Source organism: Theropithecus gelada, chromosome 1 (genome assembly GCF_003255815.1).
Source record: "Theropithecus gelada isolate Dixy chromosome 1, Tgel_1.0, whole genome shotgun sequence".
NCBI classification, from domain to species: domain Eukaryota; kingdom Metazoa; phylum Chordata; class Mammalia; order Primates; family Cercopithecidae; genus Theropithecus; species Theropithecus gelada.
Window position 1 is genome coordinate 80734653 of NC_037668.1, and position 124886 is coordinate 80859538.

General features: G+C 45.0%; 2 protein-coding genes across 6 annotated transcripts; one reads left to right on the plus strand and one right to left on the minus strand.

The window, feature by feature from the left end:
• Positions 1-12515: 12515 nt before the first annotated feature.
• Positions 12516-74519, plus strand: ZYG11A (zyg-11 family member A, cell cycle regulator). 2 transcript variants are annotated; one of them, XM_025355820.1, is made up of 14 exons: positions 12516-12969; positions 24654-24819; positions 32279-33030; positions 38099-38239; positions 40874-41050; positions 44724-44788; positions 46065-46164; positions 46251-46301; positions 56457-56618; positions 56700-56744; positions 60176-60370; positions 66069-66130; positions 67152-67249; positions 72731-74519. In XM_025355820.1, the coding sequence occupies exons 1-14, from the start codon at positions 12880-12882 to the stop codon at positions 72904-72906; spliced, it is 2280 nt and encodes a 759-aa protein (XP_025211605.1). In that variant the 5' UTR covers positions 12516-12879; the 3' UTR covers positions 72907-74519. The 2 variants fall into 2 exon arrangements, with proteins under 2 accessions (XP_025211605.1, XP_025211606.1); XM_025355821.1 differs by lacking the exon at positions 32279-33030.
• Positions 74520-75981: 1462 nt separating this feature from the next.
• ECHDC2 (enoyl-CoA hydratase domain containing 2) lies at positions 75982-102960 on the minus strand. Of its 4 annotated transcripts, XM_025353966.1 has the most exons (10): positions 102528-102960; positions 92752-92819; positions 92584-92671; positions 88463-88549; positions 87149-87241; positions 85667-85723; positions 85280-85467; positions 78763-78813; positions 77349-77396; positions 76144-76518 (listed from the first exon to the last, which is right to left on the minus strand). In XM_025353966.1, exons 1-10 carry the CDS (start codon positions 102646-102648, stop codon positions 76441-76443), a joined length of 879 nt encoding a protein of 292 aa, XP_025209751.1. In that variant the 5' UTR covers positions 102649-102960; the 3' UTR covers positions 76144-76440. The 4 variants fall into 4 exon arrangements, with proteins under 4 accessions (XP_025209770.1, XP_025209751.1, XP_025209760.1 ...); XM_025353975.1 differs by lacking the exon at positions 87149-87241; XM_025353985.1 differs by lacking the exons at positions 78763-78813; positions 87149-87241 and having other exon boundaries at positions 75982-76518.
• Positions 102961-124886: the final 21926 nt, after the last annotated feature.

Sequence of the window (124886 nt, forward strand, 5' to 3'; positions counted from 1 at the left end):
GCCGGGCGCGGTGGCTCAAGCCTGTAATCCCAGCACTTTGGGAGGCCGAGACGGGCGGATCACAAGGTCAGGAGATCGAGACCATCCTGGCTAACACGGTGAAACCCCGTCTCTACCAAAAAAATACAAAAAACTAGCCGGACGAGGTGGCGGGCGCCTGTGGTCCCAGCTACTCGGGAGGCTGAGGCAGGAGAATGGCGTAAACCCGGGAGGCGGAGCTTGCAGTGAGCTGAGATCCGGCCACTGCACTCCAGCCTGGGCGACAGAGCCAGACTCAGTCTCAAAAAAAAAAAAAAAAAAAAAAATTTCTTATTACCCAATTTTAGCCAGGCCAAAAGGCTGATATTCCTGGCTTTTGAACTTTACCAAAGGTAACCTCCCAGGTTCTCAGAGAAAGGAAGATTTAAGATAGTCAGTGGAGAAGAGACTAGAGAAGGTCATGCAGATATTAAACCAGACAGGACTTACTTCCTAAGCAGGGAATTGAGCTAGTGTGAAAGGGCAAAGCCTTGACTACTGAGCTACAGCACATGCCAGTCTTCTTTTTCCCCTTCCCAGGAGTTTAGAGTAGTTAGTTTTGAGCTTGCAAAGGCTTTTAGTTAAAAGATAATTTTTAGAGCTAACTATGACATAAACCCTAAAATTCCTGTTCCCTGGAAGGCGAAGACCAAGAGAAAGTATTGCCACATAGTTACAAGGTCAAGCTCCTAAGGACATAAAACAAGATGGAGACAAACAGTGATTTTTACCATTCATTCAACCATTTGCACAGAGAGAGAGAAGCCAGAAATTTGACTGGCAAGAAATGCCTGGCCAGGCACAGTGGCTCACGCCTGTAATCCCAGCACTTTGGGAGGCTGAGGTGGGCGGATCACCTGAGGTCAGGAGTTCGAGATCAGCCTGGGCAACATGGTGAAACCCTGTCTCTACTAAAAATACAAAATTAGTTGGGCACGGTGACACATGCCTGTAATCCCAGCTACTCGGAAGGCTGAGGCAGGAGAATCGCTTGAACCTGGGAGGCGGAGGATGTGGTGAGCCGAGATTGTGCCATTGCACTCCAACCTGGGCAACAAGAGTAAATCTCCGTCTCACCAAAGAAAAAAAAAAAACCAGGAGCCGGGCCAGGCGTGGTGGCTCATGCCTGTAATCCCAGCATTTTCGGAGGCCAAGGTGGGTGGATTGTTTCAGGTCAGGAGTTCAAGACCAGCTTGACCAACAGGATGAAACCCCGTCTCTACTTAAAATACAAAAAATTAGCTGGGTGTGGTGGCGCACGCCTGTAGTCCCAGCTATTCAGTTGGCTGAGGTAGGAGAATTGCGTGAACCCGGGAGGCGGAGGTTGCAGTGAGCCGAGATCTTGCCACTGCACTCCATCCAGCCTGAGTGATAGAGCAAGACTTTATCCCAAAAGTAAAAAAGAAAAGAAAGGGAAAGGAGAGAGAGAGAGAAAAGCATTGCCTGCGGCAGGGTTGGGAAGGCGAAATGATCAGGGAAGCCAGAGAAAGACCCACCCATTACAATGACTCTGAAACGTTCAGGCGGCTGCTTCGTTCAGGCGGCTGCTTCTCGGTAGCAAAGGGATCTTTTCCAGCAGTCTCATCAGCTGTCAAATTTCCCCTTTTAGGGGGGAAAACGCTCCCCTGTCCCATGATCCTGTACATGCCTAATGGCCATGCACAGCCATTAGCAAAGAGTGCAAGGCAGATTATTCCAAAGAGAATAGCAGTTGACATGCTGTAGTACCAAACCTGTTCTTAGCCAAAAGGGGCTTGACCGAGAGCCCTTAAGTTTAAATGTACTGCAGTGCATTGTTGTTCATTTGGAACATTCCACTGTAAGTTATCTTTAGTAAGATTTTGCCATTTCTGTAAGACTTCACTGCCTCCCAGGCTTAATGTATAAGCCAAAAGGAACTCAGTTTTCCAGAAATTAAGGATCCCATTTTCCCATTTTTCCCTAAAATATTGACTTTACTCAGGTTCTTTTTTTTTTTTTTCTTTTTCTGAGACGGAGTCTCACTCTGTTGCCAGACTGGAGTGCAGTGGTGTGGTCTCAGCTCACTGCAACCTCCACCTCCTGGGTTCAAGTGATTCTTTTGCCTCTGCCTCCCAAGTAGCTGGGATTACAGGCACACACCACCACGCCCGGCTAATTTTTGTATTATTAGTAGAGATGGGGTTTCACCACGTTGGCCAGGCTGGTCTTGAACTCCTGACCTCATGATCCACCCGCCTTGGCCTCCCAAAGTGCTGGGATTACAGACGTAAGCCACTGCGCCCGGCCTACTCAGGTTCTCTTGATTAACTTGGTCAATGATTTTCTTCCCTACCTAAGCACGCACGAAAAATGAAACAAAAGGGCAGAACCCAAAAATCCATGTGAATTTCAAAAGCCACATTTTATAACCCCTGCAATATTATTGCTTACTACCAGTTCCTTTCTGACCCAGCCAGACGTAAGAGGCCTCTAACTTGATCCAAGCCAGTTAATTCCCAGGTCAAACCTGTTCCTGGACCCAGTCCAGTTTCTGTGGCAACTCCAAACCCAGTTTGGATCAGAAGTTTTCTCAAAGAAACTCGGAGAGCTCCAAACACAAATCCATGGAGCTCCAAAATCTGAGAGGAGCTTAGCTACGATCCCCAGCCACTCCGGGAGATCATGGACACAAAAGTGGGTCCTGCTGGTACCTTGCGTGTTCACTCAGCACTCCTGGGCGTCACTAGAAGCTCCACTTCAGAACCCACTTCTGACACCATCTGATAAAAGAGAAACTTCAGCTGAATTAAATTTAAAGGAGTTTAATGGAGCAATGAACCATTCGAGAATCAGGCAGTCCCCAGAATCACAGCAGATTCACAGAGACTCCTGGGGTGCCGCGTGATCAGAACAAATGTATAGATAAAAAAGGTAAAGTGGCATACAGGAATCAGAAGTGAGGTACAGAAACAGTGAGACTGGGCCCGGCGCGGTGGCTCATGCCTGTAATCCCTGCACTTTGGGAGGCCAAGGCGGGCTGATCACTTGAGGTCAGGAGTTCAAGACCAGCCTGGCCAACATGGTGAAACCCCATCTCTACTAAAAATAAAAAATGAAAAAAATTACCCAGGTCGTGGGTACCTGTAGTCCCAGCTACTCGGAAGCCTGAGGCAGAAGTTATGGTGAGCCAAGATCACACCACTGTACTCTAGTCTGGGCAACAGAGCAATGCTCCGTGGGCGGATCACGAGGTCAGGAGATCGAGACCATCCTGTAACACGGTGAAACCTCATCTCTACTAAAAGTACAAAAAATTAGCCGGGTATGGTGGTGGGTGCTTGTAGTCCCAGCTACTCAGGAGGCTGAGGCAGAAGAATGGTGTGAGCCCAGGAGGCGGAGCTTGAGTTAGCAGAGATCATGCCACTGCACTCCAGCCTGAGCCACAGAGCGAGACTCCTCTAAAAAAAAAAAAAACTCGGTAACTCGGTGTTTGCCTTATTTGAATGCAGTTTGAACATTCAGCAGTCTATGAGTGGTTGAAGCATGCCCGCTAGGATTGGCCAACACTCAGCCATTGTTACAGGTGCATACTATTAAGTTCGGTTTTCAATGTTGTCTACTTTTCTTTCTTTCTTTCTTTTTGAGACAGAGTCTTGCTCTGTTGCCCAGGCTGGAGTGCGGTGGCAGGACGTGATCTCGGCTCACCACAACCTCCGCCTCCCGGGTTCAGGAGATTCTCCTGCCTCAGTCTCCCGAGTAGCTGGGACTACAGGCGTGTGCCACCGTGCCCGGCTAATTTTTGTGTTTTTACTAGAGACAGGGTTTCACTATGTTGGCCAGGCTGGACTCAAACTCCTGACCTCATAATCTGCCCACCTCGGCCTCCCAAAGAGCCACTGCGCCCCAATGATTTTTTTTTTTTTTTTTTTTTTTGAGATGAAGTCTCACTCTGTTGTCCAGGCTGGAGTGCAGTGGTGTGATCTCTGCTCACTGCAACCTCTGCCTCCCAGGTTCAAGGAATTCTCCTGTTTCAGCCTCCCGAGTAGCTGGGATTACAGGTGATCACCACCATGCCCGGCTAATTTTTATATTTTTAGTAGAGACGGGGTTTCCACATGTTGGCCAGGCTGGCCTCAACTCCTGACCTCAGGTGATCTGCCCACCTTGGGCTCCCAAAGTGCTGGGATTACAGCACTTTGAACCACCGCGCCCAGCCTTGTCTGACTCTTAAGCTAGGTTATAGTTCATCCCCAAGGACTCAAATATAGAAGTATGGAGTCCTCAGGTCATATTTAGTGTGCTTTAACACATGATACCTCTTGAGTTTAACACATTCTCAGCAGTTAGAGCTTAATAAACCTGAATGAAAAAATTTAAAAAGGTGTGTTTTCCGGTTACCTTTTCCCTATGCTGCTAAAGTATTCTGCCAAAAATGACCAAAGCATGGCAGACTGGTAGACTTGAAATGGCAATATGGTTTGTTTCTTAAGAGCCTGGGTTTTGGAATCACAAACCAGGTTCATGTCCTGGTTCTACTATTAGCTATATGGCCTCAGACAAGTTTCTTTCCGTTAGTGTTAGTTCCACATTTGTAAAAATAACAGCACCTACATCAAAGGATTGTTTGATAACTCATTAAAATTACGCTTGTAGGGCCAGGCCTGGTCGTTCACCCTTGTAATCCCAGCACCTTGGGAGGCCAAGGCAGGCGGATCACTTGAGGCCAGGAATTTGAGACCAGCCTGGCCAGCATGGCGAAATCCCGTCTCTACTAAAAATACAAAAATTAGCTGGGTGTCGTGGCAAGCGCCTATAATCCTAGCTACTTGGAGAGGCTGAGGCTAGAGAATCGCTTGAACCTGGAAGGTGGTGGTTGCAGTGAGCCGAGATCGCGCCACTGCACTCCAGCCTGGGTGACAGACTGTCTCAAAATAAAAAACAAAAACAAAAAAATTATGCTTGTACCTAACAAATAGTAAGAGCTAAAAAGAAAAAGTGGCCACTATCATTACTATATATTTGTGATGTCTAAATTCATGAGTCAATTTGGCTGGGCCACAATGCCAGTATTTGATCAAACAATACTCTGGATGATCCAGTGATGGTGTTTTTGGATGAGATTAACATTTAAATTGGTGGACTCTGAGTAAAGTAATCTGCCCTCCAGGATGTGATGGGCCTCATCCCATCAGTTGAGGGTCTAAGGAAAACAAAATACTGACTTCTGCGAGCAGGAAAGAGTTCTGCAGCGAATGACCTACTATTTGAACTGCAATATCAGCAATTCCTAGAGTCTTTAGCCCACCTGCCACCTTGTATATTTTGGACTTGCCACCCTCCATAATCGAATGAGCCAGTTCGGCACACACACACACACACACACACAGACACACACACACACAGAGTAGTGTTTCTCTGAAGAACCCTGACTAATATTAAACTTGTAAATATAGTAATATTATTATGTACAACTTGTAAAAAAGAAAATCTGAATATAGGTAAGATTCTCATTACTTATTATAGTAAATGTCCTTTCATTTAAGTATCAAATGAGACTCAGTTACTAAGAGCAGCAGCAACAAGACAACACAAGGAAAACTGGCTTAACAAAAAAGCATAAAGAAAAGGAGGAGGAAGAAGAGAAGAAATGCATCATCTTACGTGACTGACCTGCAGGTCGAGCTTCCTGGAGAACTGGATCCACATCTCAAAAATACCACCATGGCTTGGTTTCTTTTTTTTTTTTTTTTTTTTGAGACCGAGTCTCGCTCTGTTGCCCAGGCTGGAGTGCAGTGGGATGATCTCAGCTCACTGCAACCTCCACCTCCTGGATTCAAGCGATTCTCCTGCCTCAGCCTCCTGAGTAGCTGGGATTATAGGCGCTTGCCACCATACTAGGCTAATTTTTGTATTTTTAGTAGAGATGGGGTTTCTCCATGTTAGTCAGGCTGGTCTCAAACTCCTGACCTTGTGATCAGCCCACCTTGGCCTCCCAAAGTGCTGGGATTACAGGCGTGAGCCACCGCACCTGACCAAGGCTTGGTTTCTACTATATCTCAGAGATGTCTTCTCCATGGGGTTTCATTCTCAGATACTGGTGTTACTATGGGCCATGCATAGGAAGAAAAATTCCTTTAGCTAATATTGAAACAAACAAGTTGTTAAGCTACGTGGTACATAGCCATCACAAAAAAAGAAGGAAGGGAGGGAGGGAGGGAGGGAGGGAGGGACGAAGGAAGGAAGGAAGGAAGGAAGGAAGAAAGGAAGGAAGGAAGGAAGGAAGGAAGGAAGGGGAAAGAAAAGAGAATTAAAGGCCAGGCACAGTGGCTCAGACCTGTAATCCCAGCACTTTGGGAGGCCAAGGCAGACGGATCACTTGAGGTCAGGAGTTCTAGATCAACCTGGCCAACATGGTGAAACCCTGTCTCTACCAAAAATACAAAAATTAGCCAGGTATGGTGGTGCATGCCTGTAATCCCAGCTACTCTGGAGGCTGAGGCAGGAGAATTGCTCGGGGACCCAGAGGTCAACATTGCAGTGAGCCAAGATCCCACCACTGCCTCCGGCCTGGGTGACAGAGTGAGACCCTGTCTCAAAAAATAATAATAATAAATAAAAATAAATTAAAAATGAAAAGCCATCCTTTATTCTTCCCTTTCCCCTACTTGAAGTTTTTGTTATGTTGATTGACTTAGCCACTTCTTAACTGAAGTGTTCCTTTCTTTCCCCATGACACTCTTATCTTCTAGTCCGGCGTCAATCTACATCACAAAAGTCCAGTGAATTGGTCTATCTGCATAACTCCACAAATTGAGAAGTGGGAGCAAAGGGTGGAAACCTTGAGCATTCACATTAATCGTTTTTATCCCTTATAATTTAAGACTCTAATGCAGCCTCAAAATTCAGCCTTTATACAGGCTCCAATTTATGAAAAAGCAAGTCATAGTGTGGAGTAGTCATAAGAGCTCTCGGCTTCCAGACGCCAGTCTTTGGAGCAGGGTTGGGGAGGTGATGCCGGTGGCCAGATGTTGAAGATGAAGACTCCTATGCTTTCATTTCAGTAGGATAGCTGTTTAAAATCATTTTGCATGCCAGGCTCGGAGGCTCACACTTGTAATCCCAGCACTTTGGGAGGCCGAGACAGGCAGCTCACCTGAGGTCAGGAGTTCAAGACCAGCCTGGCCAACATGGTGAAACTCTGTCTCTACTAAAAATACAAAAATTAGCTGGGCATGGTGACTCACGACTACTATCCCGTCTACTCAGGAGGCAGAGACAGGAGAATCACTTGAACCCAGGAGGCAAGAGGTTGCAGCCAAGATCGTGCCACTGCACTCTAGCCTCGGCAACAGAGTGAAACACCGTCTCAAAAAAAAAAAAAAAAAAAGTAAATAAGTTCATCTTGCAGTGACTCAGTCAAGGATTGCCTCTGAAGAGTGTCTCCTAGACCGGAATGTAAATCTAAGAGATAAGAAAACAACGACAACAGCAAACCTTAACTCTCCTGTCCCTGAACATTAATACATATTATAAAAGGAACCATTTAAGGCCAGGCCCAGTGGCTCATGCCTGTAATCCCAGCACTTTGGGAGGCCGAGGCGGATAAATCACTTGAGATAAGGAATTTGAGACCAGCCTGGCCAACATGGTGAAACCCCGTCTCTACTAAAAATGCAAAAATTAGTCAGGCAAGGGCCGGGCGTTATGGCTGCTGTGTAATCCCAGCACCTTGGGAGGCCAAGGCGGGTGGATCACCTGAGGTCAGGAGTTTGAGACCAGCCTAACCAACTTGGCGAAACCCCATCTCTACTAAAAATACAAGAATTAGCCAGGCTTGGTGGTAGGCGCTTGTAATCCCAGGTACTCGGGAGTCTGAGGCATGCAAATCACTTGAACCCAGGAGGTGGAGGTTGCAGTGAGCTGAGATCGGGCCATTGTATTCCCGCCCCGGTGACAAGAGCAAAACTCTGTCTCAAAAAAAAAAACAAAACACTACCCTGGCATGGTGGCGGGTGCCTATAATCCCAGCTACTTGGGAGGCTGAGGCAGGAGAATTGCTTGAACGCAGGAGGCAGAGGTTACAGTGAGCCGAGATGGTGCCATTGCACTCCAGCCTGGGAGACTTAGCAAAACTCCATCTCAAAAAAAACAAAAAACAAAAAACAAAAAAGTCTTGTAGGGAAGATAATTATCCTCCACTTTTCAGATGAGGGGAAGCCTACTGAGGTCAAATGACTTGCCTCAAATCACACAGGTAGCAAATAGAGCAACTTGTAGATTAAACATCCACACTATTTTTTCCTTAATTTTTGTTTAAGATGTGGGCTGGCAGGGCTCGGTGGCTCACGCCTGTAATCCCATCACTTTGGGAGGGCCAGGTGGGCGGATCACCTGAGGTCATGAGTTGGAGACCAGCCTGACCAGCATGGAGAAACCCTGTCTCTACCAAAAATACAAAATTAGCTGGGCGTGGTGGCAGATGCCTGTAATCCCAGCTACTCAAGAGGCTGAGGCAGGAGAATCGCTTCAACCCGAGAGGCGGAGGTTGCAGTGAGCCGAGATCGCGCCATTGCTCTCTAGCATGGGCAACAAAAGCGAAACTCTGTCAAAAAACAAAACAAAACAAAATTAGCTGGGCATGGGGGCATGGTTGCACGCCTGTAATCCCAGCTATTCTGGAGGCTGGGCAGGAGGCGGAGACTTCAGTGAGCCGAGATCGCACCACTGCACTCCAGTCTGGTGACACAGCGAGACTCCCTCTCAAAAATAAATAAATAAATAAATAAAAATAAAGAAAGATGTGGGAGGGGGTCTCACTACGTTGCCCAGGCTGGCATCAAACTCCTGGACTCAAGCACTCCTCCCACTTTAGCCTGCCAATGAGATTAATTACAAGCTTGAACCACTGCACCCAGCCCAAACCTACATAGTATCTTGCCATTGGATTTTCTACTCTGTGGAAAACATGCTGCTTTGTTTTTTTTATTTTTATTTTTTCCTTTTTGTGGAGAATGGGGTCTCGCTATATTGCCCAGGCAGGTCTTGTACTCCTGGGCTCGAGCTATCCTCCTGTCTCTGTCGCCCTAAGGGCTGGGATTACAGGCATGAGCCGCCACACCTGGCAACATGCTGCTTTGTATAATCTCAGTAGAATATGAGGAAAAGGGGATAGCCGGAAGCCCTCCAAAACTGATGCATAAAATAAAACACATAATTGGTTTTTTTCCTTAAACATAGAGTATCAAAAGACACAGGACAGGGTGCACTAGATCAACTGTCCTCTGCTCCAAATAATAACAACAATAATTTCATTTTTAAAATTTATTGTTATTTATTTTTTATTTTTGTTTGAGACAGAGTCTTGATCTTTTGCCCAGGCTGGAGTGCAATGGCGCAATCTCGGCTCACTGCAACCTCTGCCTCCCACGTTTAAGAGATTCTCCTGCCTCAGCCTCCTGAGTAGCTAGGATTACAGGCATCTGCCACTAAGCCCAGGTAATTTTGTATTTTTAGTAGAGATAGAGTTTCACCATGTTGGCCAGGCTGGTTTTGAACTCCTGACCTCAGGTGATCCACCCACCTCGGCCTCCCGAAGTGCTGGGATTACAGGCATGAGCCACTGCACCCAGCCGATTTTATTTATTTATTTATTTTTTGAGACAGAGTTTCCCTTTTGTCGCCCAACCTCCACCTCCCAGGTTCAAGTTATTCTCTTGCCTTAGTCTCCCAAGTAGCTGGGATTACAGGCGCCTGCCACCATGCTTGGCTAATGGTTGTATTTTTAGTAGAGACAGGGTTTCATCATGTTGGCCAGGCTGGTCGGGAACTCCTGACCTCAGGTGATCCATGCACCTTGGCCTCCCACAGTGCTGGGATTACAGGAGTGAGCCACCCTACCTGGCCAACAACAATAATTTTAAAAGCGAAACCGTTCTGTAAGTTATTTGCCCAGATGCAGCACTTGGCTCCTGGCCTTAAAAATGCCGGGAGAAGACTGACAATCAGGCCACCGCTTGTGCCTGTGACAGAAACAGCAAAGCCCATTTTTAAATTTTTATTTATTTTTTAATAAAGAGAGTCTCACTCTGTCGCCAGGCTGGAGTGCACTGGCGTCATCTCGACTCACTGCAACCTCCACCTCCCGTGTTCAAGGGATTCTCCAGCCTCAGCCTCCCGAGTAGCTGGGACTATAGGTGCACGCCACCATACCCAGCTCATTTTTATTTTTTTAGTAGAGACGGGGTTTCTCCATGTTGGTCAGGCTGGTCTCAAGCCCCAACCTCAGGTGATCTGCTCGCCTTGGCCTCCAAAAATGTGGGAATTACAGGTGTGAGCCACTGCACCTGGCCACTTTTATTTACTTATTTTTATTTTTTTCAACAAAATCTCGCTTTGTCATAAGACTGGAGTGCAATGGTGCAATCTCAGCTCACTGCAACCTCTGCCTCCTGGGTTCAAGCAAATCTCCTGGCTCAGCTTCCCAAATAGCTGGGATTACAGGGATGCACCACAATGCCCAGGTAATTTTTTTTTTTTTTTGTATTTTTAGTAGAGATTGGGTTTCACCATGTTGGCCAGGCTGGTCTTGAACTCCTGACTTCAGGTGATCCACCCATCTTGGCCTCCCACAGTGCTGGGATTACAGGCGTAAACCACCATACCTGGCCTCATGTGTTAGGTTTTAAATTAATTGGTTTAATAATAAGAGCTTAAATAAAATATTTTGTCAGCAAAGTGAAAAACAATGCCTTTAGTTCATGTGACTTGGGTAATCTTTGGGAAATAAAGATGGGCTTAAAGATTACTGATAAAATACAAATGTCTTCAAAATGTAAACGTGGTTAAAATTATGTTCAAATATTAGGTTTGCTAAATGCTTTAAGGTCATAAAGTGCTTCCTTGGCTTTTGAAAACTGTTTAACTTGCCCACTTTCTAGCTCGGTAAGGCCTGGGACATGTGGAGTTGGCCACACCTCTAGCTATGCTGGAAATAGTCAAACCTTATAACTTACCAGGTTTTATATTAAAGTTAAAATTGCTGAAATTCACACTTCAGCTGTAAAAGAAATATCCTCTCCATTGGGCATACCCCAAGGAAATGACTTTGTAACTTTCCTTCATCCTCTTCATTTACATAGGGCATACCCGAAGTAGAGGGTATTTAAACTCCCAAAAATTCTGTAACGGGGCCTTTGAGCCCCAGTGCTCGGGCCCACTCCCACATTGTGGCATTATGGAGTGTACTTTCATTTTCAATAAATTCCTTCATTCCTTCCTTGTTTGTGCATTTTGTCCAATTCTTTGTTCAAGACACCAAGAACATGAACACCCTCCACCGTTAACAAAAGCATATTGGCGGGGCACGGTGGCTCACGCCTGTAATCCCAACATTTTGGGAGGCTGAGGCCAGCAGATCACGAGGACCATCCTGGCCAACATGGTGAAACGCCGCCTCTACTAAAAATACAAAAATTAGCCGGGCGTGGTGGTGCACGCCTGGAGTCCCCGCTACTTGGGAGGCTGAGGCAGGAGAATCACTTGAACCCAGGAGGTGGAGGTTGCAGTGGGCTGAGATTGCGCCACTTGACTCCAGCCTGGGCAACAGAGTGAGACTCCATCTAAACAAACAAACAAACAAAAATGCATATTGATCGGACTTGCAGTGAGGAAACTCAATTTTGTCTCCCAGGTTGGCCACTCATCAGCTGGCTAAAAAACGTGTTGTCTATTTAACCTGTCAGTTCTTCAGTTTCCCTGTGAGTAAAATGGGGATGATACCTACAACACAGGATTTCTTTTTCTTCTTGTAAGTGGATTAAATAAAAGAATAAATGTGAAAGAAAAGTTTTAGGCAAAGTACTTAAAAATAATTTTAACATCTGAATTCAAGCCACTTATCGAGGACTTGCTATGTGCCAAGCATTGTGATATGTTTTACATACATTATTTAATCCTTACATTAACCGTGTGAGATAAAGCATTCTCATTCCAATTTACTGATGAGGAAGTTGAGCTTCAAAGACATCAAGAATCTTGCTCCAGGTTCTCCAACAGTAGACGGCTGAGCAGGCATTCTAATTCAGGATTCAAACTCCAAGGCTCATGCTCTTGAGAACTTTCCTTTTCCAGGTATTGTTTTCTCTGAAATTAGCTAATGTGTACTAACTTGTGGAGTTTCTTTCTTGGAGAAAGTTAGAAGGGTCTCTCAGGGTTTCTTTCTTGGAGCAGGTTATAAGGGTCTTCTCAGGTACTTTTTAGGTAACAAGAAAGCTAAATAGCTTTTTTTGGTAGATACTTGCCAATATTTTGTATTCGTTTTATATTTGATTTATCCAGAGACTCTAGGAGTTGAAACAGAGAGGACTGTTAGAGAGGTGCTGTTGCCAGATTTTTAGGGGCACAGTCTTTGAAATATATATTTTAATGTATGAAAGCTTCAAAAAATATATATATAGAAATAATGAATATATATGTATGCATATACGTGTGTGTGTGTGTATATATAGTATTCCCCAAACCTACACAGCCGGTCCTCGGGGAATGTCCCCTCAAGCCCTGAGGCGCGGGACTGGGGAGGAGTGGATGAGCAGCTGGGCCATGGCAGGTTGGTCTGAGGAGGCTGGGAAGGCGGGAGGGGGACGGTTGGCCCAGGCGGCGGCGTGTCGGGGGGCGGGTGGGGCTAGGAGGCCGCCCGGGGGGTGGGGTCTGCGGCTGGCCGACCCCCGCGTGCGCGTCGCCTCGCCGGGCATTTCAAAAGCCTGCCGGCCGGGCGCGGCGCTAGCTCTGTGTGCCTCGCAGGCGTGGTGGGCGCGTCTTGGCAGCCGCCCGCCTGGTTCTCGCGGGATCCGGGCCCCGGCTCGACGCCCGCTCTCTGCTTGACACCCCGCCAGTGGGGTCGCCATGGTTCATTTCTTGCACCTGGGCCACACGCCCCGGAACATCGTCCCTCCCGACGCTCAGAAGGATGCCCTGGGCTGCTGCGTGGTACAGGTGAGCACCGGGGTGCGGGCTGCCACGTCCAACCCCGGCAAGCACGGCGAGTCTCCTGGGACGCTGCCGAGGCACTTGCTGGGGAGTGTGGCCCGCCCGGGGCTGCGGTCTAAATGCCGAGCCCTTTCCTGGCGCAGGCGTAGCCGCGGAGTTGCGTTGCTGGGGAGGCGGCCTGGGCGCCGCGGGGCGGGGGACGTTTCTGCGCGGGGCGAGGCGCGTGGACTTTGCGCCCTGAGGCGGCGCGGCGAGAGCCCAGTCCCAGAGACCCGGGCGAGCCTCATACCATTCCTCGCCCCAGTGCAGGGTGCTGTGAGCTTAGACGTAGGTGCAGGGCATGGCACTCGGCTTGGCCCGTGGTGGACGGTGTTTTTGCCGTCGTGAACCCAAACGCCCCAAACCTTGACCGTTTCCTCACGCGTGTTGTGGACGCGGCGCCCCGCGGAGGCGGTGACCCTTTGACCGCTACCACCTGAGGCTTTTGGGCCCGGGGCCGGGCGAGTAGGTTAGTCCGGCTGGGGGAACTGGAACCCGAAGTCAGATTCTTTCAGTTCCGCGCGTCCGTCCCCGCCCCGGTCCCGTCCCCGTCCGATTCCCAGCCTTTGCCGAATGCCTGTTACTCTTAGTTCTGAACAAAATGCAAACCCAAAGAATGTGTGTTTAGGGCCTACTGTATGTCAAGTGTCGCCTTTCTTTTTTTTTTTGAGATGGAGTCTCGCTCTGTTGTGGAGTGCAGTGTCTCAATCTGGGCCAACTGCAACCTCCGCCTCCCGGGTTCAAGCGATTCTCCTGCCTCAGCCTCCCGAGTAGCCGGGACTACAGGCGCGTGCCACCATGCCCGGCTCATTTTTTGTATTTTTAGTAGAAACGGGGTTTCACCGTTTTGGCCGGGATGGTCTCGAACTCCAGACCTCGTGCTCCGCCCGCCTCGGCCTCCCATTGTGCTGGGATTATAGGCGTCAGCCACCGAGCCTTTCTAAAGCAGTCTAGTAACCCCTAGTCTTTTGTAGGCTTTGCTAGGCTTCATTTTACCGATGTGGTAAAATGTGTTGGGAGCTCTGAAATTGAGTTGACTTGCTCGTGAACTTGAATTTCACCTCAGGTGTTCAGACCTCCGACCCCACTTTGGAAAAAACCCGCCAAGGGCCACCCTTTGGGAACTCGAGGGATTGAGTGGTCAAGGCTCGACCCAAAGTTTATGGAGAGAAGGAAATGCTCTGATTAAGGTTGTGCTTTACATATTAACGCCTTGTTGAAAGACTTTTTGCCCTGCAGTGATCTAGCCTGTGCTCTTTTGAACTCACTTAGAAAAGTTGCTGTATAATTTGTGGATTTGTAATTCACGGAAAACTTGGATTTTTTTACGTGTGTACTAGCATCGTCTCAGGCACATTTTTTGCTGCTTGGAATCGAAACAAGATTTCTTGTTTTTTTTTTTTTTTTTTTTTGAGACGGAGTCTCGCTCTGTCGACCAGACTGCTAGCTCACTGCAAGCTCTGCCTCCCGGGTTCACGCCATTCTCCTGCCTCAGCCTCCCGAGTAGCTGGGACTACAGGCGCCCGCCACCACGCCCGGCTTGTCTTTTAGTAGAGACGGGTTTCACGGGTTTCACCGTGTTAGCCAGGATGGTCTCGATCTCCTGACCTCGTGATCCGTCCATCTCGGCCTCCCAAAGTGCTGGGATTACAGGCGTGAGCCACCACGCCCATGCTTTCTTTTTATCCTTCTAACTTTTTATTTTTAATTAAGATGGTGGTTTCCCTATGTTGCCCAGGCTGGTCTTTGAACTGGGCTAAAGCAATCCTCTTGCCTTGGCCTCCCATATCCTTTCAATTTTTTGCTTCATGAATTTTGAATCTATTAGTAAGTTCATATGCATTTAGGAATGTTAATTCTGCTTGATGAATTGACTCTTTTTATCATTAAGAAATGTCCATCTTGAGCTCTAGCAATGTTCTTGTCCAAAAGCCTCATTTTTCTGACGATGTAGTCACTCCAGTTCCCTGTGTCTAGTGTTTAACAACTGTCTTTATGTTTTAAATTGAGTCTCTTGTAAACAGCAGCCCTGCATTTGTATGTAGCCTAAGAGTCTGTGCTTTGTTGTTTTTTTTATGTTTGGAGATGGAGCCTCGCTCTGTCACTCAGGCTGGAGTACAGTGGTACACTCTTGACTCACTGCAACCTCCGCCTCCTGGGTTCAAACAATTCTCCCGCCTCAGCCTCCTGAGTAGCTGGGACTACAAGTGCATGCCACCATGCCTGGCTAATTTTTGTATTTTTGTAGAGACAGGTATTTTTGCAGAGACAGGGTTTCACCATGTTGCCCAGGCTGGTCCTGAACTTCTGGCCTCAAGCGACCTGCCCACCTTGGCCATCCAAAGTGCTGGGATTATAGGCGTGCACTGCACCCAACCTTTATTTTTGAATTTTTTTTTTTTTTTTTTACAGAGGACAGGAAAGTAAACATTTTAATTTTTTAAATTAAAAAATGTATTCTTAAAATTGATTTTTGGGGGGAGGAGAGAGTCTCATTCTGTTGCCTAGGTTTGAGTGCAGTCTGTGATCATAGCTCATCCTCCCTCCTCAGCCTCCCTAGTAGCTGGACTATAGGTGTGCACCACCATGCCTGGCTGTTTTTTATTTTTTGTAGAGGCTGAGTCTTGCTGTGTTGCCCAGGCTAGTCTCAAACTCCTGGCTTCAGCCTCCCAAAGTTCTGGGATTCCAGATGTGAGCCACCGTGCCCGGCCATTCTGTGCTATTTAATTGGAGTAAATATAATTATCAGTATTGTTGGGTTTAAGTCTACTGTGTTTTGCTATATACGTTCCATTTGTCTTGTTTTTTCCTTTTCTTTTGAATTACTTAGAAAATACCATGTTCTCTTTTGACTTAGTAGTTCTCTCTTTCTCTCCCTTTCTCTCTTTCTCTCCTTTTCTCCTTCTTACCCTTTAATGGTCACTCAAAGGTAGCTGTTTTCAAAGTGTGGACCCCAGCACCTCCAGAATCCCAGAGATCCCATCTCTTCAATGAAACTTAGCCCACCTATCAATGAAATTTGCAAAAATGTAAAACAGTGCTGCTGTTCTCAACTAAGCTAGTTTTTAATTCTTTTGGAAATTGTGGCTTTTTAAATTTTTTATATATATATATTTTTTCTATATGTATTTTATATATATATATATAGAAACGGAGTCTCGCTCTGTTGCCCAGGCTGGAGTGCAGTGGTGTGATCTTGGCTCACCACAACCTCCTCCGCCTCCCAGGTTCAAGTGATTCTCCTGCTTCAGCCTCCTAAGTAGCTGGGACTACAGGTGTGCGCCACCATTCCCAGCTAATTTTTGTATTTTTAGTAGAGATGGGGTTTCACTATGTTGGCCAGGTTGGTCTCGAACTCCTGAACTCATGATCCACCCACCTCAGCCTCCCAAAGTACTAGGATTACAGGCGAGCCATTGAAAATGTTATCTATGTTAACATGCTCTGAGTTTTTAGTATTTCCTAAGTGAATTAATGTGTATTTTAAAGATTGCTAAGATTTAATTTTTAACGTGGTATATGTTGATAGATATAACCCAATTTTTAAGAGTATAGAGTGGTACAAGGACCAAAAAGCTTGGGAGCCATATCTCTAGGCTTTAAAATTACATCTTTGTCTGTTCATATTTACTTTTAAAGATACTACTTAATTTTTTTTTTTTTTTTTTTAATTGAGACCAAGTCTTGCTTTGTTGCCCAGGCTGTAGTGTAGTCTCGTGGTCATAACTCAATGCAGCCTCACACTCCTGGGCTCAAGCGATCTACCTGCATTGGCCTCCCAAAGCGCTAACATTACAGGTATATGCCACCACTATACTGTTTCTTACTTTTTTTTTTTTTTTTTTTTTTTTGAGATGGAGTTTCAGTCTATTGCCCAGGCTGGAGTGCAATGGTGCAGTCTTGGCTCACTGCAACCTCCACCTCCCTGGTTCAAGTGATTCTCCTGCTTCAGCCTCCTGAGTAGCTGGGACTACAGGAACCCACCACCACAACTGGCTAATTTTTTTTTTTTTTTTTTTTTTTTTGAGACAGAGTCTTGCTTTGTCACCCAGGCTAGAATGCAGTGGCATGATCTCAGCTCACTGCCAGCTCCGCCTCCTGGGTTCAGGCCATTCTCCTGCTTCAGCCTCCCAAGTAGCTGGGACTGCAGGCGCCCACCACCGCACCTGGCTAAGTTGTTGTATTTTTAGAAGAGATGGGGTTTCACCGTGTTAGCCAGGATGGTCTTGATCTCCTGACCTCGTGATCCGCCTGCCTCCCAAAATGCTGGGATTATAGGCGTATAAGCCACCATGCCCAGCCACACCTGGCTAATTTTTGTGTATTTAGTAGAGATGGGGTTTTACCATGTAGGCCAGGCTGGTCTTGAACTCCTGATCTCAAGTGATCCACTGTCCATGGCCTCCCAAAGCGCTGGGATTACAGGTGTGAGCCACCATGCCTGGCCTCACTGCTTATAACAATATTTTTTGATTTTCCTTGCTCTTATCTTATTCTTTGTGCTATGGAAATAATGCATTTTACTTCTCCATGTTAAGAATTACACAGTATTTGTTTTTATTTTTGTTTTGACCAATCAGTTATGTTAAAGAAATTCAGAATTGAGAAAAAAAGTTTTATATTTAGCCACATGTTTCTGTTTTCAGTACTTCTTTTTCTCTAGATCCCAAATATCCCTCTTGTTTTTTTTTTTTTTTTTTTTTGACACGATGTTTTGCTCTTGTTGCCCAGGCTGGAGTGCGGTGGCGTGATCTCAGCTCACTGCAGCCTCCACCTCCCGGGTTCAAGCGATTCTCCTACCTCAGCCTCCTGAATAGCTGGGATTATAGGTGCGTACCACCATGCTTGGCTAATTTTTGTGTTTTTAGTAGAGACGGGTTTCACCATGTTGATCAGGCTGGTTTTGAATTCCTGACCTTATGATCCGCCCACCTCGGCCTCCCAAAGTGCTGGGATTATAGGCGTGAACCATAGTTCCTGGCCTAATTTTGTATTTTTAGTAGAGACGGGGTTTCTCCATGTTGGTCAGGTTGGTCTCGAACTCCCGACCTCAGGTGATCTGCCTGCCTCAGCCTCCCAAAGTGCTAGGATTACAGACATGAGCCACCGTGCCCAGCCGGTCATTTTTTTGGGGGGAGCTTAAAGAACTTTTAATATTTCTCATAGCATATGAGCTGGCAACAAGCTGTCTCTGCTTTTGTTTATCTGAGAATATATTTCATTTTCACTTTTGAAAGATGTTTTCATGGATCTGACAGTGTTTCCCCTGTATTTACTTTGTTTTTTTTTTCCTTGAGACAGTCTCGCTCTGTCTCCAGGCTGGAGTGCAGTGGTGCGATCTCGGTTTACTACAACCTCTGCCTCCCGGATTCAAGCAATTCTCCTGCCTCAGCCTTCTGAGTAGCTGGGACTACAGGCACGTGCCACCATGCCCCGCTAATTTTTGTATTTTTAGTAGAGATGGGGTTTCACCATATTGACCATGTGGGTCTTAAACTCCTGACTTTGTGATCCGCCCACCTTGGCCTCCCAAAAGTGATGGGATTGCAGGTGTGAACCACTGCACCTGGCTGGCATGCTTTGTTTTGATGACAATTCAGTGATCATACTTTTTTTTTTTCCTTCTGTGTCCATTCCCCAATCATAAGATGTTTCTCATTGTTGGTTTTTAGAAGTTTCCCATATTGTGCTTTTTTTGTTTGTTTATTCTGCTTTGGTCTATTTTGCTTCCGAAATCAGTGGGTCTTGCATCTTGCATCTGATTTGAACTTAAAAAAATAAAATGACATAAAGACACACTGGGTCTTGCTTTGTTGCCCAGGCCAGTCTTGAGCTCTGATCTAAAGCAATCCTCCCACCTCAGCCTTCCACACTTTGGGAGGCTGAGGTGGGCGGATCACCTGAGGCCAGGAGTTCAAGACCAGCCTGGAGAATCTTGTCTCTACCAAACATACAAAAATTAGCCAGATGTGATGGCGAATGCCTGTAGTCCCACCTACGTGGGAGGCTGAGGCACGAGAATGACTTGAACCCGGGAAGTGGAGGTTGCAGTGAGCTGAGATCATGCCACTGCACTCCAGCCTGGGCAACAGTGCTAGACTCTGTCTCAAAAATAAAAATAAAATTAAAAGAAAAAAAAATAGAGACATCAAATTTGCACCCAGTGGATTAATTAACTATAACTCAATAGATATTAAACCACAAAGCAATTTTTTTTTTTTTTGAGATGAAGTCTCGCTCTGTCACCCAGGCTGGAGTACAGTGGTGTGATCTCGGCTCACTGAAAGCTCCACATCCTGGGTTCACACCATCCTTCTGCCTCAGCCTCCTGAGTAGCTGGGACTACAGGCGCCCGCCACCATGCCCGGCTGATTTTTTTGTATTTTTAGTAGAGATGGGGTTTCATTGTGTTAGCCATGGTGGTCTTGATCTCCTGACCTTGTGATTCACCCGCCTTAGCCTTCCAAAGTGCTGGCATTACAGATGTGAGCCACCGTGCCCGGTACAAAGCAATTTTATAGGTTCCAAGTATAGGACATTGTCCTTATTAAGTATTTTTTGTTAAAATATTCTTTCCCATTTCTCTCTTCTGGAGTTTCTTTCTTTCTTTCTTTCTTTCTTTTTTTTTTTTTTGAGACGGAGTCTCGCTCTGTCACCCAGCTGGAGTGCAGTGGCTTGATCTCACCTCACTGCAACCTCCGATTTCCTAGTTCAAGAGATTATCCTGCCTCAGCCTCCGGAGTAGCTAGGACTGGGATTACAGGCACACGCTACCACACCCAGCTGATTTTTGTATTTTTAGTAGAGATGGAGTTTCACCATGTTTGCCAGGATGATCTCAATCTCCTGACCTTGTGATCTGCCCACTTCAGCCTCTCAAAGTGCTGGGATTACAGGCGTGAGCCACCGTGCCCAGCCTCTTTACTGTTTTTGAGACCAAGTCTTGCTCTGTGGCTCAGACTGGAGTGCAGTGGCGCGATCTCCGCTCACTGCAACCTTCTGCCTCCTGGGCTCAAGGGACTCTCATGTCTCAGCCTCCTGAGTAGCTGGGATTTACAGGTGTGTGCCAACATGCCCAGCTAATTTTTTTGTATTTTTAGTAGAGATGGAGTTTCACCATGTTGGCCAGACTGGTCTCGAACTCCTGGCCTCAAGTGATCTGCCTGCCTGGGCCTCCAAGTGTGCTGGGATTACAGACGTGAACCACCATGCTGGCCTAGAGTTTCAATTATACATTTCTAATAGGCTGCTTAAGATCGGTTAAGGGCCGGGCGCGGTGGCTCAAGCCTGTAATCCCAGCACTTTGGGAGGCCGAGGCGGGTGGATCACGAGGTCAGGAGATCGATACCATCCTGGCTAACATGGTGAAACCCCGTCTCTACTAAAAATACAAAAAACTAGCCGGGCGTGGTGGCGGGCGCCTGTAGTCCCAGCTACTCGGAGGCTGAGGCGGGAGAATGGCGTGAACCCGGGAGGCGGAGCTTGCAGTGAGCCGAGATCGCGCCACTGCACTCCAGCCTGGGCGACACAGCGAGACTCCGTCTCAAAAAAAAAAAAAAAAAAAAAAAAAAAGATCGGTTAAGAAGTGCCTTAAATGGGGCACCATGGTTTTCAACTTTTTCCCCAGCCTTTTTCTGTTTCAGTTTGAGTCATTTCTATTGTCCTGACTTCATCTTTAGTGATCTCTTATTTTGTAGTTCTGATGTGCTGATAATCCTATCTGCTGTTTTTTGTTTGTTTGTTTGTTTGTTTTGTTTTTTTGGGTTTTTTTTCCCCCAATATGCTGGGATTACAGACATGAGCCACTGCACCCAGCTTCTAATTTTTGTATTTTTAGTAGAGGCAAGGTTTTACCGTGTTGGCCAGGATGGTCTCGATCTCCTGACCTTGTGATCTGCCCACCTCGGCCTCCAAAATCTTTGGGATTACAGGCGTGAGCCACTGTGTCTGGCCTGGTGTATTTTTTCAACTCTAGACATTTCCTTTTGGTCTTTTTCATATCTTCTGTTTTTCTGGTGTTTCCATATTTGTTCTCTTATTGTGTTCATGTTCTGTTTTAAACCCGTGAATAATAATAGCTGTTTTAAATTCCTGTCTGTTAGGTTGTTAAAGTTATTTTGGGATTTGTTTCTATTGACTTTTTTTTCCTGCTTCTCATGTCTGATATTTTATTGTAAGCTGAACTTTATGGATGCTACTTTGAGTGTCTATATATATTTTGCAATTCAGAGACTTATAATTTTTTTTTTTTTTTTTTTTGAGACAGGGTCTCATTTTGTCACCTAGGCTGGAGTGGAGTGGTACAGTCATGGCTCATTGCCTCACTGCAGCCTTGACCTCCTGGGATGGAGCAATTCTCCTGCCTCAGCCCCCCCAGGTAGCTGGGACTCAGGCACACCCTACCACTTTTGACTAATTTTTTTGTATTTTTTGTGGAGACAGGGTTTTGCCATGTTTCCACATCTGGTCTTGAACTCCTCAGCTCACATGATCTACCTGTCTTGACCTTTCATGCTGGGATTACACGTGTGAGCCACTGTGCCTGACCACGAGACTTTTCATAGATGCGTAACCTTACCACAGTCAATTTATTATTATTATTATTATTATTATTATTATTGAGACAGGGTCTCACTCTGTCACCCAGGCTGGAGTGTAATGGCACGATCTGGGCTCACTACAACCTCTGCCTCCCGGGTACAAGTGATTCTCCTGCCTCAGCCTCCCGAGTAGCTGGGATTACAGGCGTGAGCCATCACACCTAGCTAATTTTTGTATTTTTAGTAGGGATGGAGTTTCAACATGTTGACCAGGTTGGTCTTGAACTCCTAACCTCAAGTGATCAGCCCGCCTCTGCCTCCCAAAGTGCTGGAATTACAGGTGTGAGCCACCATCCCTGGCCTACAGTTTATTTTATTATTTATTTTAATTAATTTATTTTATTTTATTTTATTTTTTATTTTTTGAGATGTAGTCTCACTCTGTCACCCAGGTTGGAGTGCAGTGGTGTGATCTCAGCTCACTGCAACCTCCACCTCCCTTGTTCAAGTGATTCTGCTGCCTCAGCCTCCTGAGTAGCTGGGATTACAGGCTCCTGCCACCATGCCTTCCTAATTTTTTTTTCCTTTTTTTTTTTTTTTTTTTTGTGACGGAGTCTCGCACTGTCACCTGGGCTGATGTGCAGTGGCACAATCTTGGCTCGCTGCAACCTCCGCCTCCCGGGTTCAAGTGATTCTCCTGCCTCTGCCTTCCCAGTAGCTAGGATTACAGGCGCCTGCCACCACCCTTGGCTAATTTTTCGTATTTTTATTAGAGACGGGGTTTCACTATGTTGGCCAGGCTGGTCTCAAACTCCTGACCTCATGATCCAACCGCTTTGGCCTCCCAAAATGCTGGCATTACAGGTGTGAGCCTCCGCGCCTGGCCAATTTTTGTATTTTTAGTGAAGACGGGGTTTCACCATGTTGGCCAGGCTGGTCTCAAACTCAGATGATCCACCCACCTCATCTTCCCAGAGTGGTGTGATTACAGGAGTGAGTCTCTGAACCTTGCCTGACAGTTAATTTTAGAGCACCTTTTTTTTTTGACATGGCATCTGTCACCCATGCTGGAGTGCAGTGATGCTATCTCAGCTCACTGCACTCTCTAGCCTTCTGGGTTCGAGGGATTCTCCTGCCTCAAGGCTCCTGAGTAGCTGGGACTATAGATAGGCATGTGCTACCATGCCTGGCTAATTTTTGTATTTTTAGTAAAAACAGGGTTTTGCTATGTTGGCCAGCCTGGTCTCAAACTCATGACCTCAAGTGACTCACCCACCTCGGCCTCCCAAAGTGCAGGAATTAACAGCTACCACGCTTGACCAGCCTTTCTGTTTTGTAGAGGAGAAAAGCATTTTTTGCTTTACGATAGGGTTATGTCCCAATAAAACCCTTGTAAATTTAAAATATTCTAAGTCCAAAATGCATTTAATACTCATAACCTACCAAATATAGGTTAGTCTGACCTACCTTAAATGTGCTCAGAACTCTTACATTAGCCTACAGTTGAACAAAATCATCTAGCACAAAGCCCATTTCATTATAGTGTTGAATATCTCATGGAATTTATTAATACTGACAGTGAAAAACAGTGGTCATATGGGTACTCACTGTTAACATATACAGCTGAAAGCACGCTGGGCCTGAAGAATGTTTGAAGCATTGAACTAAAAGTTAATTGCTGGATGATGGAGAAGCTACATCAATAGGGTCACTAGTTGCCCTTCTAAACATTGGAGCCCACTGACACTTGTTGATGGTTTAGCAGACATAGTGTTCAAGAAGATATCAAGTAGTATTTGTTCACCCTTGTGATCGTGTGGCTGACTGGGAGCTGCAGCTCACTCTGCTGACCAGCATTGAAAGAATATCATATTATATGTCACTAGCCCGGGAAGAGATCAAAACTCAAAATTTCAAGTATGGTTTCTACTTTATACCATTGTAATTCCAAAAATCATGAGTCTGTACATGACTTTGTAGCCTCACCTTCCTGTCAGTTTCTTACACTTTCATAGGACCTTGAATGTATCACCGTTTGAGGTTGTGAATAGTTTTGGGAGTAGACACATGATAATGAATACATATTTGTTGAATGAATGACCATGTGATCTCTGCTTGAAGTGTTCCAAATGTTGCACTGAAATTGTCAATTTCTTGTTTGTATTCTTCAGTAAATGTTAACTCTAAAGGGACTAGAACTGTATCTTACCCATCTCTATTTTCAGTGGCTAGCACAGAACAGGTGATCAGTAAAGGATTAAGAGAACTTAATATTGGGGCCAGGTGCGGTGGCTCATGCTTGTAATCCAGCACTTGGGGAGGCTAAGGTGGGAGGATCTCTTGAGCCCAGGAGTTTCGAGACTAGCTTGGGCAACAAAGTGGGACTCTATAAAATGTACAAAAAATTAGCTGGGCGTGGTGGCAGGAGCTCGTAGTCCCAGTTACTCAGGAGGCTGAGGTGGAAGGATCAACTGACTGGGAAAGTCAAAGCTGCATTCAGCTATGATTGTGCCACTGCACTCCAGCCTAGGCGATAGTGAGACCCTGTTTCAAAAAAAAGAAAAAAAGAACTTAATGTTTTTCAAGATACAATATGTTCTTTCTGACTGTGGGTTCAGTATATGTGAATTCAGCCAACTTTGGATGGAAAATATTTGGGGGAAAAAACCTGCATCTGTACTGAACATGTCCAGACTTTTTTCTTGTCATTCTGTAAACAATACAGTATAATGCATTTATACTGTATTAGTGCTTATAAGTAATTTAGAAATGATTTATAGTGTATGAGAATGTCTGCATAGGTTATATGCAAACATTACACCATTTTATATAAGGGGACTTGAGCATCTGTGGATGCTGGTCGGGGAGTTCTGGAACCAATCTCCTGCAGGTTTTGAGGGACAGCTGTACAACAGAAGAGACAACAGATTAAATTTTCCATTCAGTTAACGTTGGAATGAGGTGGTTTTGTTACATATAAATCATTATTAGAGTATGAAGGATGTTTCTTCACATAGCCTCATCAAATGGAATATGTATGGCATGATTAGTTTTATGTTGAATTTTTGCAGATGTGTTCTAACAAAATTTGTTTGGGGTTTTGTTTGCTAGGAAGAGGCATCTCCCTACACTTTGGTCAACATCTGCCTGAATGTCCTGATTGCTAACCTGGAGAAACTGTGTTCTGAAAGACCTGATGGAACGCTGTGCCTTCCGGAGCATTGGAGTTTCCCTCAGGAAGTAGCTGATCGATTTCTCAGGGTGATGACTTGGCAAGGTAGTGATAAGCCTTCTCTAAAGTCAGCTCTTGCAGTACTTTACTATTTGAAAAGCACTTTCACACACAGTTCCTATTGTGATTCTCACAAAGTATTTCCATTTCATTTGTCTGGAAGTTGAGACTCACTCTTTCTGGGATTCCATAATGGAAATTGTCTTCTAGGCTAGCCCTGCTATTGACTTGGTTTTCCACTCTTCACTTACTAAGTTATCACTTATCCATCTGCTCTCTAGCTTTCTTTTTTTTGGGGGATGGAGTTTCGCTCTTGTCACCAAGACTGGAGTATAGTGGCACAATCTTGGCTCACTGCAACCTCCACTTCCTGGGTTCAGGCGATTCTCCTGCCTCAGCCTCCCAAGTAGCTGGGATTACAGGCGCCCACCACCATGCCTGGCTGATTTTTGTATTTTTAGTAGAGACGGGGTTTCACCACATTGGCCAGGCTGGTCTCGAACTCCTAACTTCAGGTGATCCGCCTGCCTTGGCCTCCCAAAGTCCTCACGCCCGGCCTGCTCTCTAGCTTTTTCAAAATGCTCTTGCTATAGTCTTGTTTACCATTCTTTTCATTATGGTTATGAGTCTTACTTCCCATTGTAGCTGTGCTTAAAGAACTCCACTAAAAAAAGAAAGGAAAAAAAGGGCATTTTATTATTTATTTATTTATTTATAACTTGGGATTACAGGTGTGAGCCATCACGTCTGGTGTGAGGCACCGTGCCTGGCCCATAATCAATTTTAGAACCTCGAAATTTCCATCACTTGAGAAAGAAACCTTGTGCCCATTAGATTTTACTTCCTTTTTCCCACATCCCTCTAGCCCTAAGCCACCACTAGTCTACTTTTCATCTCTATGGATATTCCCACCAACAGTGTCCAAGAGTGTCTCCACGTTCTCACCAAGACTCATCTGACATTTTGATTATAGCCATCCTAGTGGATGTGAAATAGTATCTGTTGGGCTTTTAATTTGCATTTCCCTAATGACTAACGGTGTTGAGCAGCTTTTCATGTGCTTATTGGCCATTTATGTTTTGTTTTGTTTTGTTTTGTTTTGAGACAGAGTCTCTGTTGCCCAGGCTGGAGTGCAGTGGCGTGATCTCGGCTCACCACAACCTCCTCCTCCCGAGCTCAAGTGATTCTCCTGCCTCAGCCTCCCAAGTAGCTGGGACTGTAGGCGCTTGCCACCATGCCCAGCTAATTTTTGTATTTTCAGCAGAGGCGGTGTTTCACTATGTTGGCCAGGCTGGTCTCGAACTCCTGACCTCGTGATCCACCGGCCTTGGCCTCCCAAAGTGCTGGGATTACAGGCGTGAACCACTGTGCCTGGCTTCTCTTTTTTTTTTGAGTCAGTTTTGTTCTTGTTGCCCAGGCTGTAGTGCAATGGCTTCCCAAAGTGCTAGGGTTACATGCATGAGCCACTGTGCCTGGCCTATATATTGTATATTACATAATTGCTTTTTGCATGTTAAACCAACCTTGTATCCCTTGGACAAATCCCACTTGGTCATTTTTATGTGCTACTGCTTTTTAAGTTTTGTTTTGTTTATTCTGCTTGATAATGTTTTTGTTTTTGTTTTGAGATGGGGTCTTGCTCTGGTGCCCAGGCTGGAGTGTAGCGGCACTATCATAGCTCACTGCTGCCTTGACCTCCTCAGCTCAAGCAGTTTTCCCACCTCAGCCTCCCGAGAAGAACACAAGTTCGAACTGTACAGATCCACCCATATGCAAATCTTTTTCAATAAATATACTGCAGGTTTTTTTTGGAGATTTGCAACAATTTGAAAAAACTTGCAAACTTTGTAGCATAGAAATATCAAAAGGTAAGAAAAGGATTTGTCATGAATGTATAAAAATATACTGCAGCACTCTTCATAATAGCCAAAGTATGGAATCAATCTAAGTGTCTATCAGTGGAGGAATGTATGAAGAAAATGTGGAATATGCACACAGTAGAATACTATTCAGCCATAAAAAAAATATAAAATCCTGTCATGTGCGGCAACATAAATGAACCTGAAGGACATTATGTTAAGTGAAATAAGCCAGGCACAGAAAGATAAATACCACATGATCTCACTCATGGAATCTAAAGAAGTTGATCTCATAGAAGAAAAGAATAGAATAGTAGTTACCAGAGGCTGGGGAGAGGGGAAGAAAGGGGAAATAGGGAGAGATTACTCAACAGGTACAAAGTTAGAGTTAGATAGGAGGAATAAATTCCGGTGGCCTATTACACAGTAGGGTTTCTATGATTAACAATAATGTATTATATATTTCAAAATAGATAGGATTTTGAATTTTCCCACCACAAAAAAATGATAAATGGGTAAGGTCATGGATATACTAAATACCTTGATTTGATGATCACAATATATATACGCATATAGAAATATCACACTATACCCCCAAATATGTACAATTATGTATCAAAAATAAAATGCAAAAGAAATGAAAGAGGGAACACAACTACTAACCTTATAGAAATGAAATGGATTAGAAAGGAATACTGTGAACAAGTGTGTGCCAATAAATTCGATAACTTTCACGAAAGGGACAAGTTTCTAGAATAACACAAACTAAAATTTTTACACATATCTTTATGGTAGCATAAAGGCTGAGGCAGGAGAATCACTTGAACTCAGGAGGCAGAGGTTGTGGTGAGCCGAGATCGCGCCACTGCACTCCAGCCTGGGCAACAGAGACTCTGTCTCAAAAAAAAAGACACAAATGGCCAATAAGCACATGACAAGTTGCTCAACACCGTTAGTCATTAGGGAAATGCAGATTAAAAGCCCAACAGATACTATTTCACATCCACTAGGATGGCTATAATCAAAATGTCAGATGAGGCTTGGTGAGAACGTGGAGACACTCTTGGACACAGCTGGCGGGAATGTAAAATAGCACAGCCACAAACAACAGTCTGGCAGTTCCTCAAAAAGATAACGAGTTACCATTTGATCCAGCAATTTCACTCAGAGAAATGAAAACTTATATCCACATAGAAACTTTTACACATTCCTGCAGATTCATATGGGGCAGAGAAAGTTTAGAATACATTTTTTTTAAGTTTAAAAATAAAATGTGTACACATATCTTTATGGTACCATATTATTCATAATAGCCCAAAAGTGAAAACAACACAAATGTCCATCAACCGAAAAACAGATAAATACAATGTGGTATGTCCATACAGTAGAATATGCGACTATGAAAAGGAACGAGTACAGATAAACATGTTGCACAATGTGAGCCTTAAAAACATGCTAAATGAAAAAGGTTTGGCACACAAGACCACATATTGGATGATTTAATTTATATTAAATGTTCAGAATAGGCAAATCCATAGAGATGGAAAGTAGACTAGTGGTTGCTTAGGGCTGGAGGGATGTGAGAAAAAGGAAGTAAAATCTTAACGGGCACAAGGTTTCTTTCTGAGGTGATGGAAATTTTGAGGTTCTGAAATTGATTATGGGCCAGGCACGGTGCCTCATGCCTGTAATCCCAGCACTTTCGGAGGCTGAGGCAGGCAGATCATTTGAGGTCAGGAGTTTGGGACCAGCCTGGCCAACATGGTGAAACCCCATCTGTACTAAAAATACAAAAACTACGGCCGGATGTGGTGGCTCACACCTGTAACCCCAGATTATAAAACTGATCATTTGTTGTATAAAGTTTCTTGTAATAGGTATTTTGTCATATAAGTGCTATGATTTTGACGTGTTTCTCCGATCCCCGTATATCCTGTCACTTGAACGTTGGAGGTAGATGCTTGATCAAGTTCATGTCGGTTTTTTTTTTTTTAAACTCTTGGAGTGGTGCTATGTGCTTTCTTCAGGGAGTTGATAAGGTTGGTTTGTTTTTGTGATGGCGGTGGCCATAGATGGATGATCATTGCCTACATCCGTTAAATTATCAGGAGTGGCTGGGCACGGTGGTTCATGCCTGTAATCCCAGCACTTTGGAAGGTCTAGGCGGGAAGACTGCTTGGAACCAGGTGTTCGAGGCTATAGTGAGCTATAATCATGCCATTGCACTGCATTCCTGGGCAGGAGTGAGACAATGTCTCTTAAAAGAAAAAAAAAGGCTGGGCGGGGTGGCTCAAGCCTGTAATCCCAGCACTTTGGGAGGCCGAGGCGGGTGGATCACGAGGTCAGGAGATCGAGACCATCCTGGCTAACACAGTGAAACCCTGTCTCTACTAAAAAAACACAAAAAACTAGCCGGGCGAGGTGGTGGGTGCCTGTAGTCCCAGCTACTTGGGAGGCTGAGGCAGGATAATGGCATAAACCAGGAGGTGGAGCTTGCAGTAAGCTGAGATACGGCCACTGCACTCCAGCCTGGGCGACAGAGGGAGACTCTGTCTCAAAAAAAAAAAATTGGCCGGGCGCATTGGCTCACGCCAATCTCAGCACTTTGGGAGGCCAAGGCGGGTGGATCATCTGAGGTCAGGAGTTTGAGACCAGCTTGACCAGCATGGAGAAACCCTGTCTCTACTAAAAATACAAAATTATCTGGGTGTGGTGGCACATGCCTATAATCCCAGCTACTCGGGAGGCTGAGTCAGGAGAATCGCTTGAAGCTGGGAGGCAGAGGTTGCCTGGGCAACAAAAGTGAAAAAAAAAATTGTCAGCGTTTCTTGTTGGTTTGACTTTTAGTGGTCATTACTCTCCTTCACCTTTCTGGTTTAGAGTAGTTTTCTGTTTTGTTTTTTTTCTTGTATCCTGGATTACTCTTCCACAATTTTCTTCTGTTTTTCTATCTGCACCTTAAGTATTTTGTGCTTCTTAAGGACCTGTCTTGGATACTTTTCTCACTCTGAACACTCCTTATGTGATTTTCCTTGGTTCATTTTACCTCCTCTACTGTCGTTCCCCAGAGTTCTCAGCCCGTTATCCTAAACTCCTGAATCATGTTACCAATTGCTCCCTTGGTGTCCTACACTTTTCTCTGGGCAGCTGAGTCATCATATTTTCCTGATTTTCTTCCTACCTCATTGAATGCTGCTGTTTTTATTTTTTTATTTTTTATTTTTTTGAGACAGAGTTTTGCTCTTGTTGCCCAGGCTGGAGTGCCATGGTGTGATCTTAACTGGCTGCCATGACTTAGCTCACTGCCACCTCTGCCTCCCAAGTTAAAGCATTTCTCCTGCCTCAGCCTCCCGCTTTGATTACAGGGGCCTGCCACCACGCCTTGCCAACTTTTTATATTTTTAGTAAAAATGGGTTTCACCATGTTGGCCAGGCTGGTCTCGAACTCCTGATCTCAAACTCCTGACCTCAGGTAATCTGCCTGCCTCAGCCTCCCAAAGTGCTTCAATTATAGGTGTGAGCCACCGCATCCAGCCTATTTTATTTTTTTTGAGATAGGGTCTCACTCTGTCGCCCAGGCTGGACTGCAGTGGTGTGATTATGGTTTGCTGTAACTTCAAATTCCTGGGCCCAAGTGATCCTCCTATCTCAGCCTCCTGAGTAACTGGGACTACAGGTGTGCACTACCATGCCTGGCTAATTCAACATTTTTTTTTTTTTTTGAGACGGAGTCTCGCTCTATCGCCCAGGCTGGAGTGCAGTGGCCGGATCTCAGCTCACTGCAAGCTCCGCCTCCCGGGTTTACGCCATTCTCCTGCCTCAGCCTCCCGAGTAGCTGGGACTACAGGCGCCCGCCACCTCGCCCGGCTAGTTTTTTGTATTTTTTTAGTAGAGACGGGGTTTCACCGTGTTAGCCAGGATGGTCTCGAACTCCTGACCTTGTGATCCGCCCGTCTCGGCCTCCCAAAGTGCTGGGATTACAGGCTTGAGCCACCGCGCCCAGCCAATTCAACATTTTTTTTTGTAGAGACGGAGTGTCCCCATGTTGCCCAGGCTGCTCTCAAACTCCTGGGCTCAAGCAGTCCACATGCCTGGGACTCCCAAAGTGCTGGGGTTACAAGCATAAGCCACTGTGCACAGCCTAAATTTTTCTTTTTTCTTTCTTCTTTTTTTTTTTTTTTGGTTAGCAACAGTCTTAGTCTGTGTCCCCCAGGCTGGAGTGCAGTGGCACCTACTTGGCTCACTGTTCCGCCTCCCTCCCAGGTTCAAGCAATTCTCGTGCCTGAGCAACGAGTAGCTGGGACTACAGGCATGTGCCACCACGCCCGGCTAACTTTTGTAGTTTTAGTAGAGACGGGGTTTTACCATGTTGGTCAGGCTGGTCTTGAACTCCTGACCTCAAGTGATCCGCCCGCCTCAGCCTCCTAAAGTGTTGGGATTACAGGCATGAGCCACTGTGCCTGGCCCTAAATTCTTTACTCTGTCACAAAATTGGTGTTTCTAAAAATGTAATTATAACCTTTTTTTTTTTTTTTTTTTTTAAAGAAGCTACATCAAAATGCGATGACCAGCCAGGTGCAGTGGCTCACTCCTGTAATCCCAGCACTTTGGGAGGCCGAGGTGGGTGGATCACTTGAGGTCAGGAGTTTGAGACCAGCCTGGCCAACATGGTGAAACCCAGTCTCTACTAACAATACAAAAATTAGCCGGGTGTGGTGGCAGGTGCCTGTAATCCCAGCTACTGGGAAGGTTGAGGCAGGAGAATCACTTGAACCTAGGAGGCGGAGATTGCAGTGAGCCAAGATTACGCCAGTGTACTCCTGCCTGGGTGACAAGAGCGAAACTCAGTCTCAAAAAAAAAAAAAAAAAAAAATGTGATGACTATTCATTTTATGGTTAAAAAGTCTTCAATTGTTCCTCATTGTCCGTAGGATAAAAGTCTGAATTTCCTAGCTTTGTGGACAGGACTTTTACCATCCTCTTCCTCGTTGCTTCCAGCCATGCCCCCCAACAGGCACTATGTCCCAGTAGTGTTGTTCTACATTTTGAGTGATTTGCCGCTCTATGTCTTCTATTTCTTTGACATACTCACCTATTCAAGTTCCAGTTTCCTCAGCTACATAATAGTAGTAATAATAATTCCTTTATAGTATTAATGCGAAGAGTACATGAGATAATAATCTTTTTTTTTTTTTTTTTTTTGAGATGGAGTGTCGCTCTGCCGCCCAGGCTGGAGTGCAGTGGCTGGATCTCAGCTCACTGCAAGCTCCGCCTCCCGGGTTTACGCCATTCTCCTGCCTCAGCCTCCCGAGTAGCTGGGACTACAGGCGCCCGCCACCTCGCCCAGCTAGTTTTTTTGTACTTTTTAGTAGAGACGGGATTTCACCGTGTTAGCCAGGATGGTCTCGATCTCCTGACCTCGTGATCCGCCCGTCTCGGCCTTCCAAAGTGCTGGGATTACAGGCTTGAGCCGCCGTGCCCGGCCGAGATAATAATCTTATTAAAGGAGTTTAGAACAATGCTAGCACAGAGCAGTAAATGTTGTCATTATTGTTATTATTAGCGTCTGTCTTCTTTGCCACATTTTATCCTGGAAAGACATGAGATCTAGTCGTCATTACAAGTTGGTTCTGGTTCTTTTATAGGCAAGCTGACTGACAGAACAGCAAGCATTTTCCGAGGCAACCAAATGAAACTGAAGCTGGTCAATATCCAAAAAGCTAAAATCTCTACAGCTGCATTCATAAAAGCCTTCTGCCATCATAAACTCATTGAACTGAACGCTACTGCAGTGCACGCTGACCTCCCAGTTCCAGACATCATAAGTGGACTCTGCAGCAATAGCTGGATCCAGCAAAACCTCCGGTGTCTCCTGTTAGACTCGACAAGCATCCCTCAAAATTCAAGATTACTGTTCTTTAGTCAGCTCACTGGTCTTCGCATTTTAAGTGTTTTTAATGTTTGTTTTCATACCGAAGACCTGGCTAATGTTTCTCAGTTACCAAGACTGGAAAGCTTAGATATCTCTAATACTCTGGTCACTGATATTTCTGCACTGCTTACCTGTAAGGATCGATTGAAGTCTCTTACAATGCACTATCTAAAATGCCTGAGCATGACCAAACCACAAATTCTTGCAGTCATTAGGGGACTTACATGTCTGCTTCACCTTGATATTTCTGATCACAGGCAACTCAAATCAGACCTAGCTTTTCATTTGCTACAGCAGAAGGATATCCTGCCCAATGTTGTGTCATTGGATATTTCTGGGGGCAGTTGCATCACTGATGAAGCTGTAGAACTATTTATACAACAGCGGCCTGCCATGCAATTTGTGGGACTATTGGCCACGGATGCTGGCACTTCTGACTTCTTTACTACAAAGCAAGGCTTGAGGGTTTGTTCTTATCTAAATAAGTTTTGTTGCATTTGTTTAGAACATTATTAAACTTGTGCTACAGACCAGAATTTTTACCAGGTATTAGGGTTACGGAGACAGATAAAAAAATCCTTAAACAGCTTATTTAATAATTAATGATTATTGTGCACCTACTATGTGGTAGGTTGTGAGAATATTATTATTTTTTGAGATGGAGTTTTGCTCTTGTTGCCCAGGCTGGAGTGCAATGGTGCGATCTCGGCTCACTGCAACCTCCGCCTCCTGGGTTCAAGCGATTCTCCTGCCTCAGCCTCCCGAGTAGCTGGGATTACAGGCATGTGCCATCACACCTGGGTAGTTTTTTTTTTTTTTTTTTTGAGACGGAGTCTCGCTCTGTCGCCCAGGCTGGAGTACAGTGGCCGGATCTGAGCTCACTGCAAGCTCCGCCTCCCAGGTTTACACCATTCTCCTGCCTCAGCCTCCCATGTAGCTGGGACTACAGGCGCCCGCCACCTCGCCCGGCTAGTTTTTTTTTTTTTGTATTTTTTAGTAGAGACGGGGTTTCACCGGGTTAGCCAGGATGGTCTCGATCTCCTGACCTCGTGATCCGCCCATCTCGGCCTCCCAAAGTGCTGGGATTACAGGCTTGAGCCACCGCGCCCGGCCTAGTTTTGTATTTTTAATAGAGATTGGGTTTCTTCATGTTGGTCAGGCTGGTCTCAGACTCCTGACCTCAGGTGATCTGCCTGCCTCGGCCTCCCAAAGTGCTGGAATTACAGGCGTGAGCCACCGTGCCCAGCCACACGTGAGAATATAATATTAAGATATAGGCTGAGCACGGTGGCTCACGCCTGTAATCCCAGCACTTTGGGAGGCCGAGGCGGGCAGATCACTTGAGGTCAGGAGTCCGAGGCCAGCCTGGCCAACATGGTGAAACCTGGTCTGTACTAAAAATACAAAAATCAGCCTGGTGTGGTGGCGGGTGCCTATAATCCCAGCTATTTGGGAGGCTGAGGCAGGAGAATCGCTTGAACCCGGGAGGTGGAGGTTGCAGTGAGCTGAGACTGCACTACCGCTTTCCAGCCTTGCCAAAAGCGAAACTCGGTCTCAAAAGAAAAAAAGATATAGTCCCAGCCTCCATGTTGGCTTGATAATCAGGACCGTTTTTTTTTTTTTTTTTTTTTTTTTTTTTTTGCGACGGAGTATCCCTCTGTTGCCCAGGGTGGAGTGTGGTGGCACCATCTCGGCTCCTTGCCACCACACCCAGCTAATTTTTTATTTTTAGTAGAGACAGGGTTTCACCATGTTGGCCAGGCTGGTCTCGAACTCCTGACCTCAGGTGATCTGCCCCCCTCCGCCTTCCAAAGTGCTGGGATTACAGGAGTGGGGCACCATGCTCTGCATGTGGTTTTCTCCTTTCATCTTCCCATTTTACATGGATGAGGAAAGTGGAAGCTTCAGGAGGTTTAGCTACTTACCCAAAATCATGGAACTATTAAGTGGTAGAGCGGGGACCTGTGCCAAAGTATGACTCTAAAACTTGTGTTCTTTAGCTCTGAAGAGCAGAATATAATGGATAAGGTATGTGATCAACATGGCTAACATTTTTGTGTGAAGTATTGATAAGCAATTTTACATTTTGGGGTTTTTATTGTTGTTGTTCTTTGGAACATTTACATGAAACAAAAAGGAATTTTAGAAAGATTACTTAAGATGGCCTGGCATGGTGGCTCATGCCTGTAATCCCAGCACTTTGAGAGGCCGAGGCTGGTGGATCACTTGAGATCAGGAGTTCAAAACCAGCCCAGCCAACCCTGTCTCTACTAAAAATACAAAAATTAGCTGGGTGTGGTGGCACCCCCCTGTAATCCCAGCTACTCAGGAGCCTGAGCCAGGAGAATCGCTTGAACCTGGGAGGCAGAAGTTGCAGTGAGCTGAGGTCGTGCCACTGTTCTCCATCCTGGGTGACAGAGTGAGACTCTGTCTCAAAAAAAGAAGAAAGAAAATATTACCTAAGAGAAAAGTATTGAGCATTGATGAGATGATGGGATAAGTCTATAGATGCACATGGTATTCATTTTTTATTCATTAAAAAAATTTTTAAATTAAAATTTTAATTTTTTTTTTTTTTTTTTTTGAGGCGGAGTCTTCACTCTGTCGCCCAGGCTGGAGTGCAGTGGCACCATCTCGGCTCACTGCAAGCTCCGCCTCCCGGGTTCGCGCCATTCTCCTGCCTCAGCCTCTCGAGTAGCTGGGACTACAGGCGCCCGCCACCGCGCCCGGCTAATTTTTTTGTATTTTAGTAGAGACGGGGTTTCACCGTGTTAGCCAGGATGGTCTCGATCTCCTGACCTCGTGATCCGCCCGTCTCGGCCTCCCAAAGTGCAGGGATTACAGGCATGAGCCACCGCGCCCGGCCTAAATTTTAATATTTTTACAGGCAAGGTGTCACTATGTTGCATGACCTCACTACTGATTAGCATGGGAGTTTTGACCTCCATTTCTGGCCGTGATCAGTTCACCTCTCCTTAGGCAACCTGGTGGTCCCCTGCTCCTGGAAGCTTAACATTGATGCCAGGCTTGGTATGGATACCCAATTGGCATGCACACTACAGCCCAGAACTCCTGGGCTCAGGCAGTCCTCCTGCCTCAGCCTCCCAAGTAGCTGGAACTACAGACATGTGCCACTGTGCCTGGCTCATGGTGTTACTTTTGAACATACATTTAAATACATGTGGTTAGGAATATATATTTTTAAAACAGTGGTTCTTTACCTTAGATGTACATTGTAATCACTGTGGGAGCTTTACTGATGCCTGTGTCCTGTCCCCCAGAGATTGTAATTTAATTGGTCTGGGACTTGGCCTGGGCATCAGGATTTTAAAAACTCCTAGCTAATTATAATGTAGAGCCAAGGTTCAGAGCTATTATTATTATTATTTTTTGTTTTGTGGAGACAGAGTTTTGCTCTTGTTGCCCAAGGTGGAGTGCAGTGGCGCAATCTTGGCTCACTGCCACCTCCGCCTCCTGGATTCAAGCGATTTCTCCTGCCTCAGCTTCCCGAGTAGCTGGGATTACAGGCGTGCACCACCATGCCCGGCTAATTTTTTTGTATTTTTAGTAGAGGCAGAGTTTCACCATGCTAGTCAGGCTGGTCTCGAACTCCCAGACCTCAGGTGATCCACCCGCCTTGGGCTCCCGAAGCACTGGGATTACAGGCATGAGCCACCGTGCCCAGCCCAGAGCTATTGTTTTAAAAGAATTCTTTCTTTATAATCATACCTCCTTTGTTCTTCCTAGGGGAAGAGGGTAAAGTGATTTGTATACTCATTCGTTGTGTTAACATTTTATTCTTTTGATTTGAAATGAGCAATTGTTGTATTTTAATTAATTAATTAATTAATTATTTTTTTTATTGAGACAGAGTCACTCTATTGTCCAGGATGGAGTGCAGTGGCACGATCTTGGCTCACTGCAACCTCTGCTGTGAGCCGAGATCTCCAAATTTTTTTGGGGACAGTCAAGTCCTGCTCTGTCGCCCAGGCTGGAGTGCAGTGGTCCTATCTTAGCTCACCACCAAGGATTATCTCTTCCCCCTTGGATTAACTTGACATCTTTGTTGAAAATCGGGTGTCCGTATACGTGTGAGTCTATTACTGGGCTCTTTATTTTTTTTAATTTTTATTTATTTATTTTTTTGAGATGGAGTCTCGCTCTGTCACCCAGGCTGGAATGCAGTAGCACGATCTCCATTCACTGCAAGCTCTGCCTCCTGGGTTCGCACCATTCTCCTGCCTCAGCCTCCCGAGTAGCTGGGACTATAGGTGCCCACCACAATGCCCGGCCAGTTTTTTGTGTTTTTAGTAGAGATGGGGTTTCACCGTGTTAGCTAAGATAGTCTCGATCTCCTGACCTCATGATCCGCCTGCCTCGGCCTCCCAAAGTGCTGGGATTATCGGCGTGAGCCGCCTTTATCTGTTTGTCTATCTATACCAATACTATATATATGTATGTGTGTGTGTGTGTGTGTGTGTGTATATATATATATATATTTTTTTTTTTTTGAGACAGAATCTCGGTCTGTCACCCAGGCTAGAGTGCAGTGGTGTGATCTCTGCTCACTGCAACCTCCACCTCCCAGGTTCAAGTGATTCTCCTAGCTCAGCCTCCTAAGTAACTGGGACTGTAGGCATGCACCACCACGCCTAGCTAATTTTTGTACTTATTAGTAGAGATGAGGATTCACCATGTTGGCCAGGCTGGTCTTGAACTCCTGACCTCAGGTGATCTGCCCGCCTTGGCCTCCCAAAGTTTTGGGATTACAGGCCCGAGCCATCACACCCAGCCTACTGTCTTGATTACTCTAACTTTATATGAAGTCTTGAAATTAGGTAATGTGACTTCTTCAACTATGTTATTCTGTTTCATAATTGTTTTGGTTATTCTAGGTTCTTTGTATTTCCATATGAATCATAAAAACAACTTGTCAATATCTACAAAAAGGACTACTGGTATTTTAGTTGGGATTGCATTGAATCTATAGGTCAGTTTGAGGAAAATTGCCATTTAATAACGTTGAGTCTCCTGTTGTTTTGAAAAATAGAGGTGAGGTCTCACTACGTTGCCCAGGCTGATCCTAGGCTCAAGCAACCCTTGTGCCTCAGACTCCCGAAGTGTTGGGATTACAGGCATTAGCCACCATGCCTGGCACCATGCCTGGCACTAGTCTCCTGATTCTTGAACCCAGTATATCTCTGCATTTATTTAGATCTTTAATTTCTCTCAGCATATTTTGTCATGTAGCTGGGACTACAGGCGCCTGCCACCACGCCTGGCTAATTTCTGTAATTTTAGTAGAGACGGGGTTTTACCATATTGTTCAGTCTGGTCTCTAACTCCTGACCTCAGGTGAGCCACCTGCCTTAGCCTCCCAAAGTGCTGGAATTACAGGCGTGAGCCACTGCACCTGGCCAACACCTGGAACATTTCATTGAACATCTGTTATTGTCTCAAACACTGGATGCCCCAAAAACCCTGTGCTTAAAAATGAATGGTGAAACCTATTTGGTAACGTCTTTATTTTCAGGTTGCTGGAGGAGCCAGTATGAGTCAGATTTCAGAAGCTCTGAGCCGATACAGGAACAGATCATGTTTTATGAAGGAAGCCCTCTGCAGGCTATTCACAGAGACATTTTCAATGGAGGTAACCATGCCTGCTATTTTAAAGGTAATTGAAGAAAGAAAAATTTTATTATTACTTCTTAACTTGGTTCAATTAATTATTAATGAACCACACTGAATATAATAAATTATATGCTTTATTCTATAGTGAGTCAAGTGCTCTCATAGAGCAAAGAAAAGAATGTTAAGCTTAGCTGACAAAGTGTCTTTTGCTTTGAGCATCTGGATTTATGTGGAATAAATTTGAATCAAAACAGTTAAAATTTGGTCTAAGTAAGGGACTAATAGGATCATGTGGTAAGTGGCTTGGGAAAGAAAACTGCAGTTACTTATTTTTCTTTTATACATGTGTTTATTTGAAACATAGTTGTTTTTAGTGAAACATGACAATGAAAGGTCTTAAGAAAAATCTTGTCTTTTATTATTTGTAATTTTTTGCAATTCTTTAAAAATATGGATATTTCCCCAGCACTTTGAGAGGCTGAAGCGGGTGGATCACGAGGTCAAGAGATTGAGACCATCCTGGCCAACATAGTGAAACCCCATCTCTACTAAATACAATACAAAAATTAGCTGGGCATGGTGGCGCGCTCCTGTAGTCCCAGCTACTTGGGAGACTGAGGCAGGAGAATCGCTTGAGGTTGCAGTGAGCCGAGATCGCGCCACTGCACTCCCTCCTGGTGACAGAGCGAGACTCAAAAAAATATATATATATATTTTTACAGCATGGGCGATTAACTTTATTTACAGCTCAAAAGCAATAATGTATAAAGAAAAACTCTGGGTCAGCTGTGGTGGCTCATCCATGCCTGTAATCCCACCACTTTGGTTGGGAGGCCCAGATGGGAGGATTTCCTGAGGCCAAGAGTTCAAGACCATCCTGATCAACATTAGTAAGACCCTGTCTCTACAAAAATTTAGAAAAAAAAAAAATAGCTCTGGCTGGGTGCCATGGCTCACACCTGTAATCCCAGCACTTTTTGGGAGGCTGAGGTGGGCAGATCACCTGAGGTCAGGAGTTCGAGACCAGCCTGGCCAACATGGTGGAACCCCATCTCTACTAAAAATACAAAAATTAGCCAGGCTTGGTGGCAGGTGCCTGTAATCCGAGCTACTGGGGAGGCTAAGTCAGGAGAATCACTTGAACTTAGGAGACGGAGGTTGCAGTGAGCCGAGATGATGCCACTGCACTCCAGCCTGGGCGACAGAGTGAGACTCTGTCTCAAAAAAAAAAAAAAAAAAAAAATTAGCTGGGCATGGTTGCACATGCCTATAGTCCCAGCTACTTGGGTGACTGACATTGGAGGACTTTGTGAGCTGAGGAATTTGAGGCTGCTACAGTAAGCTATGATGGTGCCACTATACTCCAGCCTGGGTAACAGAGCAAGATCCCAACTCGAAAAAATAAATAAAAAATTCTGGGCCTTTTTTTCCATCTGTAAGGAAGAGATTGAATTAAATGTTCTTCTGTTTTTGTTTGTTTGTTTTTGTTGTTGTTCTTTGAGACAGGGTCTCACTCTGTTGCCCAGGCTGGAGTGCAGTGGCATGATATGGTCTCAGCTAACTGCAGTCTTGACCTCCTGGGCTCAAGTGATCCTCCTGCCTCAGCCTCCTGAGTAGCTGGGACTATAGGCGTGCCCCACCATGCCTGGCTATTTTTTTGTTTTTTCTATAAAGATGAGGTCTTACTATGTTGCCTAGGCTGAATTTAGATGTTCTAAATTTCTTTTCATGCTAAGATTCTATAATTTTTGTGAAAATCACATTTCTTTTGGTTTCTGGATTTCTAAATTGCAGATGATGGCAATCTAATGAAACTGAAAAATCAATTTAGCAATATACAAAAAAATGTCATTTTCCATAGCAGAAGTATATCCCAGGTCTGTCTCTAGTAGAGGAAACAGATCACAGTGTCCCTGAATGGCAGAGCAGGTGGGGTCTAAGCTTGGAACAATGCCTTCATTTTACATTTGTGTTCTAGGTCTTCCACAGTATAGCTTCAAGTTACCTAATGTTTTGTTTTACTATGTTTCAAATTCTTCTCTGTTGGTGGATTTATCCCATCCTTTTTTTCCACTTTGTTTTTCTTTATCACGCTTCTTTTCCCTAGGAATACCCTGTCCATTCTGCCCCCACATTTATCTCCTCCTGTGTAAATCCTGAGACTCTGCCTAAATGTGCTCTCTCAATGAGTTCTTTTGATTCTCTCCCAGAAATGACCACTCTCTCCATAATTACTGTCCTCAGACATCACTTCATTGATGCGTCTTTTATGGTGCTTTTCTTCCATTTTATTTTTTTGGCATTTCTCACAGTGTTATTACTCTCACAAGGCTTTATGCTAATGAGTAGCTCTCACTCATGTTTGTGTCCCCTGCAGCACCTGTCACAGTAGCTTGTATGGAGTGAGGCTCAATAAATGATTTTGAGTTAATTTCACAGATAAAGAAACAGAGGTCTTGAGAAAGGAAGTGACTTGGCCAAAGTCACACAGATAGTGACTCCATTTGGATTAGAAGGCTTTACTGTAATACTCTGATGTACTAAAGAATAAATGCTTGGAGTAGGGAAAATCTGTTCCTGTCCCAATAAACGAAGATTTCTGCCAACCAAAACATGGACAAGACAGCATAGAGAATATTAGTGGCATCATATGCACTAAAAACAAGTTCATCTTCAGCTTGTGGCTGTAGGAATGAGGAATCACCCGTTGGATTTGCCAGTGCAGTTCACAGCCAGTGCTTGCGCTCTCAACCTAACACGCCAGGGCCTGGCCAAGGGGATGCCTGTTCGCCTGTTGTCAGAGGTCACCTGTCTACTTTTCAAGGCTCTGAAAAATTTCCCCCATTACCAGCAGGTAATTTCAATTGAATATTTGTTTGTGCTTTTTTTGTTGTTGTTGATACAGAGTCTAAGCTCTGTTGCCCAGGCCAGAGTGCAGTGGCACTGTTTGTTTTTGGTTTTTTTTGTTGTTTGTTTGTTTTAAAGACAGAGTCTCTCTTTGTCGCCCAGGCTGGAGTGCAGTGGCATGATCTCGGTTCACTGTGACCTCTGTCTCCCGGATTCAAGCAATTTTCCTGCCTCAGCCTCCTTAGTAGCTGGGATTACAGGCGTGCACCACCACGCCCAGCTAACTTTTGTATTTTTAGTAGAGATGGGTTTCACCATGTTGGTCAGGCTGATCTCAAACTCCTGACCTCGTGAGCCACCATGTGTGGCAGACAATTTGTGTTTTTTAACTTTAGGATAAATATGTGAAAAATATATTATTTAGTTCTGGTTTTTCGCCCTATTAGAGAAAGAGAATAGATAAAGGAGTTTGTGTTTGTTATAGAAAAAATAGGAAATATAGATAAGCAGTGAGGTTAAAATTTTCTTTTTCTTTTTCCTTTTTTTTTTTTTTTTTTTTGAGAGATTTTCACTCTTGTTGCCCAGGCTGGAGTGCAGTGGTGTGATCTCGGCTCACTGCAACCTCTGCCTCCCGGGTTCAAGCGATTCAGCTGGGCCTACATGTGCATGCCACCACAGCTGGCTAATTTTTTTTTTTTTTTTTTTTTTTGGGATAGTCTTGCTATGTCACCCAGGTTGGAGTGCCGTGGCGCGATCTTGGCTCACTGCAAGCTCCACCTCCCAGGTTCATGCCATTCTGCTGCCTCAGCCTCTCCAGCAGCTGGTGGCCTCTCCTGCCACCACACCCGGTTAATTTTTTTTTTTTTTTTTTTTTTGTATTTTTAGTAGAGACGGGGTTTCACCGTCCGTGTTAGCCAGAATGGTCTTGATCTCCTGACCTCGTGATCTGCCCGCCTCGGCCTCCCAAAGTGCTGAGATTACAGGCGTGAGCCGCCACACCCAGCCAGTTAATTCTTTTGTATTTTTAGTAGAGATGGGGTTTCACCATGTTGGTCCATCTGGTCTCAAACTCCAGACCTCAGTATTACAGGTGTGAGCCATTGCTCCCAACCTGAGGTTAATATTTTTAAAATCTCTCATAAACCTACTGCCCAGAAACATCTATTAACACTTTATTGTTTAGACCTTTACCTCACCCTACACATGAAAATTAAGCTGAATTGAATCATACATCTAAATATAAAAGTAAAGCTGGGCTTAGTGGCTCATTCCTATAATGCCAGCACTTTGGGAGACCAAGAGAGCAGGCTCACTTGAGGCTAGGAGTTTATGATTAGCCTGGGCAACATAGCGAGACCCAGTCTTTACTAAAAATAAAAAATAAAAATTGGCTGAGCATGGTGGCAAGCATCTGTAGTCCTTGCTACTCGGGAGACTGAGGTAGGAGGATTACTTGGAGTTGGAAGCTGCAGTGAGCTTTGATCTGAGCCACTACACTCCAGCCTGGGCAACAAAGCCAAGACCCTGTCTAACAAAAACCTTGTCTAAACAAGACCCTGTGCCTGGCCTACAAAAATAGACAGACAAAAAAGAAAAGAATAAAACTTTAGCAAAACATAAGAGAAAACATTTGTGACCTTGGGGTAAGTAAAGATATCTTAGGATATGAAAAGCACATTATAAAAGAAAAAAATGAAAGTTCATCAAAATTAAAAGCTGTTCTTTCTCACACACACACATGTATATACACACACTTTTTTTTTTTTTTTTTTTCTTTGTGAGTCTCGCTCTGTTGCCTAGGCTGGAGTGCAGTGGTGCGATCTTGGCTCACTGCAATCTCCGTCTCCTGGGTTCATGCCATTCTTCTGCCTCAGCCTCCCAAGTAGCTGGGACTACAGGCGCCCGCCACCATGCCCAGCTAATTTTTTTTTTTTTGTATTTTTAGTAGAGATAGGGTTTCACTGTGTTAGCCAAGATGGTCTCGATCTCCTGACCTCGTGATCTGCCCGCCTCGGCCTTCCAAAGTGCTGGGATTATAGTCGTGAGCCACCGTGCCTGGCCTACACACATTTTCATTTTTATTATTTTTTTTGAGATGAAGTCTCACTCTGTTGCCCAGGCTGGAGTGCAGTGGCATGATCTTGGCTCACTGCAACCTCTGCCTCCTGCCTCAGCCTCTCGAGTAGCTGGGATTACAGGTGCACACCACCATGCCTGGCTGATTTTGTATTTTTAGTATAGATGCGGTTTCACCATGTTGGCCAGGCTGGTTTCGAACTGCTGACCTCAGGTGATCACCTACCTTGGCCTCCCAGAGTGCTGGGATTACAGGAGTGAGCCACCATGCCTGGCCCCCTCCCCAACACATTTTTAAAGTGAAAAGGTAGATGATGGACTGGGAAACATGTTCATTTTATATATATGAGAATCGACTTCATTCAGAGTATCTAAAGAACTCAACTTGTCAATACAGTACAAATAAACCAGTTACAAAAATGATCAAAGAATTTGAACAGTTTGGTAGTTTCTTTAGAAGTTAAATATATACTTTATAAACTACCTAGTCATTCCACTCCTAGGTATTTATTGAAGATAAATGAAAGCATGTATCCATATAAAGATATTTACATGAATGTTCATGGTACCTTTAATTGCCAAAAACTTGAAACATACCAAATGCCCAACAACAGGTGAATAGACACATTGTAACAAATCTATTTAGGGAAACACTGGTTGGCACACAAAGAGATGAAGTACTGATATCTGCAGTGTAGATGACACTCAAAAATGTTATATGCTTAGCAAAACAGGCCAAACTCAAAAGAGCAGAACCACATGATTCCATTTACATAACACCTTAAAAAAACTAATCTATAATGATTGCAATTTTCCAAGGATAGGGTTACAGGGTTGAGACTGACTGGAAGAGGGGACAGTGGAACTCTCTGGGGAGATAGAAGTATTATATCTTGATTGTAGCAGTGGTTACACAGGGGTATACATTTGTGAAATCTAATTCAAATGTGTACTTTGTAAAGGGAGTTGATTTTTTAAAAAATACAATTAGGCGGCCGGGCGCGGTGGCTCGAGCCTGTAATCCCAGCACTTTGGGAGGCCGAGACGGGCAGATCACGAGGTCAGGAGATCGAGACCATGCTGGCTAACACGGTGAAACCCCGTCTCTACTAAAAAATACAAAAAATTAGCCGGGCGAAGTGGCGGGCGCCTGTGGTCCCAGCTACTCGGGAGGCTGAGGCGAGAGAATGGCGTGAACCCGGGAGGCGGAGCTTGCAGTGAGCTGAGATCCGGCCACTGCACTCCTGCCTGGGCGACAGAGCGAGACTCCGTCTCCAAAAAAAAAAAAAAACAAAACAAAACAAACAAACAAAAAAAAATACAATTAGGAAGGTGGTTTTCCTCATTTATTTCTACCTTACTTTTAAAGTTGGAAAATCCTACTCAGTCTTCATTCCCTCATGACAGTCATCAGTTATAGCATTAAATGAAAATTGTGGATAGGGACAGGTATTTTCTTATGAGCTCTCAATAAGAGCTTTTGAGCTTTTCTTATGAGCTCTCAATAAGAAAAGCTCACTGGTAATACTTCCAAATACATAGAATCTTTGTTTAGAATGGAATGTTACATTTGTTCAAAATTATTTTTCTTTATTCTCTAAAAGTTACAGAAGAATTGTCTTCTCTCCTTAACCAATTCCAGGATTCTTGTGGATGTTCCGTTTGACAGGCAAGTATAAGACTTGGTCATTTGATTGGGGTGTTGGCCTTTGGTTATTAAATGCAGGGGCCTGATTAAGGCTGGTATAAGCTGTTTGGAGAGAAGGTTCTGTTGAGCTTCTTCCACATAGAAGTGATTAGAAGTACCCTACTTGAAAATGTCTCCTAAAGTGATTCCAGTACAGGATAGTGGGTAAGAACAGGTTCCGAGAGCCAAACATACTTGGACTTAAGATCTAGCCCTTTCATTATCTTTGCTTATAAGTTTCCTCATTTGTTAAATAATGCCTCTTACCATCATTAGATACGATAGTGTCTGTAAAGTACAGGCTATTCTAAAGAATATTAGTAATAGGCCGGGCGCAGTGGCTCACGCCTGTAATCCCAGCACTTTGGGAGGCCGAGGCGGGTGGATCACGAGGTCAGGAGATCGAGATCACCCTGGCCAACATGGTGAAACCCCATCTCCACTAAAAATACAAAAATTAGCTGGGCATGGTGGCGGGCACCTGTAGTCCCAGCTACTTGGCAGGCTGAGGCAGGAGAATCGCTTGAACCCCGGAGGCGGAGGTTGCAGTGAGCCGAGATCACACCATTGCACGCCATCCTGGGCGACAGAGCGAGACTCCATCTCAAAAAAAAAAAAAAAAAGAAAGAAAAAAAGAAAAAGAATATTAGTAATTTATTCATTTTGTTATGTAATTATTATTTTAATAGTAATTTACTTTTTAATTATTTAGAAAATCATCATGATCCTAGCCATTCCAGAAGGATTTCCCTTGAGGCTTTAGCAGTCTCTCAGATTCACAAGTTTTAAAACATTTATAGTAGCTGACATAAAAGAGCAGAGAAATGAGGCACAAGCTAACAAGAGCAAAGCCCCTGATTTGTGAATACAAGGTTTAGGCTCAGTCACTTTGTAACTGAGTGATGTTTGCTGCAGCATTTTAGCATTGTCTGCTACTCAAATTACAAATTGCTACCACTCTGGAAATTCTCTTTCTTTTTCAGACCCATCGTAGTAGAAACTGGATGATAAATACATTTTTTCTTAGATTTGCTCATCTATATGTAAATTCTGTGTATTTTGCTCACATTCTTATTTGCATACTCTCCTATCCCCTGCCTGGTCTCTCTGCCAAATGCTCTTGGTTTTCATAGTTGAGGATGTAAAAGTCCAAGACTGTTTTTGTTATAGAATTACTCGGAGAATGCCAAATGATTTCTTCTGTGTAGTTTCACAAACTTTCTATATAGTTGTGAGAAAAATCAATACTGCTTTTCAGGTTTGATGCTGCCAAGTTTGTCATGAGATGGCTCTGTAAGCATGAAAACCCCAAGATGCAAACAATGGCAGTGAGTGTCACCTCTATTCTAGCTCTGCAGGTATGTGATTTCTTAAAGGCAAGATTTCTGTCTCTAGTTTTTATACAGGTTCCATAGTTCACTTGAGTCTTTGTGTTTGCTTACAGCTCTCACCTGAGCAAATGGCACAGCTTGAAGAGCTCTTCATGGCAGTTAAGGTAGGTTCCTTATCATGTTCATAACCTTTTTTTTTTTTTTTTTTTTTAAGTCAAATTTATTGTAGCTCAAAAAAAAATCAAATCATTCCAAAAGGCCTATTAAAGTGAGAAATCTGAAAGACTTTCTCCCCAGAAGAAACTTTCTAATTTTGTAGCTATTTCTTTTGATATATACCTCTACATATCTTTTTTTTTTTTTTTTTTTTTTGAGACAGAGTCTCACTCTGTTGCCCAGGCTGGAGTGCAGTGGTGCGATCTTGGCTCACTGCAACCTCTGCCTCCCAGATTCAAGCGATTCTCCTGCCTCACCCTCCTGAGTAGCTGGGATTATAGGCATCCCACACCCGGCTAATTTTTGTATTTTTAGTAGAGATGGGGTTTCACCATGTTGGACAGGCTGGTCTTGAACTCCTGACCTCGTCATCTGTGTGCCTAGGCATCCCAAAGTGCAGGGATTACAGGCATGAGCCACCACGCCTGGCCATACCTCCACATTTCTAAATAAAATGCTTATACTATAGTTTCTTGATTGAGTAGTTTTAGGTGTTACTGATTTTGCTACTACTACGGTAGGTAAGAACTTAGCTCTCCTACATATCTTTCTACAAATTACTTCCTCCTCAAGTCCCCAACAAATTTATATCACAATTTAAAATAAATCATTAATCAGTATTTATGTTATGATTATGTTAACATCGTTCACTAAAAAATTTATATCATGGCCGGGCGCGGTGGCTCAAGCCTGTAATCCCAGCACTTTGGGAGGCCGAGACAGGCGGATCACAAGGTCAGGAGATCAAGACCATCCTGGCTAACACGGTGAAACCCCGTCTCTACTAAAAAATACGAAAAACTAGCCGGGCGAGGTGGCGGCCGCCTGTAGTCCCAGCTACACGGGAGGCCGAGGCAGGAGAATGGCGTAAACCCGGGAGGTGGAGCTTGCAGTGAGCTGAGATCCGGCCACTGCACTCCAGCCTGGGCGACAGAGCGAGACTCCGTCTCAAAAAAAAAAAAAAAAAAAAATTTATATCATTGGGCCGGGCGTGGTGGCTCACGCCTTTATTCCCAGCACTTTGGGAGGCTGAGGCGGGTGGATCACAAGTCAGGAGATCGAGACCATCTTGGACAATGTGGTGAAACCCCCTCTCTACTAAAAATACAAAAATATAAAAATTAGATGGTTGTGGTGGTGCATGCCTGTAATCCTAGCTACGTGGGAGACTGAGGCATGAGAACTGTTTGAACCCAGGAGGTGGAGGTTGCAGTGAGCTGAGATCGCACAGGTGCACTCCAGCCTGGTGACAGAGTAAGACTGTCTCAAAAAAAAAAAAAACAAACAAAAAAAACATTGTTTTATTCTGTACTTTTTATTTTTATTTTATTATATGAATTTTTTTCCTCTTGTCGCTCAGGCTAGTGTGCAATGGCACGATCTCGGCTCACTGTAATCTCTGCCTCCTGGGTTCAAGCAATTCTCCTGCCTCAGCCTCCCAAATAGCTGGGATTACAGGCATGTGCCACCACGCCCGGCCAATTTTGTATTTTTTGTAGAGACAGGGTTTCACTATGTTGGTCAGGCTGTTCTTGAACTCCTGACCCTCAGGTGATCCACCCAACTCAGCTTTCCAGAGTGCTGGGTTTACAGGTGTGAGCTGCCGCACTCAGCCTGTTATATGAATTTTTATCATTAATGTCTCAGCATATTTTTGTACTTTTTTTTTATGGCATTTGAGCCATCTTTTTTTTTTTTTTTTTTTTTTGAGCTGTGTGGTCTCTCTTTGTAGCCCACGCTGGAGTGCAGTGGCATGATGATGGCTCACTGCAGCCCCGACTTCCTGGACTCAAGTGATCCTCCCACCTTAGCCTCCCAAGTAGTTGGGGACACAGGTGCATGCCACCAAATGACTGGCATATATATATATTTCTTTTTTTTTTTTTTGAGATGGAGTCTCCCTCTGTCGCCCAGGCTGGAGTGCAGTGGCCGGATCTCAGCTCACTGCAAGCTCCACCTCCCAGGTCTACGCCATTCTCCTGCCTCAGCCTCCCCAGTAGCTGGGACTACAGGCGCCCGCCACCTTGCCCGGCTAGTTTTTTGTATTTTTTTAGTAGAAGACGGGGTTTCACCGTGTTAGCCAGGCTAGTCTCGATCTCCTGACCTTGTGATCCGCCCGTCTCGGCCTCCCAAAGTGCTGGGATTACAGGCTTGAGCCACCGCGCCCGGCCATATATATATATTTCTTTTAGTTACTTGTAGAGATGACGTCTTACTGTGTTGCCCAGGCTGGTCTTAAATTCCTGGGCTCAAGTGGTTCTCCTATCTTGGCCTTCCAAAGTGCTGGGATTACAGGTTTGAGCCACCGCAACTGGCCTTTTTTTCTTTTTCCTCAAGAGTTATTTATTTATATATTTATTTTTGAGATGGAGTCTCACTCTGTCGCCCAGGCTGGAATGCAGTGGTGCAGTCTCAGCTCGCTGCAACCTCTGCCTTCCGGGTTCAAGCGATTCTCTTGCCTCAGCCTCCTGAGTAGCTGGGATTACAGGAGCGCACCACCACGACTGGCTGATTTTTATATTTTTAGTAGAGACAGGGTTTCACTATGTTGGTCAGGCTGGTCTCCAACTGACCTTGTGATCCGTCCACCTTGGCCTCCCAAAGTGCTGGGATTACAGGAGTGAGCCACCATGCCCAGCCGAATCATTTATGTTTTTTGTAAACTGTCTGTGGCTTTTTTCTACTTTACAGGATTTTTTTATACATTAAGGAAACAAGCCTTTGACTATGATATTGGAATGCATGTATTTTCTCCCATTTTGCTGTTTATTTTTAATTCATTTATGGGATGTTTTATGATGCAATAATTTTTTATTTTCATGTAGTTGAATTCATTCTCTTTTATTGTGCATCTGGGATTGATGGCGCACTGCAAAGTATTTCCCTCTATCATGAAGTATTTAAAAAATTTCTTTGTTTTGTTTTGTTTGAGAGACTTGATCTCATCGTGTGCTGAAGCTGGTGTGTAGTGGCAAGTGGTATGATCATGGTTCATTGCAGCTTTATCCTCCTGGGCTCAAGCGACCCTCTTGAGTAGCTGTGTTGGTAGCCACCACATTCAGCCTCCTCACGTTTTTAATCCTATGATTTCTGTTCTTTCTTTTTTTCCTTTGGAATTGTTTTGAGATGTTGGGTCAGTTCAAGTTTTCTTCTCTGTGTTTCTACTTGCCTTTGCACTCTTTATGCTACCTTTATCATATTAAATTCCCCCGTATATATCTATGTTTGGACTTTATTCTGTTCCATTAATTTGCATGTCTGTCTACTCACTAACTTTTATCTCTTTTTTTTCTTTTTTCTTTCTTTTTTTTTTTTTTTTTTGAGACGGAGTCCCGCTCTGTCACCAGGCTAGAAGTGCAGTGGCACCATCTCGGCTCACTGCAACCTCTGCGTCCTGGGTTCAAGTGATTCTCCTGCCTCAGTCTCCTGAGTAGCTGGGATTAGAGGCGTGTGCCACCACACCCTGCTAATTTTTGTATTTTTAGTAGAGATGGGGTTTTACCATTTTGGTCAGCCTGGTCACTAACTTTATCAATACTTAAATATTTAAGATCTGTCCTCAGATTTCTTTCAGTTATCCTTATTTATTTGTTTTTTCTGTGCAGACACCAGAATTGGCTTCCTGTTTCTGAGGGGAAAAAACCCATTTTCTTTGGGATTGTATTATAGATTGATGTAGAAAAATTGACATCCTGTAATTTCTCCTATCTTGGAACAAGAGTGTGTTTATTCAAGTCTTTCATGTCCTCCAGAAGTATGCTCAAGTGTTTGTCATGTTATTATATGCTTCTTACATTTATTCTAAGGGTTTTACTTTTTGCATTGCTGTTACGGGTGGAATCTTGTGCTTATGAATATCTAATATCTAGTGTTAGGTTTATTTTGTCTTGTTAGCTTGTATGTCTTTTTACAATAGAGATGAAATCAAGAATAAAAATCAAGAGTGATTTTGGATGTTTTCATTACTGAGATGCTTGAGATGTCAAGAAGGCAGTTTGAATTTTTTTTTGAGACAGAGTCTGCCTCTGTCGCCAAGGCTGAAGTGCAGTGGCCCCATCTTGGCTCACTGCAACCTCCACCTCCTGAGTTCAAGCCATTCTCCTGCCTCAGCCTTCCGAGTAACTGGGATTACAGGTGTGTGCCACCATGCCCGGCTAATATTTTTGTATCTTTAGTAGAGATGAGGTTTCACCATGTTGACCAGGCTGGTCTCGAACTCCTGACTTCAGGTGATTCACCCGCCTTGGTCTCCCAAAGTGCTGGGATTACAGGCGTGAGCCACTGCACCTGGCCCCGTTTGAATTTTTAGTACAGATGGGGTTTCACCGTGTTGGCCAGGCTGATCTCGAACTCCTGACCTCAGGTGATCCACCCGCCTTGGCCTCCCAAAGTGCTGGGATTTTAAGTGTGAACCTCCACACCCGGCAAGATTTCTCTCAAAATGTTACTGCTCATTGATAATGCACCAGCCACCCAAGAGTTCTGATGGAGATGTACAAGCAAGGAAGTTAATATTTTCCTGCTTGTTATACAGTATCCATTCTGCAGCCCATTAATCAGAGAGTAATTTAGTAATTTATTATTTATTAATTATATTATTTATTTATCATTTAAGAAACATTTTGTGGCCCGGTGTGGTGGCTCACACCTGCAATCCCAGCATTTTGGGAGGCCGAGGCAGGCAGATCATTGTGGTCAGGAGTTTCAGACTGGCCTGGCCAACATGGTGAAACCCCATCTCTATTAAAAATACAAAAAAATTAGCCCAGCATGGTGACACATGCCTGTAATCCTAGCCACTCAGGAGGCTGAGGTGGGAGGATCGCTTGAACCTGGGAAGTGGAGGTTGCAGTGAGCCGAGATTGAGCCACTGTACTTCAGCATAGGTCGTGACAGAGTGAGACTCTGTCTCGAAAAAGAAAAGAAAGAAAAAAGAAACATTTTATAAGGCTAGACCTGCCATAGATAGGGATTCCCCTGACGAATTTGGACAAAGTAAACTGAAAACCTTTTGAAAGGATTCACCATTCTAGATACCATTAAGAAAATACATAGCGGTAGCTCGTGTCTGTAATTCTAGCACTTTGGGAGGCCAAGGGGAGCAGATTACTTGAGGCCAGGAATTTGAGACCAGCCTGGGCAACATGGCGAAACCCTGTCTCTACAAAATGTTAGCCAGGAATGGTGGCATGCATTTGTACTCTCAGCTACTTAGGAGGCTGAGATGGGAAGATCACTGGAACCCTAGGAGATTGAAGCTGCAGTGAGCGGTGATTGTGCCATTGCACTCCAGCCTGGGTGACAGAGACAGACAAACAAAAAGAGTATTCATGATTCTTGGGAGGAGGTCAAAATATGAACATTACCAGGAGTTCAGAAGTTGGTTGGAACCCTTGTGAATAACTTTGATGGGTCCAATTCTTTAGTGGAAGGAGTAACTGTAGATGCCAAGAGAACTAAAATTATAAATGGAGCCTGGAGATGTGACTGAATTGCTGCAATCTAAAACTTTAACACATGAAGAATTGCTTGTTAGGGAAGAGCAAAGACGTACTTTGAGATGGAATCTAGTTCTGGTGAAGATTCTGTGAACATTGTTGGAATGACAACAAAGGACTTTGACTTATTATATAAACCTAGTTGGGGCCGGGCACGGTGGCTCAAGCCTGTAATCCCAGCACTTTGGGAGGCTGAGACGGGCGGATCACGAGGTCAGGAGATCGCGACCATCCTGGCTAACATGGTGAAACCCCATCTCTACTACAAAAAAAAAAATACAAAAAATTAGCCGGCGAGGTGGCAGGCGCCTGTAGTCCCAGCTACTCGGGAGGCTGAGGCGGGAGAATGGTGTAAACCCGGGAGGTGGAGCTTGCAGTGAGCTGAGATCCGGCCACTGCACTCCAGCCTGGGCGACAGAGCGAGACTCCATCTCAAAAAAAAAAAAAAAAAAAAAAAAAGAACTAGTTGGATGAGACAGCAGCAGAGTTTGAGAGGATTGACTCCAAATTTGAAAGAAGTTACACGGTGGTTCATGCCTGTAATCCCAGCACTTTGGGAGGCCGAGGAGGGCGGATCACGAGGTCAAGAAATCCAGACCAGCCTGGCCAACATGGTGAAACCCTGTCTCTACTAAAACTACAAAAATTAGCCAGGCGTGGTAGCGTGTGCCTGTAATCCCAGCTACTCAGGAGGCTGAGGCAGGAGAATCACTTGAACCCAGGAGGCAGAGGTTGCAGTGAGCCGAGATCGTGCCACTGCACTCCATCCTGGGCGACAAGAGTGAAACTTTGTCTCAAAAAAAAAAAAAAAAAAAAGAGAAGGTCTTTCTTGAAAGGAAGGGTCAATTGATGGGGCAAACATCATTGCTATCTTAAGAAATTGCCAGCAGCCATCAACATTGAGGCAAGACCCTCCACCAGCAAAGAGATTACCACTTGCTGAAGGCTCAGGTGATTTAGCATTTTTAATCTATATATATACATATTTTTTAAGGTAGAGTCTGTTACCCAGGCTGGAGTGCAGTAGTGGGGACCCATCTCAAGTGCAGCTTCGACCTCCTGGGCTGAAGTGATCTTCCTGCCTCAGCCTCCTGAGTAGGTGGGGCCACCGGTGCATATCACCACACCCAGATAAAATTTTACATTTTTTTTGATAGAGATAGGGTCTAGCCACGTCACTCAGGTTGGTCTCGAGCTCCTGGACTTAAGCGATTCTCCTGCCACTGCCTCCCAAAGTGCTATGATTAAAGGCGTGAGCTGCTGCGCCCAGCCATAAAATATTTTTAAATTAAAGTATCTACATTGGGCTGGGTGTGGTGGCTCATGCTGTAAGCCCAGCACCTTAGGAGGCTGAGGCGGGCGGATCACGTGAAGTCAGGAGTTTGAGACCAGCCTGGCCAACATGGTGAAACCCCATCTCTACTAAAAATACAAAAACTAGTCGGGCGTGGTGGCACGGGCCTGTAATCTCAGCTACTTGGGAGGCTGAGGCAGGAGAATCCCTTGAACCCGGGAAGTGGATATTGAAGTGAGCTGAGATCATGCCACTGTACTCCAGCCTTGGCAACACAGTGAGACTGTCTCAAAAAAAACGGTATCCACATTGTTTTTTAGACATAGTGCTATTGCACACTTAGCAGACTACATTATAGTGTAAATATAGCTTTTGTAGGCAGTGGGAAAACAAATTTGTGTAACTTGTTATTTGTTATTTTATTGTGGTAGTCTGGAATTGAACCTATAGTCTCTCCTAGATGTGCCTGTTTACTGGTGGGGGGGGGGGGGGGGGAAGGATGAACCAGAAAAGGAGATTGAGCAGGAGCATCCAAAGTGCATTAGAAGCAAAACCAAGAGAGGGTGTTTTAGAATCTAAGAGGAATGTTTCAGGAAAAATTGGGCCATTATATCAAATACTACTGAGTGGTGGAGTGACATGAGGACAGAGCTGACCATTGGATTTGGTGAGAGGAAGTCATTAGTCAACTTGCTTATTTCAGTGGGGTGGTAGGCCAAAACCTGATTGGAGCAGGATGAAATAGCAAATGGGAGGTGAGAAATGGATGTAACTTTTTGATATAATTTAATGAGAGGGAAAGCAGAGGTGGGGTCAGTCTTTAAAAAGATCGACTACAGGCCAGGCGCGGTGGCTCAAGCCTGTAATCCCAGCACTTTGGGAGGCCGAGGCGGGTGGATCATGAGGTCAGGAGATCGAGACCATCCTGGCTAACATGGTGAAACCCCGTCTCTACTAAAAATACAAAAAACTAGCCGGGCGTGGTGGCGGGCGCCTGTAGTCCCAGCTACTCGGAGGCTGAGGCAGGAGAATGGCGTGAACCTGGGAGGCGGAGCTTGCAGTGAGCCGAGATCGCGCCACTGCACTCCAGCCTGGGTGACACAGCGCGAGACTCCGTCTCAAAAAAAAAAAAAAAAAAAAAGATCGACTAACATTAAGACATATTTTGTGCCCACGAGAAGAGTTCTAAAGAGGGAGAAGTTGGTGCCACAAGCAAAATAAAAGGAAATAATTTTGGTGCTGAATCTCTGTATGTGCAGAAATTGGGTTTAGAGTAAAAGTAAAGATATTGGCTTTAGATTGGAGCAGAAGGGAAGGCAGAGTATATTGATGCAAGTGCAAGTAGGTTGGTAGCTTTTGTTAGGAAGAGTGGGTGTATTTCTCAGTGAAAAAGAAGATGAAGAAATCAAATGAGGGGAGTGAGAAGATGGTGATTCAAGTTTGAAAAGAGAGAAGTAGTAGTAGTCTTTGGAGAAAATTCATTAGGAAATAAAGTAGTACTGACAAATACAGTTAAGTGTTTTTTTGAAATTTATGAGCAGATGTTGAAATTGAGACCAGGTGAACTCAGTCTTTTTCAACATTAATATGTTGAATGTTGGGAGGTATGAAGTAACTGATAGTTACGTTTAACTCAGGTAGGAGTTTTGCCATACAATGTTATAGAGGAACATATCCGAGGAACATAAAGTTGCTGGGAGGGGTAACAGGACTAGATAAGGTACAGGTAAAGCGAGCAGGCTAGGCACTTGTCATATGACAACGGATAAGTCTCCTCTGTGTCTTAGATTTTTCATGTGGAAAACGGGTCTCAGTTGAAAAAATGACATCTGTCATAGTAGTAACAGTGCATAGTTATTTTGAGTATCATTAAGCTAAATTGTGTGATCAAGGGCCTGGCCACTGTGTTACGCTCAGGGACAGGCTCACTTCCCCGGCTCCTGGTCTTGCTCTCATTCATCTAACTAGCTGCCTGGGTGAGTGCACCCATCTCATCTGCCACTCTTTTCTTCTCCTCTTGACTTTCACAGATTTATTTTTGTGATGAAGTCTCTTGACACATTCTCAACTGATTGGGCAGAATATTTGAGGTGGTCTCATTCTTCTCGAAAATACACATTCTGATTTGTTTGGTGCTTTGTTATATTTTATGTATCTTTTCATCAGCTGGTTAAAGTGAAAATTGTCTTTTTCCTCTCGCATGACAGTCTGATATTGAAAGAGGCTGTAAATACTAGCTTGACTTCTTTCTAGAAATGTTGATCTCAAATGGTACTTTGCAGTCTGTTAAAGTGAACCAGTGGCCTCTTCAAGATGTGAGGTCATGTGATGGAACGCTGTCCTGGTGTTCTAGCCCCACTGACCTGCTCAGTGACTTAGAGCAGCAGACTTTCCTGCCCCAAACTTTGCCTGGCATGTGCTTCCTCCCCTCTCCCCCGAGCCCCATTCCTGCCTGTCCCCATTTCTTATTGGGCTGGTTTATCCTCTTTTTCTTCTGGTCTCAGTTACATATTATTTTTGTATGGAGGCTCCCTTCTCCCACCCTTCCTAAAGCCTAAATTTTAGGCTTTTATGTGTTTCCATCAGATAATTAACCAAAATTTAAAATTCTTTTATTTAATTTTAAAAAGTCAACTTTTTTTTGTCTGACTTCTAACCCCCCAACTTTTTTTTTTTTTTTTTTTTTTTTGAGACGGAGTCTCGCTCTGTCGCCCAGGCTGGAGTGCAGTGGCGGGATCTTGGCTCACTGCAAGCTCTGCCTCCTGGGTTCACGCCATTCTTCTGCCTCAGCCTCCCATGTAGCTGGGACTACAGGCGCCCGCCACCACACCCGACTAATTTTTTTGTGTTTTTAGTAGAGACGGGGTTTCACAGTGTTAGTCAGGATGGTCTCGATCTCCTGACCTCGTGATCCGCCCGCCTTGGCCTCCCAAAGTGCTGGGATTACAGGCGTGAGCCACCGCGCCTGGCCCACTTTTTTTTTTTTTGTACTTGGTTTAAAGAAGGTGTTGACTAAGTGTTCTAAATAAAAATAATGGAATAGCTAATAATGTACTTGATTATGAACTTAATGACCATATACCAAGAACTGGACTAAGTGCTCACTAAACTTAAATTTTTTTCATTTAATCCTCACAAAAACTGTAAAAAGTAGTTGTAATTTATTTTATAGAAAGAAAATAGATCACAAAGCTACTAAGTGGCAGAACTTGGGTTTAGAACCGAGGTTTGATGCATCTTAACATTGCTTTCTTTATACTGCAATTGATTATTCATTACAGCATCTAACTCCCTGTCTCTCTGGTTTTTAGGAACTTCTAGCAATAGTAAAACAAAAGACTACTAAGAATTTAGATGATGTCACCCTCTTGTTTACTTTGAAAGCACTTTGGAATCTTACAGATGGGTCTCCAGCTGCCTGCAAGCACTTTATTGAAAATCAAGGATTGGAAATCTTCATCCAAGTCTTGGAGGTGGGAAGACAGGATTGAGTTTATATGTAAAGTTCTTTTCTTCATGATAAAGTAACCTGTATATATATATTTTTTTGACAGACGTTTTCAGAGTCAGCAATACAAAGCAAAGTACTTGGTCTTTTGGTAAGGTGAATTGTTTTGAATTAATTTTAATTGCTTGAAAACAAAACCTAACACTTATATAGTACCTACTGTATGCTAGGCACTATTGTAAGCAATTTACATGTATAAACTCATTTAATCTTTACATTAGTCCTACAGAGTAAATACCATTGTGTATCAGTTATTTATTGTTGTGAACAAACTATAGCTTAGTGGCTTAAAACAGTAGCCGTTTAATTTACTTATGAATCTGTGGGTCAATAGTTTGAGCTCAGCTCAGCTGTAAAGTTCTTCTGGTCTGTCTGGCCTCATGTGGGGTCACTTATGTAACTGCAGTCATCTGGTGGCTTGACTGGGGCTGGAGGGTCTAAGAAGGCCTGACTCTCATGTCTGACAGTTGGGGCTGCTTACCAGCTGGCAGGCTTTTTGTCTACGGGCTTCTCCACATGGCAGTCTCAGAGGGCAGGCCCCACTATCCAACTGCTTTTTAAACCTCTGCTTATGTCACCTTGCTAATGTTTCATAGGACAACACAGATTATATATTTAAACCCAGATTAAAGGCAGTAAAGTCACATTGCTATGGGGAGTATATACAGGGATAGGAAAGGTTGTGTTATTTTTGTATTCTACCATACACTGTTATCCACGTTTCATAGAGAATCTGTCTCAGAAATGCAGTTTATCCTAATTAGAACTCCAACTCGACCGGGCACAGTGGCTCATGCCTGTAATCCCAGCACTTTGGGAGGCCGAAGTGGGTGGATCACCTGAGGTCAGGAGTTCAAGACCAGCCTGGCCAACAAGGCGAAACCCTGTCTCTACTAAAAATAAATACAAAAATTAGCTGGGCATGGTAGCACATGCCTGTAATCCCAGCTACTTGGGAGGCTGAGGCAGGAGAATCGCTTGAACCTGGGAGGTAGAGGTTGAGGTGAACCAAGATCGTGCCACTGTACTCCAGCCTGGGCAACAAGAACGAAACTCTGCTCAAACAAAAAAAAAAAACACCACTCAGGCAGTCTGGCTCCAGACCCTCTGATACTAATCAGTTTACTATACTGCTTTATCCAGGCAGTCCATTTTTTTAGCAATTTCTTTGTTGATACTTATATACTGCCTCTCAATCAAGGTATTCTACAATTGAGGCATTTCTTTGTTTCCTAGAGCTAAAGGTGAAGATTTTTCAATAAGTAATAAAGACATATAGTAAGCACCTTCACTTTGCCATGCCGTATGCATTGGAAAGACACAGATGCATGAAATATGTCAAGGTGATGTTGCTCATAACTTCAGGAAGGCAGTGTTAGACATGTGTACAAATAGGTGTCTGATTTACAACTGACAAGTGAGTGCTGCAAGAGAGGCACTGAGTCCATTGGGAGCCTTGGTCCTGAACTCATGGAGGGACTGTGCCCTATCTTCATGTATCTCACACATACAGGACTCACAACAAAGTAGATGTGAAAGGCCTCACAGAGAGGAATAAATGATTAATACTGGAAATCTGGAAGGTACGGAAAAGTATAAAGAAGGGACAAAGTCATTTTTGGCTAGGGAAGATTATTTATAATGTAATAAATAAGTGTAATCATTGAGGAACACTGTAAAATGGAATGGTTAGAATATGGGGAAAAAGTAGGAAGGTGAAAAGGAATGGGAAATAATGCCAGAAAGTTGAATTGATGCCTCATATATCCTAAACAATTCTACATATCTTACTAGCTGACCTAAAAGATTGTCCACTTTTCTTTTCTTTTTTGTCTTGCTCTTGTCACCCAGGCTGGAGTGCAATGGTGCGATCTTGGCTCATTGCAACCTCTGCCTCCAGGGTTCAAGTGATTCTCCCACCTCAGCCTCCCGAGTAGCTGGGATTACAGGCATGCACCACCACGCCCGGCTGATTTTTGTACTTTTTAAGTAGAGACAGGATTTCACTGTCTCTACCAAAAGAGAGGCCAGGATGGTCTCAATCTCTTGATCTCGTGATCTGCCTGCCTTGGCCTCCCAAAGTGCTGGGATTACAGGTGTGACCCACCACACCCAGCCCACTTTCTTTCTTTCTTTTTTTTTGAGAGATCCAGAATGTGAGGATTTACAAGAAAAATCTTGGGACTCACCTGTGGTGTCCCTGTCAGTTGTGCTAAGAATGTCTTGTTAGGGGGTAACATGGTAGACTTAACACTGAAATCATGCGTTGATGAGGGATATAGCTGGTCTTGGGAAAAACAGGCACAGGAGGACATCTCGATATCTGCTTCAATCTTTAGTGTCCTATGTGCCTCAATATAGTCGTGGCTAGGGTGTGCTTTCCTGAATGGTTCATCAGAAGCAGCAGTTAACACTAACACAAACTGCTGTGTTTACTTTCACTGTTTCACCTCATTAAACCTTTGGTTTTTCATTTTTGTAGACAGATTCTCCCAGTGATTCCAGCCTCCTGAGACTGACATCCCCTACCCTTGAGTGTGGGCAGGACCTGTTTCTTGATTCTAGCCAAGGGAATATGGCAGAGATGATAAGATATCACTCCCATGATTACGTTGCTATATATTTATATATATGTAATCTGTCCTGCTAGCAGGCCCACTGTAGGGACTCTTTCTCTGTGGCCCTGACGGAGCAAACAGTCATGAAGTAAGTGGTTGGAGGAGGGAGGAACCCACAGTTTAAGGAACTTGGGGCAGCTTCTAGGAGCTGAACGTGGTCTCCAGCGAGAAACTGAATCACTCAGTCCTGCAGCCACCGGAAATGAATTCTGCCAGCAGTCTGAGTGAGGCTGGCAGTAAACTCTCCCCCAGTGGAGCCTCCAGGTGAAAATGCAGCCCAGTCAGCACTTTGATTGCAGCCCTGTGAGATCTCAGAGAAGAGGGTCTAGCTAAGTCATGCCGAGACTCCTGCCCCACAGAAACCAGGGAATCATAAATGCGTATTGTTTTACGCCACTAAGTTTGTGGTAATTTGTTACACAGCATAGAAAATTAGTGTAACATATAAAATAAAGAAAATACTGCCTGACTTTCATTGTTATTAAGAGATAACGTAACCTTGAGCAGACCTTCAGTAATGTTAAGTATTTGAGTTAGGCCTTGATTTGTACTCTAGTTCATCCAGTTATTAGCAGTGTGAACGTGACAAGTTTGTCATGCTTAGTGTCACATTTCTTTGTAGTAGTATTTTAAAGATTAAATGAGATAAGATAGATAAAAAGACAATTGTTTATCTAGTACTCTGCCTGGCACTTAGTAAGTACCTATTTAGTGACTGTTGTTAATGATCATCCTCATCAAGGGAGTTGGATTGTGGGCTTTAGGCTAGCTTGAGGCAGAGGTGGGTACAGGAGTAAGTGTTCTGGATGTATCTGACCTGAGAAGCAGGAAAGTGAAAAAAGCCAATTCCTGATTCTCCCCTCCCTTCTCGTCTCTGGGGTTCTCTGCTCCATCTGACCTGTAGAACAACATAGCAGAAATCAGAGAACTCTCTTCCAAGCTGGTGACCGAAGATGCGCTGAAGCATATCAACAGTTTACTCTGTAGCAGGGAAATGGAAGTCAGCTATTTTGCTGCAGGTATCATAGCCCACCTGACATCTGACAGACAGCTTTGGATATCCCGTGACTTCCAGAGGCGTGCTCTTCTTCAAGATCTGGTACAGGAACCACATTCTTCTTTACAAAATCCAGAGTAATCTCTAATTACAGAAAATGTAGTTTTCTAAATAATTAATATGATTGTAGAAAGTGGGAAAAATAGGCCAGGCGTGGTGGCTCATGCCTGTGATCCCAGCACTTTGGGAGGCCGAGGCAGGCAGATCACAAGGTCAGGAGATGGAGACCATCCTGGCTAACACGGTGAAACCCCATCTCTACTAAAAATACAAAAAATTAGCCGGGCGTGGTGTCAGGCGCCTGTAGTCCCAGCTACTCAGGAGGCTGAGGCAGGAGAATGGCGTGAACCTGGGAGGCGGAGCTTGCAGTGAGCTGAGATCGTGCCACTGCACTCCAGCCTGGGCAACAGAGCGAGACTCTGTCTCAAAAAAAAAAAAGGTGGGAAAAATATAGAAAAACTTATTACTAACCCATATCTTTCCACCCAAAACTATCTCTGTTAACATTTTGTTGCGTATGACTTATTTCAGTCCTCTTTCCCATCAGCTTTTTAAAAAAATTATTTATTTTGTTGTTTTGTTTTTTTTTTGAGACAGGGTCTGTCTCCCAGGGTGGAGCTCAGTGGCACAATTCACAGCTCACTGCAGCCTCAACCTCTGAGGCTTAGGTGGTCCTCCCACCTCAATGTCCCAAATAGCTGGGACTACAGGTGTGTGCCACCACAACCAGCTAACTTTTGTATTTTTTGTAGATGGGGTTTTGCCACGTTGGTCAGGCTGTTCTCAAACTCCTGAGCTCAAGTGATCTGCCTACCTTGGCCTCCCAAAGTGCTGGGAATACAGGCATGAGCCATTGCGCCTAGCCAACTTCCTTATTTCTAAATAACATACTATGCGCTGTTCTTGACTTTATCGCTTTAGGAATCTATCAATTCATTTTCCCACTTTGGGAAACTTAGATTCTTTTTCTCACTGTTTCTATGCACAGCCTTTCTAAGTGTGTGCTCAAGGTATAAATCTTCATACATATTCTGTACACTTCACCTACTCAGGATTTTCTTTCCCAGAGTCTTTGCGTTCCTACCATGTGGTCTGCTTGTTTGGTATACCGTATATGGTGAACTGCTGTCATCCTCGGATATTCCTTTACTATCATCCTCGGGGACCCCCTTTGCCTCTCTCGTGTTGGATTCTGTGTTTCCTGGCTTATGTGCCTCCCTGTATCTTGGTTTTACTCCCACCTTTTGTTGGATCATATTCTCCAGTAGCTTCCTAAGAAGAGAGTCATGAAAATGAGACCATACCTGTTTAAAAAGGCCTTTATTTTACCCTCACATTTAATTGATCAAATGGCTGGGTATAGAATTCTAGCTTTGAAATATTTTTCCTTCAGAATTTAAAAATGTTTGCTCTATTGTCTTTTACTTGTCAGGATCACTGTTGAGAACTCCTGTGCAATTTGTTTTTAAGCTTTAAGATTTTTGTCCTTTGTCCTCTGTATTCAGAAATCACAATGGCTTGCCTTGTGGGTTTATTTTGATTTTTTATTTTTTGTTAATTTTTTTTATTTTTTGTGGGTTTATTTTCATATATTGTGTTGGGTACTTATCAGTCAGGAAGCTCATTTCCTCCCTGGGACATTTCTTTAATCATTTTTTCTGGAATGTTGGCCTTCCCAGACTCATCTTTTCATATCTATCTCATTTATCTTTTTTGTTCTGAATCCTCTTCTAAAAATATAATATCCTGTTTTTGTTTCATAGGTCCTATATGTATTTTTCTCTTATCTCTTTCAACATAATAATGATAATTTAAAATTTTATTTTATATTTTTGAGACAGGCTCTGACTCTGTTGTCCAGGTTGGAGTGCAGTGGCGCAATCTCAGCTCACTGCAACCTCTGCCTCCTGGGTTCAAGTGATTCTCCTGCCTCAGCCTCCCAAGTAGCTGGGATTACAGGTGTGGTAATGCACACTTGTAAAAACACAATAATTGTTGTGTTTTTAGTAGAGATGATTTCACCATGTTGGCCAAGCTGGTCTAGAACTGACCTCAAGTGATCCACCTGCCTTGGCCTCCTGAAGTGCTAGGATTACAGGTGTGAGCCACCATGCCCGACCAATTTTAAAAAAAAAAAGATTTTTTTTTTTTTTGAGATGGAGTCCGGGTCTGTTGCCCGGGCTGGAGTGCAGTGGTGTGATCACAGCTCATTGCATCCTCCACCTCTTGGGTTCAAGTGATCCTCCCACCTCAGCTTCCCAAGTCGCTGGACTACAGCTGCGCCACCACACCTGGCTAACTTTTTAATTTTTAGTAGTGACAAGGTTTCACTATTTTGGCCAGGCTAGTTGCAAACTCCTGACCTCAAGGGATCTGCCCACCTCGGCCTCCAAAAGTGCTGGGATTACACGCAGGAGCCATCGTGCCCAGCCTAATTTTTAAGTTTTCCTGTTCCTCCAAGGCTTCTGTTTCCTGCAAGTTGCTTTTTTTTTTTTTTGCTGTTTATTTCGTTCCTTTGTGTTAGAGATTTTCTTAAAGTTATGGTGGTCCTGAGCTGTCCGTGGGGACAGCTATGAGTGGGACTGATTGAAAACTGCAGACAGGTAGAATGTGTCTTACTCTGTCGCCCAGGCTGGGGTGCAATGGCACAATCATAGCTCACTGCCACCTCTGCCTCCTGGGTTCAAGGAATCCCTCCGCCTCCCGAATAGCTGGGGTTACAGGTGCCTGCCACCACGCCTGGCTAATTTATATATATATATATATGTATATATATTATAAATATATATGTGTGTGTGTGTATATATGTGTGTGTGTGTGTGTGTGTATATATATATATATTTTTTTTTTTTTTTTTTTGAGACGGAGTCTTGCTCTGTCGCCCAGGCTGGAGTGCAGTGGCGCAATCTCGGCTCACTGCAAGCTCCGCTTCCCGGGTTCACGCCATTCTCCTGCCTCAGCCTCCCGAGTAGCTGGGACTACAGGCGCCCGCCACCGCGCCTGGTTAATTTTTTGTATTTTTAGTAGAGACGGGGTTTCACCGTGGTCTCGATCTCCTGACCTTGTGATCCGCCCGCCTCGGCCTCCCAAAGTGCTGGGATTACAGGCGTGAGCCACTGCGCCCGGCCTGTATATATATATTTTTTAGTAGAGATGGGGTTTCACCATGTTAGTCAGGCTTGTCTCAAACTCCTGACTTCAGGTGATCCACCCACCTCAGCCCTCATAGTGCTGGGATTATAGGCATGAGCCACCACACCTGGCCTAGATTTGATCTTTTAATAGGTGTTCCCTGGTGGTAGTGTGTGTTTTTTTTTTTTTTTTTTTTTTTTTTTTTGGGGGGTGTTTTGCCTTTTTCCCCCGGGCGGGGGTGCAGTGGCGCAATCTCGGCTCACTGCAAGCTCCGCTTCCCGGGTTCACGCCATTCTCCTGCCTCAGCCTCCCGAGTAGCTGGGACTACAGGCGCCCGCCACCTCGCCCGGCTAGATTTTTTGTATTTTTTTTAGTAGAGACGGGGTTTCACCGTGTTAGCCAGGATGGTCTTGATCTCCTGACCTCGTGATCCGCCCGTCTCGGCCTCCCAAAGTGCTGGGATTACAGGCTTGAGCCACCGCGCCCGGCCGGTGGTAGTGTTTTTAGATCTTTTGTCCTAAACTGGTTGGAACTTACCTAGAGAAGAAACTTCTATTCTTTTATGTGCAAATTATAAGCTTGGCTGGGTACGGTGGATCATGCCTGTAATCCCAGCATGCTGGGAGGCCAAGGCGGGTGGATCACCTGAGGTCAGGAGTTTGAGACCAGCCTCGCCATCATGGTGAAACCCCGTCTCCTTTAAAAATACAAAAAATAGCTGGGCATGTTAGTGCATGCCTATAATCTCAGCTACTCGGGAGGCTGAGGCAGAATTGCTTGAACCCAGGAGACCAAGGCATCAGTAAGCAGAGATCATGCCACTGCACTCCAGCCTGGGTGGCAGAGCGAAACTCTGTCCCCAAAATAAATAAATGAATAAATAAAATAAATAATTTTTTGTTTTTGAGACGGAGTCTCACTCTTGTCACCCAGGCTGGAATGCAGTGGCGCAATCTCAGCTCACTGCAACCTCCGGCTCCCGGGTTAAGCGATTTTCTTGCCTCAGCTTCCCAAGTAGCTGGGACTACAGGCACGCACCACCATGCCCAGCTAATTTTGTATTTTCAGTAGAGATGGAGTTTCACCATGTTGGCCAGGCTGGTCTCGAACTCCTGATCTCAGGTGATCTGCCTGCCTCGGCCTCCCAAAGTGCTGGGATTACAGGAGTGAGCCACCACGCCTGGCCAATAAATAAAATTTAAAAAATATATATATAGCCAGCCATGGTGGTGGGCACCTGTAATCCTAGCTACTTTGGAGGGTGAGACAGGATAATTGCTTGAACTCGGGAAGCAGAGGTTGCAGTGAGCCGAGATCGTGCCATCGCACTCGCGCCTGGGCAATAAGAGTGAAATTTCATCTTCCAAAAAAAAAAAAACATTATAAGCTTCATTGCCAATAGTCTGAAAGCCTAGTAAAAGAAGAGAGTTGAGGGGCAGGGAATCTCAACATTTAGTATTTAGATTTTAACTCCAGACACATCCCTGTTTTTAGCATGGTGTTCCCACCCTGAATTGTTTATGCGGTTGCCCAGTCCAGATGTTTTTATTAAGGATCATGAAAGAAATCTGGGAGTCCTAATCCTTTGAACCTGTCTTCCTATTTTCTTTTTCTTTCTTTTTTTTTTTCCCCAAGATGGAGTCTTGCTCTGTCGCCCAGGCTGCAGTGCAGTGCAGTGGCACCGTCTCGGCTCACTGCAACGTCCGTCTCCCAGCTTCAAGCGAGTCTCCTGCCTCAGTCTCCCGAGTAGCTGGGATTACAGGCACACGCTACCATACCCCGCTAATTTTTATTTTTTTTAGTAGAGACAGGGTTTCACCATGTTTCCCAGGGTGGTCTCGAACTCCTGACCCCAGGTGGTCTACCCGCCTTGGCCTCCCAAAGTGCTGAGATTACAGGCATGAGCCACCGTGCCCGGCCCAGTCCTCCTATTTTCAACCCGACCTGTAATTTCACTTCAGAAAGTACCTCATATGCCAAATTTTTAAGTCTCTTAGGGGTTCTCTTCAAATTGGTTTGTGTTTTTTGTTTTGTTTTGTTTTGAGACAGAGGCTTGCTCTGTCACCTAGGCTGGAGTGCAGTGGTGCGATCTTGGCTGACTGCAAGCTCCGCCCCCGGGGTTCACGCCATTCTCCTGCCTCAGCCTCCCTAGTAACTGGGACTACAGGCACCTGCCACCACACCCGACTAATTTTTTTTTTTTTTTTTTTTTTTTTTAGTAGAGACCTCTACTCCCAAAGTGCTGGGATTACAGGCGTGAGCCACCGCGTCCAGCCTGGTTTGTGTTTTAACCTTTCCAAGTGCTAGGTATTAAATCAGTTACCATTTTTCCATGTGCATCATTCTTTGTTTTACTTTCTGTTAATGGGATTATGGAAGGAGTAGAGGTATAAATGTGTGCTCAGTCCAGTATCTTTAAACAGATGCCCCTTGTTCTTATAGTTTTTCCCACACTGTTAAGATACTCTGTGTATATAATCGTTATGTGATTGATATTTTGCCAAGTAGGTGTATCTAAATTTGTTCAGTCATTCCCAGATTTTGAAAAATTTTGTCTTAAATGGTGAATTATTCAAATCTTGGTTTCTCTCTCTTGTTTTTGGATTAGCATGCAGCCATCCAGAATTGGCCAAGTTCAAGTTGTAAGATGACAGCATTGGTGACCTATAGGTAATTTCATGATGTTGTGCTTTTCTTTTTCTTTTTTTTTTTTTTTTTGAGACGGAGTATCTCTCTCTTTCTCAGGCTGGAGTACAGTGGCGCGATCTTGGCTCACTGGAAGCTCTGCCTCCCGGGTTCACGCCATTCTCCTGCCTCAGCCTCCCAAGTAGCTGAGACTACAGGCATCTGCCACCACGCCTGGCTAATTTTTTGTATTTTTAGTAGAGATGGGATTTCACTATGTTAGCCAGGATGGTCTCGGTCTCCTGACCTCATGATCTGCCCGCCTCGGCCTTCCAAAGTGCTGGGATTACAGGTGTAAGCCACCATGCCTGGCCCAATGTTGTGCTTTTCTTAAAGGCTGTACTCAGTGATACAGTGATGACGTGTTAGAGTCAGTTAGCCTTATGTTCAAATCCTATTTCTCTGTGATATTGGGAAAGTCATTTCTAGAAAGTCAGTTTTCTTTGTCTGTAAAATGAGGCTGACAGCATGTAAGATTGAGGATGCAGTGAGATATTGAACGTATAAAGTGTCCAGTACAGAATGCAGTTTCTTAAATAATAGCTTCATTGTATGCTCGGTCACAGGGAGGAGTTGACCCTGTGGGGAAAATGTTGAAAATTCTTTTTTTTTTCAACCCTTTGAGACAGGGTCTTGCTCTGTTGCCCAGGCTGGAGCTGGAATGCAGTGGCAGGATTACATCTCAATGCAGCCTTGACTTCCCAGGCTCAAGTGATCCTCCCACTTGAGAATCCTCCCACTTGGCACCACAGGCGTGGACCACCAGGGCCAGCTAATTTTTTCATTTGTTTGTTTGTTTGTTTGTTGCCCAGGCTGGTCCTGAATTCCTGAGCTCAAGTGATCCACCTGCCTTGACCTCCCAAAGTGCTGTGATTACAGGCGTGAGCCACTGTGCCCGGCCATGAAAATTATGTACATTATTATATTAATTATATAGTATAAATTATTATATCCCTGTACACTGGCCTGAGTTCTGGATTAACATCTTTGTACTTTTTTGTTTCAGATCTCTCAAGACATTTTTCCCACTCCTTGGCAACTTCTCTCAACCAGAGGTTCAGCTCTGGGCACTATGGGCTGTGTGTCATGTCTGCAGTAAAAATCGTATGTATTCAACATATGTTCAAAACATAATAGTTTTCCAGCTATTTTTCTGTGTAATGATTAAGTTCAAGGTGGATGTGCAAAAATTGTCTACTTCTGTCCTCTGCATTTAGCTATGTTTAAAAAGAAACTGAAAAAAGATCTTACTAGCTTAAAACAATGCTTCAGAATTAGTAATCTATTTGAGGGTAGATAGCAAGCAAAATAGAAGGTAAAAGTTAGCTCCTACTTGTATTCCCCACAGACAAGCACCGTTAATAATTTGATAATCTCCCAGATACTTTTCTATATCCATGCTATATTTAGTATGTGCTGTGTATGTGAAATATAGTTTTTAACAAAATGGGCTCATTCTGTGCATGCTGTCCTATAGCTTGGTCTTTTCACTCAACAGTTTATTGCTGACACTCTTCCTTTAGTAAAACATGGACCTGCCTCTGTGTAATGGTCTATGGGAGATTGGGAGGCCAGGAGTCAGGGGTTATTTCCCAAACACATTAAATATTTTTTGCATGTTTTGCCATTTAAAATCCCTTTTGAGGCCAGGTGAGGTGTCTCCCAAAGTGCTGAGATTACAGCACTTTGGGAGGCCGAGGCAGGAGATCGCTTGAGGCCAGGAGTTTGAGACCAGCTGAGGCAACATAGCAAGACCCCACCTATGTTTTTTACATTAAAAAAAAAATTAGCCAGGTATGCGTGGCATGCACCTATAGTCGCAGCTACTCGTGAAGCCAAGGTGGAAGTACCCCTTAAGCTCAGCAGTTCGAGGCTGCAGTGATCTATGAGAGTGCCACTGTACTCTGTCTTAAAAAAAATACAATCCCCTTTGAGAATTTCCCGTTGATATCTTTTGTTGAGAATTGGTATACAATTTTTCATTGTATTATAGGAGATATAAGCTATTATTTTATAACAGGAAACCCAAGAAACAACTTTTAGAATTAAAAGTTTAGCTTGTTGACTAGCTGTAAAGCAAGTGTATAAAAACCAATGGTTTTATAATGCCAGCAAAAATCAGAAAATATAATTAAGGGAAAGTATACCACCACTCACATTATTAACAAAAACATAAAATATTTTAAAATGCCTTTAACAAGTAATGAGACATATGCAGAAAACTATGAGATAATTTAAAAGCCTGAAATAATTATAAGAGCATTCCATTTTCTAAGATGGAATGACCTATTAGACATATAGATGTCATTTCTTTTCAGTTTATTAATGTAATATAATTCAAATGAATAGGTAGGAGATGGAGGATCTGAAAATTATTCTAAAGTTTATCTGACAGAATCAACAGGAAAGAACAAAGAAAAATGTTTGTTTGTTTGTTTGTTTGTTTGTTTCTGAGACAGAATTTCACTCTTGTTGCCCAGGCTGGAGTGCAGTGGTGCTATCTTGGCTCACTGCAACCTCTGCCTCCTGGGTTGAAGCAATTCTCCTGCCTCAGCCTCTCAAGTAGAGCTGGGATAACAGGTGCCTACCACCACACCTGGCTAATTTTTATATTTTTGTTAGAGATGGAGTTTCACCATGTTCGCCAGGCTGGTCTCGAACTCCAGACCTCAGGTGATCTGCCCGCCTCGGCCTCCCAAAGTGTTGGAATTACAGGCGTGAGCCACCGTGCCTGGCCAGAAAAATGTTTTTTATGGGCTCAGACTGGTGGCTCGCACTTGTAATCCCAGCACTTTGGGAGGCCAAGACAGGAGGATCACTTGTGCAGGAGTTCAAGGCCACAGTAAGCCATGATCATGCAACTGCCTACTTCCAGCCTGGGGAACAGAGCAAGACTCCTGTCTCTAAGATAAGAAAGAAGGAAAGAAATGTGGTTTTTAGGAGCTTGCCTGTAGACTTCTCTTAACATTGTAAAATGGTGCCATGAGTGGTTCTGACATATGAATAGATAGCAGATGACTGGATCAGAATAGCCCTGAAACAGACTCAGACAGTTATAACAGGAGAAACTAACTACAACTGGAATTCAGTTGAGTACTTATTATGTGCCAGGCAATGTTGTAAGCACTTCATGAATAAATCATTTAATCTTCACAACAATTAGAAGGGTAAGCATCTTATTTTATTTTTAAAATTTATTTTATTTTATTTTATTTTCATTTTATTTATTTTATTTTTGAGACAGGGTCTCACTTCATTGCCCAGGCTGAAGTGCAATGGCTTGATCACAGCTCACTGCAGTCTCAGCTCAGGTGATGCTGTCACCTCAGCCTCCCAAATAGCTGGGACTACGGGTGTACACCACCATGCCTGGGGTTCTCCCCCAAAACAGCAACCCTTACGGTATTTTTATCAGCATCATGTTAGAGTTATAAGTCAACCTAAAGAGAATTCCCATCTCTATGACAAATGAGTATTTCTTTAGAAAAATGTATTTAGTTTTTTTTTCTTTTAAATTAAAAAAAAAACACAACACTTCAAAACAAAAAGCGACAGGGTCTTGCTATGTTGCACTGGCTGGTTGTGAACTCCTGGGCTTGAGTGATCCTCCTACCTCAGCCTCCCAAAGTGCTGGGATTACAGGCATGAGCCACCACGTCCAGCCACAAATGAGTATTTCTGTCCAAGAACATGACTAATCAATATATTTCATTTCTACCTTGTTTTCATATCCTTAAAGATAGTTTAGCTGTTACTGTTTTACAGTCAAGGCTTATTTCAATTTGCTAAATACAATTTTCTTTTTTTTTTGAGGCGGAGTCTTGCTCTGTCACCCAGGCTGGAGTGCAGTGGCGCAATCTCAGCTCACTGCAAGCTCTGCCTCCCGGGTTCACGCCATTCTTCTGCCTCAGCCTCCTGAGTAGCTGGGACTACAGGTGCCCACCACCATGCCTGGCTAAATTTTTTTGTATTTTTAGTAGAGGTGGGGTTTCACCGTGTTAGCCAGGATGGTCTCCGTCTCCTGACCTCATGATCCGCCCACCTCAGCCTCCCAAAGTGCTGGGATTACAGGCATGAGCCACCACGCCTGGCCTCAATTTGCTAAATACCATTTTCTTTGCTCATCCTGCTTTCTTTTTTTTTTTTTTTAACCCCCACCACTCCTTTTCTGGATTCAGATTTCGATGGTGTATTACTGACAAAATCTGTCACCCCACCCCTATTCTTACTCTTAAATAATAATATAACTGGGTGTAGAATTCCAGATAGTTACTTTATTTTAGCATTTGGGAGAAAAAATATTTTTAGTTTTCTTTTTTTTTTTTTGAGACAGAGTCTCTGTCGCCCATACTGGAGTGCAGTGGTGGGATCTCTGCCTCACATGTTCAAGGGATTCTCCTGCCTCAGCCTCTTGAGTAGCTGGGACTACAGGCATGCACCACCACACCCAGCTAATTTTTTATTTTTTTTTAGTAGAGACGGGGTTTCACCATGTTGGCCATTCTGGGTCTCAAACTCCTGACCTCAGATGTTCGCCTCAGCCTCCCAGAGTGCTGGGATTACAGGCATGAGCCATGACGCCTGGCCATTTTTATTATTTTCTATTGCTGTTGGGGTCTACTGTCAGCCTAATTATCATTTCTTGATAGGTAATTTTTTTTTTCTTTCTTTTTTTTTTTAAACAGGGTCTCACTCTATTGCCCAGGCTGGAATGCAGTGGCACAGTCACAGCTCACTGCAGCTTCAACCTCCTGGGCTCAGGTGACTCTCCCACTTCAGCCTCCTGAATAGCTGGGACTATGTAGCATCACACCCAGCTAATTTTTTTATTTTTTTGTACAGACATGGTCTCACTACATTGCCTTGATCCTCCTGCCCAGGCATCCTAAAGCACTGGGATTACAGGAATGAACCACTATGTCTGGCCTATTTCTCTTTAACTGGGTCTAAATCTTTTTCTTTTATTTCTTTCTTTTTTTTTTTTTTTTTTTTTTTTTTTTTGAGACAGAGTTCCACTCTTGTTGCCCAGGCTGGAGTGTAGTGGCATGATCTCAGCTCACTGCAACCTCTGCCTCCTGGGTTCAAGTGACTCTCCTGCCTCAGCCTCCTGAGTAGCTGGGATTACAGAGGCCCACCACTATGCCCGTCTACTTTTTTGTATTTTTAGTAGAGACGGGGCTTTACCATGTCGGCCAGGCTGGTCTCAAACTCCTGACCTCAGGCGATTCACCCACCTCAGCCTCCCAAAGTGCTGGGATTACAGGCGTGAGCCACTGCACCCGGCCAACTGGGTCTGAATCTGCTCTTGGACTAAGTCTTTAATTTCAGTGATACATTTTTAAATGTCTGAATGTTTTATTTGCTTCTTTTTCAGATATTCCTGTTTTTTTCTTCTTTAAAAGTAATTATTTTGTAGTCTTTATCTGATCTTATTATGTGTGTTATGTTGAGTGGGGGCAGTTTTGGATTGTGAAGTCAACTTTATCAGGGCTTGTTTTTCTGAGAATTCATTTTAGACTGGATTGGCGTGTCCCTGTGGCAGTTTTGTATTCGCTTCTGTGAAGTGCTCCAGAGGTTTCCCTAGGCTTGTGCTAGATTTTTTATATTAATTTCTCAGCAACATTCAGGTAGTGTAAATTCAAACCTTATTACCCACTTGGGATTGTGATCATGAGAAGATTTCTCCTCTCCTACTCTCGTATACCCCTACAGCCCCATCTAGGACAGAGATGCTTCAGTATCTTATCCCTTCTCTTATCTAGCCCTTTGTGGGTCTACTTTTATGTATGGATTTTGCCTCCAACTCTGCAAGCTGAAATTTAAATGCCTTGATTACTAAGACCACCAGTTTCTTTCTGCCGCAGGCTTAGCTGCAGGTTAGCTTACACTAGCTGAAGTGCTCTTTGTTTCCAGCTCCTGGAACATTCCTTTAGTTTGTACATTCATCTATGCATTAAAACATTTATGAATTATATTTTATTTAACATCTGGTGTTTTCAACATCATTTAACTAGGATTAAAGATGTTTGGGCCAGGCGCAGTGGCTCACGCCTGTAATCCCAACACTTTGGGAGGCTGAGGCGGGTGGATCACCTGAGGTCACGAGTTCAACACCAGCCTGACTAACATGGTGAAACTCATCTCTATCAAAAATACAAAAAAAATTAGCCAGGTGTGGTGGCACATGCCTATAATCTCAGCTACTTGGGAGGCTGAGGCAGGAGAATTGCTTGAGCCTGGGAGGAGGAGGTTGCAGTGAACTGAGATTGTGCCACTACACTCCAGCCTGGGCAACAAGAGTAAAACTCTGTCTCAAAAAAAAAAAAAAAAAAAAAAAAAAATGCTTGAAGATAGAGTTTTCTGGAAGTAAACATACCAAAATGAGCAACTCTTATCTCATACAAGCCAAGCATTATTTAAGTTTTGACGTACTGCTTTAGAATTGATTGACTCATTTTATCTGTTAATTCCTAGACCAAAGCATTTAAACCTTTGTATTCTTTCTTCAGCAAGGTGAATGTGGTGACATGGGAATATTTAAAATGCCAGTTGTCCATGGAGTGTCTCTGCTTGATTTTCTTTCAGCCAGCAAATACTGCAAAATGTTAGTTGAAGAAGAAGGATTGCAGCTTTTGTGTGATATCCAGGAGCACAGTGAGGCAACTCCCCAAGCACAGCAGATTGCAGCCTCCATTCTGAACGACTTCAGAATGCATTTCATGAATTATCAGAGGCCCACTCTGTGTCAAATGCCCTTCTGAACCTAAGGGACTAAGAGGTCTGCACTCTTCCTCAGTGTCCGGTGTTCTGTCCTGGCAGTAATTGCACATCAGTTGTCATTGGAGTTTGTGAGTTGGCTGTCTCATTGGCCTTTGATTGTTGATTTTATATATGTTACAAAAGGTTGGATTTGTATGATAGCCATAATCCCAAGTCAGGTTGGACTCATTCTGCAGCCTTTCAGCAGCAATTTTGAAGACTCAAACTGTGGACTCTGGGAAGACCTGGGAGCTTGTGTTGGAACAGCTATGCCAGTTACTTTTCTCTAGCCCTGGACAATTTTTTCACTTTGGGAGCTTGTCATGGGAGCAGGACCTGTTCCCCTAGAAGAGAAAAGAAAGACCTACAGGGAGACTTTGATATTTATATTAAATTTCCTTAGTTGTTATCGTCATGTGAAGCTATGAGAAAAGCGTGGGAAGCATATGCTTGACAATGTGGTGTTTAGAAGGCAGAACCCCTGTTGGAGAGGGGGAAAAAGAATTTATTTATTTATTTATATGTGGCCGGGTGTGGTGGCTCACGCCTGTAATCCCAGCACTTTGGGAGGCCTAGGCGGGTGGATTGTCTGACTTCAGGAGTTCAAGATCAGCCTTGCCAACATAGCAAAACTCCATCTCTACCAAAAAATACAAAAACTAGCTGGGTGTGGTGGTGTGCACCTTTACTCCTAGCTACTTGGAGGCTGAGGTAGGAGGACTACTTGAGCCCAGGAGGCAGAGGTTGCGGTAAGCCGAGATTGCACCACTGCACTCCATCCTGGATGACAGAGTGAGACCTCATGTCAAAAGAATAGAGGGGTGGAGGAAAGAGAAATATATTCTTTTACTTTTTTGTGTGTGTGTGTGTGACGGAGTCTCACTGTGTCGCCCGGGCTGGAGTGCAGTGGTTCTATCTCGGCTCACTACAACCTCCGCCTCCCAGGTTCCAGCAATTTTCCTGCCTCAGCCTCCTGAGTAGCTGGGACTACAGGCACATGCCATCACGTCCAGCTAATTTTTACATTTTTTAGTAGAGACGGGGTTTCACCGTATTCGTCAGGCTGGTCTCGAACTCCTGACCTCGTGATCTGCCCTTCTTGGCTTCCCCAAGTGCTGGGATTACAGGTGTGAGTCACTGCACCTGGCCTTTTTTTTTTTTTTTTTTGCAATTTTGGGTGTCTATCTTTGGCATGTTTCCTGTTATGTGAACATGACATGCTGTGTATGTGAGTGAGCTTGTAGGGCATGGTGGGACTTCCGCATTTGCAGGCAGTGTTTAGATGAAAGATTGTATGTAATGATAAATCTGAATCCCTCCATTTTATTTGGGTGGGACCATGACCAAAACTGGCAGAAGAGGAAAGGCCAGAAAGAGATTTTGCCAAAGAGTTCACCGAGTTTTCTTACCCAGCATGAAGCTTTTCTGAAACCAGCTTCAACTACAGTATAAACTGTATCAGAAGCTTGTTTCACAAGCCCTGCGGAGCTGCTTTGAGGAATAGAGTGTGAATTCCTTCCTCGCCTTATTGTTGACTGTTAATGAACATGTTTTGTCATTTATCTGTTTAAGTTTTTCAGAAAATAAAAGTAAGGTTTTGTTGATTAGCACATTTTAAGACTAGATTTTTGTGCTTTTAGCTGTCTTGGTTCAGATTCTTTACTAGAGTACCATGTACTCTAGTTCCTCAAATGAGGAAGAAGCTTATTCTTATTCTAAACCATGTTCCAAACTATTACCAGAGTCCAACCAGATAAGCAGAATTTGTAACCTTACTTCCTTCCATAGTCCTTAAACTGTACTGTATTTTTTCACACTCTTGCATGATTCCAAAAGGGTATCTTCCTGACCTGGGTTCCAGCACTTCAGATGCTAGCTTATGCTGATGTGAGGATGTGTTATGGGAACCAGTGTGTTAAGTCCAGTTCTGTACAAGACATCCCTTCAAGTTCTGTGTCATTCACAACAATCCTCATGGGTAGGTGAGTTTTATTTTCCTCACTTAACAGATGAGAAAAAGGAAGTTCAGTAAGGTGGTGAGTTTCCTGGGTTGTCATAGCTGGTGTGGTTTGTGCTGACTGTAAAGGCCTGGGCTCTCCTGTGTTACTCTTCCTTCCAGGATGCAAGCATAACCCTGGGAGCACATTTGTATTTTGCAGAAATCGGCAATGTTATTTACATTGTATCCATGCCCATGGTTTAGTGACTCTAGGCCAGGCCCAGGCTCAGCTTAGCCAGAGCTCAGATCCAGTTGGAGGATGACTGCAAGGCCATAGCTTAAGATGTAGCCTTGGTACCAGAGGAGGGAGGGGTACTGGGACCAGTATGGTTATGTATCAGCCTGCTCTTGGTTTTCTAAGTGTATCAACCTCTTCCTCACCTTTGCTCATGCTGTGTCAAACTTCCTCTTCTGTCCTTGAAATGTTCCTTAATCCTTCAGGCTTCAATTCCAGTGTTACTTGCCCATTTCCTGATCCTCCCTTCTTTCCATTAGAGTTAGTTGCCCCCTTCTTCTCAGTGCTCCTAACTGCTATGAAAGAGTCTCCTGGAGGCTAGGTGTAGTGGCACACACCTGTAATCCCAGCACTTTTGGAGGCCTAGGTGGGTGAATTGCTTGAGCCTAGTAGTTCAAGACCAGCCTGGGTGACATGGCGAAATCCTGTCTCTACAAAAAATACAAAAATTAGCTGGGCATGGTGGTATACGCCTATAGTCCCAGCTACTCCAGAGGCTGAGGTGGGAGGATCACTTGAGCCTGGGAAGTGGAGGCTTCAGTGAGCTGAGATCACACCACTGTGCTCCAGCCTGGATCCTGGGTGGCAGAGTGAGACCCTGTCTCAAAAAATAAAGATTTTTCTGCCACTCTATAGTTTACAAAGGGTTTCACAGTGATGATTTCATTTGGTTCTCACAAAAACACTGTAAGTTAACAATTAAAATGTATTTATTGACTATGAAGTGTTTTTATTTTGCTAAATCTTCATAAGTTTTGTTTTGTGGATGAGGAAGCTGAGGCCCCGAGCGTTTAAACAATTTGTCCGAGGTTATACAGCAAGTAACTGGCAGAGACTGGGATCTGCAGTTTGACTCCTGACACATGTTCAACCAATGTCAGAGTTTATTACCTCTGTTGTCCACAGGAAGAAACTAGGGGTACCTTAAAATCTTTTGACAGCTCTAGTGAGTGAGTGCCTGATAACTGAGAGAGGTCAGGGGCTGAGAGCCAATGAGACCAAGACTCAGAGAGATCTAATTTAATTCTTTATCATTCAAGTAGAGAGACAGGCATTTTCCAAAGCAAACCTAACCCTCGTGATTATTTCTAGCCAGGGTGAAGCTAAGGAAGGCAGCAGTAGGTGGTAGGATCAGCACCTTGGTTCTAGGCATCACGCCAGTCATTTTATCTCCATCATCATCCTTGTGAAGAAACGGAAGCCTGGAGAGGTGAAATAATGAAGGCAGTCCGGCCACAAATCTTCCTTCTGGATCCTGCTCTTCAGGGCATGCATCTCCCAAGCTGAAGGTTAAAGTGGGGGTCATTCACCAACAAATGTGGGGGGCCGCTTCTCCCTGAAGGCTGCCATGCCCTCTAGCCGGTCCCGGGTTGGAATGTTCTACAACAAGGTACAAAATATTAGTTTTGGGGGAGCAGGGCCGGAGGCCCAGAAAGAGTTGCTTAAGCTTGTCCAGCCCATGACAAAGCCAGGGTCCAAGTGTTTCCATTGTCTCTGGACTCTGGTCTTGAGGCATGCAAAGGTGTAAGCCTCCGTGGCTGCTTTGTCTCCTGGGGAAGACAGGCCAGCCTTTGTATCTCTGCGCCCCATCGGCATTAGCCTCCCCTTGCACACTGCTTTCATGCTTTCATGCCTCCAGAGAGCTCACTGCCTTCTGCAGTGTCTGACGTGAGGCTGCTCAGTAGAGAAGAAAAATTCTTTACAGTAAGAAATCTGGCTTTGAATCCAGGTTCACACTAGTTTCTCCAAGTCCCAGCACCCCTTAGGAGTATTTTGGGTATCTGTTAACCTGGAGATTAGCATTTTTTACTCACCCATGAGTAAGAGATTTAAGAGGTCAGTCCCAAGTGTACACCCTTACATTGAACACAGCTTGCAGGCTACAACCAAGCCCTTGACCTCCCAACTCCAGCCTGGCCTTTACAGTGGCAACTGATACAGAGGCAAAAGAAGTGCTTCTTCCTCTTAAGGACCTGTGTTCTGTGATTCTCGGCATTAAGTGGGCAGGATGTACCCCAATACATTAGATGGTTGAGGGAAAAGTCCCAGAGAGAAGCACTGTGGCTCTCCTCAAGCCACTCCAGGTGACTTATGCGGGAGGATGGATGCGGTCAGACTGTTGAGAGGAACCTTCTAAATTGGTCATGTATTATACAAAGTCCCTCCAGCCTGGCCCAGCCTATGTTAACAAGCAGGCATGGGCTACATACCTGGGCATAGCACATCCCTTCAATGGCCATCCCAGATGCAATGTCCACCTGCAAGAAAGAAGTGCTCCCTGGATTGGTCTGACCTTGTCCATCTTCACCCACACTGGAAGCCAGCCCACCCTGTTACCTACAGACATCTATGTGAGCAGAGATAGCTATGAGAAGGAATTCCCTTCCTAGAGAAGGAACACCATGACTGTGACAAAACAGTGCTGGGAGAAACCAGACAGACGGAGACGTTTTGCCAGAGGAGTTCAGTGTTCCTCCTTCCCATCTGGCTGCCTCACCATGCTTCCTGTCACCCCTGTTAATTCCTGGACCTTTATGACCTCGCCCCTGGCAATTGCTCCATCCTCTAGGGCTCACTGACTGGCACTTAAGCCTCGTTCTAAGAGAAGTACCGTGTGCGTGAACTTAATTTTCACAGCAAGGGTTAGTGTCCCTATTCTACAGCTGAGAAACCTGAGGCATAGAAAGGTGAAATAGTTTGTTGAAGTTCACAACAGTATGTGGAAGAGCAGGTCTTTGAACCCAGACAGCCCAGTGCCAGTGCTTCGAACTTGCACACAGTCCTCTTCCCTCACTCTCATCTGGTCGAGCTGCTTGCTTATCCTCCTCTGTGCCTTTGCTCATACTTTTCCTCTGGAATTCTTATCCTTCCCACAGTCCAACTGTAGAAAACATTCTTTAACCCAGCACTGCCCAGTATGGTAGCCACTAGCCACATGTGGCTGTCAAGCACTTGAACGGTGATTAGTGGGAAGGAGAAATTGAGCATTTTACTTTTAATTTAAAAGCCACACGTGGCTATCATAATGGACCACAAAGCTCTAACCTCTCTGGGGGTGTCAGCATGGTGCCATTATCCTAGATTTGTGTCTCTAGCTGCCCCCTCCCATCTTGGGGGCAGTGACCATGTTTAACTCATCTATCTGTATCCCAATTGCCAGCTTTGGTCTGGATTCAGTATGTGATGAGTGAATGGATGGGTGAGTTGAGGTGGGCAGATGGATCAGCCACACCCAAGGCATCACCCCAAGCCCTGCCCTGAGGCCACATTACTGACTGCCAGCACAAACCTTGCCGCATGGACTGGGAGCCACACGGACCCGGGTTCTTCCTACTCACTTCCTCTGAGACCTTGGGCAACTCATTTACCCCTTCTGAACCTCAATCTCCTCCTCTCTCCAAGGGAGAAAGATGAGGATAGAATGTAAACAATAATATCATCTGGCCAAACTTCCAGTTTGCAGATGGTTAAACTGGGGTAGAGAGCGAGGTCAAAGTCTGTTAGAAGAGTCCACTTCCTGAGTTCTTTCCAGCTGTGCTGTCAGTCTGTCTGAGCTCTGAAAGCACTGCGTCCCAGCCATGACCAACTTCAGTGGCCCCAAGTCCCAACCCAAAATGCTCTCACCTCCATTCCTCGGTCAATGGCTACTTTGCCCAGCCGCACAGCAATGGGGGCCTGGGGAGAAGCAAAGTCTTGGTTGAGGAGGGGCTCAAGGCTGATAGTTGCAGGTCTGAGGTGCACAGCTTTGTTTTGAAGGAGGGAGGCAGATGTCTGGGTCTAGTTCCAGCCATTCTACTGACACGTAGTTTCTTTAGCGTTAGTCCTATAACCTGTTAGCTGAGGTTCTTTTTCCATCATGAAATAAGCCAGCCTCTGACCCTGAACACCTGGGTTTCAGGTGTCCTTCCAACATGCACAACATAACTAGTTTATAAAGTGCTTTCCTCCCCACGGACTCATCTAATGGTGCTACCCACACTTCCAGCTGGTGTCATCACTGATCACCCATTTTACAGCTGGGAGATTGCAGTGCAGGGAAGTGAAGCACTTGGCTGTGTTTATCCAATCATTGGTGAGACTTGGATTGGACTCCCAGCCAGCTTTCCCACTTCCTCAACCTCATTTCAGCAAATGCCAGCCTCTGTGGTAAGCAGGTTTTACGCCAGCAGAGTGAAACAAAGTCAGGGTTAGGAGCTTGGGCTTTCCAGTCGACAGGGCTGAGGTGAAATCCTGGTCTGCTGGGCGGTGCAGGGGTGGGGGTGGGTGCATTTTAATACAGCCACAGAGAAGCAACAGTGTCTGCTTTGTCACTGGCCTTGGTTCCACACCAGCCCTAGCACTCCAGTCTCAGCCCCACTTCCAGGCAAGGAGGAATTACTCCCTACATCATATTATTTGAAGTGTTTAAAACTTGCTCAGGAAAAGTCAATTTTTAAAGTATATTAGCATAAAAACTATAAATGAAAAAGCTAGCTACATAAAAATGAAGAACTTCCAATTGGGAAAAACACCGTGAATAAAAGACAAAAGTAAAAAACTGGGAAAAACGGCTGGGTGCGGTGGCTCACGCCTGTAATCCCAACACTTTCGGAGGCCAAGGCGGGTGGATCACTTGAGGTCAGGAGTTTGAGACCAGCCTGGCCAACATGGCGAAACCCCATGTCTAATAAAAATACAAAAATTAGCTGGGTATAGTGGTGGGCCCCTGTAATCCCAGCTATATGGGAGGCTGAGGCGGGATGCTTAAACCCGCGAGGCAGAGGCTGCAGTGAGCTGAGATCGGGCCACTGCACTTCAGCATGGGTGACAGAGTGAGACTCTGTCTAGAAAAAAAAAAAAAAAACTGGGAAAAAGAATTATAATGCTTATGACAGATGAATGTCCTTGATTTACAAACATGTTAGTATAAAGTAATTTTTAAACCATTTACAAAAGCGTATGTAAAGGTCCTTCACCGGAAAAGAAATATGAACATGAAGGATGTCCAGCAGCTACATGCTTGAACGGCAAAACAGTGAGGTACTGTGCCCTTTCACCTCAGACCAGCAAATACTAAAATAGCAATAGGCCTACTACTGCCGAGACTGGGGAAACCAGTATTTACGTACATTATTGATAGAAAAGTAAAAGAGTATGCCTCAGGAGAGCAATTTGGCAAAAACTGGAAAAATGCTGGTGTGCATGCTCTCTCAGAGCTGTGGCTCCTGTAGGCACTTTTATATTAACTCCACCTGTCTTGTGGTAGCAAAAAGATAGGAACAACAGAAAGGTTTAGTGTTGGGGTACTGGTTAAATGTACCCTAAAAAAGGGTAGGGAAGAATAGTAAACAAAACCTTTGTTTCGTTTTATTTATTTATTTATTTTTTATTATTATTATTTTTTGGAGACGGAGTCTCGCTCTGTCGCCCAGGCTGGAGTGCAGTGGCCGGATCTCAGCTCACTGCAAGCTCCGCCTCCCGGGTTCCCGCCATTCTCCTGCCTCAGCCTCCCGAGTAGCTGGGACTACAGGCGCCCGCCACCTCGCCCGGCTAGTTTTTTGTATTTTTTAGTAGAGACGGGGTTTCACCATGTTAGCCAGGATGGTCTCGATCTCCTGACCTCGTGATCTGCCCGTCTCGGCCTCCCAAAGTGCTGGGATTACAGGCTTGAGCCACCGCGCCCGGCTGTTTCGTTTTATAAATGAAGGTTTATAAATGTTTTGTTATATAAAATGAAGGTTTTGTTTTCTATTCTTCCATGTGTGAATTCTTTACTATGCATATTTAAAATTTGTTAGAACCAGATTAGCCTCGAAAGATATTTCTTGTCCTCTAAGTCATTAAAAGGAATTAATTTAAATATGTAAGCATATGTGCATAATACACGTCCTTCCATATGCAATGGAAATTTCTGGAAGAGTATGGAAGCTTAATAGTGATGATCTGGGGGGAGAGAGGGATTGGGGAATGAAGGGCTGTTTGGGTTGGCTTGTGACTGAAGGGTTACTGGGATATGGGACTTCCACTTTTAAAACTGGGATAGCCACAGGTAAACCAGGACTAGCTGGTCGTCTTGCCTTTGATTTTTACCTTATGCCCTTCTTACTCCTCTGTTCTTTTAGATTTGCTTGCCATATGGATGATTATTTAGGTAACTACCCAATAAAGTAATCTTAGCCAGGTGCTGTGGCTCACGCCTGTAATCACAGGGCTTTGAGAGGCTGAGGCAGAGGATTGCTTGAGACCAGCCTGGGCATCACTGTGAGATCCCATCTCTACAAAAAATAAAAAATTAGCTGGGCGTGGTGACTTGCACCTGTAGTCTCAGCTACTCAGGAGGCTTAGGTGGAAGGATCACTGGAGCCTGGGAGGTCAATGCTCCAGTGAGCTGTGATCATGCCACTGTGCTCCAGCCTGGGCAAAAAAAAAAGTACCCTTTAATTAAAGAAAGTTAAAAATAGTATGTACATATGTTTGTGAGTGAAAACAGCCACATTCTAGCCAAGTCAGTAGCTTGCATCTGTAGTCCCAGCTATTCAGAGGCTGAGGTGGAAGGATGGCTCGAGCCCAGGGCTTCAAGGCTGCAGTGAGCTATGATCGTGCCACTGCACTCCAGCCTGGGCAACAGAGCAAGATCCTGTCTCTAAAAACAAAATTAAAAAACACAGCCGAATCCATTTCTCAAAGTGTAATGTGTATTTACTATTTAAGAAAGAAATCTGATGCAAACTGAGGATATTGACAGTTTTTTTCTGGGCTGAGAGAACTCTGGAACCATTTGCTACCCTATCAGAGTGATTTGTCCACTAGATGGTGGCCATCTACACTATCCCTGGCTCCCACCTATCTGGGAACCTTTATTCTGAGCACCCAGTAACATAGGTGGAAGTTGAAGTTTCGTTTTTCAGGTTGACCCAGAAGGTCTCAACTGTGGGATTACTCACGCCAGGACTTGTTTTTGGTAGACTGGTGTTTTGGTATACAAAGCTACTTTTAAGTACTGAAAATATCAGTAATTATATAGTACCATTATTTCAGTATATTTGGAAATCTGAATTGTTTTGTGATTGTTATTTAGTTATGCAAAAAGACAAACCCTATAGTCTACAGGTCTAGGTGTGAAAGCTGTAATCAGCCACTCCCTTGAGTGACCCAGAGTTCTGTATTAGTTCAGAGACTTTCTAACCAAGTGTAATAGAAACCTGACAGCATTAATATTGTCTAGGCAACAGCATCAGACTCTTCATTTATATATGATGAAACTTAAAAAAAAAAAGATAAATGCTTTCAAAAAGCTATAGTCCCTGACCCCCAAATTAAAGAAGATCTGTTTTAAGAAGTATTAGGATTATTTACATTTAAGAGACAGGAAAGAAAGGATTTTTGTTCAAAATTATACTATTTTATTAACAATCTTGCTCTGTCAATTGGGCTGGAGTGCAGTGGTATGATCTCGGCTCACTGCAACCTTCACCTGCCGGACTCAAGTGATTCTCATGCCTCAGCCTCCTGAGTAGCTGTAATTACAGGCATGAGCCATCTTGCCCAGCTAAATTTTATAATTTTAGTAAAGACGGGGTTTTGCCATGTTGGCCAGGCTGGTCTCAAACTCCTGGCATCAAGTGACCCGCCTGTCTTGACCTCCTAAAGTGCTGGGATTACAGCAATGAGCCACTGTGCCCAGCTTCTTTTCTTTTTTAATACAAGTGAGGTCTCACTATGTTGCCCAGGCTGGTCTAGAACCCCTGGTCTCAAGCAATCCTCCTGCCTCAGCCTCCCAAAGTGCTGGGATTATAGGCTTGAGCCACCATGCCAAGCCAAAATGGTTACTTTTGTATTGTATGATTAATTCAATATACGTCAATATTAAAATGATGTATGGTTAACTTTGTTTTGTGATATGTTTGTAAATGTTTATATTTGAAATGCATTAAATATTTAGTTTCAGTTTTTAAAATTTTGTACATATTTTACTTTTTTTTTTTTTATTTATTCTGAGACAGAGTCTCACTCTGTCGCCCAGGCTAGGGTGCAGTGGCACGATCTCAGCTCACTGTAACCTCCGCCTCCTGAGTTCAAGTGATTCTCCTGTCTCAGCCTCCCAAATAGCTGGGACTACAGGCACATGCCACCATGCCCGGCTAATTTTTGTATTTTTAGTAGAGACGGGGTTTCACCATGTTGGCCAGGCTGGTCTCGAACTCCTGACCTCAGGTGATCCACCTGCCTCAGCCTCCCAAAGTGTTGGGATTACAGGGTGAGCTACCACACCTAGCTTACTCTCTTAAACTACCTTTTTTATATTGCATTCTGTATTGTGCAAAATAAATGCCAAAATACCAGTGTTGTTTTTTTTCTAATACTGCAATCACTCTTTGTGATCTTGATGAGCAAGTCACTGAACTTTTATGGGTTTTCTCACAAATAAAATGGGGATAATCAACTCAACTGGATTGTTCTAAGAGTTGAGACACTGTATTAAGGCACCTAGCATTGTAGGCTAAGACAAATTTATTATAAATTAGTCTAACCTAGCTCCATTTCAGCCACTTTTAACCTTTTTTTTTTTTTTGAGGCGGAGTCTCACTCTGTCGCCCAGGCTGGAGTGCAGTGGTGCGATCTCGGCTCACTGCAAGCTCCGCCTCCCGGGTTCCCGCCATTCTCCTGCCTCAGCCTCCCGAGTAGCTGGGACTACAGGCGCCGCCACCACGCCCGGCTAGTTTTTTGTATTTTTAGTAGAGACGGGGTTTCACTGTGTTAGCCAGGATGGTCTCGATTTCCTGACCTCGTGATCTGCCCGTCTGGGCCTCCCAAAGTACTGGGATTACAGGCTTGAGCCACCGCGCCCAGCCACAGCCACTTTTAATCTTTATGGAAATTTGGGATTTCCTCTACTCAATCCCCTCTATCCTGGGTCCCCTTAGAGTTGGGAGAAGCCAGCAGACCCTCACAGGGCCTTGGAGACCCCAGACAGCCAGATCCCAGATATCCCTGCTGAGGGCTTTGGGCCCTCAGCTGGTAGGGTTGTGCCTGGGCAGAGCCTAACCTGCTCCCTAGTGAGCATGGTACCTTTTTGGGGTACCATGCTGAGAGGTTATTATTTGAGGATTTTTAAATTTTTTTCTTTTATTTCAATAGATTTTAGGGAACAGGTGGCTTTTGGTTACATGGATAAGTTCTTTAGTGGTATTTCTAAGATTTTGGTACACTGTACCCAATGTGTAGTCTTTTATCCCTCACCCCTTCCCATGCTATTTGAGGATTTCTTTAATGAAGGTGTTTTTTTGGTTGTTTTTTTGCTTTTTGTTTGTTTTTAGCAATGGGATTTCACTTTGTTGGCCAGGCTGGAAGTGCAGTGGTATGACCAGCTTACACAGAGCTGCAGTAGCAGCTTTAAATTCATGGGTTCAAGCAATGCTTTTTCCCAAATAACTGGTATTACAGGCTCAAACTACCACATCTGGCTAAAAAATGAATCCTGGCCAGGCACGGTGGTTCATGCTTGTAATTCTAACACTTTGGGGGGCTGAGGCGGGAGGATCACTTGAGTCCAGGAGTTTAAAACTGCAGTGAGCCATGATTGCACCTCTGCACTCCAGCCTCGATGACAGAGTGAGACCCTGTCTCTTCAAAAAAAAAAAAAAAGCTTAATACATGTCCTGCATGTTGTATTTCAAGAATATCTCCAGCAGGCAGTATGGTAGGAAATATGGGTTGGAAGTTCTGCATCCATTTTAGAATCTTGCTTTTCAGTCTTTGGGGTTTAAGGCTGTGCTATACAGTATAGTAGCCACAAGCCAAATGTGGCTAGTGTGAATGAGGAACTACACTCATTTTCTCTAATTTAAATCATTTGACTAGTGGCTCCCATACTGGATAAGCACAAGTATAGACCATTTATCTCATCTCAGAATGGTCTACTGGACAGTGTTACATTCGGACGGCTTTCAAGCCCATTTGGTTCCAGTCCTTTGGAATTCCATTTACATTACATTTTAATTCAGAATTAAAATTTGACTTGTGTTTACTGGATCGTTAAACTCTGAAGAAGGCTAATCATATGTCTCTGGGTGAATGGAAGTGCAGCCCAAGGGGCACCCTGCCCGACACTTGCCTCCCCCATGACTCCGGCCCTCCCTGCGGTGCTGAGCTGTCACCACACCTGGGGCAGGATCTCCTGGGCCAGTGCTCGTGCCCGGTGGTAGGCGGCGTCACCCTCCTCGTTCTGGGCCACAGCGTGATTCACCAGCCCCAGTGCGTGGGCCTCTGTTCCACTAAGTCGTCGGCCCGTGAAGATGAGCTCCTTCGCCAGGGCCACCCCCAGACAGCGTGGCAGCCTCTGAGTCCCTCCTGCCAGGATGGAGGGGGCAGGGTGTGAATCAGCATGGGAAGTGGGAACCCAGAGAAGGCCCAGGCTGGGACTCAGCCAAGACTTCTCAGAGGAGCAGAGTTCAGATAGGAGGGCAGAGCCCGGAACAGAGGGCAAAAAAGGAAAGCAGCGAAGGACCCTGATGGGGTGGATTTGGGCAGGTGCTGTAGTTCCAATTACCTGCCCCCGGGAGGAGCCCTCGTGTGGTCTCAATCAGTCCCATGATGGCCGAGGAAGCTGCTCAGATAGAACAGAGTGAGGCCTCCCTCCCCCATCCGGTCCCTCAGTGCTAATCCCTGGGACCGCACCTGCCTCTGCTCTCTACTCGCCCCTCTAGCCACTTCCCCCATGGTCTGGCCACAGCCAGGACTCTCCAGACTATGCCTTTGGAAGAGCCCTAGCCCAGAAGTCAGGAGCCCAGGCCCTTATCTCACCACACCCCTTTGGTGGAGTTGTATCACCAGCAAGTCTCTCACCCTTCCCAAGCTTCAAAGGTGGAAGAAAGATGGCTGGCCCTCTTCTGTCTGCTTCAGAGAGCTGCTAAAGATCACGCAAGGTACGACGCTGGGAGCAGAGAGTTCCCAGGAGTGCCCCATACCGATTTGTGGATTACTATTAATAGGTTCTCTGGCTTAGCCCTGGCCTGACCTAGAGTGTCAGTGACTCCTGCTCCTGCTACGGTTGTCTCTCCCAGCTTTGTCACAGCCTGAAATTGCCCTGACTGTTCCAGTCTGTGTCCTCCTGAGTTTTTGCTTCCTTCCTTCAAGAAACTTGCCTTGACTGACGCACGCCCCCAGGTCTGTCTCCTTTTCTGAATTCCCTCAGCATGGGCCATGTGAACGTGGGCAGAAGGGAGTGGGTTTTACATGGACTCCCTCGTAGTCTTCCCCAAACCATGTGAGTCAATCGCCTGAACATGGGCATGTGAGAAGCAGAGTTGGGGCTAGACCAGCCTGGTATTTTGGTGCCTGGACACCTGGTCAGTTCCTTCTCTTTGATCTGCATTGTGTAGACAGAAGCAACTTTCATGCCTGGAGTTACACATTTTTACATGTCTCCTGGGGTGGCAGGAGAGAGCAGGTGGGGGGAGAAGAGAGGACATTCAGACTTTGCCTAACTGCATCCAAGAAGGCTGCTCCTAATCACCAGGTCAGTCACCTGAAAAAATGATCCAGTTATCTTCTTTGTCCCCTCCCACTCTTCAAACAAAGCTCAATTGCTCCGAACAAGTAATGCAAATTTGGCTGGTGCCAGTATTCCTGCCCAGGCACCTTTGTGATGAACTCAGCCATTGACAAACTATCCCTGGGGCTCACCTGTTTCTGAAACATGGCAGATAAGTCTGACTTGGACAGAATGGGAGGATTGGACATTGCTCTTTGACCTCCTTGGCTCCTAAGAGCAATTGCTCTGAGGTTGGTCAAATATTCCCAAAATGAAGGAAACAGGTTCTGACAGGTCACAGATACTACAGCAGTTAGTGGCTGTACCAGGAGGGGAAGCAGCTTCTGCCTGAGCACCCTCTGTGCCCTGCCTTGCCTTAGTTTTGCTTTTGGTTTGAAGCCAAGAACAGTGGCTGACTGCAGAGTGCCCAGACTCACCCTGTTGCACTCACCCCCAACTCCCTAGCCCCACCCTCTGCCCCCAGTCCTGGCCCAGTACCTGCCACTCGGAGGTCACAGGCCAGGGCAAGCTCCAGGCCTCCGCCCAAGGCAAACCCATCCATAGCTGCAATGGTGGGTGCAGGGAAGGCTGCTGTGGAGAGGAAGAAGGGCTCAGCCTGCGAGGCACTGGTGGGACCAGGACAGAGACTCAAGGCTGGGGAAGGGAAAGCTGGTTGGGACAGAGGCCTCAGTGGACCCAGGTCTAGGGACATTACATGGAGCCTCAGCCAGATTATCTTATTATTTATTTGTTTAATTTTTTTTTTGGTACGGAGTCTTGCTCTGTCACCTAGGCTGGAGTGCAGTAGCGCGATCTTGGCTCACTGCAACCTCTGCCTCCCAGGTTCAAGCGATTCTCCTGCCTCAGTCTCCTGAGTAGCTGGGATTACAGAGGTGCGCCACCACACCCGGCTAATTTTGTTTGTTTGTTTGTTTTTAGTAGAGACAGGGTTTCATCATGTTGGCCAGGCTGGTCTTGAACTCCTGACCTCGTGATCCGCCAGCCTCGGCCTCCCAAAGTGCTGGGATTACAGGCGTGAGCCACTGTGCCTGGCCTCTTTTTTTTTTTGAGATGGAGTCTTGCTGTTGTCGCCCAGGCTGGAGTGCAGTGGCACAATCTCAGCTCACTGCGACCTCTGCTTCCCGCAGCCAGGTTATCTTAGAAGCCAATTTTCCCTTTAGGGAAAGTTATGGAATCAGCCAGGGAACAGGAATGGGAGGATGGGCTGGATGATGCCTGTGTAGGCCTAATCTGCTGGCCTCCCTGGCACCTGCCTTTCTGTGTGCCAAGCCCTGTGCTGGGTGCTAGGAACTGGGAACACAGAATGAATCAGACATAGCCCTTGTTCCCATGGGGCTCAGTCTCATGGGGAAGACGAAGTGTATCAGGCATTAGTGACCCAGGATCATCAGTGCTCCAATAAAAGGAAGCTCGGAGGGTGGGTTGGGAAGGCTTCCTGGAGGAGGAGATACTCGGGGGCTTGAAGGATGAGTAAAAGTTCAATTAACCAAGAAGGGGTATCCCAGGCAAAGGGAACAGCAGTTGTCAAAGCCTGAAAGCATGCTTGGGGAAACTGACTTGCTTTGGAATGGCCAGGCTTGAACCCTGAGGGTAGACGCAAAAGCTGAAGAGCCAGAGCTCCTTCTCTGGGAGAATTGCCCTCTGTCATCCTCCCCCAACCCCCTGGGAGAGGCATCTGTCTTCCCACAGAACTCCCAACAGAAAGAAGACTCTCCTTAGATGCTGGTGGGGTGGCGGGGCTGTCATCGGCAGGGACCCCAAACCCCCTCCACCCCACACCCAGATCCTCACCGATGTCATTCATCAGGCCTCGGAGTCGCTGGACAAACACCCCCACCTCTGCTTCACTCATCTGTTCCCGCTCCTTCAGGTCTGCACCTGCAGATGGCAAGGGGTTGGTACCAGCCCTCAGGAAAATGGCACTTTACGGAATCCCAGGCAGTTAAAGGATCCAGCAAAGAAGACCTGAGGACAGGCAGCCAGCGAGGAAGGAGAAACACCAGGAACCCGGGCAAGGAAGTCAAGGGAAAAGAGCAGCATCAAACGAGGGTGTGACAGCAGAAAGGTGAACTGGACTCCATCAAAACAGAAACCTTCTGTGCATCAGAGGACACTATCAACAGAATACAAAGACAACCCACAGAAATGGCTGGGTGCAATGGCTCATGCTTGCAATCTTAGCACTTTGGGAGGCCAAGGCAGGTACATCACCTGAGGTCAGTAGTTCAAGACCAACATGGTGAAACCCTGTCTCCACTAAAAATACAAAAATCAGCCGGGCATGGTGGCAGACACCTATAATCCCAGCTACTCAGGTGGCAGTCAGGAGAATCACTTGAACCCAGGAGGTGAAGGCTGCAGTGAGCCAAGATCGCGCGCGCCAACTGCACTCCAGCCTGGGTGACCAGAGAGACTCCGTCTCAAAAAATAAAAAAGAAAAGACAACACAGAATGGAAGAAAATATGTGTAAATCATATATCTGATAAAGGATTAATATCTAGGATATATAAAGAACACCTCCAACTCAACAACAAAACAATCCAATTCAAAAATGGGCAAAGGGCCAGGCACAGTGGCTCACACCTGTAATCCCAGCACTTTGGGAGGCCGAGGTGGGCACATCACCTGAGATCATGAGTTCGAGACCAGCCTGGCCAACATGGTGAAACTGTGTCTACTAAAAATACAAAAATTAGCCAGGTGTGGTGGTGGGCACCTGTAATCCCAGCTACTAGGGAGGCTGAGGCTGAGGCAGGAGAATCGCGTGAGCCCGGGAGGCGGAGGTTGCAGTTGAGCCAAGATCATGCCACTGCGCTCCAGCCTGGGCAACAGTCAAAAAAAAAAAAAAGGAAAAAGGACTTGAATAGACATTTCTCCAGAGGAGATATACAGATGGTCAATAAGCACTTGAAAAGTTGCTCAATATCATCGTCATTAGAAAAATGCAAACCAAAACCACAATGAGATATTACCTCACATCTATTAGAATGGCTTTCAAAACAAACAAAAAGTTGGCATGGATGTGGAGACATGGAACCCTGGTGCATTGCTGGTGGGTTCCAAAAAGTTAAACAGAATTACCACACAATTCTAGTCCTAAGTATATACCCAAAAGAGTTGAAAGCAAGGACTCAAACAGATACAGTCTCTCCTTATCTGTAGGGGACTGGTTCCGGGACTCCCTCAGATACCAAAATCCACAGATGCTTAAGCCCCGTGTATAAAATATTGTAGTATTTGCAATATGACCTATGCTCATGTATCCTCCTGTATACTCTAAGCCAGGGGTGTTCAATCTTTTGGCTTTCCTAGGCCACATTGCAAGAATTGTCTTGGGCTACACATAAAATACACTAACGATAACTGATGAGCTAAAAAAAAAAAAACCACCAAAAAAACTCATGTCTTAAGAAAGTTTACAAATTTTTTTTTTTTTTTTTTTTGAGAAGGAGTCTCGCTTTGTCACCCAGGCTGGAGTGCAGTGGCGCGATCTCGGCTCACTGCAAGCTCTGCCTCCCGGGTTCACGCCATTCTCCTGCCTCAGCCTCCTGAGTAGCTGGGATTACAGGCGCGCACCACCATGCCCGGCTAATTTTTTGTATTTTTAGTAGAGATGGGGTTTCACTGTGTTAGCCAGGATGGTCTCGATCTCCTGACCTCGTGATCCGCCTGCCTCAGCCTCCCAAAGTGCTGGGATTACAGGCTTGAGCCACCGTGCCCGGCGAAAGTTTACAAATTTGTGTTGGGCCACATTAAAGGCCGTCTTGGGCCACATGTGGCCCAGAGGCCAAGGGTTGGACAAGCTTGCTCTAAATCATCTCTAGATTACTTTTAATACCTAATACAATGTAAATACTATGTAAACTGTTGTACTGTGTTGTTTTTATCTGTATTATTTTTTATTGTTGCATTGTTATTTTTGTTATTAACATCTTCAATCTGAGGTTGGCTGAGTCTATGGGTGCGGAACCCGCAGATGCAGAGGGCTGACGGTACTTGTACACCAATGTTCTTGGGGACATTCTTTGTAGTGGCCAAAGGTGAAAACAACCCAAGTATCTATCAACAGATGATTGGGTAAACAAAATGTGATATATACACAATAGAATGCTACTCATTACAATAGAATGTTACTCCGTAAAAAGGAATGGAGTTCTGACATTTGCCATAACTTGGAGGAACCTTGAGGACATGTTAAGTAAAATAAGCCAGACACCAAAAAACAAATACGATATGATTCTACTGGTATGAGGTATTTAGAATAGATAAATTCATAAAGACTAAGTCCCACAGAGGTTACCTGGGCTGGAGGGGAAGGGGGAAGGAGTCACTGTCTGAACAGGCTGAGTTTGTTTGGTATGATAAAGAACTTCTGGGAGTGGATAGCGGTGACATTGCACAATATTGTGAATGTACTTAATGCCACTCTGAATTGTACACTTAAAAACAGTTAAAATGGTCAATTTTGTGTTATTTATATTTCACCACAATTTCTTACAGAAGCGGGCACAGGACGCAGCGGCATGCAGGTGGGCAAGCGCCTTGGCAGGAAGAGTGACCGTGGTGAGGTGCTCCAAGGCCAGATGCAGGGGTGAGCAGGAGTAGGGGGTAAATAGACTCTTCCAGTCCTAGGCTACAGGAAGTCAGAGCTGGGAGAGCCTTTGGAAGTCTTTGATCAGTTCCAGCCCTTCTGTGAGAGATGGGGAAACTGAGGCTCAGAGAGGGGCAGGAACTAGCCCAGGAATTCTAGAGCTAGTTGAGGCAGACCTGACCCTCATGCAGCCCCTTCCTTCTCTGTGCTTAGCTGGGAGAGTGACGAGCGAAGCTAATGGGGGAGAGCAGGTGTGACGTGACCTTCACAGAGGTCAGAGATGGAGCCAAAGGAAGAGGCCAGGGTAGGGTAAAGACCTCAGGCAGAGCAACTGGGTCAAGCCGACTGGTCTGTGCACTTGTCAGCACAGACCCCAGGCTGGGCACCCTGACCCTGACAGCTCAGACCTAAGGGCTGAGCCACCTCCCCTTGAAATCTCCTGAGCATCATGCTACCCCTTTCCCATCCCTCCACAGTCCCCTCCTGATCCACAGTGGCCCCTGTCGGCCCCTCCCCAGCCACCCTCCAGAGTTTGTTCTCAGCTCAGCTCTACTGGCAGCTGACTTGCTTCTTGTGGGCCTGGTGTGCATTTTTCCTCCAATCTCTAAAATGGAAGTTCATGGTGCTCGCCCAGTTGTGAAGACCAAATGACACAGGGACAGTGGAAGGCTTTGGGGACAGCGAATAAGATCCTATTGGTAGGCAAAGGGGCATAGAGTTCCATCTTGGCCACTGACCATCTTTGGGCTCCATTTTCTCTCTCTCTTTTTTTTCCCCCAGGCTGGAGTGCAGTGGTGTGATCTCGGCTCACTGCAACCTCTGCCTCCCAGGTTCAAGTGATTCTCCTGCCTCAGACTCCTGAGTAGCTGGGACTACAGGTGCCTGCCACCATACCCAGCTAATTTTTGTATTTTTTAGTAGAGAAGGGGTTTCACCATGTTGGCCAGGCTGGTCTCTAACTCGGGCCTCAAGTGATCCACCCGCCTCAGCCTCCCACAGTGCTGGGATTACAGACGTGAGCCACTGCAGCCGTCTTGGACTCCATTTTCTTATTTCCCCCGTGAAGAGTCAGAACAAAGCATGGCATAGCCGAAATAACTAGGATCTAAGGGTTAGAGGGGCCAAGTTCCAACTAAAGTCTATCCTACCTCTTACTAGCTATGTGATCCTAGGCAAGGGAATTTTCCTCCCCGAGTCTGCATTCACATCTGTCAAGGAAACAATGAGTCCCATACTGGAGCTGATCTAAGGCTTCCCCCAACCCCTGGAGGCTGGTGGGCACCGCGCGGAGCCCGGATGGGGGCAGGAGAGAGAACCTACCCGCACAGAACACACCCTTCACTCCACTTCTGAAGAGCAGGACACGCACTTGCCGGTCCTCCCGCAGCTGGGCCAGAGTTTCCAGCAGCTACAGAGGACACCCAGTTAGATCCTCCCAGCCCATCCCCAGCCCATCCCCAGCCCACCCTGGCGCCCACCCTTTCTTACCTCACTGACGAAGACGTTCCCCAAGGCATTGCGGGCACGAGGTCTGTTCATCAGAATCTCAGTGATCCCTGTAAGAAGTCAGGGCAGCCATGGGCAAGTAGCTGGCTCTGCCTAATCCTGGGCTGTGGGCTGGGGACTGGAGGCAGGAGGCCTGGGCTCTGGGCAGCCTCTGCCCTAGATGACCAGAGTGACTTGGCACAAGTCACACTCAGGCAGGCCTCAATTTTCCCAACCATAAAATGGAGGGAAAACCCCTTGCTCTTTCTGCCTCAGAGAGAAAGTGGAAGGGCTTGTAAACCGTGGAGCAAAATGGGGAGGGGAAGAATGACCACCACAGTAGCCCTCGCCTGCTTCTGCCGTTGTTAGACAGACACACACACAAGCATACCTGCACCCATGCACCTTCTTTAATTTTACAACTCACTCCCTCCATATTAATCTTTTCTTTTTTCTTTTTTTGGGGGGAGAGTTTTTCGTTTTTTCTTTTTAGACTGGGTCTCAACTCTGTCACCCAGGCTGGAGTACGGTGGTGTTAACATGGCTCACTGCAGCCTCGACCTCCTGGGCTCAAGCAATTCTCTTCCCTCAATCCCTGAAATAGCTGGGACTATAAGCATGCGCCACTACCCCTGGCTAATTTTTGTGTTTTTTTTTTGTAGAGACGAGGTTTCACCATCTCGCCCAGCCTGGTCTCAAACTCTTGAGCTCAAGTAATCTGCCTGCCTCGGCCTCCCAAAGTGCTGGGATTACAGGTGTGAGCTACCACGCGGCCTTAATCTTTTCTTCACAGCAGACTTCTTCCTCTAGATTGTGAGGAGTTATAAGGCCAATACTCTTAAAACCACCACCCAAATCAAGAAACAGAACTGTGCCGGCCACCTCAGGAACCTCACCACACACCCTGATTCAATCATAGCTCCCCCCTGAATAAGTAACTCTTTGACTTACAGTAATCACCTCTGTATATTTCTTTATAATTTTTTTTTTGAGACAGAGTTTCGCTCTTGTTGCCCTGGCTCACCACAACCTCCGCCTCCTGGGTTCAAGTGATTCTCCTGCCTCAGCCTCCCGAGTAGCTGGGATTACAGGCATGTGCCACCACGCCCGACTAATTTTGTATTTTTAGTAGAGACGGGGTTTCTCCATGTTGGTCAGGCTGGTCTCGAACTCCTGACCTCAGGTGATTCACCCACCTCGGTCTCCCAAAGTGCTGGGATTACAGGCGTGAGCCACCAGGCTTGGCCATTTCTTTATAATTTTATCACCCAGGTGTGCATCCTTAGGTATCATAGTTTAGATTTGCTAATTTCTAAAACTGCCATGTGTCTTTTAAGTCCTGTTACAATCCTGACGTGCTCCCCACGACCCTGTCTTTCCCTCAGAGATTATCTGTGGAGGAGCCTGGTGCATTTCACCTATAGGGTTTCTCAAAGCCTGGGTTTTGCTAACCGCACAGTCATGGGGACAGATCAATATGATCCTCTGTCATAAGAAGTTAGCAACTAAATACAGAGGCTTGGTGTTCTGTCCTGTTTGACAAGACAGTAACCCTGGCCCCACCTGTGTAATGTACTTTCACCAGCAACAGCCAAGCTTCTTGGTAGTTTTCTATACTCATTTAGTCACTTTCTTACCTTCCATTCACTCAAACCTTCTCCAACCTAGGTTGCAGCACCATCACTCAGCAGACATTATTCTCATTAAAGTGATGAATATAGCCACATCACTAACCAAGGGACACATTTCTCTCCTTGCCTCAACCTCGCGGTGGCAAAAACCTCTGCTGACAGTAACACACTCCGCTTGATCATTTTCTGCTTTGGCTTCTTAGAATAATATTTATTTATAAATAGATTATTTTCTTAGAGCAGTTTTAGGGTCACAGCAAAATGGAGTGGAAAATACAGTTCAATACAGTGCACATATATACTCCCTGTCCCTACACAGGCACAGCCCCTTCCGCAATCCCCATCTCCGACCAGAGGCACATGTGTTGCAACTGACGAACCTACATGGATGCACTGTCACCACCTGGGGGCCCTAGTGTACACTGGGGTTCGCTCTTGGCGGTGTACACTCTGTGGGTTTGGACAGATGCATAATGACACATACCCGCCTTGGCTTTGGCAGGCCCCCATTTTCCTTCCTTCTACCTTTCAGGTGATGCCTCTGCACTCCTTCACTGCTTGTCTTCTGCCTAATTATTTTAATTGCCTAAGTTTCTTAAGGCCAATCAGATTCTCTTCATTTGCTCATTTGTACATTTATATATTTGCCATGTACTGGCCTCTACTGGACACCATGATTCCAGAGACCAGGACAGACTCAGGGCCTGTCCTTATGGAACCTACAGCCTGATGGGGAGACAGACATTAAACAATTACTATTTGTGAGGAGAACTTGGAGAAAAAGGACAAACAAGTAAGGGGCATCCAGTGGGCAGAGGGGAGCCCTAGTATAGAAGGTCAGCAATGAGTTCTCAGAGGACAAAATGGCCTTTAAGCTGAGAGCTGACAGGAGAGTAGGAAGTGGCCAGGCAAAAGATGTAAGAGTGCATGTGTGCATGTAAGTGTGCATGCATGGGTGCATATGTGAGTGTGTGCACGAGTGCCTGTGTGTGTGCATGCATATTGGCAAGGTGCAGGGAAGGGGGCAGTCCAGGAGAGGAGCCTGTTGCAGGCAGAGGGAGCGGCAGAGAAGAGGGCCCAGGTGTGGGACTGCAGGGTGCCTTCCAGAACTGGAGGAGTTCAGGCGGAGAGAGAGCAGGATAAGCTGAGGCAGGAGAGGCAGGAGGGACCTCCCTTCCACAGCTCACACACGCCTGCCTCCTGTACATCCAGGGCTCCCATGTGTGCCCAGGAGCCCAGAGCTCTCCTCTGCACCCTAGGCCTGAATAGCCAAATGCCTACTTGATATCTCAACTGATATGTCCTGCTCCATTGGTGAGCCAATGACCTTGCTATCAACCCAGAAGTTGATCCTGTCACCTTGCTCTTCCCTCACCTACAAAATGCACTCAGTCACTGAGGCCTGCTAATCCAACCTCTTGAAGAGATCTCAGGCCTCTCGGCTCACACCGCTTCTCACAGCCACTAACCTGGCACAGGCTCTTTCCTGCATCCCTCGGATCACCCACCTGACCCTCGAGTCCTCAGTCTTGCTGCCTCCCAAAACACACATTCGTTCCCACACTTGGGTCACAGTCATCTTTCTTACCCCAATCTGACCACGTCCCTCCCCTTTCCCCTTCTTTTCCTCAAAATAAAGTTCAACTTCTTAATATCGACCACAAGGCCCCCACAGTCTGGCTCTTGCACCCACTCTGGCCCCAATCCTTTGGCCTTCAAAGACCCCTTATTATTATCTCCCAGGGTCCTCGGCTTTGTCTGTGAACAAGCAGTGTTTATGAAGTAGGCATTCTCAGTGGAAGCTGATCGGAGACACAGAAGGGCCAGTGAAAGCTTCAGGGCTGTCGAGGGACAGGGTTTTCAGCCAGGAATTACAGAACTATGGCTAGGGGCAGAACTGTAACATTCAGGCAAACTGGACTTCCTTAGCCTCCCCAGAAACCTGCAAAGAGCTCTTAGAGCCCAGCAGGTCTGGAGGCTCCAGAGAGGTGTGCAGATGGCATCCGGTCACTTCCAGCTCCAGGGCTCCAGGAGAGAAAAATGGGGCAACTCTGGAGAAGAGACTGCAGTGGATACAGAGATGCCAGATCTGGAGGAGTCAAGGACCCTGACCCCCACAAACTTCAGAACAGTCTGGATCCAAGATCCCCAGAGTGGCCCTCGTGTTTACATCCCAAATAATCCCCTCCCTTGCATGTAGGTGGGACCTGTGAATTGCTTCTAAGCAATAGTATACAGCAAAGGTTATACAAGGTCACTCCCGAGATTAGGTTAAGTTATCTGGCAAAGGTGAGGTGACTTCAGTAATTCGGTTATAGTATATAAAAGGCTCTGTCTTATTAGAGAAACTCATGGGCCTAAGGAGAGTGTCAAGTAGCAAAGGACTGCGGGCAACCTCTAGGAGCTGAGGGTGGCCCCCGGCCAACAATCAGCAAGAAAATAGGACTTCAGTCCAACAACCCCAGGAGGTGAATTCAGGTCTCAGCAACCTGAGGACCTTGGAAGCAGATCTTTCCCATCAAGCCTGGCCAACTCCCGACTGCAGCCCCGCCTGGCAAGACCTGAAGCAGAGAACTCTGCTAAGTTGTGCCTGGACTTCTGACATACAGAAACTACAAAATGCTAAGTGTGTGTGTGACTTTGAGCAACAAAGTTTGTGATCATTTGTTAGGTAGTAATAGAAAGCTGATAAAGGCGTGGTGTCCTGGGACTGGCAGATACTCCTCTCTCTGCTTTCCTGTTCTTTCCTTCCATTCTCTCTGGCTGACTCTTATCTTTCAGCTTCATCTCCTGTCTCCACCTACATCTCCCTCTCGCAATACTGACTGCCAAATCTTACAGCCCTCAGCTCAAGCCACAAGTCAGCCACACCCCCGCCCCATGGCCTTGGGCAAACCACTTCACCCTTCTGGACTTCAATTTCCTGATCTGTAAGAGAAATAATAGGCCGGGCGCGGTGGCTCACGCCTGTAATCCCAGCACTTTGGGAGGCCGAGGCGGGCGGATCACAAGGTCAGGAGATCGAGACCACAGTGAAACCCTGTCTCTACTAAAAATACAAAAAATTAGCCGGGCGCGGTGGCGGGCGCCTGTAGTCCCAGCTACTCAGGAGGCTGAGGCAGGAGAATGGCGTGAACCCAGGAGGCGGAGCTTGCAGTGAGCCGAGATCGCGCCACTGCACTCCAGTCTGGGCGACAGCGTGAGACTCTGTCTCAAAAAAAAAAAAAAAAAAAGAGAAATAATAAAAAGGTTATTGTTAGGATTAAAAGAGATAATGCACATAAGTATCTAGCCAGAGTTTGTGTAAAACGCCCAGATACTAGGGCAAGTCTCAGACCTAATACAGTGTCTGAACTTTAAGCTGGGAGCCCCCCAGGAGCCAGGCAGGGTGTCTTTGGCTGCCAACATTCAATTGTGCAACATTCAATTTGCACTACCACATGCCAGGTCCTGGAGAAATAGAGAGGAATCAGCCAAGGTCCTGTGTTCTTAGCCTAGCCCCGATGCTGGGAACATTGCCCTTCTGGCCCCAGTAGCGGGGATGGGGCTATGCTGCACCCTTCCCACTCTTAACTGAACCTACCATAACACTGAGCGGCTGACCTAGGATCACTTCTGTCCAGATGGCTTGGGTCACAGGCTAGGTGGTGTGGGTAGGAGTCAACAGAAACCACTGGAAGGGTTGGGCGCGGTGGCTCACACTTGTAATCCCAGCACTTTGGGAGGCTGAGGAGGGTGGATCACCTGAGGTCAGGAGTTTAAGACCAGTCTGACAAACATGGTGAAACCCCATCTTTGCTAAAAAGACAAAAATTAGCCAGGCATGGTGGCACATCCCTATAATCCTAGGTACTTGGGAGGCTGGGGCACGAGAATCGCTTGAACCCAGGAGGCGGAGGCTGCAGTGGGCCGAGATCACGCCACTGCACTCCGGCCTGGGCAACAGAACCAGACCATCTCAAAGAAAAAAAAAAAAAGGAAACCACTGGAGGGTAGTATGGAGAACAAATGGTTTAACAACCAACCCTTTACTATACAGAAGGGGAAACTGACGTCCGGAAACAAAGAGGATTTGCTCAAATAACAGCTGGACCCAGCTGGCAATCCTCACTCTCAAAGAGCCAACAGCCTAGGAGGAAGACAAGTTCAGAAACACGAAGCATAAAAGGACAGTGTCAGGGAGAGGGCAGCAGAGCAGGGAGTTCCAAAAAGATTTCCACAGGCAGAAAAGAAGGGAGAGGAGCCAAGTCAGGGCACAGCTAGAGCAAAACACAGAGGTAACGCACTTTCAAATGAGCCCATGGGTAGAGGAGGGAGGATGGAAAGGTCAGCTTGTGGTGGAGAAACCTTGAGTGCCCAGCCAAGGAGTTGAAGGAGAGCCATTAATTACAGTCATGCACAGCATATTTTAGTTGGTCAGCTACAGACCATGTATAAGACATGTAAGTCCCATCAGATTATAACGGAGCTGAAAAATTCCTATTGCCTGGTGCCACTGTAGCATCATAGCGCAATGCAACACGCAAATGCTGGTGGTGAGGCTGATGTAAACTAGCCTGCGTTACCAGTTGTACAAAAGCACAGCACATACAATTAGGCCCAGAACATAATACTTGATAATAATAATAAATGACTATGTTTTGGGTTTATATAGTTACAATATTATTTTTTACCATTATTTTAGAGTGTACTCCTACTTTTTATTTTTAATTTTTTTGAGACAGGGTCTTACTCTGTTGCCCAGGCTGGAGTGCAGTAACATGATCATGGCTCACTCATGGGTCACTTTGGGCTCACTTGCAAATATCAGGAATCCTTGATATCGGACAGCCTTGACCTCCCCGGCTCAAGCCATCCTCCCACCTCAGCCTCCTGAGTAGCGGGGCTACAGGTATGCACAACCATGCCTGGATAATTTTTGTATTTTTTGTAGAGAAGGGGTTTCACCATGTTTCCCAGGCTGGTCTCAAACTCCTGGGCTCAAGCAATCTGCCCGCCTTACTTACCCTCTCAAAGTGCTGGGATTACAAGAGTGAGCCAAGTGAGCCACTGTACCAGGCCTGGCTGAGTGTACTCCTACTTATTAAAAAAAAAAAAAAAAAAAGTTCAGTGTAACACAGCCTCAGGCAGGTCCTTCAGTAGGTGTTCCCGATTATTATCATAGGAGATGACAGCTCCATGCATGTTATCGCCCCTGAAGACCTTCCAGTGGGACAAGATGTGGAGGCGGAAGACAGTGATAGGCCTAGGCTTGTGTGTGTGCTTATGTTTTTGTTTTTAACAAAAAAAAGTTTAAGAATTAAAACTTTAAAAAGCTTATAAAATAAGGATCTAAAGAAAGAAAATTTTTTTTTGTACAGCTGTACAATATGTGTTTTAAGCAAAATGTTACTACAAAAGAGTCAAAAAGTTGAAAAAAATTAAGTTTATAAAGTAAAAACAGAGTAAGCTAAGGTTAATTTATTATTGAAGAAAGAAACATTTATAAAGTAAATTTACTGTAGCCTAGGTGTACAGTGTTATAGAGTTTACAGTAGTGTACAGTAATGTCCTAGGCCAGGTGTCCCCAACCCCCAGGGCTGTGGACCCATCCCAGTCTGTGGCCTGCTAGGAACTGGGCCACACAATGGGAGGTGAGCAGCTTCATCTGTGTTTACAGCAGCTCCCCATGGCTTGAATTACCGCCTGAGTTCCACCTCCTATCAGATCAGTGGTGGCATCAGAGTCTCATAGGAGTATGAACCCTATTGTGAACTGCGCATGTGAGGTATCTAGGTTGTTGCACGCTCCTTATGAGAATCTAATGCCTGATGATCTGAGGTGGAACAGTTTCATCCCCAAACCATCTGTCCCCCTGCAAGTCCGTGTGTTTTCCATGAAAACAGTCCCTGGTGCCAAACCAGTCCCTGCTGTCCTAGGCCTTCACATTCACTCACCGACTCACCCAGGGCAGCTTCCAGTCCTGCAAGCTCCATTATGGTAACTGCCCAATACAGGTGTACTATTTAAATAATCTTTTCGACTGTATTTTTACTGTGCCTTTTCTATGTTCAGATACACAAATACTTACCATTGTGTTACAGCTGCCTACAGTATTCAGCCCAGTCCCATGCTGTCCAGGTTTGTATTCTAGGAGCAACAGGCTATACGCCACGTAGCCTCAGTGTGCAGTAGGCTATCCCATCTAGGATTGTGTAAGTACACTCTGTGATGCTCCCACAATGACCACATCACCTAATGATGCATTTCTCAGAATGGAGCCCCGTTGTTAAGCAATACATGACTGTATGAGAAATAAAGCCGCTAAGAACAGTGAAGAGTGGTTCACCACTCAACCTCAAGTTCAAGGGCAGCAGGTAAAATGTAACAGTACTCTGGTGCCATCAGCCCCAGTGGAAGGCAGAACCCGCAGCTTCTAATGTGAACATCAAATGACCCCAACTCATTCCCTGGGAGGGCTCGGTGTGTGATCTCGTCCCCATGCCTCCTCCGCACTGTCATCTTGGTTTCTGTCTCTCCTTCTCTCATTGACTTTTCCTGCCCTTCGTGCTCTCTGGCAGGGGCAGAGGCTTAATCTGCTGATCCCTGTCATTCTGTTTTGGATAAAATGATTCCCGACATTTGCAAGTGAGCCTAAAGGTCTTTAACCCATGATACTTTTGTATTTACAGATGTACAAGTCTGTATTTTGAGTCACCGAATTACTAGAAGAGCCAGTGATTACCTAATGGTTGAGAACACAGGCTTTGAAATCAGACCTGATTCAAATAACTTAACCTTCTGTTTCTCAGTTTTTAAATCTGTAAGTGGGGAGAATAATCTTGACTGTCTTTTTTTTTTTTTTGAGACGGATTCTCACTCTGTCACCCAGGCTGGAGTGCAGTGGCGCAATCTCCACTCACTGCAAGCTCCGCCTCCCGTGTTCACACCATTCTCCTGCCTCTGCCTCCTGAGTAGCTGGGACTACAGGCGCCCGCCACCTCGCCCCGCTAATTTTTTGTATTTTTAGTAGAGGCGGGGTTGCACCATGTTAGCCAGGATGGTCTCGATCTCCTGACCTCAGGTTCCACCCGCCTCGGCCTCCCAAAGTGCTGGGATTACAGGCGTGAGCCACTGCGCCCGGCCTCATCTTGACTGTTTTAAGAGCTGTTGCCAGTTGGGTAGTGAACTAAGCATGAGATTGGGGGTATAAGGTTCAGCAATCCCACCTGGTCAAGGAAATTCTCATCAAGTGGGACACTAGGTGGCCTGTCCGTGTCCACTGAAGGTAGTAGATGCACACTTGGGAACAGTGGGCAACAGCAGGGGGCAAGGAACTGGATTTTATGGCAAAGCCCCCCTTCAAACTTGGTGTTAAGCCAGTAAAAAGGAAGCAATACAACGAAATGTACAGTACAATGCCATCTGTGTATCAAACGCAGGGAACAGGGGATGAGATCGGGGGAGGAGACCCAAGACAGGAGAAGCAAATGAGGAGCGTTTTCAGCATCACTGAATGCTCCACAAGTCCAAACAACAACAAAAACGCAACAGGCGATCGGAGGCGTTTTCTGCCAGTGACCCGCGAACTTTGACCGCCCCTCCCCATACTACTCTGGATCTTGGCCAAAAGACGGAGAAGCAGCAAACTTTTCCCTGGAGCCAGATGACGCAAAAGTTCACTAGCGGCCCAGGGCAGGGGCGCAGCTGGAGAAGCACCCTCCTCACTCCGCCCCGCTGCCGCACTGGGCTCCCAGCTGTCACCGCACGCCTCCCGGGATTGGCTCCGCTGCTTCCACCCCCGAACCGGGCCAGGACCCTTGGCGGGGGAGGGGGACGCGCACTTGACAGCTCCTGGCCTGGGGGCCGCTGGGCCCAGTCCTATCTGTGCGGACCCCGCTCCCCTTCCACGCAGTGGGAAGACCCCAAAGGACCTTTGAGGAGACCAAGGTTGCCAGAGGCCTCCCTCCCCCAGCTACAGTCCGGAGCCCCTAAGGCGGCCGCCCACCTCTCGGGCCTGGAGCGGCTTGGGGCGCCTAGAACTGGGATGGAGGGACTGGAGATCGAATCCTTCAACGCACTGAGCAGCCCGCCTGCCCGCCCCCGGCTGCCTCCGGGCCGGCCTCGTTCCAGTCGCGTCATGGGCGCGCCCCGGGACGGCGCATTTACCTTGGTCCGGACCCGCCAGGGCGCGCACTTGGATCTCGGAGCCCCCGGCCGCACCATCGGAAGCGCAGCCGCGGGCCCGAAGGGGCCTCCAGGGGCGCAGGAGGCACAGGACGCGCAGCATCGGGGCGCAGGCTGGGAAAGAAGGCGCTTCTTGGGTCCTGCACCGTCTCGGCTCCCACTGAGAGCTCGCAGTTCCGGCGACGGGCGAAGCCTTAGTCAATTGCTCCACCTATGGGCCAAGGGGCTGTTGCCTCCGTCCGCACCTCTTGGGGACAGGGAGACTTGAGCAGAGGAGGTGGGGGGAAGCCCAGCTCCTCCATGTGATTTGGGGTAACCCTGTCAATCTCCCAGCGTCAGTGTTTTAATCTTGTAAAATGGGGATAATAGTGACTACCCCGTGGTGGTGTGAAGATTAAATGGGGTGTGAACCTTGCTTGCACATGTGCTCAATTTCATTTTTTAAATGAAATGACATTTAATGAGTCCCTTGAGCGTGTCTGCACTCGCGAACTTCACTGCCTCACCTCCCGTTTGCGCCTCATTTTGTTTTTGTTTTTGAGACGGAGTCTCGCTGTGTCGGCCAGGCTGGAGTGCAGTGGCTTGATCTTGGCTCACTGCAACCTCCGCCTCCGGGTTCAAGCGATTCTCCTGCCTCAGCCTCCCGAGGAGCTGGGATTACAAGCGCGCTCCACCAGGCCCAGCTAATTTTTTTTGTATTTTTAGTAGAGGCAGGGTTTCACCATGTTGGCCAGGCTGGTCTCAAACTCCTGACCCCAAATGATCTGCCCTTCTCGGCCTCCCAAAGTGCTGGGATTACAGGGATGAGCCACTGTGCCAGGCCTGTTGCCTCAAATTTAATGGAAGTAAATTTAACTTGAGTCCCAATTTAGTGCTCAGTAAGTTGGCTCACAAAAATATTTGTGAATGTGAATCTCTGGCTTCTAACCCCATTGTCCACCCAAACTGCCTTTGCAGAGGTCAGCAGTAGCCTTGTTTAGTTCATTCAGGGTAGATCAATAAAAGTATTCAGTGCATACTCTGTGTTCCCCAATCTCCTACTTGGGAGACATGTCAAAGATCCCAAAGCCACTAACAATCCTGGCCTGTTGGTTAAAAACATCAAATGGTGAAAGCATTAAGGTTCATTTTATTCAATCTTACTAAAGATTGTAAACCAGGAGGAGTCTTGTAGAGAGTTTCAATCAGACTGCTCCAAAGCCGTGTTTCAGCCCACAGCTTATATACAGGTTGTGGAGGTTTTTCATGTACTCAGAAATTGCATCAAATGTACTCAGAAGTTACATTAGAGAAAAATCTTTTCAAAGTTTTGGCCTGAGAGTACAGCTGATAATAGAGTACAGAGGAATAATCATTAATCTTGTCAAATGTTATTTTATGTACAGGAAAAGGCAAGGGTTAGGATCATTGAATTTATCTTTTCTTGCTGTTTTGTTTTGTTTTAAGAGACAGGGTCTCACTCTATCACCCAGGCTAGTGGGTAGATAGGATAGCACAGTGGCACTATCATGGCTCATTGCAGCCTTGACTCCCTGGGCTCAAGCAATCCTTCTGCCTCAGTCTCCCAAAGTGCTGGGATTATAGTTGTGAACCACTGCACCCAGCCCTATTATTTAATTTAGCATAACCTTATGATTTCAAATTACATGAAAGTTTATATATAGACATTTGTAGTGCTCTGTTTACTTTTACTTAATTTTAAAAATTTACCTAGATTATTTATAACAACTGAGATATTAGGCAAAACTAGTCATCATTTCAAGTTGTTTTCTGGTTAACCACTTTTATAGCCTGTTAATATCAGGTTTTTACTTAAGTAAGAATCTTAAAGTTGAATACTTGGGTATTTTGCCAATAACTCAGAAGATTCAGCTATTTTCATTAAACTAACAATATTAAATTAGACTTGATTATAAAAAAATCACACAAACAAAAATTATTATATTTTGGGCTGGATTTATAGTTTTATAAACTTTGTGCCAAACTCTGACACCTTAAAATATCTAGCAAAGGCAAATATAAAACCGTTAAACCACTATACCCAGGCAAAAATGTATGCTGACAATTCTGAAGACATTTCAATTCTGAAACGTCTTCATTTTATTTTATCAACAATTTAAAATCCAGCTTATTTATTAAAGATTTACTTAAGTAACAAGAGCGTGGAAAATATTTGGATTTACTAATTTAGGAACACTTATTTATTTGCAAGTCAATTTGGTGGTACCAAGTAGACAAAATAGATACTGATATGTACATATATGTAAACACATCTAGATACATACACACATACAAATAAAGAGCTTATATCTTTCACTTAAGAATTTTAGTCATGAGATAGTGATACAAACTCACTGGTTTATAAAAGACAGTTGGATCCAAATTGTTTTTTTAAATAAAATTGGGACTTGATTTATGGCTAAACTTTATTTGCTCCAATAGGTCATCTAATGAGGGACCAAAATTTTGAAAGCTATAAGGTCTTTATTTGTATGTATCTAGATTTGTTTACATATATGAACATATCAGAATCTATTGTGTCTTCTTGGTACCACCAAATTAATTGACTTAAAAATAAATGAGTGTTTGTGAATTAGTAAGCCCACATATTTTCACTGGAGTTTGATTTTAAAAACCTCTTTTGCCCCTTCTTTTCCCTTCAGTTTCAAATGAGTTTATGGTTAAATTTTGAGTGTTTACATTTTAACTAGAACCAGCTTAATTGCATAAGAAAAACAAAATCTCCATGTAGCCTGGGATTAGTAATACCATAAACAGTGAGTTTTATCTCAACATCAATAGAAAAGTCAACAGATTAAAAGTAGTCAGGGAAAAATATAGTGAGATAGAGAACTTAGAAGACTCCACATTTTAACTCTGTAGTTGCAGGTTGCTGATTTGAACTCTGAATTTTCCTTGATGTAAGTCGCCCATCAGTTTAAAAATGTACACAAGAATGGGCCATAATATGCAGCCAGCTGGAGTTCCAGAAAATATCTTGGCATGTCTTTGAACTTTCCTGGGCTAATTTAATCTAAAGCCTTAAGTAAAGTAGGAATTTCTCCAGAGTTTGTTTGTTTAACATGAAAGCCACCAGAGCATCAGAAGGTGGCTGATTAGAGACCATTCCCTTAGAACATGGGTTACCCACTGCACTGACCCAATGAAGGCATCCCTTCCAGTGCCCTTAAATGTGAACATACTTACAAAATCAGAAACATGAGCATACCCCACAAAGCATGAGCACACCCTGCAAAAATGTGAGTGTACCTCACAAAGTGTGAGCATTTCCTGCAGGGCCCTAGATAGGGTCAGGCTGTCTGAAGAAAACAAAGTCTCCAAGACTTTCACCTAAAAATCAGAGGTCTTGGATCAGAGAGGGCTTACCTGATTTCTCCCCAGTGTACATGGGATGACAACTGAGCTCAAGGGGCTTTTGCAGGTGCTGATGCATTTGTCCAGATGATGCTTGGAAGGAGCTAGGGGCCACTTTGTATCCCATCTTCCCTGCCAAGAAATGTTAACAAAAGATCATGAGATCTGTGGAGGAAAAAGAGAAAGCTTCATTTTCTTTCTTTCTTTTCTTTTTTCTTTTTTTTTTTTTGAGATGGATTCTCACTCTGTCATCCGGACTGGAGTTCAGTGGCACAATCTTGGCTCACTGCAACCTCCGCCTCCCAGGTTCAAGTGATTCTCCTGCCTCTGCCTCCCAAATAGCTGGGACTATAGGTGTGCGTCACCACGCCCAGCTAATTTTTGTATTTTTAGTAGAGGCGGGGTTTCACCATGTTGGCCAGGATGGTCTCGATCTCTTGACCTTGTGATCCACCTGCCTTGGCCTCCCAAAGTGCTGGGATTACAGGCATGAGCCACTGCGCCCAGCATTTTTTTTTTTTTTTTTTTTTTTGAGACAGTCTCGTTTTGTTGCCCAGGCTGGAGTGCAGTGGCACAATCTTGGCTCGCTGCACCTTCCGTCTCCTGGTTTCAAGTGATTCTCCTGCCTCAGCCTCCTGAGTAGCTAGGAATACAGGCATACACCACCATGCCTGGCTAAGTTTTGTATTTTTAGTAGAGACAGGGTTTCACCATGTTGGCCAGGCTGGTCTTAAACTCTTGACCTGAGGTGATCCGCTGACCTTGGCCTTCCAAAGTGCTGGGATTACAGGTGTGAGCCACTGCACCCGGACTATTTTCTTAAAAAACAAAAACAATCTGCAGATTGGGGAGACACAGCCTCTGGTGTAAATTGCACCACATTCTGGAGAAGAGGGGAACTGGCCTAAACAGGAAAAGTTTCCTCTGTAGCTCTCAAATAGGTCTACGTATGCAAATAAAGGATTTAAATTTCAGTCCCCATTGGCTGAAAATAACTGAGTCCTGATTGGGTAGTTTCTTTGTTTCCTTCTTCTACTTTCCTTTTAGGCTCCAGGGTTACATGAGCAGGTTTGTTGTTGTTACATGGGTAAACTGTGTGTTGCTGAGGCTTGGTATACCAAGATCCCATCACCCAGGTAGTAAGCATAGTACCTTTATAGGTAGCCTTCCAACCTACGCTCCCTTCCCATCCTCCCCACTCAAGCAGTCCCCAGTGTCTATTGTTCCCACCTTTGTGTCCATGTGTATTTAATGTTTAGCTCCCACTTATAAATGAGAGCATGCGGTATTTGGTTCTGTTTCTGAGCTAGTTTGATCACAATAATGGCCTCCAGCTGCATCCATATTACTGCAAAAGACATTGAGTTCATTCTTTTTTATAGCGGCATGGTGTTCCATCGTGTATATATGTATCACGTGTTCTTTATATAGTCCACCATTTTTTTTTTTTTTTTTTGAGGAGTCTGGCTCTGTGGCCCAGGCTGGAGTGCAGTGGCCGGATCTCAGCTCACTGCAAGCTCCGCCTTCCGGGTTTACGCCCTTCTCCTGCCTCAGCCTCCCGAGTAGCTGGGAACACAGACGCCCGCCACCTCGCCCGGCTAGTTTTTTGTATGTTTTAGTAGAGACGGGGTTTCACCGTGTTAGCCAGGATGGTCTCGATCTCCTGACCTCGTGATCCGCCCGTCTCGGCCTCCCAAAGTGCTGGGATTACAGGCTTGAGCCACCGTGCCCGGCCTATAGTCCACCATTGATGGGCATCTTGGTTGATTCCATGTTTTACTATTGTGACTAGTATGGCAATGAACACATGAATGCATGTGTATTTTTGGTAGAATGATTTATTTTCCTTTGGGTATATACTGAGTACTGAGATTACTTACAATGGAATGGTAGTTCTGTTTTAAGGTTTTTTTTGTTTTGTTTTGTTGTTGTTGTTGTTGTTTTTGTTTTTCTTTTTGAGACAGGGTCTCATGGCTGGAGTGCAGTGGTACAATCTTGGCTCACTGCAACCTGTGCCTCCCAGGCTCAAATGGTCCTCCCACCTCAGCCTCCCGAGTAGCTGGGACCACAGGCATGCACTATCACACCCGGTTAATTTAAAAAAATATATTTTTCTGGAGAGATGGGGTTTCACCATGTTGCCCAGGCTGGTCTCAAACTCCTGAGCTCAAGCGATCTGCCCATCTCTGCCTTCCAACGTGCTGGGGTTACAGGTGTGAGCCACTGTGCCCAGCCTTAAATTATCTGAGAAATCTCCACGCCACTTTCCACAGTGGCTGAACTAATTTATATTCCCACCACAGTCTATAAGTGTTCTCTTTTCTCCACAACTTTGTTAGCATCTGTTGCTTTTTGACTTAAACAAAAAAATTTAATTTTGGCTGGGCATGGTGGCTCATGCCTGTATTCCTAGCACTTTGGGAGGCTGAGGCAGGCAGATCACCTGAGGCCAGGAGCTCGAGACCAGCCTGGCCAATGTGGACAAACCCCATCTCTATTAAAAATACAAAAATCAGCTGAGCACGGTGCATGCCTGTAATCCCAGCTACTTGGGAGGCTGAGGCAGGAGAATCACTAGAGCCTGGAAGCCAAGATCACACCATTGCACTCCAGCCTGGATGACAGAGAGAAACTCTGTCTCAAAAAAATATGTATCAAAAAATTTAATTGATTTTTTTTTCTTTTTTGTCCCCTTTTCACTTATACAATGTTTTTGACTTTTTAGTAATAGCCATTCTGACTGGTGTGAGATGTGGTTTTGCATTTATCTAATGATTAGTGATTTTGAGCATTTTTTCATATATTTGTCGGCTCTCTATATGTCTTCTTTTAAGAAGTGTCTGTTCGTGTCCTTTGCCCATTTTTAATGGAGTTATTTGTGTTCTGTTTGAATTAACATTCTTACAGATTCTTGATATTAGATCTTTGACAGATGCATAGTTTATGAATATTTTTCCCATTCTGTAGGTTGTCTGTTTATTCTATTGATAATTTATTTTGCTGTGCAGAAGCTCTTTAGTTTTAGCTGGGTTCCACTTGTCAATTTTTGTTTTTGTTGCAATTGCTTTTGGGGGCTTAGTCATAAATTCGTTGCTAAGGCCAACATCCAGAATGGTATTTCCTAGGTTTGCTTATTGAAACTGGACCTCTTCCTTTCACCATATACAAAAATTAACTGAAGGTAGGTTAAAGACTTAAATGTAAGACCATGTGGGTAGTTTCTAAGTCCAAAAACCAGGAGTGCCTGTTGGATGCTCCTTTCAGGCTAGTGGGAGGAGTTTTCAGGTCACAGTGTCTGAGCTCCAATTATAGGAACCCTCTTAGCTCAGAGATGCAAACAGGATATTTGTTTGGAGCTGCCCTCTCTGAGAATAAAGAGTGCATGAATGCCCTTCTCTCACTCGCCATGGCCACTGGGTTCCTATTATCTTAATTTGGGTGTCTATCAGCCACAGAAAGTCCATCTCATCTGAAGATGTTGGGGTCTTATTTACAGTTTCATTTCACTATTATGTGTCAATTAAAAATATAATAAAAGCACAACATTGGATTTGGCAGTGATTTCCTGGACATTACGTTAAATACACAGGCAACTAAAGAAAAAACAGAAAAATTATACTACTGTCCTTAGCCAACAGGTCATCTGGGGCCCTGGAGAAAAACAAGAGAAAGGGAGCCTTAAGTGAAAAAGGCATTCTGGAGCTGACTTTAGAAGGTTGAATCTGCCATTTAAGAGTGCAGGGAGGGGGAGCTAATCTGCATATCACCTTGGTGCTTCTAGGTTTTTAAGTAAACTTTCAGGATTCCTATTTACATGACGGCTTTGTAACCTCCAGGGGAAAACAGAGAAGGAAACTTTGAGGTTGAAAGCAAAGATGTGATTTTTGTTTCTTTAGATTTATCAATCCTGGTAGCAATGAAGTTCAGGAAGGAGAAGGCATAGTTCTTACTTAGGGTTAAAAGTGTGGGTTTTGCTGGCAGTCAGCCTTTGGCCCAAGCCTTGGCTCTATTGCTTATTTGTGATGTGTCCTTGGGCAAGTTGCTTAACTTCTCTGAACCCCATTTCTTCATCTGCAAAATGGAGTTAATAAACCAACTCCAGAGACAAGAGTTGGGAAGATTCACCATCATTCTCACCATTGTTAACACTTATACTTCACATTTGCTAGACAATCCTGTGGGGTAGATATTATTATTATCCCGATTTACAGATGAGGGGCAACCAAGACTCAGAAAGGTGACGTAACTTTCTCGAGGACAAACAACTAGCAAGTAATTGGGTTTAAATTTGATTCCAGGAAATTCGACTCCAATAGCTCCTTAAATTTAATGTTATTTTTAGGCTGGGCACGGTGGCTCACGCCTGTAATCCCAGCACTTTGTGAGGCTGAGGTGGGCGGATCACCTGAGGTTGGGAGTTCGAGACCAGCCTGGCCAATATGGAGAAACCCTGTCTCTACTAAAAAAATACAAAATTAGCCAGGTGTGGTGGCACATGCCTGTAATCCCAGCTACTCATGGGGTTGAGGCAGGAGAATCGCTTGAACCTGGGAGGCAGAGGTTGTGGTGAGCCGAGGTCACGCCATTGCACTCCAGCCTGGGCAAAAGGAGCGAAACTCCGTCTCAAAAAAAAAAAAAAAAAAAAAAGCTTTAATGTTATTTTGCCTCTAAGATTAAGTAATGTATATTAAATCCTTAGCACCATGCCTGGGTCACCATAAATGCTGAATTATTGTTAGTGAGGCAGGAAGAATAGGGTCTGGAGACAGGGAGCCATCACTTCAACCTCCAATTGGTCACAGGCTAAGTCTTAATTTGCATAGGGTGTAACTTCACTTCAGCTGCTGATTGGTTGTGAGCCAAGTGTATTAGTTCATTTTCATGCTACTATGAATAAATACCTGAGACTGGGTAGTTTATAAAGGAAAGAAGTTTAATTGACTCACAGTTCTGCAGGGTTGGGGAGGCCTCAGGAAACTTTCAATCATGGCAGAAGGGGAAGCAAACACATCCTTCACGTGGTGACACCAAGGAGAAGTGCAGAGTGAAGTGGGGTGGGGGAGCTCCTTATAAAACTATCAGATCTCATGATAATTCATTCACTATCACAAGAACAGTATGGGGGAAGCTGCCTCCGTGATTCAATTATATCCACCTGGTCCTGACCTTGACACGTGGGGACTATTACAATTCAAGGTGAGATTTTGGGTGGGGACACAGCAAAACCATATTACCAAGTCTTCATTTACATAGAGTGTAACCAACAGGAAACCTCTAAAGGGTACTTAAACCCTGGAAGATTTTGCAATCAGGGCTCTTGAGCTGCTTGCTCCAGCCTGCTCCCACTCTGTGGAGTATACTTTCACTTCAATAAATCTATGATTTTGTCTTCCATTGCTTTGTTTGTGCATTTTGCCCAATTATTTGTTCAACATGCCAAGAACCTGGACAACTCGTAGTCAAGACCCTTCACTGGTAACAGTAGTAGTTATTATTTGGATTATCACCCAAATCCTCCAGCTTGCTGAAGTCATTTTAAGGTTGTTTTTTGTTTGTATTTGTTTTGTTTTTGAGACAGGGTGTTAAATATTAATTCTAAATTTCTCTTCAAAGAATTAATATGTCAGTCTGTTCAATGTTCAATTCCTTGCCTTATACTTTTAAACTTCCTCGTAAAGCAACCTTTTTCGATTATTTTGCCACCCTGACTCATTCCGATCACCTGCTCCACCCTGACTCATTTCAATCACCTGCTCCACCCTAACTCATTCCAATTACCTGCTCCACCCTGACTCATTTGGATTACCTGCTACCTGCTCTGCCCTGGCTCATTGGCCACCCTGCATAACCATTTTTTTTCCCGCCAAAGCACTCACCCCGTCACTCTCTTTAAATCAGCCAATCAGAATTAGTTTAGCCTGTGTGGTCTAACCCTAGCCAATAGGGGAATGACATAGCAGCAGGGGCCACGTACGTTAGGGATAAGAACCCCTTTCCCTTCCTTGTCCAGTTGTGTGCTCAACATTGCTCCATCTGTGAGGGTGCACCCTTCTATAGAAGTATGTTGCCTTGCTGAGAATTAAAAACAACATTTTATATTTGAGTGCTATTTCTTTTGCGGCACTGAAACTTTATATATAACAATTTGGGGGCTCGCCTGTGATTACATACATTCCCCTCCAGGGGCGGTCTCTGGTTCTTTCTCGTGAGGAGGCATGTGCCCCACCCCTTGTGGCGGCCTCAGCAGGGAGAAATCAGAACCCACCTAGTGCAAGGAATAACCCAAGCTCTCAGCAACATGGGAAAAACAAAAAAATAAACAAACAAAAAAAACTGGCCAGCAACGTAGCTTAAAGGATCCTCACATACTGCTGCAACGACTCTGTGCACAGACCAAGGAAGGAGAAGCTGCGGGAGCTGATAAAGTATTTCCTTGGTGGTTGGGACTAAGGTAAGAAAGCCGTGGGGGTGGGCGGTGAAGTATTCCTTGGTTGGAGTGGCTTAGAGGTCAAAAAGAGGCGAGACATCCCCACTAGGGGGGATTGAACCTCACACGAACCTCCAGTAGTAGAAAAGGCAAGATATTTCCAGTGGGGAAACTGAGCCTCACCCCAAAAGGCAAGAAGTTTCCAGTAAGGGAACTTGAACCTTACCACAAAACCATCAAGATGGGAAATGCCCCAAGCAAGACAGGGAGGAAGGTGGATAAAGATGGTAACAAAGATATCCCTGGAGATAGCCCCCTAGGTCTCATGCTAAAACACTGGAAGGATAACGAAAGGACTAAACATAGGATAAAGCAACAGATGATAAAATACTGCTGTTTGGTTTGGACTCAGGGACCCATCCTCAAACCCTTAATCTTCTCGCCAAAGTTTCGGTCGAATGAGGATGTAATGTGTCAGCTTCTAATCCGATATGTTAATGATAAAAGTCCAGTGTCTCAACAAGAACTAGGCTATCCTTTTTGTTGGAGGCAAGGACCTGCCCTCCTTTTCCCCTTAAAAACAAAGAGGGAAGAACCCAGTCTGGCACCTCAAAATGAAACGTCAGAGGAGCTAGCTCTCATGCCTAAAGACTCCAACACGGCCGGGCGCAGTGGCTCATGCCTGTAATCCCAGCACTTTGGGAGGCCGAGGCGGGCGGATCACGAGGTCAGGAGATCAAGACCATCCCGGCTCACACAGTGAAACCCCGACTCTACTAAAAATACAAAAAAAATTAGCCGGGCTACTCGGGAGGCTGAGGCAGGAGAATGGCGTTAACCCGGGAGGCGGAGCTTGCAGTGAGCGGAGATGCGCCACTGCACTCCAGTCTGGGCGAGACTCCATCTCAAAGAAAACAAAACAAAACAAAGACTCCAACACATGGGATCCCCTAGACTACCTTCCCCCACTCAGCGTCCCCAATCTTTCCCCTCAGACAGCCACTGCTGCCTCAGATCCTGTTCCAAATTCCCCCTCTACTCACCTTATCCCTTCTCTTTATAACCCTGACTCTTGGGAATTACCATCCCATCAGCCTGTTCCCTCCCAACCTAAATACCCCTCTCTAAAAGGACTCCAGCATGAGGCAGGACAATGTAAAAAAGATATTCAGAATTTCCCATTTCCCTCCGTACCTAAGAGGTCAACCCTGACCCTCTTCCCTTTGAAAGGGGTACCACAAGGAGAGGGGGCTATTGGCTTTGCAAATGTTCCCCTAACCAGTTCAGAAGTCTGGAATTTAAAAAAGGAGCTCAAACCGCTACTAGATGACCCTTACGGAGTGGCAGATCAAATTGACCAAGTCTTAGGACCTCAGTTATACACCTGGGTCGAGTTAATGTCCATCTTGGAGTATGATTCATATGTAGGGCTGCTATGGTAGTTTGGGAACGTGAGCACCCTCCCGGTGAAAATGTTCCTACCTGGGACCAGAAATTCCCTGCCCGAGACCGCCGGGGGAACAATAACAACGGAGATCACAACGAAAATATGCAGGACCTAAGGGAGATGATAATAAAAGGAATTCTGGAATCAGTACCCCGAACCCGAAATCTTTCTAAAGCGCTTTATATACAACAGGAAAAGGGTGAATGGCCTATGAGATTCCTAGACAGACTGAGGGAGCAAATGAGGCAATATGCAGGCCTCAATTTGGATGATCCCCTTGGACAAGGAATGTTGAAACTCCAATTTGTCACTAAAAGTTGGCCAGACATTTCAAAAAAGTTACAAAAGATAGACAATTGGGAAGACCGTCCTCTAAGTGAGCTTCTCAGGAAAGCTCAGAAAGTATACGTGAAAAGGGACGAAGAAAAACAGAAAAAAAGACAAAACTTATATTTTCCACCTTCCAACAGATGGCTCCCAAACCAGGTACTTCTAGACAGTTTCCAGGGAGCCAGAAACTGTAAAGGGTACAAACCCTCTTTTAAAAGACCCCAGCCTCCCTCTGGAGGACCAAGATCCTTGTATCAGGCCCCCTAAAGAGTATAGGGGAGCAGGGTTAAAGAATCCCAGAACTAAGAGGGAGGAAGGACAAGATAGGTGCTATAGATGTGGAAGAACAGGCCACTTCAAGAGAGGTTGTCCTGAACTAAGAAAGGAGAAAGAAGCCCTTCCACTCATGACTTTCCAGGAAGAATAGGGGGCTCAGGGGCTCTGTCTCTTTTATCTTGAGTCCCACCAAGAGCCCTTGATAAATTTGGAGGTGGGACCTAAACATGAGCTTATCACCTTTTTAGTCGATTCAGGGGCTGCTTGCTCCTCTGTTTCCCCCCGTCTAATGTCGTCTCCTCCTCAGAGGAGCTTTTAGTCTCTGGAGTAAAAGGGGAAGGATTTAGAGCAAAAATTTTAGAAAGCACCCAAGTTAGATACCAGGATTGCTCAGCTTATATTCAGTTCTTGTTAATCCCTGAAGCAGGAACTAATTTACTGGGGAGGGATTTAATATTAAAGTTGGGTATAGGTCTACAAGTCAGCCCAAGAGGATTCCTCACCTCATTAAACCTACTCACCACTGTAGGTGAAAAATATATTAATCCTAATGTCTGGTCCAAAGAAGGAAACCAAGGAAAATTCCAAGTCCCTCCAATCCACATCAAGCTAAAAACCCCGGGAGAAGTAGTAAGAAAGAAGCAATACCCTATTCCCCTAGAAGGCAGGATAGGGTTGAGACCTATGATTGAAGGCCTTATTAAGGACGGGCTTCTTGAGCCCTGTATGTCCCCTTATAACACCCTAATAAGGCCAGTCAAGAAATCAGACAGGTCATACCGACTAGTATAGGACCTTAGAGCTATCAACAAAATAGTCCAGACTACCCACCCCATTGTCCCCAATCCTTACACCATTCTTAGCAAGATTCCATATAATCATCAATGGTTTACTGTAATAGATTTGAAGGATGCTTTTTGGGCATGTCCCCTTACCGAAGATAGCCGAGATATATTTGCTTTTGAGTAGGAGGATCCCTACTCAGGGCGGAAACAATAATACCAATGGACAGTCTTGCCCCAAGGGTTCACAGACTCCTCTAATCTTTTTGGCCAAATTTTAGAACAAGTACTAGAAAAAGTTGTCATCCCAGAACAAATATGCCTTCTTCAGTATATGGACAACATTCTTATATCTGGTGAAGATACAGGGAAGGTAACTGACTTCTCTACATGTATTCTTAACCATCTGCCGTTTGAGGGGCTACGAGTCTCAAAAAGAAAGCTTCAGTATGTAGAGCCCAAAGTTAAATATTTAGGCCACTTAATAAGTGCAGGCAAATGAAGAATAGGGCCTGGACGAATTGAGGGAATTGTGTCCTTACCCTTGCCTCAAACTAAACAAGAACTCAGGAAATTTTTAGGGTTAGTCGGATACTGCCACTTATGCATTGACTCATATGCACTGCACAGTAAACTGTTATATCAAAAACTTGCCCAGGAGAAGCCTAACCATCTCCTGTAGACTTCTGAGGAAGTTGATCAAGTCCAGAGGCTGAAGGAAAGGCTCATAACTGCCCCTGTTTTAGCCTTACCCTCCCTAGAAAAGCCATTCCACCTTTTTCTTAATGTGGACAGTGGGGTAGCTTTAGGAGTGCTGACTCAAGAACACGAAGGCCATCGGCAGCCCGTAGCCTTCCTATCAAAGGTCTTAGACCCAGTCACTTGTGGATGGCCTCAATGCATCTGTCCATCGTGGCTACGGTAATACTAGTCGAGGAAAGCAGAAAGTTAACCGCTGAGGGAAAATTGACAGTAAGCACGCCTCACCAAGTTAGAACTATCTTAAACCAGAGAGCAGGGAGATGGCTTAGTGACTTGAGAATCTTACAGTATGAGGCCATTTTGTTAGAAAAGGATGATTTAACATTGACCACTGATAATTCACTCAACCTGGCAGGTTTCCTAACAGGGAATCCAAATCTAAGGAAGGAACACACATGTTTAGATTTAATTGATTGCCACACAAAGGTTCGACCAGACCTAGGAGGAACCCCCTTCCGGACTGGATGGCACTTATTCATAGATGGTTTCTCCCGGGTGATTGGGGAAAAAGACACAATGGGTATTCAGTGATTGATGGAGAAACTCTCGTAGAAATAGAGTCAGGAAAATTGCCCAACAGTTGGTCTGCTCAAACGTGTGAGCTGTTTGCACTCAGCCAAGCCTTAAAGTACTTACAAAACCAGGAAGGAACCATCTATACAGATTCCAGGTATGCCTTTGGAGTGGCTCATACGTTTGGGAAAATTTGGACTGAATGAGGTATCATTAATAGCAAAGATCAAGACCTTGTTCACAAGGAGCTAATCACACAAGTACTGAATAGTCTTCAGTTGCTGGAAGAAATAGCTATTGTCCATGTTCTCAGACACCAGAAAAACCTTTCTTTTGAAAGTTGAGGAAATAACCCAGCAGATCAGGTAGCCAAGCAGGCAGCCAAGCAGGCTGCTGTGTCTTCTGAAATGTGTATTTTTCACTTAACTCCCTACTTCCCTCCTTCTACCATAATTCCCATTTTCTCCTCTATTGAAAAAGAGGAATTAATAAAAATAGGCGCTAAAGAGAATTCAGAAGGAAAGTGGATACTGCCAGAACAGAGAGAAATGTTGTCTAAACCCCTTATGAGGGCAGTCTTATCCCAGCTACATCAGGGGACTCATTAAGGGCCCCAGGCCACGCGTGATGCAATTCTCAGCATTTATGGTTTATAGGAACTTATACCCTGGTCAATCAGGTTACAGATAGTTGCTTAGTATCTCAGCTCACTGCAACCTCCACCTCCCTGGTTCAAGCAATTCTCCCACCTCAGCCTTCCAAGTAGCTGAAACTACAGGTATGTGCCACCAGGCCTAATTAATTTTTGTATTTTTTGTAGAGACAGGGTTTCACCATGTTGGCCGGGCTGGTCTTGAACTACAGACCTCAGGTGATCTGCCCACCTCGGCCTCTCAAAGTGCTGGGATTACAGGCATGAGCCACCACATCCAGCCTATGTCCATTATGATTTAAGCAATACTGAGCTCTAATCCCCTTCCTGTATCTAATGGGAAACTATGAGTTCCTCCCTGTGTCCTTCGATATTATTATTATTCTTTTGAGACAGGGTCTCACTCTGTCACCCAGGCTGGAGTGCAGTGTGGCATGATCATGGCTTACTGCAGCCTCAACCTCCTGTGCTCAGGTGATCTTACCACCTCAGCCTCCTGAATAGCTGAGACTATAGGTGTGCACCACCATGGCTGGCTAATAATTGGGGTCTGTATCTGTCCTGGTCACTTCCAACTCTATGTCCCTGTGTCCAATGAATTAATTCAGATTATAGATCACCTGGCCATCCCTCCATGTCTCTTTTCTGTAACCTATTGGACACAACTTCAATTCCTTCATTCCCTAAAGAATTAAGGACATGAGGCTGCATGTGATAAATTTTACAGAAAGGTTGGGGAGGAATTATGGGACCTTACCTCTCATACTTTTGTCAACCTTAAATAATAAGACTCAGAAATATTAAGTATTGAGTTTATTGGAGCACAAAGTTTGATAATAACACTCCAGGAAATACAGGCTGCAAAGGAATAGGGTCAGTGCTCCAAAATGGGGGAGTTAAGGTTTTACTTATGTAGTGGAAGCAGGGAGGTTTAGCAGGGTTACAGTATTTTTCCATACAAGGCCAGTATATATGTTACAGTAATTTGATTGCTTATAGCTTGCTACATTCCAAGGAAGAGTGCTTTAAGGTTCTGTGAGGAGGATCTGAGGGGGTCTCATCTCTGACACCACAAGGTCTTTCCTAATGATTTACAGGAAAAAAGCAGAAGTTGCAGTTGCATGCTGCAAGACTCAGGCCACATAGCCACATCTCTCTCAAGACTTGAAATAATTTAGAGTCCAACAGCTTTAGGTTTGAATTTATTTAATTTCGCGCTTTAAAGAGGTTAATACAACCAGGTGCTGTGACTCACGTCTGTAATCCCAGCACTTTGTGAGACCAAGCTGGGAGGATGGCTTGAGCCCAAGAGTTTGAGATCAGCCTGGGCAATATAGTGAGACCTTGTCTTTACAAAAAAAATTTAAAAATTAGCCCAGCATGGCAGTGCACGCCTATAGTCCCAGCTGCTTGGGATGCTGAGATGGGAAGATCACTTGAATCTGGGAGGTCAGGGCTGCAGTGAGCCGAAATCATGCCACTGCACTCCAGCCTGGATGACAGAATGAGACCCTGTCTCAAAAAAATAAATAATATAAAATAAAAAGGTTAATGCTAACCTGTTACAGGCTGAATTGTGTCCCTCCCTGTCACCAAATTCATCATTGAAGCCCTAACCCCCAGTACATCCGAAGGTGACTATATTTGGAGGTGAGATCTTTAAAGAAGCAATTAAATAAAAATGAGATTATAAGGTTAGGCCCTAGTCCAGTATGACTGGTGTACCTAAAAGAAGAAAACAGGCCGGGTGTGGTGGCTCACGCCTGTAATCCCAGCACTTTGGGAGGCCGAGGCGGGTGGATCACGAGGTCAGGAGATCGAGACCATCCTGGCTAACATGGTGAAAACCCCGTCTCTACTAAAAATACAAAAAATTAGCCGGGTGTGATGGCGGGCACCTGTAGTCCTAGCTACTCGGGAGGCTGAGGCAGGAGAATGGTGTGAACCCGGGAGGTGGAGCTTGCAGTGAGCTGAGATCACACTACTGCACTCCAGCCTGGGCGACAGAGCGAGACTCCGTCTCAAAAAAAAAAAAAAAAGAAAAGAAAACCTTGGCTGGGCACTGTAGCTCATACTCATAATCTCAGCACTTTGGGAGGCTAAGGTGGGTGGATTACCTGAGGTCAGGAGTTCAAGACCAGCCTGGCCAACATGATGAAACCCTGTTTCTACTAAAAATATAAAAATTAGCTGGGTGTTGTGGTGGGTGCCTGTAATCCCAGCTACTCAGGAGGCTGAGGCAGTATAATCGCTTGAACCTGGGAGGCAGAGGTTGCAATGAGCTGAGATTGCACCATTGCACTCCAGCCTGGGCAACAAGAGCAAAACTCCATCTCAAAGAAAAGAAGAGGAAGAGGAAGAGGAGGAGGAGGAGGAAGAAAACATTTGAGCATGGATAGGTACAGAGGGAGCATCATGTGAAGACAGAGAGAAGACAGTCATCCACAAGCCTACAGAGAGGCCTCAGATGAAACCAACATTGCCAACACCATGATTTTGGACATGTAGCCTCCAGAATTGTGAGAAAATAAATTTCTGTTGTTTAAGTCCCCCAGTTTATTGTATTTTGTTATGACAGCTTTAGAAAACTAATATGCTACCTGAAAGAAGTACTTCTCCTAAGAGGAAGTCTGGTGTCTGGTTTTTAAAACAAGAAAGTAAGTGAGGCACAGTAGCAGGCACCTGTAGTCCCACCTACTTGGGAGGCTGAGGTGGGAGGATTACTTGAGCCCAGGAGTTCAGGCCCAGTCTGGGCAACACAGAGAGACCCCAAATCTAAAGTAAAATAAAAGGCCAGGTGTAGTGGCTCAGGACTGTAATTCCAGCACTTTGGGAGGCTGAGGTGAGAGGGTGAGAGGATCGCTTGAACCCAGGAGTTTGAGACCAGCCTGAGCAACACAGCAAGACCTCATCTCTACCAAAAATTAAAAAAAAAAAATTGGCCAGGTGTAGTGGCTCATGCCTGGAATCTCAGTACTTTGGGAGGCCGAGGCAAGCGGATCACTTGAGGTCAGGAGTTCAAGACCAGCCTGGCCAACATGGTGAAACCTCTTCTCTACTAAAAAATAAAAAAATTAGCTGGGCATGGTGGTGCATGCCTGTAATCCCAGCTACTCGGGAGGCTGAGGCAGGAGAATCGCTTGAACCAGGGAATCAGAGGTTGTAGTGAGCCAGGATCACCACTGCACTCCAGCTTGGCGACAGAGCAAGACCCCATCTCAAAAAAAAAAAGGGGGGGGTGGGGTGGGGCTGGGCATGGCAGCAGGTGTCTGTAATCCAAGCTACTCGGAAGGTTGAGGCAGGAAGAGTTGCTTGAACCCCAGGAGGCGGAGGTTGCATTGAGCAGAGATCGTGCCACTTCACTACAGCCTGGGTGACAGAGTGAGACTCCATCTCAAACAACAACAACAAAAAAAAAAATTAGCCTGGCGTGGTGGTGGGCACCTGTAATCCCAGCTACTTGGGAGGCTAAGACAGGAGAATCGCTTGAACCCGGGAGGTGGAGGTTGCAGTGAGCTGAGATCATGCCACTGCACTCTATCCTGGGTGACAAAGTGAGACTCCATCTCAAAAATAAATAAATAAACAAATAAATAAATACTAGCCAGGCATGGTGGTTCATGCTTGTAGTCCCAGCTACTTGAGAGGTCGAGGCAGGAGAATCGCTTGAACCCAGGACTTTGAGTGAGCTACGATCACAGCACACACTCTAACCTGGACAACAGAGTGATACCCTTTCTCAAAAGTAAAAATAAATATTAAATAATAAAATAACATTAGGAGGCTGAGGTGGGAGGATTTCTTGAGGCTGGGAGTTTTGGGCCAGCCTGGGCAACAGAAATACCCCGTTTCTAAAAATAAATAATAAATAAATAAGATAACAAAGTTGCTCCTGCCTTCTTTTCTCTATAGCATTTTTGTTTCTGGGATTTCAAGGCAGCTTAGCAAAGGAGCAAGGGAAGTGGGACAAGAGTGGGACAATATGGCCACAGGGAATATCAATATTTTTTCTCCTTTTAACATTCTGCTGTTTTTAAATTTTTATTTATTTTGAGATAAGGTCTCACTTTGTTGCCCAGGCTGGAGTGCACTGGTGCAATCTCAACTCATTGAAGCCTCGACCTCCCAACCTCAAGTGATTCTCCCACCTCAGCCTCCTGAGTAGCTGGGACCATAGATACACGCCACCATGCTTTGCTTATTTATTTTTATTTTTTGTAGAGACCAGGTCTTGCTATGTTGCCCAGGCTAGTCTCGAACTCCTGCTCAAGTTATCCTCCTGCCTCGGACTCCCAAAGTGTTGGGATTACAGGTGTGAGCCACTGCACCTGGCCTAATCCTGCTGTTTTTAATGAGAAATATTCCTTCACTAATCTCTTCTGATCTAAAATCTGAATTAAAAAAAATTTATTGGCCAGGCATGGTAGCTTACGCCTGTAATCCCAGCACTTTGGGAGGCTGAAGTGGGCAGATCACCTAAGGTCAGGAGTTCGAGACAAGGCTGGCCAACATGAAGAAACCCTGTCTCTATTAAACATACAAAAAAATTAGCTGGGCATGGTGGTGGGCACCTGTAATCCCAGTTACTTGGGAGGCTGAGGCAGGAGAATCGCTTAAACTCGGAAGGCACAGGTTCAGTGAGCCGAGATCGCGCCACTGTACTCCAGGCTGGGCAATGAGTGAAACTCCGTCTAAAAAAAGTTTTTTTCCTTAGTTTTAAACACAGTATATACAAAGCACTCTCACATTGCTGATGTGAATGTCTTTAAATGAAAAGCAACTGGTAATTTATATCAAAATTATAAATACACAAGCTCCTTGCCCCGGAAAGTCCAATTTTAGAAATTTAACCTATGGATAAATCCACACAGCTGTGAAATGACATGTGTTCATGGCTGTATATTGCAGCATTGTTATAATAGCAAAAGATTGGAAGCATCTGTATTAGGCCATTTTTGCATTGCTATAATGAAATATCTGAAGTTGGGTAATTTTTAAAGAGGTTTAATGGGCTCATAGTTCTGCAAGCTTTACAGGAAACATGGTGCTAGCAGGTGCTTCTGCTGAGGCCTCAGGAAGCTTACAATCATGGCTGAAGGTGACAGGGATCCAGCATGTCACATGGAGAGAATAGGAACAAGAAAGTGAGGGGGGTGAGGTCCCAGTTTATCACCAAGGGGACGGCGTTAAACCATTCACAAAGGATCTGTTCCCATGATCCAATCACCTCCCAACAGGTCCCACCTCCAACATTGGGAATCATATTTCAACATGAGATTTGGAGGGGTCAAACATCCAAACTATATCACAGTCTTAATATCCATCAGTAGAGGGTTGGTTACATAAATTATGGGGCTGTGTGTAGTGGCTCACCCTATTATCCCAGCACTTTGGAAGGCCAAGGCAGGTCGGTCACTGGAAGCCAGGAGTTTGAAACCAGCCCGGGAAACATAGCAAGCCCCTATCTCTACTTTAAAAAATAAAAAAAAATACATCAATAATCTGAATACTATGCAGCTATAACAAAACACAGGAAGCTCTTTATGCATTGATATGAAACCTTCAAAATCTATTGGTATATGAAAAAAGTCAAGATGCAGAATAGTGTGTAAAGAAAGCTAAAATTTGGCTGGGTCTGGTGGCTCATGCTCATGAACCTAGCACTTTGGGAGGCTGACGCAGGAGGACTGCTTGAGGCCAGGACTTCAAGAGCAATCTAGCTAATATAGCAAAACCCCACCTCTATTAAAAGAAATAATAAAGAAAATGAAAATTTGTGTTAACAAGGGAGATAACATTAGTATGCATGTGTATATTTGATTATATTTACATAAAACATCTTTGGAAGGATAGGGAAGAACTGAGAGGCCGGGAATAGCAGTAGGAGAGATAAGTTTTACAGTTTGACCTGTTACACTTTTTTGGATGCAGGATGTTGCTGTTGCTCAGATTGGAGCGCAGTGGCAGTATCTTGGCTCACTGCAGCCTCTGCCTCCCAGGCTTAGGTGATCCTCCCACCTCACCCTCCTGAGTAGCTGGGACCACAGGTACATGCCACAACATTGGCTAATTTTTGTATTTCTTGTAGAGATGGGGTTTTGCCACGTTGCCAAGGTTGGTCTCGAACTCCTGAGCTCAAGCAATTTGCCTGCCTTGGCCTTCCAAAATGCTGGGATTACAGGTGTGAACCACCATGCCTGGCCCCTTTTATACTTTTTGAATCTTGATTTTTGTTTTAAGTATAACTTACTCAAAATAAATAATGAAAATGAAAACAAAGTACAATGACAAAAATTAAAAACATGCCTTAGCAAAAATAAAAAACTAACATATACACAAAATCAAAACATACTAACTAGCCAGGCCCGGTGGCTCATGACTGTAATTGGAGGCTGAGGTGGGTGGGTCACCTGAGGTCAGGAGTTCAAGACCAGCCTGGCCAACATGGTGAAATCCTATCTCCACTAAAAATACAAAAAATTAGCCAGGCATGGTGGCCTGCGCCTGTAATCCCAGCTACTCAGAAGGCTGAGGCACAAGATCACTTGAACCCAGGAGGCAGAGGTTGTAGTGAGCCGCTGCACTCTGACCTCTGCACTCTGACCTCGGCTACAGAGTGAGATTGCCACTGCACTCTGACCTCGGCAACAGAGTGAGATTCTGTCTCAAAAAAACAAAAACAAAAACAAAAACAAACACAAAACAAAACATACAAACTATAGTTGGGTATAAGATTAAAAGAAAAACCCTCCCTCTTCCATATTCCATGCATTTATTTTATTCTATTTTATTGAGACAGGGTCTCACTCTGTTGCCCAGGTTGGAGTACAGTGGCGCAATCAGTTCACTACATTCTCAGACTCCTGGGCTCAGGGGATCCTCCTGTCTCAGCCTTCCAAGTAGCTGGGACTACAGGTGTAGGCCACCACACTCGGCTCATTTTTAAATTTTTTTGTAGAGACAGAGGCCTCCCTATGTTGCCCAAGCTGGTCTCAAACTCCTGGCCTCAAGTGATCCTCCCACCTCAGCCTCCCAAAGTGCTGGGATTACAGGTGTGAGCCAGCATGCCTGGCCTCCACCCATTTAAAAAGATTTTTCTTCTTTTTCTTCTTTTTTTAGAGATAGAGATGTTGCCCAGGTTGGTCTTGAACTCTTGGGCTCAATCAATCCTCCCATTTTGGCCTCCCAAAGTGCTGGGATTACAGGCATAAACCACTATGCCTGGCTGCTTTTTGTCTTTTTGTTTTTACAGAAAAGGTCTTACTATGCTGTCCAGGCTGGAGTGCAGTGGTTATTCACAGGCATGATCACAGCTCACTGCAGCCTTGAACTCCTGGACTCAAGCAGCCTTTCTGCCTCAGCTTCCCAAGTAGATGGGACTACTGTCGCATACCACCACACCCAGCTTAAAAGGATATTTGATGTATTTTATCTAGCATTTCTGGGTGGTTTTTTTTTTTTTTTTTTGGTACACTTATTCATGCCACAAAGTAAGTGGTACTTATACAAGTGTACAGTGATTTTTCAGGTTCCTTTCTAATATAGCTTACTTAAATTCACAAGCCAACTAATGTTTCATTTCATGTGCACTCTAAGTGAAGCTGGTTAATGATGACCATAAGCAGGTGCAGAAGCTTTCAACATTTTACTTATTTTATCAGTACTCCTGATTTTATAAATGATGAGGCTCATCAACCCCATTCCCACTCAAATCTGACAAACTTGGGTATAAGAGGGCTTCACAGGCATCCAAACATTTTTTTTTTTTTTTTTTTTT

Excerpts from the sequence above, each read along its gene's own strand:
- ZYG11A (XM_025355820.1), top strand. The coding sequence starts at position 12,880 with ATGGTTCATTTCTTGCACCTGGGCCACACGCCCCGGAACATCGTCCCT. Across the intron at positions 33,031-38,098 it reads CTACAAAGCAAGGCTTGAGG|GTTGCTGGAGGAGCCAGTAT; the intron begins GTTTGTTCTTAT and ends CTTTATTTTCAG. Across the intron at positions 46,302-56,456 it reads AGCTCTTCATGGCAGTTAAG|GAACTTCTAGCAATAGTAAA; the intron begins GTAGGTTCCTTA and ends TCTGGTTTTTAG.
- ECHDC2 (XM_025353966.1), bottom strand. The coding sequence starts at position 102,648 with ATGCTGCGCGTCCTGTGCCTCCTGCGCCCCTGGAGGCCCCTTCGGGCC. Across the intron at positions 92,820-102,527 it reads CCTGGCGGGTCCGGACCAAG|GGATCACTGAGATTCTGATG; the intron begins GTAAATGCGCCG and ends GACTTCTTACAG. Across the intron at positions 85,468-85,666 it reads AGGGCTCCTCCCGGGGGCAG|GAGGGACTCAGAGGCTGCCA; the intron begins GTAATTGGAACT and ends CCATCCTGGCAG.